General features: G+C 39.3%; 3 protein-coding genes across 7 annotated transcripts in view; 2 read left to right on the forward strand and 1 right to left on the reverse strand.

Moving 5' to 3' along the window:
* Positions 1–56,650: 56,650 nt before the first annotated feature.
* Positions 56,651–60,616, reverse strand: LOC149287586 (dual specificity protein phosphatase 19-like). The gene is made up of 4 exons (XM_089492793.1): positions 60,391–60,616; positions 59,013–59,059; positions 58,562–58,714; positions 56,651–56,875 (listed from the first exon to the last, which is right to left on the reverse strand). Exons 1-4 carry the CDS (start codon positions 60,614–60,616, stop codon positions 56,651–56,653), a joined length of 651 nt encoding a protein of 216 aa, XP_089348919.1.
* A 2,450-nt stretch (positions 60,617–63,066) lies between these two features.
* Positions 63,067–117,037, forward strand: LOC149287587 (nck-associated protein 1). 5 transcript variants are annotated; one of them, XM_089492675.1, is made up of 32 exons: positions 63,067–63,087; positions 69,752–69,826; positions 85,396–85,506; positions 89,470–89,562; positions 91,141–91,197; positions 91,761–91,903; positions 92,006–92,096; positions 92,679–92,816; positions 94,268–94,316; positions 94,900–95,056; positions 95,703–95,759; positions 96,133–96,229; positions 96,602–96,708; positions 97,495–97,627; positions 98,565–98,646; positions 99,273–99,331; positions 101,144–101,289; positions 103,236–103,368; positions 104,678–104,797; positions 105,125–105,264; positions 107,233–107,364; positions 107,819–108,037; positions 109,347–109,477; positions 111,446–111,543; positions 112,757–112,850; positions 113,096–113,178; positions 113,976–114,056; positions 114,712–114,805; positions 115,106–115,222; positions 115,840–115,949; positions 116,423–116,512; positions 116,921–117,037. In XM_089492675.1, the coding sequence occupies exons 2-32, from the start codon at positions 69,797–69,799 to the stop codon at positions 117,035–117,037; spliced, it is 3,309 nt and encodes a 1,102-aa protein (XP_089348801.1). In that variant the 5' UTR covers positions 63,067–63,087; positions 69,752–69,796. The 5 variants fall into 5 exon arrangements, with proteins under 5 accessions (XP_089348801.1, XP_089348797.1, XP_089348798.1 ...); XM_089492671.1 differs by lacking the exon at positions 63,067–63,087 and adding an exon at positions 84,395–84,412 and having other exon boundaries at positions 69,719–69,826; XM_089492672.1 differs by lacking the exon at positions 63,067–63,087 and adding an exon at positions 84,395–84,412 and having other exon boundaries at positions 69,719–69,826; positions 89,476–89,562.
* Positions 117,038–140,791: 23,754 nt separating this feature from the next.
* Positions 140,792–144,179, forward strand: part of LOC149287588 (secreted frizzled-related protein 3-like) — an 8,310-nt gene continuing 4,922 nt past the window's right edge. Inside the window, exons 1-2 of the mRNA XM_089492773.1 lie at positions 140,792–141,260; positions 143,567–143,626. Coding sequence (XP_089348899.1) covers positions 140,792–141,260; positions 143,567–143,626 — 529 coding nt within the window. The remainder of the gene's footprint in view (positions 141,261–143,566; positions 143,627–144,179) is intronic.

The raw sequence follows: 144,179 nt of genomic DNA on the forward strand, positions 1-144,179 counted from the left end.
TCTCCTGTATATATATTTGTTTCATCTTTAACTCCTATAATTTTATTCCTTAATATGCAAAAGGTGACAGGCTCACTTTAATGTTTATATCCCACATTCCCTTTGCACTGTGGTTGCCAAGCAACAGAATTTCACGAAAATGCTAGCATGCTATGTGTGTATATGCATGCTAATATTTCCATAAACTAGATCTGTTTATGTTTTTCACAGAAGCAGACTCATTGTGAGACAACTTGCAGAAAAAGACAATAACTTTGGGGAAAACATGTACCCTTTTTAAGGCAGATGAATAAATATATTAACAAACATGGGACTTCCTCTCGTCCCTCATACTTAGGGTTAGGTCTACGTTTTACAATATCATGAGTTCCATAAGGGTCAAGTTGCTGCAAGAGTAATTTGCATACCTGGGAACTCTCCGGGTTCTCCTACCTGGAATAGCTGCAGAGATGGCTCCCAGCACACAAGCCATTGTGATATATTGTTGAAACTTTAGCCCTTTTGGGCCAGCCGTATAGCACATACATAGCTGGCATTAAAGTGTTATTTAAAAATAAATATTTGTTTTAAAATAATTGTCAGGATGCAATCACGCCCTCCACCCCAACACCAAAAACCCATCAGAAAAGCATAGGTACTTGCATACTGACTGCAGAAAATGAGGAGGTCTTTCCTCCTTCTGACCCTAGCGTGACTCTGTGTGAGAAAACCTGATGCCACGACAAATAGCGACAAGGAACAAGCGTCTCAATCTGGGAACTGTCCCCTAAAAAAAGGGGACATCTGACTATGACTACACCCTAACTATGTAACACACATCTCACCGTTTCAAATGACCAAACACAGACACTTATTTTAGGGGATGCCTTTAGATACCTGGCTAGCTGGGGCAAAGCCTGAAAGACACTGATAGACCTACACATTTACTGTAAGGAAATCATGGAAACACACAGTGTAGAGGGTAATAGTGGCATATTTGTTTTCAGACCACACACAGTCTGTTTATATCAAACATCCTTAATTTGCAAATACTTTAACTGAGATTCTAATCTTAAGGTTTCGATGCTATCCACAAATCTGCCCCTTCGTTGTTAACGATAGCTATGTAAATATGTCCACTTTTAGATAAGATAAGGTGATGTATTGTAAACATTGGGCACTGCGGTGGCGGCATGTATATTGTGCATGCTTATAATCTATGTTTACCGCAAGGGTACATGTCTTTTCAAGTTTGCTCTAGTACAGAAACGCATACTTAAGTTCCATGAATAATTTTAAAACAACAATGGATATGATATTCAAGATTTCAACCAGCAGTGGTTGTATACTAGGAACACATGACTGTGTATTAACAAAATATATATAAAAAAAGAAAATACAGTTCCAGTGTAACAACCTGACAAGTGGTTACATAAAAAATTCACATCAGTCTTACAAAGCTGCAGTGTCGCACAAAAATGTGGGGACTCCTTGTTGCCACAAGTATAACCTGCCCACAATTCCCATCCACATCATGCATGCCCTATAAAAAGGGGAGAGATATTGGGAAAGATGTAGGGAAGAGTTGGGAGAGAGTGAGAATGGGTAGAGATAGATAGCATAAAATAGTAAGATAATGGAAAATTAAATGGAAATATACAGGAGAGAGATAATGAGAAGACGGGAAGAGATAAAGCTGTGATGGGGAAAATGATGAAAGAGGTGAGATGGGGAGAAAGGGGAGAGATAATGAGAAAAGACAGAGAGAAAGAGGAGGAGAGAAACAAAAATGGGAGAAATGGACAAACAGCTAGTCTCTGCTTCATTGCCCTCAAACAGGTTGTCTGTACCTTCTTTTCTCCTTGCCCCCTCCAACATACACTCTGGTACGCATATGTAAAAACACATACAAAAATGTACACATGTTAACACGAATACAAATGCTTACACATACACACTCATTCTAACACGCACACTCCCTCTCACACCTTATGAGCCTTATATAAACACATTCTTGACATTCTTGCTCACACATAAACACAACACATACATATCCACACTAACACATAAACACTTACACATTAATGCTAAAACACACTCCATCTCAAACCATTTATACAGTACATGCTCACACACTTACACATACACATCTATGCTTACACACATTTACACATCTACATTTACACCCTTGACTTCAGTGGGAACATCCACCGACATCAGTGGGACCATATGCGACGTCAGCAGGAACGCCCACTGACATCAGGGGGTGACCCTGGCTATGTCCCGCAAGGGTACCCTCAGGTAGACAGAGCTCAAAAGTTCCCAGGTATGACTATATTTCAGTTAGGACTCACCTCTAATGGGGCATTACGTGCTCATAGCCTGACTCCCAGAGCAAACCAGCCTAGTGTGGATTGTCAAACTTTAAGTCAGGCAGACCCTGCATGACCAGCCTGATGAGCAATTGCCCATCTCTTAAAGATATATACTTTTAAATATATAGAGATGAGATTACTTCTTATGGCAAGTAATGAAAAATAAATCTAATTACATTTGCATGAAAAAAGTTGCAGAATCACAAACACTTTCAGGACCTCAGAGATATACTCTTCTAATTATACTAGAATGCCATCTGAAAAGACCTCTGAGAACCAGAATCTTGTTGGCTGATAAAACATGTTACTTTTGACATCATTCAACAGTAAAAAAGAAGCCTACTACCATAAGAATCACACTTTGCAAACTATTCATAGGAGAAACTAACTCTCTTTTCGCATGAATCTAGATTGCGTTAAGGGTTGGTACTCATCTGCTACACTCATGTTTATTTGTCCTCTGCAATAGCAATGCACAAATCACTACCCCATAAAGAAGTAACGGATACCTGGAAAAGCTGGAGTCTGAATGTAGGAATGAGGCAAAACCACTCTGGAGCAGGGGATAGGACAGGGTCTAACCAAAGATGTGATAGCTAACAGTAAAAATGGCAAGATCATACATAGTCAAGAGTTGAGGGCCAGCAGCGCAGATTCATAAATGGCAAGCTTAAGCTTAGGAAGCCAAGAGAAGGTGGGGTAGAAGAGGAGGTACATAGTGTTGGTAAGAAATAGCTGAGTCGCAAACACAGTGGCACCAGAACAACTGAGCATCGATGAGTCTTTATATTATCTGGGGTCTTTATAGTAAGAACAGGAAAAAATAAAACATTTTATTTCATCATCTTAACTACACATTAAAAACAAATTAAAAACAATCAACACTGGCTATTATGGTCTACCGGAAGAGTTGTCCATTAATATTTATAGTTAATGAGCTAAGATGAAACTTTCAACCTTCCTGCAACTCACTGTTTTGAACACTTGGACTCACTAGCTTAGACACTGATACGATTTTCATATGCCACCACAAAGAATTTGAAATAAAATAACCAGGATGACATCCAATCAACTTCGCTGATTTGCACCTTGGGGTGAACCCTCTGTATTTATTCTCGTGAAGTGTTCTCTATGGTAGACTTGGATAATGATATGCCTAACTCCTGGAGAGTGTTCTTCACTTGGCTGGATGTTGTGAAGGGTTTTTTTTATAACTATGGAAAGATCCTACGATCATCCAGCACTGTTGTCTTTTGTGGATATCTAGGCCTTTTTGTGTTGCAGAGCTTACTAGTGCATTCTTTTTTTTTCAGAATGTACCAAACTGTTGATTTGGCTGCTCCTGGTGTTCCTGCTATCTCTCTCTAATGGATTTCTTAAATTTTTGTAGCCTAAGGGTGGCCTGTTTACACTTGCATTGAGAGCTCTTTGACTGCATGTTGTGGGTTCACAGCAACAGTTTCCGAATGCAAATGCCACACGTAGCAGACCTTTTACCTGCTTAATTCATGAAGAAATAACAAAGGAATAGCCCACAGCTGGCCATAAAACAATTTTTGAGTCAATTGTCAGGTTCCCTTGAAGATCTCAAATTAAAACCGAGACTGCACTTTAAGTCCATATTCGTTATTTAACTGGAACTTAAATTTATTGTGGTAAACAGACGAAATAACAAAACTTGTGTCAGTGTCCAAATATTTCACTGTAGCAAGAGAGAATGTCATTAATTTGGTCTTCCATTTTGCACTTTTTATTTTGAGCCATTTTTATGTAAATCTATATTTCGTTCTTTTCTCAGTCAGATATTGGCTGAGATCCAGTGTCAGGTTGGCTTTGCCTGTGTATGACCCTTCTTAAACTGTAGGTATTATTTTTCTAGCCCTTGTGAAATGTGTTTTGACATTTATGTATTTTCTCTACTGCAGTGAAATTATATTTTATAAACTTGGCTGTTAACTCATTGGGTGGGGAATCCTGCCAGTCAGCCAGTAATATAAACGAAATCATTCATGCTCACAGAGAGCATGATTGAAAATGAAACAAAAGCCACAATTAAACTATAACATAAGTCCGAAAAAAAAAACTAAATTATATTTGGAATATGATCAAATAACAAGTGAATGTGGAACATTATGGAGAGAACGCTGACATTTGGGAGGTGGATAAAAGATGCCTACTGCACACAGCCCACAGATGGGGTGGATAAAATGCAGACCCTAATCTATATTGGTGGTGATTAGGGCAATTTATTATTACAAGAATAATTTAACAGTGGTAGACCAACTTAATTTGACCACAGTATGGTATAGAACCGTAGTATGTTTTGCCCTGCACAAGGTGAAAATCATTCATCAGTAGCCGTCTCACTTTACATAACCATCCAAATAGATTGCATATAACGCAATGACCTGTGATGGAAAGAAGTCTATACCGTTGATATAAATCAATCTTCTTCTTCGTGTCTTTGTCCTCTCTTGCGATGCAGGAACTTTAAATGAAGACTGCAAAACGCTGAGATTGTGCTGAGTACACCACCAACCAGCCATTCAATTGATCGCTTAAAGTTCTATATAAAGAACACACTTGAGTGTGGGCATCGATTATATAAAACAGCCTAGTGCAATCATTAAACATGCCTTTCCTTGTTTAACCCTTAATAGTGTTAAGAAACACAGCAAGAGATGATGCAATTAAAGTGGAATGCACTAATTGTACAAAGCCCCACTAATGAAAGCACACAGTGGTATATATACAGGATATTCCAGAACAACCCTGCATTGTTGCCTTTGTCCTCTTTTAAAGGGATAGCGTGATAGCTGTTTTTCAAGATTATGCATACACTTCCGGGTAGTCTGGAGTTAAATTAGATTAACCACAATACCCCGCAAAAATTTGTTATGGGGTAACTGCTGCAATTTTATGATTAATAGTAGCATATAAGAGCTACACACGCACTCAAAATCTCTCATGCTAAAAGAAGGTGCATGTTACAATTTGGACAGTAATTTTTCATTATGGGCCATAGGATATAAAGGTACTGTAAATTAGCATGAAATGCCTTGGCTAAGCCTTTGATAGATGTCATATCTGGAAAATATAAAAATAACCAAAAACAAAGAATTAAAAATAAGTGATAGATGGGTTTTAGCGCTGGATTAAATTATACATTTAAAACATTCATATTGCTTTGTTGCAAATAAATTGGCCACAAACCATGTGCATTTATATGTTTAAATAAGTTATAGATAGATTAGATATGTATATATATTTAAACGTTCTCTCCCCTAATAATTTATGATTATACTTTGTATTTGCTGTTCTGCATGTTAAATTTGCATTGTGCTTTAACTTTCCAGAGTTCATATATCTTTGAAGTAATTTATTTAGTTAGAGTTGAATTATTGGTTGTAGTTCAGATGTGTAATTTAAAAAAACTTATTTAATAAATGTTTTTCTGGGACTGAAGAAGGGTCATTATTATTGGCTGAAAGTTGACCACTGCGAAGATTAACTTGTGCTATAAATGTTCTAGTTTCTTCTCATTTATTATGCAAATTGGGACTTTAGGCAGACCTTTAGCAGAAAAGTAAGAGTGTAAGGATAACTAGGCCCTGACAACTGACGTCACGCTCAGACAGCTTCAAGGACGAAGCATATAATCTACCTGCTGTGGAACACAATAGCTATCACGCTCATACAAACCTTTGACAGAATCCATAATTGTAAACATCTTATTACCAGACCCATGATGGGAGTTGTGACAGGACGCCGTATACCCCAACTGGGTACTTCCACCAAATGTTGCTTCCTCCTGCTGCGACACTTTTAACCCCGTCAGCACCAGACAGAACCAGCATTGTAGAGAGAAGGGGGGATGCCGCTGCACCAGAACTGCGTTGGCACCGTGGCTAGCCGAAGCTTAGCTACACAGTGTGACTGTTGTCTTAAAAAGGACAATAAAGTATCATAGCAGCCCACCCCAAGCATCAGACAGCACTAATGTTGAGGTGAAAACAAGACTCCATTTATGTGGAAACACAGGGGTATTTAAACAGAACAAGGGGTAATTTACATACAATAGACACAACTAACCACACACAGTTCTCCATCAGGTCCTCTATGCACACGGCTCAGTATTTGCACTCAACCCACCTCAGCCCAGTAGAGGGTCGCTATTGTAGTCTATGGGGAGGATGGTAAACACGTGCGTTTCCCTGATTTTTGGGTAAAACCTACTGGATATCAGATCCTGGTGCAAATACTGGCCATGGAGCTCTCTGTCCTGTAGATCCTGACCCAATGGAGTGTAAAACACCACACATAAACCCCCTCCCACGTTGCAGGTGCCCCAAGTCCGTGTCCGGGCTCCACAGTCTTCAGAGTCTCTGGTATTTGGGGAGACACGGCACTCTGTACCAGGGGTTAGAAATAGTCCCACCTCCCCAAAAACAGAACTCCTTCCAAGGCCAGGGCCCATAGTCTGTAGGAAGGAGGCTGGCCCTCAGGCCCCTCCAGGAGCCCATAGCACATAGGCTTCCGTGACAGGAGTTGTAGTCTAGGTTAGCTGTCACAGTTAGATTTTTACACTGTCCAAGAAATAAAACAGTTTATCTTGTAATACTTGTCTGGAGGGAATATAATAAAGTAATGAAGTATTTTTGAATATGTGTCCATATGGCTCTCACATATTAATGACCTTTGTCATTAACCAGCTGAAGGATGATTGGTGAAAGGAAATCTATAAACTCAATACATTCAATTTGTGCTGCTCCTTAAGGTTTTTTAAGTGGGAACAAACCACTTGCAGAACCTTATCCATGCTACATTAACCCCTTCCGTACCGGCGTTCACGTACTGCGTCTTCCCTTGAAGACCGCAGTTTTATTTAAATATTTTAATTCCGTGCTCGTGATTCGCTTCGAAGCGATCACGTGCATGGACTTGAGGGGGAGTGGCTGCTACGTATTGCTAGGGACACCCAGAAATCAGTAGCAGCCGCCCCTCGCGATCCCTGCGTCCATAGCGACGCTGGATTGCGCATCGTCGATGACGTATCTGGTACGTCCCGGTCTGTGGGTGACACCCAACCAGGAAGTACCAAGTACGTCATCGGTACGGAAGGGGTTAAAGAGAAACTGGATGACAGAAATAGAGTAGAATTTATCTTACAGCACTTCAGGGCACTCTCATGTGGCTGGGCATAGAGCAATTTTTGATGTTTTTTCTTTTGCACTGTGCACATGTTTTTTTCAACCTTATTTTCTTTTTTCAAAAGATCAAAGCACTGACCTTGGGGCTTCAATGAGCAACAAAAACAAAATGTCTGGCTATAAGGACTGATCTGGCAAACTTGGTTTAGCATAGCAATTATACAGTTATAACCGTCCTTAACTTATTAGGAAATCCCCACACCATGTCTGCCATGGATATACAGTCATGTGAAAAATAAAGCACAACCTCTTTGACTTCCATTGTTTTACATATCAGGACATAATAACAATCATCTGTTCCTTAGCAGTTGTAACTACAACCTCAGATGAACAACAACGCATGACATACAGTGGGGTAAAAAAGTATTTAGTCAGCCACCAATTGTGGAAGTTCTCCCACTTAAAAAGATGAGAGAGGCCTGTAATTTTCACCATAGGTACACTTCAACTATGAGAGACAGAATGGGGGGAAAGAATACAGGAAATCACATTGAAGGATTTCTAATGGATTAATTGGTAAATTCCTCGGTAAAATAAGTATTTGGTCGCCTACAAACAAGCAAGATATCTGGCTCTCACAGACCTGTAACATCCTCTTTAAGAGTCTCCTCTGTCCTCCACTTGTTACCTGTATTAATGGCACCTGTTTGAACTTGTTATCAGTATAAAAGACACCTGTCCACAACCTCAAACAGTCACACTCCAAACCCCACTATGGCCAAGACCAAAGAGCAGTTGAAGAACACCAGAAACAAAATTGTAGACCTGCACCAGGCTGGGAAGACTGAATCTGCAATCGGCAAGCAGCTTGGTGTGAAGAAATCAACTGTGGGAGCAATTATTCGAAAATGGAAGACATAGAGGACCACTGATAATCTCCCTCGATCTGGGGCTCCACGCAAGATCTCACCCCGTGGCGTCAAAAGGATCACAAGAACGGTGAGCAAAAATCCCAGAACCACACGGGGGGACCTAGTGAATGACCTGCAGAGAGCTGGGGCCAAAGTAACAAAGGCTACCATCAGTAACACACTACGCCGCCAGGGACTCAAATCATGCAGTGCCAGACGTGTCCCCCTGCTTAAGCCAGTACATGTCCGGGCCCGTCTGAAGTTTGCTAGAGAGCATTTGGAAGATCCAGAAGAGGATTGGGCGAATGTCATATGGTCAGATGAAACCAAGGTAGAACTTTTTGGTAGAAACTCAACTCGTCGTGTTTGGAGGAGAAAGAATGCTGAGTTGCACCATACCTACGGTGAAGCATGGGGGTGGAAACATCATGCTTTGGGGCTGTTTTTCTGCAAAGGGACCAGGACGACTGATCCGTGTAAAGGAAAGAATGAATGGGGCCATGTATTGTGAGATTTTGAGTGAAAACCTTCTTCCATCAGCAAGGGAATTGAAGATGAAACGTGGTTGGGTCTTTCATCATGACAATGATCCCAAACACACTGCCCAGGCAACGAAGGAGTGGCTTCGTAAGAAGCATTTCAAGGTCCTGGAGTGGCCTAGCCAGTCTCCAGATCTCAACCCCATAAAAAACCTTTGGAGGGAGTTGAAAGTCCGCGTTGCCCAGCGACAGCCCCAAAACATCACTGCTCTAGAGGAGACCTGCATGGAGGAATGGTCCAAAATACCAGCAACAGTGTGTGAAAATCTTGTGAAGACTTACAGAAAACGTTTGACCGCTGTCATTGCCAACAAAGGGTATATAACAAAGTATTGATATGAACTTTTGTTATTGACCAAATACTTATTTTCCACCATAATTTGCAAATAAATTCTTTAAAAATCCTACAATGTGATTTCCTGTATTCTGCCTCTCATAGTTGAAGTGTACCTATGGTGAAAATTACAGGCCTCTCTCATCTTTTTAAGTGGGAGAACTTGCACAATTGGTGGCTGACTAAATACTTTTTTGCCCCACTGTAGTACACTGTGTCATGATTTATCCAACAAAAATAAAGCCATGTGTTAAAAAACGAAGAACGCCTTACGATTTGATAGCTGGTAGAACAACCTTTAGCACCAATAACTAGAAGTAATAGACTTTATCAGTATCTCACATTGCTGTGGAGGAATTTTGGCCCACTGTTCCTGAGATTTGCAGGCATTAGATTATGCACAGCTCTCTCGCCACAGCATTTTAATCAGGTTGAGGTCTGGACTTTGACTGGGCCATTGCAACACCTTAATTCTTTTCGTATTCAGCCATTCTGTTGTAGATTTGCGGAATGATCTTGTGATCATTGTCCTATTGCATGACCAAATTTTGGCTAAGCTTTAGCTGTCAGACACATACAGGGGCGGGCCGGGGGGCAGGGGGGCAATTGCCCCCCAGGCCGCCCGAAATCTAATCTAAACGGCCGCTGGGTGCTGATGCCGCCGGCCGGCGCTACTTTAATACTTTTTTTAAAAATTGAATATGGCAAGCCGGATCGGCTATTAAATGAAAAAAAAAATAGTATTAAAGCAGCGCCGGCCGGCGGCATCAGCACCCAGCGGCCGTATGCGATGGCCGCCAAGTGATGGGAGCAGCGTGAGGGGTGAAAGCTCCGCCCCCTCGCACTCACCTTTCACCCCTCACGCTGCTCCATCACTATGCGGCCATCAGATTGTTGGAAATCGAATCTAAACGGCCACTGGGTGCTGATGCTGCCGGCCGGCGCTACTTTAATACTTTATTTAATAATTTTTTATATGGCAAGCCGATTCGGCATATTAAATAAATAAAAAAAAGGATTAAAGTAGCTCCGACCGGTGGCATCAGCAACCAGCGGCCGTTTAGATAAGTTTTCCAGCAGCCTGATGGCCGCATAGTGATGGGAGCAGCGTGAGGGGTGAAAGGTGAGTGCGAGTCACTTGACTTGCCCCCCAGGCCTTAGGCTGCCAGCCCTCCCCTGGACAGATAGCCTTGCTTTGCAAACCATACTTGTTCAGTCTTTTTGTAACTTTACTGTCATGAACTTTAACATTTAACATGTTGAGGGCTGTTGAGTCTGAGATATAATGCTTGGGTTTTTTGTTTGAGCATTGCATGCTCTGACCTTGGGGTGAATTGGCTGGGACGTCCATTCCTGGGAAGATTGGCAACTGTCTTGAATGTTTTCTACTTTTGAATAATCTTTCTCACTGTAGAATGATGAACTTAAAATTGTTTTTAAATGGCCGTGTAAACCTTCTCAGATTGATGAGAAGCAACAACTGCTTCTCTAAGATCATTGCTGATGTCCTTCCTCTTTGGCATTGCGTTAATACACACCTGGATGCTCCAGACCAGCAAACTGCTTAAACTTCCTCTTATATAGAGGGTGTCACACTTGTTGATGATCAATTAATGCTGGGCAATTGATTAGAAGCACCTGTCTGCTACTTAGCATCTTAATTCCTTTTCACACATGGCTTCTCAGTTTTGGCTTTATTTTTGTTGAATAAGTCATGACACTGTGTAATATGTCATGTGTTGTTGTTCATCTCAGTGTTGTATTTACATAAATGGTATTATGTCCTGAAATGTATAGGTTTATTATAACACAGGAGAGTCTCTGCTGGGGGCAAAAGGGGTGGCAATAATCCTCTCTGGTATGCTCCCTAATGTAAATCCTTTAGTTCGGCAGTGAGCATGGTTAATGCCAGACTGCTTACCTTCATCCTTTTTTCCTCATGACTTTGTAAGAGGTCATAACTGTCCACAAAGTAATAAAAACAGCTCATTTTCCCCAGCGCTCTGAATCTCTACTATAGTTTTACAGTTGGTATGTGGTCTGTTTATTATAAATTCCAAACACATCTAAACAATCCTTAGCCTTTACATTTCACAGCTGTATATAGGCACATTGGATTGATTGCAGAAAAGATAATTTTATCACTGCGGCTCCTTATCTGTTATCACCTGTAATACTGTGATCTTAAAGGGGAACTCTAAAAATAATTTTAATTAGTATCAGGTTAAAAATAATTCCAAAAGTATACGTGTTTTCACTTCTAGTTTTTGCATACATTAGTACATTAGTAATTTTAACATATTCGAGCTGTGTTATTTTAGCCCAATCTACACTTTGACACCTTACTGTTATAAAACAACAGACTATCTCAGTCTTAATCACCAAGCCTATCACTAATGAAAGCCTGTGGAGCAATTTTACAAACATTAAAGGAATTAACCTAGGTAAAGTTATCTTGTTATCTTTTTAAAAAAAGACCCATTTTCTTGGTTGTCTCTTTCATGTCAACATTATTTTAATCTAAAGGGAAGGTTTTCTTTCATCGCATATTTCTAGTTTGATGATATTTGTATTAATATGAAATATGTGAAAAGAGACTCTAACGGGCACCCAGGTCTTTGGTGCATCTGTTGAAGCTGGTGGAGGACATGTAAACCCCATAAGGTTGGATACATGTGCAATAATGTTGGTGTGTGTGTGTGTGGGTTTACACAGAGGATGGTGTAAGCTGGGGAGTCACATACTACAATGTATCTATATAGAAAGGTACTTCTGGTACCTTTGTCTTTTCTAAAATAAAAAAGTAAGTAACAAAACCTTGAATTGGCACAAGGGAAGTCTGACAGGATTAATTTGCTTATTTTCATTTAGGTATACTGTATATTAATCCACCTCATGTATGTAGTAATCCACAGACCGGTATCTCATGTAAGAAACATAATTGGAAGCCTCGCCATGGGAATCTGATGTCAAAACCTCAAATCGCTTGACATGAACACATTACCTTTGTGGTTGTTTTATGGGGCAGAGCTACATAATATGCACTGATCTTGTTGCCTTCATATTGTATTTGGGTAATTTGAGTGATTTTGATCCTCAATCTGACAGCTGTAAACCATAGCACAAAAAATATATTCTAGCACCAACCTGAGAATCTGAATGTTTATGCCTTTCACGTTGTGCGCTCTCCAGTTTTTGTTTATTTTGCAGGTATTTTGCAAGTCCTGATGAAACCTATGGGTTTAGCAGCCCTCCCTGCCACACAGGTTCCACACTAAAGGTGTCCAGAGGATGCTTTAAGTTGCTTGAGAGTCTCTTTTGGGTTTAAATGCAAAGCAGTCCCACTGATTCAGGTCCTTGATAAACAATATAGCCATGAATATAGCCATGAAAAAAAAGATGGGACTCACCAAAATTGGAGTACTTTGACGTAGTGGTGCACTAAGCAATATATGACCATATAGTGGGACGGAATGCCAATATTTATGCCTCAGATAGGTGTTTTGTGAATGGTACTTGCTTGGTGTGCAGTGAATTTTTGCTTTGAGTTTTCAACTACACCTTGACAGAAAAGTTATTCTATAAAAGAACTTTATAAAGGTAAATATTTTTTACCTTGTGATTCTGAACTGAACAGTGACCCTGTGCTGAAAGTGTTAGCACCATGCTGCTCCCAATGTATCAACTCAATTCTATTTTATCTTTTAGTAGGGTGGTTATGGCTTAAACTTTAACTTATGAACATTCCATAACAAACTGGAGAACAGACAGTAACATTGTTTTTGACCTTCGGCTATTACGTAGGAAGAAACAAGATATCTAAGCATCTGGATTTCCAGTAAGATTTGATAAATCCTTGAAAGAACAGTTAAAGTTTTGGGATTATGGAAAACAAACCAGATTTCTAGCCAACAAAGCCCAGCTATCTGTTTTTCCCAAGAGTTGAGCAAATCCATATCAAATACGATGGAGCGACTATAATAGCCTTCAGGGCATGATCTCAAACAACCAAGAACTGGCAGCACAGACAAAACTGAATTTATGGACTTGGTATTGCAATCTTAAGGTACATAAGAAGAGCAATGAATCTGAAGCAGATCTGTCATATACCTAGACAAATGTCTGAAATTCCTGACAACGACCATAAAATAGGACGGTGAGAGGAAATTGAGTTTCGCTCTGGAGAGGCCGATCACAACATTTTAAGCAGGAGATGAAAGGTGTTAAAAAGAGAGAGATGGAGAGAGGGGTAATACATTCCACTTATGATGCACACAGCACCATGGGAATCATTTTAACCAGACAACTGATGTTTTGCGCATAAATGCAATGCTCTGAATATACTTTACTATGGGTTGCAACAGAAATATTATGTTTTTCCCTGCATATCTGGTGACAAGACAAAACAAAGAGCAATACAATATTTTAGTCTATAATTTAATTTAATTAAGAGAAAGCATATATGATGCAATTGGAATTTTAGTGGAGGTTAGTGTGGAATTGGTATGGGTGATTGTATTGAAGCATAAAAGCACGTTACCAGACAGTGGTGACTGATATTTTTTTGGTGTTTGCTGCAATGAAAAGATGCTTTCAACAAACATATATTAATAAACAAGTGTCTGTTCTTACGGATAAAATGATGATTTCTTCATGTTTTTTCTTACTTATAGTAAAAGCACTATAAAAATAATCATCCCTGCCACTGCATAGAATTGTCAATATTTAAAATAAGTAATAGTATGGTTGACAAATGAGACACATATGTTGGTGGCAGACATAATGTTCTAGTTGAAATATAAATCTTAGTATATGTAAGAACTCCTTTATTTTTGCCAAAAGTCTGCCAGTGGTCCAATTCACTGTTTTGAAGTCCCCAGATTCATTGGTCCATTTGGGGGCACATTACAGTGATGCTATGAGTGAGGGGTAAGGTGAGCACTGCCTGTTTGATGGAGCAGGTAAGAACATTGATCAACTTTACCATATGGAACATTTCATTGCACTTTATATTATTTTTATTGGTTTATGGCTGGAATATGATGGATTATGTTTTATGATGCTTGTATGCTTGTGGCTTCTATGGCCTTTTTTCGATTTGTTTTTATGTGTGTAATTTCTTTCTTGGAGGAGGGGCTCTTTTGTCATTGACATTGCCACAATGGAGCGGTGTCCATAAAGACATGGTTATTGGTGGAGCAGTTGAGTTGGCCTTTGAGGGGAACAAGAACAGCCAGACCTTCTTCTAACTTCTAGGGAGTGAAGGAAGGGACCACATGTTCTCAAGGGGCAAATGCAATTTAAGACTGGCTTCTGGCACTTCTGAATAAAAGCATGAATGGAAGAATAACACCTCAGGCTTTAGAATAAAGGGGGTGACTTGTGTGAAAATGCCTGTGTTTAATAAAAACATTCTACCATGTTCTAAGCAGAATTGCAGTGCTTTGTCACCATCATCCTTTTGGACATACACTGAAATCATAATAGCCGAACTGGCTTCCTGCACACAAACTGAAACCTGAATGTAAGGCCAGGGGATGGATACCTTTTATAAATTCCATCTGGTCCTTTTTTCAGACTTGTCCTAAACATAGTTCTTATCTTACTCCCAGCAGCAATATGCCAATTCTAGGGCTTGGGAAAATCAGCATATGAAAATATACATTCGGTTTTATTAATGAACAATAAACAATGAAATAAGTATAACATTAAATAAAATGAAATAACATACTTTATATGGACAATGATAAATATTGTGGGTTTATGAAAAAGTATGTAAGGCATTACAAAACTAATGTGCAGCCTATAGCAACATATAAAAAAAATGCATTATTAACACTTCACCAAGTGTATATCCACTCCTTTGTACAAAAAAATATATATTATAATCAGGGGAATAACAATTGTAAACTCACTCAATTGGAAATGTTACTTTAAACAACACAACACTTAAAACATTTAAAACTATTTACCATAATTATAAATCACATTATATTTTACTTTAAGGCTAGGTTTCCACTTGGGTTTTTGCCCTGCGTTATTTTCTTGATGAAAAACGCCAGGAAAAACGCCAAGAAAACTGCCACTGCATTTACCTGCGTTTTGGCGTTTTTTCTGGAGTTTTTTCTGGCGTTTTAGCCTTTCTGTGGAAATTGCTTTTTTGACCTTAGGCAGTTTTTCCAGCCTTTTCACGTTGGAATTTTCACCCAGCTAAAAGGGATTAGGATAAATGGCAAGTATCTTCCCCCTCCTGATGTCATTTCCTTGGTAGAGTTCTACGCCCCGGCGGACCTTTTTGTCTCTTTTCTGTGGTTTGTAAGGCTTGCTTTATTCCGAATGTCTGCTCCTCTAGGAAGATTGGCCCCAAATGATGGTGCAAATTGTTTGCTGTTGCTTTTGGCACGCAGGATCCCGTTGGGTATGTTTGTTTGTAATGGCATGTTTGTTCCCAAACGGTGTAAAATTCAATATGAACTTTGTTTTGTGTGAAACTGTTTGTTTCCAGCCTATTTCTCGTAGGACACACAGATACTGGGTCCATCCTCTGCATTGTAACTGTGGAAAAAACTCCATAAAAAACGCCAAGGCAAAACCCACATGGCTTTTTCATGGCGTTTTTTCTCTCCCATTGACCTCTATTGGAGAAAAACGCCAGATTTCCTTGCAAAAAACGCCAGTGTCAACATGCTGCGATTTAGAAAAACTGCCACAGAGCCCAAAAAAGCAGAAAAACGCCAAAGAGGACTGAAAACACGCCAAACAGAGAAACGCCAAGTGGATATGGCATTGTGCGATTTCCTATTGAAGAACAGCTAACATCTGGCTGCAGCGTTTTTTCACTAAAAAAACGCTGTGTGGCTGAATTGGCGTTTTTATGGGCGTTTTTAGCAAAAAAAACCCAAGTGGAAACCTAGCCTAAGAGTGTGATTAAACCTGTTATAAATGAATACTCCAATAATGGTAAATTTGATATTGATGTTGTCTACCTTAAACCACAAAATAGACCTTACAATTTCCAGATAATGCCTGGATCTTAAAGTAACGCATCTGGCATGAGTTTGTTTATAGAAAGGCTAAGGGACGTTTATTTTGAAGAAAAGTAAAAATTCAGCCTATCTGTGAATCTCCGGGAATTGTGTTTAATGTTAGGTCTGGTTTCTCAGTCTTGATCCTGGATTTTTGTATTATCGTTTGCCATTGCTCTGGAAGACCCTCTCCGCACATATAAATATTTACATGCTGTTCCCTACCGGGATGAAAAGTAATGGTGAAACGCGGTACAGACCAGTACCACAGATCATACAGTTCCAAAACAGTTTGGATTTGAAAATGCATTAAAATCAGCTTTGTGACAAGGTCATAAATACACCACATTAAATGTGTGATTGAACTCTGCAAAATTATAAACAACTGCGATGGATGGAGTTACTTAAACACTAAGCGAGGAATACATAACAAACTTGCCGTACAGGTAATATAAAAATATAGAAGCAGGCATGATTTGAATTTTGCAAATATGTTTCTGGATTGCAGCACTGCTCTTAAATAGCCTTCTAATGGCGTGTTAAATTGCAGGTTGGTTATAAATGTTACCTGGGGAATAAAAATATTGTCCTAATATACCACCGATTTTCACTATGCTGTCAAAATTTTTTATGATGTGTCAAAATCAAAGGGTTTTTGACAGATACCCTTTCCTAAAAATAAGAACCCTAATATTGAACAGGAAAACATGGTGGGATTATATTTATTAGCATGTTTTAAAACAATAACCTTGAGAATAATGGGGTGACATTCAGGTAACCTTGAGACAGTGTGGGGTAGTTGTTGTCAGAAGAGAAAAACAGTTTTACAATAAATTAATATCAATAAAATTATAACATGGCATTATAACACACAATTGTTGGTTACAAACATTCACATTCTGGTCCAGTTCGATTATTTTTTTATATTACATAAATTACATGTATATTACGGTATATAAAGCATGGATTCTCTCAAACTAAACAATATAGATTTGCTTTTTTTTATTAATGTCCCAATACAATAAAATCAAATCTGATAGCTTTGACTGGTGCCTCTGTCAATATATACAGAGTAGTTATACTTTTTTATGACTTATCGCTAACTCCATAGTTACATAGAAGGTAGGATTAAAAAAGACAATTCCATCAACCTTCCCTGTTACCTCCTTTGGTTGATTCGTGCTTTTAAGATATCATTAATCTTCGGAAGCCTGGGCTTTAATCTACTCAGGAAACCAAATATTAAATTGTGCTCCATGAATCACTAGCTCATCATGATATCAAAATCCCATGCACAATGGTGCATATAATGCACATGCGATATAGAACAAGTTTATTAGCTTTAAATTCAATTTCTTTTATACTTTTTTTATAGTGGAAAATCTATTATCCTTAATTGGACATACTTATATAGAAGCATTTTTCCAACATTTGAGTTTGGTTCTTAGTGGGTTAATGGGTGCACATTGATTTTTGATGGCCTGATCTTGAAAGCTTTCCTGGACAAAAGCCAGCTGCCAGCGAAAACACACTTTTGGGCAGAACAAACAGAAGCTGTAACAGTGCGAGGTACAGTATCACTGTATAGTTGTATTAGCTTGTATGCCTTAGAGTTAGAAGCAAATGACAACTCTTGCTGTTATTCAACAATTCAATATCAGCCGATCTCTCAAAAAGCTCTTTGATTTGGTCAAAGCTGGAAAACATCCTGTGCTTTGATTAACGCTTTCTTTCTTTTTTTGCCTAATTGATTAAAGGCCCAGCCAAATTCATTTTTGCTCCATTTCAACAGCCTGCTCTAATATCCCATGGGTCAGTGAAAGTATGAAAGCAGCATTATGAGTGGCATCTTGTCACAACAAATTGTCTGTGATGGTTTTCAATAAATAAATGCTTAGGGATTTCATACATTTAGGATCCGAAGGCTCTTTACACACACTTTGGAGACATTAGATCGGAGAAATGGCATGAGCCCACTGCCAGGATCTAGTTATGAGAAGAAAATACTTTTTTATGGAGCCTGGCATACAGAGCTTGAAGGAAAGCATATGAAAATGACTAGAGAGACATTGTTATATAAATGTAGCAACTTTTGGGGGTGGGCTGACAGGACGCCACATTAAAATCTACATTGATATCATTTCCAGCAAGGCCTTTTGGATATTACTATGTGCCTGTTGCAGTCACTTTTGCATACCTGGGTGCCTTGTTGACCCAGCAGTCCCGTTTTCTCTGTATGGGGTCGGTAAGGAAAGCCGGTTGCAGGTGTTGGCAAGATAAGCTGCTCATGGGAAGTGTGTTGGGCTTGAATTCTTTAGAACTGCATGTGTGTCCTTCAATCTCTGTATATCTGGGCTATTTGGCTCATCTCACAGGCAGAGCTGGGTGAAAAGTGAAATGTGTTTCCTCTGGACTTACCATGGAAATCTAATGATTTTGTCCCCTTCCATGGTAACTCTCATAGGAACAAAAATACATGCCAAAGTTGACCAGAACCACCAATTTCCTGTGCTGATGTCTTGACATACACAACAACACTTTTTAAGGCTATAGGAAGCCATTTTTGCCTACATACAGGCTTCAAGTAGCCAGTGAATTTGCAATAAGGGTCATAGACAAGAAAACCAGTATGTATGTATATATATATATATATATATATATACAGTATATTCTGTATAGTATTTTTAAGGTTCCAAAGTGGCACTTACATTATATGGGATTATTTAGAAATTATTCTTTATAGTGGGATGTCGTCCAAGTATAAGAGGATGTACATAGTTAGATTCTTATCACTCACTACATATTAATGGCACTTAGCTATTAAACACTCTGAACAAAATATACTGTGCAAAATTATTAAATAAAAATGCATTCCAGCTGAGATCCTCAGTCTGCTTTTCTTGTGATTCCTTTTCTATTGTGGCACAAGAGTCCTTTTTTTCAATTCTTTAGCTTCTTCTTTTTAATACTTTAATTAAGCTGACTGCCAGCTGCGGCCAGCTATAGTCCAGGAATCTTCAGCCTAAAACTCATTGTTCGATCAACTCTTGGTTCAATTCTTCCCTTTATTCAAGGAAGCAAAGACTGCATAATACCAGTTTAACACCACACACAGTAATGACACATGCATACAAAATCACTTGAAAGATAGGGTGCTGATCGTGAAAAGAATCAGTGGCTTTATTTTTCACATAATATTTTCTTTGTGTAGAAGGGAATTTTTTAAAATTATTTTTCTGTTTTAACACTAAACAATGGGTATTTAAAAAAATATTTTTCCATTGGATTAAAAAAAATAACACTGTGATAATCACTGCCTTTAATAATTGTCATAAAACATGCATGCCTAAACTTAACCCAAAAGGTGTAGAAGACAAAATATAGCATGTCCTGTTATATTGTATTATAATACACACTCATTCTTCATGTGACCTAGAAAGAAGAAAAATATATAATATTCTATATTTATGGTGATTTCAATCAAAGAATGTTTGCTTGAAATAATGACTGTATTATGATAGTATATTAACAATCCAGATTTAGTAAATATAAGAAGGTACACAAAATGTTCTTTGACAATTTGGCCCAGAAGGGGAAGAATACCTTATGACACAATGGGCAGTCAAAATAACCCCTGGATCAACACGTTTTCAATTATTATGTATACTCCTGAATACCCTTCCTTGCCATTCACAGATCAGCCATAGCATTATGATCATCTGCCTTATATTGTGTAGGTCCATTTTTTGCCGCCAAAACAGCCCTGGCTGTCGAGGCCTAGACTCCACTAGACCTCTGAAGGTGTGCTGTGGTATCTGGCACCAAGATGTTAGCAGCAGATTGGGAGGTGGGGCCTCCGTTGATCGGACTTGTTTGTCCAGCACAGCCCACAGATGCTCATTCGGATTGAGATCTGGGGAATTTGGAGGCCAAGTCAACACCTTGAAGTTGTTGTTTTCCTCAAACCATTCCTGAACCATTTTGCTTAGTGTCAGAGTGCATTATGCTGCTGAAAGAGGCCAATGCCATCAAGGATTACCGTGTCTATGAAATGGTGTACATGATCTGCAACAATGCTTAGATAGGTGGCATGTGTCAAAGTAACATCCACATGAATGGCAGGACCCAAGGTTTTCCAGCAGAACATTGTCCAAAGCCTCACACTGCCTCCGCTAGCTTGCCTTCTTTCCATAGTGCATCCTGGTACCATGTGTTCTCCAGGTAAGCAACGCACGCACCAGGACCATCCACGTGATGTAAAAAAAAAACATGATTCATCAGACCATGATCCAGATCGTATGCTCATGTGCCCATTGTAGGCACTTTGGGTTTTGGCAGGAGTCAGTATGGGCACCCTGACTGGTCTGCGGCTATGCAGCCCCATATGCAACAAACTGCGATGCACTGTGTGTTCTGACACCTTTATATCAGAACCAGCATTTTGAGCTACAGTATAGAGGACTGCATTGGGAGGCGGGTCCCACGGGTCCAAAAAACTTGCGGGCGCGGGCGGTCTTGCTGGGGCTGCGGGCAGGAGCGGGCGGTCAGGCACTGTACCTGCGGATCCCAGTAATCCCGGGCAGTCCCGCAAGGCTGCCTTCTCGCTGCTCCATTACAGTGTCTCCTATCTTGCTCAGCCCAGGAACAAGCCGGAGTCACATGCTGTGACGTCACTTCCTGTGACTCCGCCTTGTTCCTGGGCGAAGCAAGAGAAGAAACGCTGTGAGGGAACAACTCGAGGGCAGCCTTTGCGGGACTGCGCGGGAAATCAGGTAAGGAGGCGGGCGTGATTGGCCACAAATGGGGTGGGAGCGGGTGGGATTGGCCACAAATGTGGGCGGGAGTGGGATTAAAAACAGCGGGAGGGGGCGGGAGCGGGATTAAAAAAGCAGTCCCGTGCAGGGCTCTACTACAGTAGCTCGTCTTCTGGATTTCACCATCATGTTATTAATATGGAGCATTTCAAACTCAAACAAGTTTTAAACATCTTTTGCATAATGACGTAGAATACGTCCCCATTTGCTTGAAAGGTGCCAATTTTCACCACATTTTTAGAAAGCGATCAGATAGTTGAGGCTTGTCTTTGTGTTAATGTTTTACTTTCTCTGATGTAAAGCTTTAACTGCAGAAAACAGCTTAGAGCTAAACACTGTTGTTTTCCCTTTTTAGCTACTCAGCATTAAATGATTATGTTTTACATAGTGTGCTAGATGTCTATAACGTTGTTTTATTAGGTTATAACAGAAATATTAGACAAACTACAATGTTATTTGGCAGTAAATGATAGGGATTCCTGACCACCATAACATCCTTGATGTCAAATGTAGCAGTTTGCTCACTATTGCTTGTATCAAATTTAGTTTCTTCTGGAGGCGATGGACTATCATTCTACAGAGGATTATCTCATATCGGCATTATCACTGCCTGCCAGCCTGTGTTACTGGAACTCGGTAATTTCTATTTAACACTTGCTGAAGACACTTGTAAAGTGATAGTGAGTAAATTACTGAGACAGGAAATAATTACCTGCTATGCGATAGGTGGAAAGGAGAAGACTTCTTCAGCTACTAAACACCTTTTAATAATTTACTAATTGTAAGAACTCATGCAGTGCCTTGTTTGTAGTCACTGCTGTATCTTATTAATTACAATGAACTGCTTCATTATCAGGGGATCAAAAACGCAACTGATATGCATACAAACATTAACAATATACCCCACCGTCAGTTCATCCAAAACTAATATTAGATAAAATGTGCATTTTATTGCATAAAACATAGAATACGCAAATGTTTGAGCAAATATACATGCAATCAGATTTCCAATAAGCAGTAAGACCAAAATGCTTATAATATTAAATTGAAGCAATACTAAGAATGAAATGCTTTCTATCAGCGGTTAAGTGTATGGTCAAAAGCCTAGGAGTAACTTAATTAATGGTTTCTGCATTCTGTAATGGCTGTAGTGGTTATTAGTTCCACAACATTCTGAAAATGAAAAATTATATAAATAGGGTATTAGCAATCTAGAAACTTTAGTTAGATGGAACAATACTATTGAGCATTATGGGCCATATCTAGTATTCCACTAATCTTATATACACTCACTGGCCACTTTATTAGGTACACCTTGCTAGTACTGGGTTGGACCCCATTTTGCCTCCAGAACTGCCTTCATTCTTTTTACAATGTGCTGGAAACATTCCCCAGCGATTTTGGTCTATATATACATGATGGCATCACGGAGTTGCTGCAGGTTTGTTGGCTGCACATCTATGATGCAAATCTCCCGCCCCACCACATCCCAAAAGTGCTCTATTGGATTGAGATCTGGTGACAGTAGAGTCCATTGGAGTTCAGTGAACTCATTGTCATGTTCAAGAAACCAGTTTGAGATGATGTGAACTTTGTGACATGGCGCATTATACTGCTGGAAGTACCATCAGAAGATGGGTACACTGTGGTCATAAAAGGATTGACATGGACAGCAACAATACTCAGGTAGGCTGTCACGCTTAAACAATGGTAAATTGGTACTAATGGGCACAAGGTGTGCCAAGAAAATGTCCCCCACACCATTACACCACCACCAGCCTGAAACGTTGATACAAGGCGGGATGGATGCATGCTTTCATGTTGTTTACACTAAAGTCTGACCCTGCTATCTGAATGCCGTAGCTGGAATTGAGACTCATCAGACCAGGGACATCAGCGGCATATTCTTATGTTAGGCGTTAGGCTTAGGGTGGCACTAAAGGTTAATATGGTCCTGGGGAACAAGTGTTGTGGATTCCAAGATGGTGGAATGGGCATCAGGAATTTACAAGGATAAGGCTCAACTATTACTAATCGATTTGGTAGTATTTATACATGTAATACATATTTGCTACTCATCTTTCTTTCCTTTTTTCCCTAAATTTTGTTTAAATGACCAAAGGGCAGCACAATAGCACTGCAGGTCTGATTCACGCCAAGACCATGACACCAAGAGGCAAACTGATGTATATCATGTATGTCCTTACACTATAAGACCATTCTTATTTTTTTTGTAAAGGTTCTGTTATTTGTATGGTGTTCATTTTATTTTAAATTGTATTTTAAGCTGTACGTAAAATAGGTTAGAGATGAATCTATAAAAACAGATGTACACATTCAGTGATTTTCCTTTATTATGTATGAGGCCTCAACATCTAATTTCATTTTAGTTTTGTATTTAACGTCTTCATTGCCAGAAACATTATCAGCTTGATCTATATATCTTGGTAGGGACTTTGTTCTGAAACATAATTGTCAGTGAACAGGAGGTGAGCACATGGGGCAACAGTATTAGCTCAGAAAACTGAAAAAAATGAACACCCTGATCACGTAACCGTTTATCAGTATACATTTTTTCTTTGCAAACAAAAAAATACATTTCACTTATTGTTTAAAAGAATACATGTTCAACGCAACACTTCCCAAGAGAGAATTAATGTACAATATACAATGTAAGAAATGTTATTGTATGGAATGTACTGTACATAGAGGTGACTCTATAAAGGAAAATCTGGTTTGTTTCTCAGCTCTGCGAATATCTTCATAGAACAATGTGGAATATAAACAGGAGGTCCCGTATAAATGGAGACTGTAAATCACTCACACACGTGAGGGAAAACAGGCACCAGAGAACAGACTGGGAAAGTTATTGTCAGCCTATAATACTGGATGAAAATAATTAAAGCTCACACTAGCACTGATAACATCAATGTGTATATTTGTGATGTATGGCAATGTTAATGATGCACTGAAAGGATTGACTGAAATGATTGACTGCTTCTCAGTCTAGATCCCCATGTGGATATATGTGGAATGGCATCTAAAAATGCTACTGCTAGTTCCAGATTCTCAAGCCTCAGCAGACAGAGCCGGCCTTAAGTGTTCTGGTGCCCTGTGCGGACTACTCCTCTTGCGCCCCCCATCCCCTTCTCACTGGCCCCCCACTCTGCCTCTTCTCACTGCCTCCCCCACTGCCCCTTCTCACTGCCTTCTCCCCCTGCCCCTTCTCACTGCCTTCCCCCCCTGCCCCTTCTCACTGCCTCCCCCCGCCCCTTCTCACTGCCTCCCCTCCTGCCCCTTCTCACTGCCTCCCCCCTCTCCCTGTCCTTACTTACCTTGCTGCCAGAGTCCTGTGGTGGGAGCGGGAGGCGTCTGTCGGCGCTCAGCATGAAACACCGGCACCACAACGGAGTCATGGAGAGTGAGGGGCGCCGAGCGGTCGCTGAAAACTTCACGAGCGACCGCTCGGCGCCCCTGCCCGGGACTTAAATTAAAAAATCCTCCATGTTAAATAAAGCTAAAAAAACCCTTTATTTAACATGTAGGATGTTAAATAAAGTAAAAACAAAACAAAAAAACAATGTTTTCATTTAAGTCCCGGGCAGGCGCCCCTGTTGCCTTGGCGCATTGTGCGGCCGCACAGGTCGCACACTCCTAAGGCCGGCCCTGTCAGCAGCTCTTATGTCTTCCTGTAGAAAATTCTAACTGACCAACCTGTTGATGATTTATGACAAATATATGTATGAGAAACACAGATTTGTACCTGATTTACAGCCCTAAGTGGTCAGTAATGTGTAAAGTTACAGGAACTTTGGTTTGGTACCCTACACAGTATTAAGGACTCTTAATCAGATTTAGCATATCCAGATGAAACTAGGTGGAATAACTGGTTTATGAATGTATTTTGGTCTAGTCTCTTTTTTCCTCTAGGACAGAGGTTTGGTTAAATTACATGCTGCTACCTACTAAAAAAAACAAACTCACTCAATAACATTTTTCATCTTCTTCATTAGCTCTTAGTGAATGAACCCCAAACCATTTAAGGGGTCTACATCCAATGCCCATCTGTATTCAGATACATAGAGGAACCATGTTTTTTTCTAGCATAGTGATATTGTATTAAGTGGAGTCATAGACTGTGATTCTGATCACCCTCGGTCATCCTTCTACTGGCTGATCAACAAGAGAACTCCTGCAAGCATCGTGCTATTTCATAGCCATGTCACCAATACAGGCTGAAATCAGACACAAGTGAGAATTGCTTTTGTAACACATTATAGTGTTATTCCCTTTGTTCCATTCTCAATATATGCAGTAAAGACAATGTGATATATGTATCATGTGTTCGACTCACTATGAGTTCCAACGCTCGTTTTAATCTACTACACTCTGCAGCTTCCCAAATTAATTCAGCCCTTGGTTTACCTTGGCAACAGTTTTACTTTGATTAATTTCTGGCCCATACAAGAATATACCATAGATGCCTGGACCTGCATGTGGTAATGTCAGAACCTTCATTTCAAGCCCGCGTGGTATTTAAGAGTTCTTTTATGATGTTTTTAAAAACTAACAACATTTTTTTTTCAAATTGGAAGAATTGCTTTCAGTAGTTATTGCACAAAGCTCAGTGGGTTTCTCATCAACCAAGTGACAAAAGGCTATGCCTACAATTCTGGTGCTTTTCAGCCTCTCTCTGACGTATGCATTAATAGTACAGGATTGGGGTATTTCCAGAGGCCATAATGAAGAATCACCATGAGGTCTTACACAAACATCTGGCTTTATTCCAGTTTGGGGATGTACTGCTGCAGGCTTAGTGCTTCTGTTTTTGCCCTGTTTTGTCCGCTTCTCTTTGATTTCTCCATCTGATCTATTGTGTTGGTGATGTTAGAGGCCTGAATTGTATTTTTTTTTTTAATTCCTGTTCCATTATTTTTGCAGTCAGACAGCTCCTATAGTTTGGTGACAAATCATTGCTGGACGGCTAAAAACATTTTCCATTGAAACCATCCAAAATATTGAAACTACTATACACGGCACACATACTAAATTCATTCCTTTAGATGCAGTTTTGCAAAAATGTAAGCAACAAGCAAAAAAAAGAAGTATTTGACTATTCTGCATAAAAATGCACCTCTTTGATGTTCTGTCTTTAGGAGTAATTTTTTTATATATCTAATTCTTTTTTTAATTTGAATTTTAAAAAGAATTACAAAATCCAGACAGTTACTCGCATTAGTTCAAGCACAGTTCAAGTATTTAACAGTTTGACATTAATTTATTAACAGGCTGTAGACAAACACATGTAGTCTACATATCCACTGTATTTTTGCATTGTAAAATGATGTAATCTTCTGTATTAGACACATCATTAATGGATATTTTCCAATTATCTTTCTTTTAGACCATGGAATGCATAACAAAAAATCCATTAGACAAAACAATATAAATCAACCAACAAAACAGTAAATGTCCACAGCCACCCATCACTCCCTTTTGTCTTCTGTCCAGTCACTTTCACCTCAATCGTATCCCAGTTAAAACCATCCAAAGCCCACGTGACATCCTATGTTGCTGATAGAAGTGGTCTATCCCTATTCACTCTAGTTCAATACCTGTCAGTACAGTAAAAGATCAGTTGTAATGTTTGTTGTCCTACAATAGAGTGCCCAATGAGTAAAGGGAAATGTGGCTTTGTTATTTTGAAATGCCAAATTCTTTAAAAAAGACTGAAAAGGTGAGTATTGCCTTTTCAGTCCTAATCATATCTGCACCACTTTCCATACTTTAACCCCTTAATGACCAATGACGTTCCTTGTACGTCACGTAAAAATAGTCAGTTAATGACCAATAAAGTACCTGGCATGTCATGGAATTAAATGAGCTATAGGGCTGAAACAACGAATCGATAAAATCGATAATAATCGATAACGGAAATCGTTGTCGACGATTTCCGTTATCGATTAATCAAGTGATCGATTCGTTGTTGGAGCACTCGGCTCCTTTTACTTACCTCCGCGAGCGTTCCCCGCTTCTGCTATACGCTCTGCAGTCTCCGCCATCTTTTAGCTACGTGACGGATGTGACGCGCTTCAATCAAGAGTTCAATAAAGTTTTAAACTTGAAGGTTGGAAGTGGAACGAGTCCGTAGCGGAGGTAAGTATTCTTTATGTCTATGTGCGAATGTCTATGTGCGAATGTCTATGTGCTAATGTCTATGTGCGAATCGCTCTGTGCGAGTGGCTCTGTGCGAGTGGCTCTGTGCGAATGTGTGGGTGCACGGCAGAGTGGAGGTGGGGGTGCACGGCAGAGTGGAGGTGGGGGTGCACGGCAGAGTGGAGGTGGGGGTCCACGGCAGAGTGGGGGTGGGGGTCCACGGCAGAGTGGGGGGTCCACGGCGGAGTGGGGGTCCATGGCGGGGTGGGGTTTCAAGGGATGCAGGGCAGGGTGTGAGTGTGGGTGCAGGGCAGAGTGGGGGTGGGGGGGCAGGCCAGGGTAGGAGACTGGGTGCAGGGCAGAGTGGGGGTGGGGATGCAGGGCAGGGTGTGAGTGTGGGTGCAGGGCTGGGTGGGGGGGCAGGGCAGAGTGGGGGTGGGGGGGCAGGGCAGGAGACTGGGTGCAGGGCAGAGTGGGGGTGGGGATGCAGGGTGTGAGTGTGGGTGCAGGGCAGAGTGGGGGTGGGGGGGATGCAGGGCAGGGTGTGAGTGTGGGTGCAGGGCAGAGTGTGGGGGCAGGGCTGGGTGCAGGGCAGAGTTGGAGACTGGGTGCAGGGGCACAGTGCAAAGTGCTGGGGCACAGTGCAAAGTGCTGGGTGCAAAGTGCTGAGTGCAAAGTGCCAGGGCTGGGTGCAAACTGCTGGGTGCAAAGTGCCAGGGCTGGGTGCAAAGTGCTGGGTGCAAAGTGCAAAGTGCTGGGTGCAAAGTGCCAGGGCTGGGTGCAAAGTGCAAAGTGCTGGGTGCAAAGTGCTGGGTGCAGGGTGCAAAGTGCTGGGTGCAGGGTGCAAAGTGCTGGGTGCAGGGTACAAAGTGCTGGGTGCAGGGTAAAAAGTGTTGGGTGCTGGGTGCAAAGTGCTGGGTGCAAAGTGCTGGGTGCAGGGTGCAAAGTGAGTGGTTTAGGTATTAAAACTAGTTTGATAAATATTGTGTTTGGGTTCTCGTAACAAAATAAGAATGTTAATGTAAATTTTGAGTTGTTTTTTTAACATCCAGTTCATTAAATTTTAAATAAACGAAAAGTTTGCATATTGGTTTTTTTTTTATCCGATTAATCGATTAATCGAAAAAATAATCGGCCAACTAATCGATTATTAAAATAATCGTTAGTTGCAGCCCTAATGAGCTCTAATGCCTTAGGAAACAACTTGACAAACTTATGCATGAGTGGTATCACTGTACTTGGGAGATGTTACTGAACACATTTTGGGGTGTAATTTGTCAGTGACATATAACAATAGTTATACCTAAAGTACAATGTGTGTGAAAAAACACACAAAAAATCACGATCACAAACTTTGACAAAGACTGGTAGAATACATGCATTTAAGAATACCCTGGGGTGTATAGTTTTCAAAAATATATGGTTTCATGGGGTAGGCAGAATTGGGCAACTTTAAAGATCTCCCACAGATCAAAATTCCAAGTTGAAAAATGCAAACCTCCTAAATGTGGGATTTTAGCTCCCAAACAACCGGACAAACCTATGCATAGGTGGTATCCCTGTAAGGAGATTTCCTTAACACATATTAAGGTGTTGTTTGGCAGGGACATATACCAGGAAAATATACCCAAAAAATGAACAACCCCACCCCCAACAAAAAAGGCCTGCACTATACCATTCTGTAATCCATTTAAAAGACCTATGGGGTTCAAGTGAACTCCATCAGTACGATTGGGGGGGGTCATTGTCACCCTCCAGCTGCCTGTGTCAGAGTGATTGGAGTTGGAGTTCTGGATATTAAACATGATGTACGAGTCTGCAAGCCTCTGTGCATCACATGATAATTTTTTGGCCTTCTTTTGTATGCCCCACTCTCTGTAAATGCATATACCATTGGGTTGGCTTTTTTAGGTACTTCTTCCACTGGATAAGAAGGGCTGAGCCGGAAAGACTGGGATTCATTTGGAACTGAAGCCTCAGCCGGAGGTGTTGCAGATTATGCTGGAATTTAAGACAGAATCTCCTGCAGCCATCCGTAGCCATCATATGGACTTTTTGCTGTGATGAGCTCAGCCAGGTCAGACATTGAGGAAGAGGTAAACAAAAACAAGAATAAAGGCAATATTTCCCTGCTATCTGCACCTCCTCACACGGACCTGGCTCAGGAAAAATAGTCACAGTGTCTCCTCCCCTTAGCCTGAACAGACCAATCAGCTTTGTCTTACTTGGCAGTCATGTAGCCCCTCCCTGAGGTTTCCAGGGCTCCCATCATAGTAGGGGAAATGTTAAGTGAAAATAGCTAAACTGGATGTTTAGGAATGCGGGTACCCACATAGTCATACCTGGCCACTCTCTCCTTTCCCGTGATGTCAGCAGGGACGCCCACTGATGCCAGGAGGAACGCCCACAATATCAGTGTGACCATGTCTAGAAACTAGACATGGGCCAAAAAACTATTCGGACAAATTTTTCGGTTCGTTTTAAGGCATCGACTTTCATTCCCTGCCCATTCAGTTCGTCTGAAAATTCGGGAGCAAAATTTGTTGCCCAGTGCCTCTCACACTCCCATTCTTTTTCTCGTTTTCTCTCTCTTCCACTCCCTAAATGTTTCCCTACCTTCTCTGCCGACCACTTCCGCTTCTGCATCTTCTTTACCAAAATTTGTACTAATCCAAAATGCACAAGTCTACTAGAAACTACTGTGACCCACGGCTGTCCTCACCAAAACACTGTAGTATCATTGTGGTGGCAAAAAAGTCTGTAGATGGCTGCAATTTTACATCTTGATTCAATAACGTGTTAAGTCTATATAAAGTGACCTTGGTAGGATCCTTAGTTGGTTTTGGTAAAGAATAGTGCGGATTTGTGCAAACAGAGTAAGGGAGAACCGCAGTAAGGGTGAACTGCGAGATGTGCATTCCACAGCAGCTGTAGTAACAATCCATAATGTTATAAAAAAATAAGCATCCCAGGAAAGTGAGCACTCAATAACTGGAGTTTCAAAGGTTAAAATATCACACTGGCCAAGAGTAATGGAAATGTAGTCTCAACAGCAGGAGTATTAACTAACCCCAGCTACAATACATTTTTGAAATAAACTACCTTGTGTCTGCAGCATGCAAACTGTGTCTCTGGTCAGACAAGCGGTGAAGGAGCAGCTGTCAAAGTGAATCGCAGGAGACCAGCTAGAGGGAGAGGAAGAGAGCACACTAAACCACTCTAACAGCAAGGGGTGTACGGAATTAAAGAAAAAAACTGTTTTTGCACTCCCCTGACTATCAGGTGTTTTTTCTGCCTCTATGTCTAGTTAACCTACTCTTAACAGCCTAATGTTTCTCCTTCCCCTGCTGCTGCCCCAATGGACATTTTGGAATTTCCGGGGGAGCCAATTATCCCCTCTTCCCTCCTTCCAGATGGCCATGTGTGGGTATAGGAGGAAGTTTAAGGACACGTCTGTATGTTGAAGACAATAGTTCACATTTGAGTGCACAAACGTCCGGTTTAGCCCATATACAGCTTGCTGAAAATCACAGAGCTATTCACTAACTGACAGGAATAGATACAAGTAGAAGGGGTACGCCAGCTTTAATGCAGCACGAGCCAAGCCAGACCCCAGGCTCAGTGAACCGATGTGGGTTCAAAAAGGCCAGACATGCCTGCAGAATAATGGAGGTTCAAAATACAAAGTAAGGAGGAGAAGTTTGAGCTGGTCCTGGTCGAGCTAGGCTCAGTGGCGTCGGTAGGGGGGGCCAGAGGGGGCCATGGCCCCCCCTACATCATGCTGTGCCCCCCGGTGTGCCCCCCAATTGAAACGGCGTCTTTTTTTTTTAATAGACCCGGAGGAGAGAGTGAGAGGCGCCGAGCGGTTGCTGAGGAATAAGTTCTCAGCAACCGTTCGGCGCCTCTCACTCTTCTCCGCGACTGCGAGGCCTCTTCCTGGTTCGCAGTGCCGGCATTTCAAGCCGAGCGCCGGTATATGTCGTCATATCCGGCGCCCAGCAGTGAAGCCGGCAGAACCAGGGATACAGAGACCTCGCGATCTCACCGCTGGACAAGCCCAAGGTAAGTGAACTTCAAAGGGGGGGTTAGAAAGTTAGGAGGGGGTTAGAGAGTCAGAAGAGGTAGATAGGAAGTGAGAAGGGGTAGATAAGGATAGATTGGGAGGGAGAGGGGGTAGATAGGATAGATTGGGAGGGAGAGGGGGTAGATAGGATAGATTGGGAGGGAGAGGGGGGTAGATGGGATAGATTGGGAGGGAGAGGGGGTAGATTGGGAGGGAGATGGGGGTGGATGGGATACATTGGGAGGGAGAGGGGATAGTTAGGATTGATTGGGAGGGAGAGGGGATAGTTAGGATTGATTGGGAGGGAGAGGGGGTAGATTGGGAGGGAGAGGGGGTAGATAGGATAGATTGGGAGGGAGAGGGGGGTACATAGGATAGATTGGGAGGGAGAGGGGGGTACATAGGATAGATTGGGAGGCAGATGTGGTAGATAGGGAGGGAGAGGGGGTAGATAGGATAGATTGGGAGGGAGAGGGGGTAGATAGGATAGATTGGGAGGGAGAGGTCTTTATGGGACAAAAACGGCGTACGTTCAGCTGTTCGGGGACAAAGTTGACATAATGTGTAACTTAGGTGCTGGTCAGGTTCTATGTGGGCAGTATGGACACCAGCGTTGGCTTTGGGGTGTGTGACCAGTGATCTATGCCTGTAATTTAGGGGGTTTTATCTATACCTTTAATGCAGAGTTTATATGTAATTTCCAATTGATTTATATCTGCAAAGCTGGGTTTTGTGTCATTCTGTTCATCTGTATCGGCTATATTTCCATACATGCATGTCTTATTCAGTTGATCAATACCTGGAGTGCTGTTTCCATGTGTTGATTATTTGATCTAAACCTTCAGTGCTGAGTGTACATGTGATTTCCAGTTGATATATACCTGCAATGCTGGGTTTGTGTGTTCTGTTGGTTTATACCTGCAATGCTATGTTTCCATACATTATGTATGTATACCTGCAAATACAAGTTTTTTTTTAAGCTCATTCAGTTGCATGTGCTGTTTCCATGTGTTGTTTATTTGATCTATACCTGAACTACAGGGTGTAAGTAAAAGAGCGCTATGGTTTAGTGAATGAGGGGACAAAGGGACTCTGGGGATGATTACAGGGGAGAGGACCTCTCAATGTCACGGTGCAGTCAGAAGGAGGGAACACTGCACTGACTCTCACTGTCTTCCCCTGATCTGCAGTCAGTGTGGCAAATATATTGGCAGCAGGGTCTAATATTAATATATATTGGCTGCAGGGGCTAATATTAATATATATCGGAAGCTGGGACTAATGTTTATATATATCGGCAGCAGGGGCTAATATTAATATATATTGGCTGCAGGGCCTATTATCAATAAATATTGGCTGCAGGGGCTAATATTTATATATATTGGCTGCAGGGGCTAATATTTATATATATTGGCTGCAGGGACTAATACTATATATCGGCAGTAGGGGCTAATATTAATATATGTTGGCAGCAGGGTATAATTTCTATGTATATCGGCAGCAGGGTATAATATAAGTATGTATCCGCAGCAGGGGCTAATATTAATATATATCCGCAGCAGGGGTTAATATTAATATATATCGGAAGCAGGGTGTAATATTTCTATATATCTGCAGCAGGGTCTAATATTTATATATATTGTCAGCAGGGGCTAATATTAAAGAATGAAAAATAACTGTCACTTTAGCTGTTATTTTGAAATCATATTTTAATCACAGTCTTTACTTCAAAGAGATAAGTGCATATTATGTAGTTAAAAATGCACGTCTAACGTGTGTGTGTGTGTATATATATATATATATATATAGTGTATATGTACCGTTTTATAATTGGCCCCCCTACTTTGGTCCCTGGCCCCCCATGTGCCCCCCCTAAATATGAAACCTGGAGATGCCACTGGCTAGGCTCAAGCCCAAAATGGCTCTCTCAGCTATTGTAGGCAGGAAATCAACTGGGAGAGTGCCATTATTTGCTCACATTCTTAGTCTGATGAGGAATCACCATACATGGTGATATGTCTGGCCTACATTTCTCTATATTTAGACTGTGTAAACATTGTTGCAGTTCCATAGTAACTGTGCTTACCTTTATCATTAGGGGTTAATACATGGGCATACTTTGTATTCATGGGAGGGTAAGTTTTACCACACAGGGACCACACAGCTATCATATGCATCAACGTGCATGTGGTATTATTGTATTACAGAAATCTATGTGAAATTACCTATTGTTGCCTATACTTTTGTAAACGCAAGTCCAGAATAAAAAGTGTTAAAGCATAAAGTGCATATGATAGCTGGAGGATACCAAAGCAGAATGAAGCTAGTTTTTATACATATTACAAAGACAGCAGCAATAGCGGGTACTGTGACAGGTAGATTGAAATGCTCTATTTAAATATTTATAGATTTGTTTAGATATATACTTTATGCTAACGTGGGATGGTGTTTTACTGCAGAGCAGACCTTTGCGGTTCTGTTACTGTTCTAACAGGAAACAGTTGTTTAATCACATAACTTGGCAGTATGATTACTTATTGTATAGTGCTTTCCAAATGTATTCAGTGCACTTCTAGACCTGATAGGATTAAACTCTGTTAGTGATTATACCTGCTGTATGCTGTGATTAGTGAAGGCTCCTACAGTGTTATTGCTTTGAGGTGTCTTCTGCACCACTGTATCTGTCTCAGGCTGCCACACAAATTGTGTTTCCTTGACATATTATACTGGTTTTTACCTCGACATTTCTCCAATTTGATTGTGCAGATGAGCTTCTTCTGTCTCTATTTGTGCTATGATTTCTTTTTTCTTTTGAGACATTTTTTCTATATTTCGCAATATACCATATATGTAAAAGTACTGTATCTTTTGGTATGTAAAACTCTTTTGGAGGTAAAATGTTGGTTTTACATCTTAAATAACAAATAAATTGTTCTACATTATATTTTGCTTCTTAAACATTTGGCCTGCTGTTTATCTCACTCTACCTTATTACATAAAACAATACTGCAAATATATCTAGGGATACCTACCCTTTTTAACATACGTCAGATATGTAACACAATGCAACTAAGTAAACTAAATATTACGTGTATACAATATGTGAATTTCACATTCACAGCACATGTGTGTGTGAATTTAAACATATATTTATGAAATTATTGGCAAATTGTATTTCTACCATGAAAAATGTGATCAATGAAATTGTCTTACTCTTCGTATGAAGACATTATAATAAAACAAATTGTAATCATTTCTCTGGCCTGGTTTATACCACAATAAAGAGGAGTGATGGTTGTTTTAACCTGAGAGATATGATTATTACAGCAATATATCTTGCTAAATGATATTTTATTTAGTGCTTATTTTCTAAAGACTTGCATCGCTCTGGGGTGGGCTATAATATGTCATCTCAGATTCATCTTGGATCTTTTTGGCCAAAGGCTTTATTCAGAATGCAATAAAAATAACTATTGCAGTTACTAAACTGTGGAAACAAGTTTCTTTCCTTGCAAAACATTTCGAGCCGTCATGGTAACTGTGAGTATGGAGTAAATCATTCTGAGATCTTTAAATTGAATGTAGAAAAGAAAGTAATCACAATTGCAGGATGTGGGTTTGATCCAAATTCTGACTTCCACCCTTTGTCCTGAGGGGCAGCCAAATTGTTTGGCAGGGTTAGACTCACTGACATCTTACAGTGACCTTGGGAATAAATAATTAATGTTTCATTTTCTGTTATCCTGTACATTCAGACTAAATCTCCAAACCCGCCATACTGTTATATATAAAGGGGAGAGAAGGGAGAATGGAACATGATATCTTACAAAGTTATATATGTTTTCTGAGCAGGCCTGTTTTAAGCAAAAGGGTGGAATTATGCTAAAATGTATTTGCAAAATGTTTGATCAACTTTGCGTACTGTTTTCAAGTATATATTTGCCATATATTCTGTACTAGAATGTCAAGGTCAGTAGAGAGGTAGAAACCTACAGGGTTTATTTTCTAAAACAAACGTTACCAGCCTATATGACTTTGGCTCTTCACTCGGCATTGTTGTAAGCTTACTTTCCCCATTTGATCACTAATGTCCTATATTCTCTGATTGCAGGAATAAACACCAATGTCAACTGCAGCCCTTGTCAGGCTGTTGACAAGGCCTCATATTAACAGGATGTTGTCAAGGCCCAGTGTTATCTCCAATGGCACTCGTCAGGTATGCCCTTTGTCTCCTTTATTATTTATCCTAACGCTAGAGACGGTTATGGAGGTGATTAGGCAATGCTCAGCCATATAGGATCACACTAGGAGAGTACCACATTAAAGCATCAGTGTACGTGGATGATCTGCTTTTGGAAGTGTCTCAGCCAGAGGTATCAACCATATTACAGTAGTAGGACTCACCTAGGGTATTGCGTACAGTTCTGTCAACCTCATCGCTAGAAGGACATTGACACATTGGAGGAGGCTACAAAAATGGTAAGTGGTTTGCAGGATGATAAATATCAGTAAAGACTAAGGGATATATGTATAGCTTGGAGGAAAAAAGAGGGAGGAGATGTAATATGAACATTTATGCAAAGTGCAGGATGCAAGTTTATTTGAAAGGAGAAGAAATGTTAGAACAAAAGGTCATATTATAATACTAGAGGGACAGAGGCCTAGAGGTAATGAAGGAAGTTCTACTTTACTGAGAGAGTGGTAGAAAAATGGAACAATCTCCCGTGGTGGAAGCTAATACACTGAGGGAATTTAAACAAGCATGGGATAGACATAAAATAATCCTCACTATGGGACCAGACTAAGGACTGATAAGGGTTTGAGTCCTTTACATCAGGAAAAATCGACAGACTAGATGGATCAGATTTTTCTTATCTGCCTTCAGATTCTATGTTTCTGTCTTTAATTTTAATCTTTCCTCTAAAAGTTTAATCACATACAGTAAAAACAACACAGAAACATATAAGTAACTTTTTTTAGTTTCTATGGCACTAACCAATCGATATCTATTTTTGCAAAATGTTGTTCTATGTTCATAGAAAGGAATCACTTTGTATTAATGTGTAATTATATTCCAAACTCATCTAGCCTGTGAGAACAATAGATAAATAGATAGAGACTGAGAGAGAGAGTTCATCACAGTATGTACTGCAATGAATCCCAACAGCCTAAACCTATGATATTAATTAGAGGGATTGTATTGCTGATTAGAACTTCGATGCCTGCGTTGTCTGCAGTTTGACATTTTATTAAATGATGCTATTTGAGATTGAAATACGTTCAATAAAATGTATGAGTCAACTGGGTCTTTTCAAGCCAGAACAAAAAAACAAATTCCCAAATCTTGGCACAATTCAGTGTGGAAAACAGCCACTGGAAGAAAGAAATCTCTGGCAGAAGGAAAGAAACCATGAGTGTGTATTTAATTAAAATAATATATAAGTATTCAGCAACGCTGCTTGGTCAGCAATAGAGTAAATGTAATCCCATTTTCTCAGCTATGGGTTATTGATGCACAGTTGTTTAATGTTTTAAAGTCACAGCATTGGATAATATATGTGCATATCTATCAGCTGGTACAGAAAAGAATTATGTACATATTTGTCACTGTTCCATTTCCATTTTTTTTTTTTGCAGTAAAAGGTCCTTTACCAACCCCTTGAGTGCCAGGTGTAAAAACAACATAAAGCTTTACAGATTCCTACAATCCTTGCGACGTTAGGTGACCTGTTTCCCCCATGCACTCTTCTGTTTAGGTGGCCCGTTAAGCAGCACCTCAAAAAACTCATTACAAAAAAAAAGTATCCTGGTGGCTAGAGGAAGGCCGCCAGGAATTAATCACTGTGGGGAGGGGGATGTAGGAAGGCTTTACAGGTTAAAGGGGGGCTGTATGGGTGAAAGATGGGGCGGTAGGAAGGCTGTATGGGTATATTAACTAAATGCATAACATAAATAACGAGAACACTTGCTATATTACCTAATAAAGATTACTTTAGTATAGTTATTTAGAATTAAATATTCTTGGACTTATACCACAGTGTATTAATATTTCTGCTACAGCTTTCTTGGGTTGGATAATTTTGTCCAAAATGGGTGTGTGCAAAATGGGGGGCCCCCACCGTAAGTCTCGCATTTTTTATTATGCCTCTGGCACTCAGGACAAGACGAGGCCCTTCATGGACAAGGTGTTGAAAGGGACTTTAATTGCCTGGACAAAGAGAATGAAGTCTTGGGGAAGTTTTCCAGAAATTGGCTTAGCTGAGTCTGGCTATAAGGTAGATTTAATGGAACATTTGGGTTAGCCAGCCAACACCAGCCAATGTAAAGGCAGACAGGACGCCTTTCTTTTTATCTAGGGAGAAAGTAGGTTCCAAAGTGCACATCTGTTGCCTTCTCCCTCTTGGGTTGTGCTTGTTGTGGTGATTGTATGGGTTAAAAAAATAATCCCAATCAGTTGCAGTTCATGCTTCCTCCAGCTAGTCAAGAGAAAGACATATTTATCTTGGGTGCTGTCCACAGCCACTGTCCCCGCAATGGGATAGGATGTCATATCTTAATACAACATGGCTCAGAAACCTTTAAGGCCCGCATAGTGTAAATGAGCTGGTTGTGAGGATCAGAGATCTCCCTTGTAACTGCTCAATTGTGGCTCCATTGGTCAGCGACACACTGGGGGGCCCAATCACCCAAGAAAGCACTCTGCTCCCTGGTCACAGTGGGGCATGCCCCTTCTCAGTACTTAGAAATGTTCATATACAATATTGTTGAACCTCCTCTTCCTCCTCTTCTGCTCTAGATAACATTTCATTTTGTTTTGTACAGGAGTGAGTTTTCTGTGCATGTTATAAAATACCTGCAGAAGATTTACAGGGGTTATTGCATTACTTGACTGGCGAGGCTCCAGCTGAAATGTCTTTTTAAAGTTCTAGCCTGCAGAGTGGAAATTAAGCAGATTCATCAATGTGTCCACAATGCTTTCCCCTGACATTGTGAGTCATAGAAGTACTGAGTACCCAGTAAGCAACCTATCGCCTGAGAAATGAGCCATTTGAAATTGAAGTGTTCCCTTTACCCAATGCACACTGTCCACAGAGCAGTGGAATTTTCCCTCACTGTATCTTATTAACATTTCTTGACACTCTAAAGCACAGAGGAATATGTTAACATGATTATTTTACACGTGGTAAGTTGACCTCTGATTATAACCATGAGCCCATGTGACCGTATTAAGTGATTACCTAGACGCAAACTGTAATAAATCAGAGGAGCCCTGCAAGGGGTGAAATCCTGGGCAGGCCGGCATGACTGGGGCAGGATAAGGCTTGGACAATTTTGGTATGGTAGGGGTTAATTCTAGGATGGTTGGGCAGTCTGTCCTGATAGGTAGGGTTAACTAAATGGCTGGAAAGCAGGGAGGGAGAAGTTTTGGAGCTCTTTCTCTGCATAATTTAATTTATCAGCGATTGTATTAATATTGTAAGATTATATTATGTTATTATATGTTGTATGATTCAATGTGCACATAACTAGACATGAAGTGTAGTTGCTTTAGAACGTTGTGTGGTAGTAAACAACATCCTCACACTCTAATAATTCAAGAGAGAGATTTGAAGATTTGGGCAACTGACACAAAGTTGTTTTTCTCTTTAATTTGTTCGATCAGGATATCTAGCATTAAGACTTGCAACCAACATTTGCAACCTGTCTAGATCATTCCTGTGCTCCTTTTATTTATTTTATCTGGTGTTTCGCTTGGTGACTGTGTATTGGCCATGGCTAAATAATGTGAATGGAAGAACATTGCATATTTTGGTTGCTGCTACATTACTGGGCCATTTGGCCAGGCGTGCCAGCTCACCATCTCCTATGACACCATGTAAATTTGAAGCAATCTCTTAGGTATGATATTAAGGTGTCCCTTTAATATTCACAGTTCTGGTGAAATGTGGTCTCACAATATTTCATCAAACCGAATGTAAAAAATACAAAATCAAGGCACATGTAACATAAATAGGGATAAAAACAATCATCTGAATGTTCCTTTTCTAGAATGGTACAATTATTTAAACACAATCTATTTTTGAATCAATTTTGTTAATCTAAATAATGATGTATATTCTGTGCTGTGATAATAAAAATATTATTACAGAAGTGTTTTCCATCTGCTGTGTGTTCTCTTAAGTTCTCTAATTGCTTTAGATTTCTATATAAGAGAAAGAAAAATATTAATATGGAAGAAGCACGTAAATGAGGTATACATATGGAGACATTTAATAAAGAAAGTTACAATTCTGCCTGGTTGGAAAATATTATTAATTCCCAAATTAATATTTTTTTACTTAATTTGACACTCCAATGTCCCAGGCAGCTTCCTCAACAAAGAATGCATATGAAAAGAATACTTTAATACGTATTTACTGCAGCATTCATAATTAAAAAAAAACTACTTTGGGAAAAACTGCAACTCAATGCCCTTCACTGCAGTCTGATTTGTCATGTCACTGACTGATATCACACACAAAAATATTGAAGATTCACTTAATGAATAATCAGAAAAAAAGGATCTGTGCCAAACAATGCACGGAACCATTGCTTGGAATGGTTAAATTGATGCTGGGTAAAAAACAAAGATATATCCCTTAATCCCGATATTCTGTAAAATTATTATTCTTAATACTAAGTAGATTCAGACAGATTGATTTACTCGAGAGGACAAACCTTTATGTTTCCTCTGCTAAGTGTTCCAGGCACTCTTTTCAGCTTAATATTTTTCCTGTTTTAGGTCTATGCCTGTCTTGTTTATTTAATAGTGTAAGAATAAAGTCTCTCTCTACTACTTTTTACCAACTGGTAGAAATGCAACTATTATTCAAAAATAAAATAAAATGTAACAGGTAAAATACAAATAGGCTAAGGACATATAAAATATATTTTATTTTCCTGGTCCATAATGTTTAACTGTCTATAAAATATTATTATCACTATGGATGAAATGTTTGATTCTAAATGATAGTTTTAATAATCAAATTTGCTTTTCCTTAACGTTATTTAGTATCTAAACTTTAAATACCAGTTTTCAAAATCAGCCATATTGTATTCTTCCCACAGATGAAATGTAGTGCACTGTACAGCAGGTTAATTTCCATGCTCCTTCTTCTACAGTACAGAGGGGGGCTTCTACATTAAAGATGATGCTTATTAAGTCGTTAGCTTCCAGTGAGAGGAGAGGACAGAAAAGCCTTATTTACCAAACTGGAGTATTAAGCATATCAATGGCATCAATTACTATCATTAGCCTATAACTACGTTGGGTCAAAGGAAATAAATGCAAAGGCAAGAGTTTACATTCTGATCATTCTGCTATTCAGACATGCAAATAATTTTCACAAAAGAGAATTTGTACATAAAAGAGATGCTGTCTTCCAGGCCTCCACACCCTTTAGGTTTTAAAGGGATATTAACTCCTAGATTGTGTTGAAGCAGGGTCTTCTTTACCCTTTGTCTCTATAAATGAAAATTGTTATATTATGCACTACTCGCTATGATCTGTTTCCTAATTGTACAGAGCTGTGGAATATGATGGTGCTATGTAAATCAATAAATAATAATAAAAGGGCATTGTCCAAGGTGGTCACCTCAAGTACGCATATCTTTTTTTGTAGGCAGGGGTGTAATTAGAAATCACAGGGCCAGGTTTGAAAATTGTCCCGAACCCCCAACTTCACAGTCCTACAGTGCCACCTTTGCCCCCAAACAGCTTGTAAGTACCTCATTTGCCCCCAAACAGCATTTCAGTGCACCCAAACAACCTGCCTGGGCCATCTTTGCTCCAGCTTGTCAGTGCCCCCAAAAAGCTTATCTGTGCCATATTTGCCCCAGAAATCCACTAGGGGGCGCTCGTGTATCTCAACCAAAAGATAAAGAACAGAACAAAAAACAAATGATAGTGTAGATGTAGAGATATATATTCCAATCAATATATCCCAAATTTTACACTCACATTCTGTCTGAGTCGATCAAGGTAGTAGCTCAACCATCCACCAGGTGGGTTATGGATGCGGTATATATAAGACAAAATACATAAGAAGAGCCAATAGTGAAATATTGCTTTTAGGTGGAGAAAACGCAAGGATGGAGTTACACTTACGTTTAGGTAGAATGATTTGTGCTCGTAGTGTCAAGGTGTTTCTCCTTGTGGTTGGATCCAACAGCAGAGGGGTTCTCCACAAATGAGGATACTATACACCAAAGCTATAGTGAAATGATATTTTATTATCTGATTTCTTCAGAGTCTTTTCAACAGAAAAAACAGCTTTTTTTATGTTAAAAAACTGCAGTATGGGGCTTTTACAAAAGCCTTTTTCTAGATGGAATTAAAAAATGAGCAATGAGCTTTTAAAAAAGCTGTTAAAAAAGTCCAGATAAGATAAAAAGTAGTCCTAGGTTTCAAACTCAACGCGTTTCGCCTTGTTTGGCTTCATCAGGAGTATTTCGGAAGAATGTTGCCGGTGTCTTTTTAAATTTTCGCGCCGTCTCCACGTCCCGTCCGTCCGTGCGTCTGACGTAATGGTCCATCGGTGCGTCTGACGGCACGGCGTATCAGCGTCTGGCATAGCGGCTTCTAGTGAGGAGATGCCCTACTTCCGAGTTTCGATCGGCGTAATTCTCACCGATCCCGCATAGTAAGATGGATGAAAAAAGCATGTAAGTATACAGGATGATCTATGTACATGAATTAAGGAGATTATGAAAAAATATGGTAAACTGAGTGTATGTAAATGGAATCTTGTGTGTGTATATATGTGTGAACCGTACTGTGTGTATATGTATATAACCTGAAAAAATGTATAAACTGTGATTAGTGTGTTATGATATGAAATTGAAAAATAAATATCTGAAACAAAGGGAATATTATGATTGTGTACAGATCTAAGGATATATAAAATCAGTAATGTCCATATGTTCTATGTAAATGTATATATGTGTTTTTGGGGGATCAATTGCATGAACTGAGTTGTAAAATATATTGTTCATATATAAATGTAATCAAAAGAAATAAAGGATTGAATTATGAGACTAATGATTAAAAAAGATATGAAAATGCATATGAATGTAAAAGATGAATGTGTAAAAAATGTATAAAAATGTACAGAATGGTGTTGTGAACTTAATTAAAAAACATAATAAAGATACATGTAAAAATAAATAATAAAATAAATAAATGTTCAGTCAATGTGTGGTTGTCATTATTTGGGGTTAGGGTTGGGGTTAGGGTAGGGTTTAGGGTTGGGGTTAGGGTTGGGGTTGGGGTTAGGGTTGGGGTTAGGGTTAAAAAAAAAAAAAAAATTCAAATGTGGGCTAAAATATCTAACTCCATATTTAATCCTCCATTTTTAAATGTTTTCAATTTAAAAATCCATTCTGTTTCCTTTCTTGATAAATTTTCTGTGGTGTCCCCCCCCCTCCAATTTTTAGATACCCATTCTATACCAATTATTTTTAAGGTTTGAATAGAAAATAAGGGACATGTGTTACAGTGTCTAGGGACCGAATGTTTTTGGTTTTTATTCCTAATATTCCCTAAATGTTCAAGAATCCTTTCTTTCATGGGTCTGATGGTTCGTCCCACATACTGTAAACCACATTTACATTGTAATAGGTATACCACATTCTTTGTGGAGCAATTGATAAAATGTTTAATAATATAGGTGCGACCTGTGTTACTACATGTAAAATGGTCAGTTTTTTTTGGCAAAAAAGTGCACATCTTACATTTGCCACATTTGTGGAAACCATTGGGTCTAGTACCCAAAAATGTTTGAGAGTCCGAATTGGTGTTTTGTCTGGGTAAGACGCTCGGGGCCAAAATAGTTTTTAAAGAACCCGTCTTTTTAAAAATTATTTGAGGTTTTGTTGGCAAAATTTTTCCCAGAATTTCATCATTCTGTAAAATGTGCCAGTGTTTATTGAGAATCCCCTTTATTCTATGAGCCTGTGTGTTATATTTGGTGAAGAAGGAAAAACTAAAATCCTTCTCTTTATTTCTTTCTGAGGATTTCTTTTTTTGTGTAAGTAATTGTTGTCTGTCCATGTTTTCGACTTGTTGGTAGCTATTTATTAATTTCTCCATTGGGTATTGTTTTTCTACAAACTTTTTCGTTATTTCCTCTGCTTTTTCCTCCCAATCTTCATTTTTAGAGCAGTTGCGTTTGACCCTCATGAGTTGCCCTTTGGGTATATTATCCAGCCATTGAGGATGATGACAGCTGGTATAATGTATATACCCATTTTTGTCAGTAGGTTTGGTATAGTTCCTAGACATGATGTTGTTATTCTCAATAAATAACTCAACGTCCAGAAATTCAATGTGGGTTGTCTGAATATTGGACGTGAACTTAAGGTTCACCTGGTTGTTATTTACATATTGTATGAAGGTGTGTAGATTATCTTCCGTCCCTTTCCAGATAATGAGGATATCGTCTATATACCTCCTCCAGAGCACCAGGTCTGCACCATGGGGATTGTTGTTCCATATCGATTGATGTTCCCACTCAGCCACGAAAAGGTTTGCGTAACTGGGTGCAAACCTGGTGCCCATAGCTGTTCCACACAATTGTAGATAGAACTGTTCCTCAAACCAAAAATAATTATGTTTAAGAATGTATTCAATACATTCTAAGATAAAAGACCTTTGTTCCACCCTCATATTTGGGTCCCGGGATAGAGTTACATCTATTGCCTCAACACCCTGTTTATGGTCAATCACCGTATATAGTGACGACACATCCATTGTCACCCAGAACCATCCTGGAGCCCAGTCTATATCCTTCAAAGTATTGAGTAAATGTGTAGTATCCTTTAAATATGCCGGGGTATTAGGTACATATTTCTGTAAAAAATGGTCCACGTACGTATTGCAGGTTAATGAGTCAAGGCCACTGATAATTGGTCTCCCTGGAGGTTCGCTGAGATTTTTGTGTATTTTTGGGAGAAAGTAAAAAACCGGTATTTTTGGGTGTTCTTTTTTGAGGTAATCATATTCCTTCTTATTTAAAATGCCCGAATCAAGACCCCTACCCAGACGGCGCGAAAATTTAAAAAGACACCGGCAACATTCTTCCGAAATACTCCTGATGAAGCCAAACAAGGCGAAACGCGTTGAGTTTGAAACCTAGGACTACTTTTTATCTTATCTGGACTTTTTTAACAGCTTTTTTAAAAGCTCATTGCTCATTTTTTAATTCCATCTAGAAAAAAGCTTTTGTAAAAGCCCCATACTGCAGTTTTTAACATTTTTTAACATAAAAAAAGCTGTTTTTTCTGTTGAAAAGACTCTGAAGAAATCAGATAATAAAATATCATTTCACTATAGCTTTGGTGTATAGTATCCTCATTTGTGGAGAACCCCTCTGCTGTTGGATCCAACCACAAGGAGAAACACCTTGACACTACGAGCACAAATCATTCTACCTAAACGTAAGTGTAACTCCATCCTTGCGTTTTCTCCACCTAAAAGCAATATTTCACTATTGGCTCTTCTTATGTATTTTGTCTTATATATACCGCATCCATAACCCACCTGGTGGATGGTTGAGCTACTACCTTGATCGACTCAGACAGAATGTGAGTGTAAAATTTGGGATATATTGATTGGAATATATATCTCTACATCTACACTATCATTTGTTTTTTGTTCTGTTCTTTATCTTTTGGTTGAGATACACGAGCGCCCCCTAGTGGATTTCTGATTTTACTACTACAACACCTGGAGAGTGTTTTCTAAGGGTTGCAGCTGCGTATCCAGCACAGTGAAAAGAAAGGGAAGTTATCCTTTATTTATTTACTACAATTCTCCCCTGTTTTTTTAGACTTGGTTCCATTCTTTTTTTGTTAAATATCTCACTTCTCCATATTTGCCCAAAACAGCTTGTTTGTGCCATCATTTCCCCTTGCCACCTCCCCAACATACACTGTAGCACACACATACGTAAACACACTTACACAAATTTACACATGCTAGCACACATGCTTACTCATACTCACTATTACACACATACACACTAACTCTCACTCACACACACTCTATCTCATTCCACTGACATATCCATGCTCACACACAAACACTTATACATATCCACCCATGCTCACATACGCTGATACATAGACATCCATGCTCACATACACCTCTAGATAGACATCCATGCTCACATACACTTATACATAGACATCCATGCTCACATACACTGAAACATAAAACATTCATGCTCACATATACATAGACACCCATGTTCACATACACTTATACATAGACATTCATGCTTACATACATAGACACATATATACCATATATATTTACAATAAGGAACATGCTTTGTTAATTCATATAGGGAATGGTTGAGGTTTAGCTTCCCTTGAAAAATATACAATGAATCTGTAGAAGTTTAAATTACAAGAAACGGAATTTAATTTAACATTGATTTTCCCTTTTTCTGAGAGAATCCCTTATATCTGGATTCATTATTGTTGCATTAAAATGTAACTGATAAATTGTTTATTGTATGGAGTTTTACTGCTATGGAGTTCAGGGAAGAATTTTCTGTATCTACATGACTTCGCACTAGTTCATCTGTGTTGTTGTTTTGCTTTCGTTAAAAACCCGAGGATGCAATTGAAATCCTCATTATTCCTCTGACAGCAAATTTATTTCAGAGTGTAGTGTTGTTGAGAGGCTCCGTTCTTGGCTAATACATCCCAGGGGAGGGCAGGATGAGGGAAGTGAACCTCAGCCACTCATATATACCAAAAATGCACACTAGAGCTATTGGAAGTCTTTGAACAAACAGGAACACATATAAGAATACAGCAGCCTACTTCCTCAAACAGCCTCACCAACGATGAATGCTTATTAAAGTGATTTGTGAATAATTAAACTTGAAAAAACATGCTTATGTTGCTAAAGAGTGACAGTTCCAGTGCTGTAGCACACTGCTAGGGTTGCCACCTTTTACCAAGCCATTTCCTGTACAATCTTTGAAGAGTTGCACCTGGGAATGTGCCCAGAGTGTGATTAAGGTTGTGGCTGGGGTGTGGTTTTATTTATTTGATTAATTTAGAACAAAAAATATAGAGACAGGAGACATAATAAAAGAAATTAAAGATGCTTGAGAGGAAAGACGGTGACAAGAGAAAAGTAAAGATAAACAAATAGAAATGAGAGGAAAAACGAAAGGACACAAAATAGAAAGAAGATGGAAAAGAGAAAAGGGGGAATGGAAGGAAATAGAAGAGAGACAAGAAAGACAAGAGGAAATGGAAAGGAAAAAAGGGGAAGAGAAGAGAAAAAAAGAGAAGAGAAGGGTGGGACAAAAGAAAAAGAGGAGAAGGAAAAAGGGCAGAGAAAAAGATAGAATAGAGAAAAATGAGAGGAGAGATGAGTGAGTTACACATCGAATTCTAATGAAGTATTAAAAGTATGACCGCACCTCTACTCTCCAATATCCCTGTCTGGTATGGCTGCTGGATATAGCCAATCACTAAAAATGGATTTTATTCCACTAAAATCAATGGGCACACCAAATACACATAAGTATTAGATTGAAAGGATAGAGAGACTGGCATAACTCGGACCTGTCTCTGAATTTGATCATAAACACTCAGCCTGTAACAATCTGACTGCTATAAAGATATTTAGATTGGCAGTAGCTGGCAGGGAGATTTCTGGAGGGGAAAGTACTATGTAGGGTGTTGGTGAGAAGGTGGATGGATGACACTCGTGAAACTTGCACAAACCCTATTAACATTAAAGACAACCCTAATAGACAGCCACACATGGATTGGAAGATAGTTTCATGTGATACATTATTGCAGTATTGTGCGGGTACAGATAATTGAAGTTTTATTTTTGGCAGACAAAAAAATCTCTTACAGCATCTTCTCCTGATACAGAGTATGAACATTATGTTTGAGATTTAGATTTTGTCCTTGGCTTTGATCTTTGAAATGTGTCAATGGACCTGTGCATATGTAACTTGATCTTAGAATGCAACTCCCTAATTTCCTAGCTCTGCCCCCAGAATCTGTAAGACACACTGACCTTGAAACATGATCTCATGCTCTGATTTTATTTTAACAGTATAGACATGATTCTGTGTATTTGAGTAAGAACACTCCAGCAGCAAACCGACCACATGGTTATAATCTGTGGTTATGTATGTTTTCCTCTGTGAAATACAAACAGTGCAAAGAATCTTGTCTTCAGGCCGCCATGCTTTCATTGAGTGAATAGAGGTGGTAGAGCTTGGACGCCTGTGGAATAGACTAGGTGACAAAGCTAATGAGTGCATAAAATGTATTGCTCTATTACTATTGTCAGTGGCTTATTTAACTTCAGCCCTGCCCTAGGACTAACCCAGGGCACCATCACCTGCCGCCACCTCCATGTCACTGTCCTTTCTACTAGACGTGTCAGCATATGGCGTCATATCCCACCACCAGGAAGAGTGGTGTGAAAGGAAACTATGGAGGACTGCGTCAACTTGGTTGTTAACTACCCCATTGAGCAGTGGAGTTACAGGGAGCCTGATCTCCCAAATAGGTTTTCTGTTATGTAAAAGAGGGGCTGCCTCCCTAAGCCTCTGCCTAGTCAACCTAGGCCAGAATACGCCACTGACTATTGTAATAGGTTTATACATTGGTTCATATATTTTATTACAGATTGCTTTAAAATAAATTGTCATAGCCTTTTATTTGAATCCCTCTATGTCTTTATTTTAACACAATTTAGTTACCATATTGACATTGTCCCCCTCAAGATTTCTTTCCCTTTGGAACCTTGTTCCCTTAATATCATGCTATTAAATTTATAATAGAAAGACCTTAACATTGCAGCTTTTCACACAAACGCTGGCAATTTTCTCATCAATTTTAGTATCTTACAAAATGTGAGATATTAGTGCTGGGTAATAATTTGGGGGTGGCTTATATGCAAATACTGTCTCTATGGATTTTTTAAATCTTTTTAAGAACCCAATCGGTGGAGTGAGGTGAATTGAGAAGAGTAGCATATATAAATAATATATTATATATTAACATCTCTAAATGCACCTAATACCAGGATGCACCAGAATAATGCAGGTAATCCACCCCTGGAGTGAGTAACCAAAATGTTTTACTTGTAACTCATAGCTGCTAAAAAAAAAAACTGAAAAAAAGCGAGGACTGCACATCAATGACAAAAATGCTGATCATATAGTAAAAAGTAGTGCTGGTACTATCAAAGTATCCAAAATACAGGAAATAAAATATTAGTAATCCACACACACTCGAATATGATTCATAAATAATATACCTTTTATTTATCAAAGGAACAACAAACAAAATACAAAAAAAAAATATACAGAGAGACATAGAAAGAAAAATGAGCACATGAAATGTATTTAATACATATTAATGTGAAAAGAAATGCTTTGGAAAGTACGCTGTGTGGGTGATTTTTTCAGTAGATGCACGTTTAAATCCTTTGTGTTTTTATTTCATTTAATCTTACATAGTGTATACTTATCAACGATATTTTAATCATAAGTGTTAATATTACGTATGTGTTTAAAATGTTGGGAAGCTTCTTCAGCAATAATAACAATAGTTTAATAGTAAGATCATGGTTCATGCAGTGCTACTGTTTTGCCACTAGAGGACCCAAAGACTACTTAGTGCAAAATTCCAAAGAACCAGAAGTCATGAGACCTATCGAGTAAATCTGATACTCTGAACAATAACTCTCAACATAAATAATGAAAGTCGTATTTCAAAGTAACTGGGGTGTGAGGCACCACTGGAAGCCAGCAGCAGTCAGTGGCATATTGAAGTACATCAGCTTACTCTGCATTACTTGGAGATTTATCTCATACAGTGCAGTCTAAGCAGCACAGTAACACCAGCCTCCTAGCAATAGGACTAAACTGCAGCAAAAAAAGTGTATTTAAACTGCACCAGACAATAGTTAAAGTGATCCCACAATCAGCACAATTGAAAGAAATGGCCCTCGGTTTAGCAGCCCATTGGATATTTACCCTGTGTGCCTTAAGCTCAGCCTGGGCTTGTTATCAGCATGCCAAGATATTTTGTAGGTGGTGAAACCCATTTATAAGAAAATCCCACCGCAGGTTATACGTTTCTCCACTAAAAGAGAAGCAGGAAACCTCACCAAAACAGCCAGATACTAACAAATGATCAGATGGAGATCATCTGATGAGTGGAATGTAATGCATCTTAATATACACTTATTTTATAGGTAAAATAATCTTGGCAAATACTAAATTCTATTTATTACGGGATCCTTAGATTATGTCATTTTCTCAGAAGCCAGCAGTGAGTTTGCTATGCAGCATATCTACTTTCATGTGCCAGATGTTCTAGGGTATAATGTTTGCATAAGACATATTAAGAATTTGAACGTGTTTGTGCTGCGTGAGTGCAGCAGATAGCTTATTGGTAAGCCGGCAGCACCACCTAGTGGATTTAAGCTACTACTACTACTGCATTGGGATTCTAAAACAGATTTGAAGATGGAAGTGCTTTCTTTAAGAGCTACTGTAAGACAGGTTTTAAGAAAGATTATATTTTTTATGAGAGACAAAATTAACAGAAAACGTGGATTTAAAAAAAAATAAAAATAAGTATAGTAAAGGGTGTTTGGTTTTTAACCATAAAAATCAGTTGCATTTTATATTGCTCACTGTATGGTGATATCCACAACTCAGACAAATAGATTTGGGGAAGGACCTTGCACAGGTCCTGAAATAAGGTGATTTATATACAAATGAATGCCTTAATAGTAATAATGCAAAAAATGTAGATGAAAAAACCTTTATATTTCAGCGTTTTAAAGCTACTCAGCATCTCACAACAAGCTGTATTTCGGTCATAGTATAGATATAAATATCTAGTATAGGTATAAATGTGTTCATTGACATGTTTGCTCCTTATAGGCATCCTGAATATCTGAACTAGAAAATATTTTAGGAAAGATTCTAAAATCTGTTTTTCAGTTTTCCAAGTTTAAAAACATATCCTAACCAGCAATATGAAGAATGACACTAACTTCAAAATATAGTTTTTTTGATTGTACTGTGTTTAACTATTTATTTATAAAAATGTGTTATACATGCATTAAAAATGCCCCAAGAATACCGCAGGTCTCTAATCACAAATATAAGAAAACAATTAAGCAGGGGTAATGAAACTGCTTCCAGAATTGGCTGCATTCAATCATATGCACATTAATGCTTAACTCTGAGAGCAAAGGAAAACAGATTCAACATGCAGCTATGTGGCTTCCTGCTGTGAAAATACATACAAGACATATACTGTTTATTTGTCTCACTACTGAGATTACCCCCTCCTTTCCTGCATATATACATAATCTGTGTTTATTATTGTAGAATCCAGAGAAATCATGTGATGGATTGTTTTTGCTTTTTTTCCACCCACCTGTAAGAAAAAAAATACACAGCTGGATCATACAGGCAGTTTCCCTGCTGGCCCCTGATGTTCCTGCAGGTGTAAGTCCCCAGGCAAAGATTACAATGTTTTTCTATTTCCCAGAGAATAAATACACAAAAGACACGAATTGGGCTCAGGAGGATTCCATGTACAGAATTCCCAGTATCTTTATTACACTTTGAAAAAACTCATCCAACTACAATGTAATAACTGTAGACTGTTTAGAGGATCATGTTAAACAATATGTGATGTTATATATGTTTCCCACCAACTTTAAAACATTGTACTTTGTATAAGATCTTATTTATTTACCACAATAAACTATAGGAAGCAAAGTTTATGTGTTTACCATATAGTAAGCCCTTGTTTGGAAGCATTTGAAAGAGAGCGGAGCAAATTATTTCCATCAGCACATCAAATGTTCAAGGATATCAGAGGTGTTTCTCCAAGCAAAGAGTGCAAAGGTTTCACAGGCAGCCTTTTGCCCTTTTTTGCTTTTAGAAAGCCCCCCAGAGTATCTCAAAATGTGTCTTTTTAATTGAGCTGACTTCTGAATTGTTTGAATTTTCAAGAAAGGCCTCTTTATCCATCGGGATTGGTAGTTCTCATGTATAGAGGATATATGCCTTGCTTTTCAGTCTTGACTACACTTACAGGTAGGATCAACCTGACTGAACTGTTGACTCCTAAATCACAGCAAGTGTTTCAGATGCATCTGAGAGCGGCCAGATTATAAAGCACGCTAACATGTTTTGACACTTATAGTTAAGCTAGTTTCATACTAGACTTGTGCACAAGGCCTAAAATCATTTCGGAGAAATTTGGTGTATCGTTTTTGGTTCATTCATCTTCGAACAATTGTTTCTTCTCTCTATCTATTCTACACAGACTTCTCTGCCCACCTTGCCCTGTCTGTGCCCTTGCATCTGGCCCCTCACCTGATCGCTCACTCACCTTCTCTAGCCTTTGTCTGTTCTCCTCTGATTTCTCTGTGCAGCTGCAGATACAATACTGAAAGCAGAGGTGGGGAGAGGGAGGGAGTTAGTGTGTGAGAGAGAGTGTAAAGCAGCAGAGAAGATACTGATAGGAGTGATGGGAGGGGGAGCATGAGAGGTAAGGGATGGGGTCAGTGTGTGAGAGGGTGAGAAGCTGCAGAGAAGAAACTGACAGACGAGAGCACAGTGCCTCCAGTAGAAGCTGTCTTAAATTATAATATAATCCCTGCTTGTCTGTAGAGGTAAATGAATGCACAGCACATGCTCTGTTAGGTAGTTTTTATAAGATGTTTTAGTTTGACAACATTTGTTCCCCTGCCCATAAAGTGTATGTCAGAAACTGCTTTCATCCAGACTTGAACTCTGATTTCCTTGTGACACTCAGCCTTAAGGCTTTCCCAACCTGTTCTCCATAGCTTAGCCTCAGCTCTGGTAACCAAGACTCCACAAGCCTGAATATGATTGCCGATTCTCATCAGCTGTGTCTGCTCAGGTGCCTGCTCTCACTTCCTGTGACTGTGTCAAATTATTTTGGTTCCTGTTTGCCCTTTAACTAAGGCCACCACTGCTGCTATCGCCAACTTATCTGTTGCCAGGGGCGTACCTAGAGTATTTGGCACCTGGGGCGGATCCTGTATGTGCCCCCCCCCAAACACTTTAAAACTGCATAGCTTCTATCGTTATAAACTGGCGCAGACATTGAAGGTGGTACAGCATTACTGTTACCATTATATACTGAGGCAGACATTGACGGTGGTACAGCATTACACATATCATTATATACTGAGGCAGACATTGATGGGGGTACAGCATAACACCTATCACTATATACTGAGACCGACATTGACGGTGGTACAGCGTAATCCCTATCACTATACATTGAGCCAGACACTGATAATAGTGCAGCATAACTCCTATCACTATATACTAACCCAAACATTGATGTGGTGTAGGCCTACCACTTCATTGTCTGGCTTAGGGATGCACCGAAGCGAAAATTCTGGACTGAAACCGAAAATGCAGCATTTACCTGTCCAAAACCGAATATGACCCCCCCACCATAAAAAAAATCTCACACTTTTATTTAAAGTAAGTAACACAGCAAAATAGTACAAAAAAAATAAATAACAATATTAATATATATATATATATATATATATATATGATTAACAGGAATCACACTCCTATCATGCCCAGGCATACCCAGATTCCAGCATGTACTAGCTGACTTGGCATGATAGGAGTGTGATTGCTGTTAGCAATTATGTATATATATATATATATATATATATATAGTTATTATTATTGTTCACATGTGAACTCAGCACTGGAGGCATAGAATCAGACATACAAATCCTGTATTTGCAGGTATACAATAATAATGTATGGAAACATAGCAAGAGAAAAAACTACAGGCATAGATGATAGGTTGCACAACCCAAAGCCAGCTCTGGCGTCCACACTGCCCACATAGAACCTGACCAGCACCCAGATTACACACATAGGATTTACCATCTTTGTCCCCAAACAGCCCGACCTGTCCCATAAACACCGTGCCTGTGTCATCTTGGTCCCCAAGGCTCAAACATCCTGCTTGTGCCATCTTTGCCTTTCCCAAATCAATTATACATCTATCACACACACAAACACTTTAACAGTCACTCACTAATTCACACTTTCATTCACATAATTAATTCACACAATCATTTATTCTCTCTCATTCACACACATTTACACATTCATTAATGCATTCTCATAAACTCATTAATTATCTCCCTCATTCAGACAATTCATCCACACATTCATTCATTCTCTCTCATTCTCACTATCTACCTTTCCCCCTTTTCTACCCCCCCCGCCAGGTACGCTACTGTCTGTGGCTGCCTTCTCCTTCCCACTGACCTTGGATTGCTTGGCTACACTCACTACCCTTCTTTTGCAGCCACCCTGCAGACCCAGCTGCTGGACTCCAAACCTTCTTAACATCAGTATGTTTAGCTCTAATACCCAGTATTATGGAAAGGTGTGCCTACCTCATAGGAAACTGTCCTTGGAATTTATAATGTTGTTTTTTTTTTATAGAGAAACATAAAATAATTCACAGCAGACAAGGCCCATTCAGTCCAGCCTGTTTTATCTGCTGTAAAAGCTCAAACATTAATCAGTCTGAGATTTGGGAGCTATATGCCAATCCTATGCATGTTTACATTTCCTTACTGTATTCTAGCCATGTCTGGCTCACTATATAATGATAGGAGACATGCTGTATCACTGTCAGTGTCTGGATTATTGTATAATTGTTGAAGCCTGCTATATGACTGTCTGTGTCTGGATCAGTGTATATTGATAGGAGTTATGGTGTCCCGCCATCTGTGTCTGGCTGGCTGTGTATGATGATGAGAGTTATGCTGTACCACTGTCAGAATTAGTATATATTGATGCGAGTGTAAGTAAGATTGCGTTACAGCATGATTTAGAGTCAGTGAGAGAGTGTTAGAGTGAGTGTGAAAAAAACAACAGAAAGCAAACAAAAATTATGATGATGTAAAATAGGAGTAATGCTGGACCGATGTCAGTATATAGTGATGGGAGTTGTGTTGGACCACTGTCAATTCCTGTTGGAATGGGTAGAGAGGTGACATGGCGGGGTTACCTATAGTGGAACAGAGTTGCATTATGTGCACATAAGGTTTGGTGGGTCCTTTCATCAAAATTATGTTTCTTCATGCAGGTTAACAAATCATACATGAATTTTGATTCTATTGGTCTCTTGCTTATGGAAAAAGTTTTTTATTATTTAATTTGGTTCCAGTAAACCTTTATATTCAGACCTGGAAGCAGCTATTGTAGATAGTCAAATCAGGGGCGTACCCAGAGTATTTTGCACCTGGGGCGGATCTTGTATGTGGCACCCCCCCAACACACACACTCTTTAAAACTGCATAGCTTCTATCATTAGGCAAACATTGACAGGGGTACAACATAACTGTTATCATTATATACTGAAGCAGACATTGACGCTGGTACAGCATAACACCTATCATTTTATACTAAGGCAAACATTGATGGTGGTACTGCATAACTGCTATCATTATATACTGAGGTAAACATTGATGGTGGTATAGGATTACTGTTATTATATACTTAGGCAGACATTGACAGAGGTACAGGATAACTGTTATTATATACTGAGGCACGCACTGACGGTGGTACAGCATAACACCTATAACTATATACTAAGGCAAATATTGACGGGGGTACAGCATAACACCTATCACTATATACTGAGGCACGGTGGTACAGCGTAATCCCTATCACTATATCTTGAGCCAGACATTGATGAGGTATAGACCTACCACTTCAACCGAAAATTCAGCATTCACTTAACCAAAACATGCCCAGGTTCTAGCATGTACTGGCTGCCTGGGCATGATAGGAGTGTGATTGCTGTTAGCAATTATATATATATATATATATATATATATGTAAATATTGTTATTGATTTTTTCTGTACAATTTTGGTGTGCTACTTACACTTAAAAGTGTGGACCAAAATTAGACAAAAAAAATTAACAATACTAATATATATATATATATATATATATATATATTGCTAACAGCAATCACACTCCTATCATGCCCAGGCAGCCAGTACATGCTGGAACCTGGACATAATAGGATACAGCCTCCCTATGCCATGCTACCCCCCCCCCACTTACACATCCTTGCTATCACACACACACACACACACTCATTTACAAACATTCAGCATAAATTACAGCATAACACCCATCACTCTCACACACTTACTAATCCACTCTCACGGAATGTTTTCCTACCTTTTCTGTCACTTTCCCTTCGGTGCAGTGAGTGCGTAAGGTGGTGGGCGCGGCTTCAGTGTTGCGCGCCGGGATATGACATCAAATTCCGACGCACAGCATCAGTTGCCATGCGCGTTGCTAGGGAGCAGGATCAGAGGTCTGCATTACCAGACCACCCACTCCCTTGATTGACTTTAAGCCAGTTGGAGGGAGATCTTTGATCTCCCCAACCGAGCCTGCTCCTCTAGAGCACACCCCCTGATGAGCGGCAGCCGGTGTTTCCTCCTCAAATACCACACTGAGCTGATGCTTTATAGCAAAGCTAATGAAGTTCTGTTCACTTGACATCATTTCCTCTACAGACTTTCATGAGCACAGTAAGTGGGTCCCTCTCCCTGTGTGTTATTAACACTTATGCACTGCATGGCAGTGAGAAACACAATCGTGTATTCGTCTCGTAGATTGAACAAAGATTACACACATTTATACATATCATATACACAATGGTTTGTTGTGGAGTATTGTTTTAAAACTAAAATCAATACAAATGTTTTAAAAACTTGTTTTAATGGTATTCTAGCAATAGAAGTATTTTTAAGCAAGAGACACAGAGACTGCAATGACATTATCTTTTGATAGTACTTACATAAAAAAGTTGCTAATGTTGAAAATGGGCCTTGGTCATTATTAACCAGAAACATAAGTTAAACATGTAAGTAGAATAACTAATACTCTAAATTAAATAGCATTCATTCTAAAGTGTAGGATGTATAATATAATTGTCAACTTTCAAGGGCAGCTCTGTAATATTACTGCTAAAGCAAGGAGTGAAGACCTTGCTGGAAGATATATCTGAGGGCTTGAGTTTGTCTTAATTAAAAAAACTATAGAAGGAATCACTGCAGTTCCAAAATACAACTGAAAAGATATTTCATGCTATGGATGAATTTCAATCAGGCTATGAAAATAAAGAATATGTTGATTCCCGTCAGTCTGTCTTCTCATGTACAACAGTTGTCTGTTTTCGCAAGTAGTCTTGGTATTTATGAAGCTGTTCAATGAAACCAGGATTTGGACAGATAGCAGGTCTAGAATTTTTCACAAGCGAAAAGGCTCTGGCAAAACTAAGTTTGTCTTTGTGCATTAGAAACCCAATAATTATTGCTGGTGCACGGGATACTCCTGCATTGCAATGTACAAGTACCACTCCTTCCTGCCAAAATAAAAACATTAATTAGAAAAACAAAACGGCAATTCACTTATACAGCGCTTTAATCCCCCCAAAATGGACTAAAGGAGAATCTGCTACAGTTATGAATATGCATTTAGAAGCAGACTATTTTGGGAAGATGCACCCAAACTTAAAGCTGATCTGCAAGGGAGGGCAGCATGTAAAGCCAAGCCCCCCCCCCCCCCGCCAAATGTACCTAACACGCACAATTACAACCAATCTCTATGGAACTGACACCCTTTTCCAATGCCTATATTTTACAGTTCCATACATGAAATAAATCCATGTATAATGTTTTTAAGTATTACTGAATAACATATGTGTATATAAAAAAAACCAAAAACATTTACTATGGAGAAATGTATTTTAACATCCTTTACTCAAGTCCCACACGATTATTGCTTCTTAGCCCTGTTGCAACCCTCAAAAATAATATTTCCCACCCAAATGGCCTAACCATGTTTTGCTATTTTAACCATAATTTTTTTTTTTTTCATGGTAGATATAACCACACACATAACAGCAAACTTGAGAATCAGGATGTATAACAAAAAGTTTTATCGTGTCTACACTTTTATTTTTTATTTATTTTTTTTTTAAAAGATTTGCTACATATCTGGAGTTATTTGTCAAATGCAATAATAATGCTCTTAACTTCTGTCGAGTAACATGTTTTCTGCATACAATAGCCAATAGAAGCAGGTTTGAATGCATATATACTGAGTGATATACTCAATGAATGCGTTTCAATATAAAATGGAAACTTATTTGGAGTGTTAACAGCAGTATGTAACCTGAGTGAGGTCACTATGCAAACTAGGGTTCAGGTAACCCGTAATGTATTCTTTGAAAGGGAAGAGGATACCCCACACAACAAAGACTTGTGCAACACTATCTGTCACGATCTTAATCTATAATAAATAATCCAAGGTGGATCTAAAGCTGATCCTGTATGAAGACATGTTGTGTGTCTGCAGTACTCACTAGGAAATTATTTCAAGTTTTTTTAGGGGCAATGAAAAAAGTGTCCATATTGAACTTTACAATAACAAATACAGAATTCTGGTTAATCATTAGATCAGGTCTGTGGCTGCCAGATGCTCAAGATTTTCTTTATCATCAAGCGATAAACATAAAGCGATAAAGGAGAAATGGAATTTGAGCAGGAAATACATATACAGGATTACATCACAACAGCATACCATAATCTGTGGGGTAGTGTAGCAAGATGTTCCAAGATAAAAACATTTTGGAACCTCTGTTCCAAACACATGGAAGGGGCACAATGGAAAGGTTGAACTTGGTGGACTTATTTTCAACACTAATAACTATACATAACCATGTAAGGTTTAAGGGGATATTATCTGTTCTACCACTGGCTATACAAACTATGTAATAAAGTAATTCAGATCTTCAACATAAATGACCTAGTTCTGTATTAGTATTAGGAATTAGTGAATTAGTAAAATTTACATTTTTCTTAAGTTTTAATGATTTCTTATGTTCTTCCAAGATCATTAAAACCAGCTTTATTTTGACAAGGTTAATTATATTCTCACCTTTAACCCTGTATAATCCTATTTGTTTGCTATGTTTAAATATATTGTTTGCGGTACTGAATGTTACATGGCGGACCCTATACTTCACAAACATGATGTTCTATTATACCTGCATCTCTGCTTGCTCTATGAAACCAAAGCATTCTGGGAAAAAAGATGCAATATCGGTCTCCGGGAGATCCAAAATAGAGATTTTCTTATAAGTAAATTCATTTGGAAAAACATTTTCTACTCCATAAGCTACGTTCAAGATATGTGTGACCTACAAAACAGAAAACCATGTTAGAGACGATTCCTACATGAAATACTGAATTTCTTACTGACAGCCAAACGTAACATTTTATTCAAATGTTTAACCTTGCAGCAAACAATGTACCAAATAAAGAATGCCGCAAAGAACAGGTATGCAAAAATTTGCATTTTTTCACCAATAACAAAGATATTATGTAGAAACATTATCACAGCGCTATGGTAACCCTCTTCTAGCATTTAAGACCATAAAGAAAAATGATAAAGCAAACCAAGCTATGGTAACGTTATAATATCACAAGCATATATACCTTGTATTTTTTCAATACATGCAAGTCCTGTGCAACATCTTGTGATCCTATAAAAAAAACAAACCAAATAATAAGCAAGCAAAGATGAAACAATATGTTTAAATGCCGTTTGGATATGCAGCAATCTACGCAATCCTGAAATATATTTTTGTTGGCTTGTGGGGAATATGTACATGAAGTGTTCTTACCGTGGTCATTAAGTGTCATCCATTGGAAGTATAAAAGTACCACCAAGATGTCCGTAAGGTAATGCATACTGGCTACGCTTGGCTTCTAACTCTTCACATTTTGTTTCTGTTAGTCCAAGTAACTAGCTCTGATTTTCAGGGTCACATCAGGACGAGAACCCAGTTCTTTCACTAAATAATGCATATTAAAGTACTCTGCCAGTACTCAAAATATATATTCTTCAAAAAAAATAAAAAATAACAAAGCACTTACCTAAGGTAGATGCTGCAGCCCCTCTCTTACTGAGCATGAAACCTGGTACTGCTAAAATTATCCACACGTCAACAGAATCTGTTCTCATTATATAAATGAAAGATAACATTTATTTCTTCATACTAGGGATGGTCCATAATTTTAAACTACTTTCTTTAGACAGTCTTGGCTTGGAGCCCCTGGTTAGGCATGTAGACGGAATAGCCAATGATTACTATATGATTTAAAGAGCCAGTAATGCTGTTAATTGGTATATGTAATATTCCTTTAATTATCCCTGTTCATTAAACCTCATGCTGTAGAAGCACAACTCCTTATCTATAAACTTTGTAGGCTTACACCAATTCATCACAATTTACTACAATGAATTTACCACGGACCTTGAGCATTTTTTTCATGCACTTAGTAAAAGTGTGATGTCATAACTCTATAAAGGCAAAGAAAATATTATGGGGAAAAGTGATAAAAATGATCAAACAGCCTATCAGAAAGTTTCACTAAAATCAAAATTATGATCAGTTGCCAACAACTCAAATTAGGTTTTGCTGCTACTAAGCAACACATGGACTGAGACCAAAATGAGAGTCAATGGTATTTATTGACCAAATCAGCTTGTTTTAATTATGAATATTTTTTTAATATTTATTTTATTACTTTTTACTGACAGTAAATGTACGGATGGTTGGTTTACCCTTATCTTAATATAGGTGAAACGCACCTTAATAATAAGTATTCTAGAGCTGAAATGTAAATCATCTTTCTGTTTTTACAATGAGTTTTGCTAAGGTCCTTATTTAAAAAGAATATATTATATATAAATCATATTCTCTATGTGGATTTAACCTACACAACTCATGGAGTGCAATCTGACTGCTATATCATGGCATCATAATATGCTATCAAGTACTCAGAGTACCTTCATGCTCTTCATACTCACCAAGCAACAGCCATGGCTTAATAACCCCAACCTGCAGGTCCACACTCAGATCCTGCACATAGCCACATCCAGCTCCATCAGTCTGATCTGGGTCATCCACAGTATGCACCATAGAGTCCTTCCAGGTCTCTATGATCCTTTTCCCAGATAAGGTTGTCACTCGGGTGCATTGTTTCCTGAGTTTATTCTTAGAAAATCCTTTGATCTCCTCTCCCAGCGAGTGCATCACATGGGTGTTAGTTCAGTCTCCGGCAGGGGTGATTTGCATCTGCTGCACTCGCAATCTTCACGCCTCTGATCCTTTTCGCTCCCTGTACAAACGGGAAAATTGTGTTTTTGCATAGACACGTTAAGCTTCTTTCTATTGGTCAATCTATGAGCAGTTCTGATTGGTTTCTATTCTAGACCAAAAGTGAAGGAACAGGCAATGCTGTACCCCTCTTCCTCAGGTGCGTTAGGGATAAGTAGATAGCGCTTTTATTTTCGGATCGTGACCGGAGGTGGCAGGTGGACCGGGTGTGGTAGGATTTTTGCGCGTGCATAGAATATTCTAGAATGTAGAATAGTTAATATAAATGTCAATGAGGAGGAGGCCAGCTTCACTATCTGTTCTCCAGCTAGCGAATAGATTTTAACCCCTTAACGGCCAGGCTGTTTTTTTAGTTTTTGTACCCTTCGTGACCAAGGCAGTGCTCGTGTTTAGCGGTAATCTTCTCCTCTCCTATATATTGTTTTTAGAAAGAAAGGTTTTCTTCAGATACCATTTTGATCATATTTAATTTCCTATGAAAAATAATAAAACCTGATAAAAAATTGAAAAAAAGCATTTTCACTTTTATTTGAGAGATCTTTTACATATCTACAAAAGCTAATGAAAACACTTGCTAAATAGATTCTACTATTCGCCCTGAGTTATAGGGCAAAAAGTGCATGTAGCGTTTTGCTGTTTCAAACCATTTTTCAAAATCTGGTCATTCTGCCTATTTGGGACATCTTTGAAGCTGGCCAATGCAATTTACCACCATCAATATTTCAAATTCCATGCACGAGATTCTACCACCAGCCTTTGCCAAAGTTTGTGTTAGTAATTTTCTTTTACTTTTTTCACACAAATTATAATTCAGGTGTGGATTTATAGCTTCTGATATACGTCGCTATCAAACAACACCCCAATATTTGTTCAGCAACATCTCCTAAGTACAGCGATACCACTCATGCATGGATTTGTCTGGTTGTTTGGCGTCTAAAAGGCCGGATTTGGGAAGTGTGTTTTTTTTTCTCCATTTTGGTTATTCTGTGCCTATGCCCTATTTGGGACATCTTTGAACCTGTGCCAGGCACATCATTGTTTATTAAGTGACTGTTTTTCTGTGAGATGCCTGGCACATCACTGGCATACCTCCTCACCAGCTAACTGCTGTGTAGGAGAAGTGTTTGGCAAAACACATTTTCATGCATATGATATACTCACGACCAGTCATTACCAGCACTTACTCAGGAATGCCACAAGGGTCTGTTCAGGTCCCTGTGCGCGTGTTCGGAAAGCGCTCCCATTAACTTAAATAGCAATGCTTTCCTGCTGATGAATAGTCTACTCTCTTCTACTCGCCTTTTTAAACTCATACAAGCTCTTGGTAATCTGTTTCTCAACAGAAACTAAACTTACAAAAGTATTGTATGATTGAAATATGATTTCAATGCTGAAAACCTCAAAGGGCACATCTGCTTTCTTGAACTAGCAGATTGATTTTGTAGTTTGGAATGTTAAAAGCCAATGGGCTCTAACATGGGCAGCATAATTGCAACGCACTAAGCCCCTTATGTATTATGAAAAGCCAGCCTATAAAAATAAACAGTAAATGATTTATTAAACATTAACATTCTACTATAGTTTACTTCTTCATAGAGGTGTTGAATATCTTAAGAAAAATTGAACACAGATGTGTTAATGCAACATGTATTTTTGAGCCACAAGATGGAGCCGTACTCACATTTTGTAAAGCCAGTACATACTCATTGAGTGAAACAGAGACTTACCTATCTTATAGTACAGGGGCGTCCAACATGCGGCCCGCGAGACCTGGAGGTGCGGCCCGCTTAAGATCAGCAGCCAGGGCAACCGATCTTACGCGGGCCGCACCTCGAGTGCAGGTAAGGGGGTGGGGAGGATGTTTGAATGAGTATGCGTGATTGAGGGAATGAATCTGTGAATGAATGAGTATATGAATGAATGAGTGTGCGTGTGTGTGATAGCATGGATGTGTAAGTGCTGGAACCTAGGCATGATGGGACTGTGATTGCTGTTAGCAATCACACTCCTATCATGCCAAGTCAGCCAGTACATGCTGAAACCTAGCTAGCTGCCCCCCTTGTGTATTGATGCTGCCAGCAGTATGGGGTCTGCACGTCACTTACAGCCACCCTGTACCAGCATGTACTGGCTGACTTGGCATGATAGGAGTGTGATTGCTAACAGCAATCACAGTCCCATCATGCCTAGGTTCCAGCATTTACTGGTTGGATGTGTAAGTGCTGGAACCTAGGCATGATGGGACTGTGATTGCTGTTAGAAATCACACTCCTATCATGCCAAGTCAGCCAGTACATGCTGAAACCTAGCTAGCTGTCCCCCTTGTGTATTGATGCTGCCAGCAGTATGGGGTCTGCACATCACTTACAGCCACCCTGTACCAGCATGTACTGGCTGACTTGGCATGAGTGTGATTGCTAACAGCAAGCACAGTCCTATCATGCCAAGTCATATTGCTATTTTTTTTTGTTTTTATTATTATTTTTAAAGGTGGGGGGTCATTTTCGGTTTAGCCTAAGTGAACCGTGAATGTTTTGGTCCCGAATTTTCATTTCGGTGTATCCCTAGAATAAAACTATTTCATTTTTAATTATCCTGAATCCTGAATTTGTAGTCACAAAACTTTCTAGGCCCAGAAATCAGTGAGAAGAAAAGTAAAGGTTTTGTGTTATTTACTTTATTTTAATCTGCATATTTTATTAAAGGCGATATTTTCTCGCAGTGAAAAATGAGTGCGGCCCGCGCACGTATACAATTCTGATGAAGTGGCCCACTGCAGAAAAAACTTGGACGCCCCTGTTATAGTAAATCCTTACTCAAAGAACTCTTTAAGTTTTGCCCGCTTGATAAAATCTCCAATTAACTACAAGTAACACAAGAACATATGTTTATACCACCAAAGGCCATGTCAGATTCGTGCCTAGTCTTCCCTTAGAACTTACTCTTAGCTCTTATGGTGAGCCATAATTCTCTTCAGGGTAACGAAATTGAGAATAAGACTAACTTGATCAAGAACAGGGAACATTTAAAACCATTTAAGGACATACCAAATAATGTTATTTGGTATGTCCTCCTTTTAGCAGCATCTCAACTGTTTGCTTACTTACAATTGTAGAGGAACTCTTATCAGAATATCAAACCAACCCAACCCTTAGGGCAGTCCTGGACTAAAAAGAAAACCAACCCCAAAGCCATATGGTACAGGCCTCCAGGGAGAAGCAATTAACATGTCTCTGCAAAGAGTGATCAAGGCGTCCCTATCAAGACCACTCTTGATATTTACTTTTTTGAGCTTCATGTCAGAAATATAAATCTAAATTAGTGAAACCCTACTTTTAGGAAAAGTGTATGAACATCTGCCATTGGTTTTTTTTAAACAAGAAGGGCTTTCTTCAGATACCAATTTTGACCACACCATCTAATTTCCTACAAAACAAAATATGGTGAAAAATTTGAAAAATATTTTACTCATCTGCAAAAGCTAATGAACAAAACATGCTAAATAGATTCTGGTATTTGTCCTGAGTTGAGAAAAACCCAATGGTTTTATGTTTTTTTGCAATACATACAAGCAGTGTATTGTTATTTCAAAACCAGTTTTTCCCAAATCTGGTAATCCTTTCCCCATGTCCTATTTGGGACATCTTTGAAGCTGGCCAATTCAATCTACCCCATGAAAACCATATATGTTTGAAAACTAGACACCCCGCGGTATTTAAAATGCTGGTATTTTAACACTTTCCGAAGACAAGGGAATTGGGGTCTATTGTGACTCTTCTGGAGTTTGGAAGACGACCTGTCCTCAACAGAAGCAATGCATCTCGGGGTTTGGAAAAAAGGGAGACAGAAGATACCACTCTCCCAACAGTTTTTTTGGTGGTAAGGGGAGCAACAGTGGCTCTACTGAAGCCTCAAGGTTTCAGGGTTTGGGCTAGGCCCCTTATTTCCAGTGTAGGGTATTGTTAACGTTACTGCATGCAAAGACCTCTTAGACCATTGTTTGCTTGAGGAGGACCCATTCCAGTTTCAGCATGACTGTGCCCCTGTGCACAAAACTCAGGGGCCTTCACTAAGCCCTCACCTTAACCCAATTCTACACCTTTGGGATGAATTGGAAAGCTGATTGGAACACCAGTGCCTTACATAAATACTCCCTTGCCTGAGTTGGGTACAAATTCCCACAGACATACTCCAAAATCTTCTGGAACAGCCACAAAGGTGTGAACAGGACTGCATATTAATGCCCATCGTGGAATGGTATGCCCAATGAGCTCAAATAGGTGTAATAGTCAGGTGTCCATATATTTTTCCGTATATCAATGAGCATACTTTAATTTTAAGCATGCCGTAAATTTAGTTTTTACACTTTAGGCATATAAACTAGTTGGAATATCTAGCAATAGAGATTAGCTAATGTGTACTGTTCTCCTCTGTAAGGACTGTCTTGGAACAGATGAATTTGCCTTGTATGAGTGCCAATAACCCTAAACACTCTTGGGCTTTGTCAGTAAAGTGTGACTAGTATGTCCCAAGGCATAGTTAACAAAGGGTCTACATCTGGATGACCTTTGTTTTTTTTGTTTTTTTTTAAACTAAATAAGAAATAGCTCCATTACACAGCACTTTGCAACCATATTAGAAACAAAAGCCGAAGGCCTAAGTTTACATCAAATTATAATTTTTTTGGTCGCCGTGGTCCTAGTTCTTATTGTAGAGTTTAGTTCCAGGTGTGTTAATTAATCCTCTGTGACATCCTAGGGAGTGCTACAAGGAATTAATTATTTAGATTCTAAATAAGTCGCAGTGTTATCAATGTCAGAAAAACAAGTTTTACATTGTTTAAAGTTTAAGAACTGGGTGTGGGCTGAGCACATCCCTTGGATACAGTACAAGCAGATGCTGTCATTCTCATCAATAGGCTTTCTGATAGAATGCTTAAAATGTGTACACATGGAATAATTTCATGCAAAAACAGTCTGGAGACAGCAAAGCACTTGCATCAAGCATTAGTTATTGTTAGTTATAAAAGTTCTGTGGCAATACCTTGATTTTAGATGCATAAGTATCTAAAATAAAAGTACATTATTATGCATATTTCTTTTGTGCTGCTGTATGGGGCACTAAGCTGCCTCTTTAAGAAATAAAAAACATTACACATACAATAGTAATAACAAAATATAACTAATCATGAATTCATGTCATTTTTGTTGCATAAAGGATGAATGTAAAGTAAAAGAAAATGGATTAGACAATGCTGAACTGATAGAGATGATTTATAGAATCGACTTGGGTTGGGTGCGGTCCCCAAGCTGTGCTAGTTGTAAAATGGCTTCATGACCTCTTGGGCAGTGTCCCTTATTGTCCCGATTATTGGCCACCCCCAGATAGCTCCGTGGTATTTTAAAGAAATGGTAAACAAGAAAAAAATACATTAGTAGAGGGGAAAACAGTATTTTATTACACTCACTCTTACTCACACTCCATTCAGTGTTTTCCTACCTTCTTCACTGACACTGTCTTTCCATCTTCTTTGTTGTGCATTCATCTGCTTCTCCCCGTGTCTTCTCCTCTGTGAACCAGGCCCCATGCACACTTCAGCAAAAGGGTAGAGCCTCTGAGCGCACCCTCACCTCTCATTGGAGGAACGGATAAGGAGCTCTGGCCGTGACGCTGCTCTTTTGCAGAAGTACTCTGATTCGTGGAGAAAGAGAAGCGGAGACAGCTTCTCCCCCATTCCTTCAAACTGGTGAGAGGGTGTGCCAACTAAGAGGAAAGACAGGAGAACATGAAGATGCAAGAGAAGCAGCAGGCCTGAGGGAAAGGAGACCGGGACATTGTGAGTGGTTGGCCTTAGCTTCCTTAGATAGAGAGGCCTCCACCCAGTCTATCTGAAATAAATAGAGCCTGAACCAGGGGTCAACTGCAGGAACCCTGACCATCGCTGCCGCATTCCTTGTAGTGTGAGTCAGCTACAGATGGATAGCTACTTTGGGTCTCAAAGTAATTGTGCTCCCCTTTGAGAAAAGTCTCACATATGAACCCTTACCACCAGTAACAACAGTTACACTGTGCAAGTAACTGTTTATTGGATGGAAAGCTTTTTAAGGACAAAGACAACACAGATTGGTTCATTCTTCATTATCTTTGGCCGATAGGGCGTTGCGTGTGACAGGGGAGTGTCTGTTGTCAATGTGGCCACTACATTTGAACTTAGGGAAGGTGAGACATGGAATTTATTGAATGGTGAGATTTGTATGCACAGTAGAGGTCACAGAAGTGTGGTTATATGAGTGAGGGGTGCACCTGCAAATGAGCTGCAATACAATATAATGCTGATAACAAAAAATAACAGAAACAACATGCAGCAATTATACAATAACAGGAACATCATGACAGCAACAGTGCATTAACAGGACTGGGTTCTGAAAACAGTTGTTTGTTCAAAGTCCACCAAAGTTGCTGCTGTCGCTCATCCAGTGTTGTCAATAGTTTTTCTTGCCACTGGGGTGAAAATGCATGTTCACTTTGCCATAAATTTATTCCAAAACGAGCAGTTTATGGTTTTAGAGAGAAATTACCGTATTTGCGTTGCTCAGTCATAGATCCCCCGGCTGAAGTGTCGGGTAGCAGTGCAGGTTGCGCGCAGACATCCACCGGCTGCCCCCCACTTGACACCCGGGATTCAGAGATGCAACAGTAAGTCGGGGGGGGGGCATATAGGGGGTATAAAGCATATCAGGGGGGCAGATTGGCAAATGGGGGGAATAAGGGATATCTGGGGGGGCAGAGTGGCAAATTGGCAAATCAGGGAGGCAGAGTGGCATATCTGGGGTGCAGAGTGGCATATAGGGGGGTATAAGGCATATCTGGGGGTCAAAGGAGCAAGCCATGGGGCAGATGTGCATAACTGGGGGACAGGTTGGCAAATAAAAGGAAATAAAGACAAAAAATTGCACTTTTCTCGATCTTAGTTTTTATTAAATATGAAAAAATAGTTTACATGTGAATTAATATTAACTAATAAAACTTTTTTTCATATAGGGTAGTCTTGTATTCAGGGTTTTTTTTTTTCTTTCTAAATGAATATTCAAATTTGGGTGGATCGTCTTATAATCAATCGCATGACACAATATGTAAGCACTCTCCAAGCGTGGATGGTTAACCCCCAAGTTCAGCTTTGCTTGCTGTGATCTTACAAATTGGCTGATTTTGTGTATAAATGTTAAACAATAACCATCTAGCATTTTTAACAGAAATAGCCACAATAATGTACTGGCCTGCTTGGTCAATGTCCAAATAACGTATACTATACTGGAGCAATTTGCGGAGTCACGACTCTTGCTTTTGTTTAGTATGGAACAGACAGGCATGTAGATACCTGTGAGTCCTTGAGAGTAGCTGCATCAGTAGATCTCCATTGGGTTTCTTGAGGTAACAGAATATCCTGCTGTTTACGTAACTACGTCAGGACTTTATATCTCTTCGGCACAGGGTTCAGTTTAGCTACGTTCCACGATAAAATCCTGGGGTTAGCAGATATGTCCCAAGGCTTGTCCAAACCTAGAACGTCCTTGGGAAGGGGTTGGTGGTTATTGAGGCACAGCAGGAGCGAAGGTGATTTACTCGAGGATGTAAAAGTCAGAACAAGCGAAAAATGTGGCAGTATATAGTCCCCTTTGTAGACCAGGGGTCTGCTCAGAGACGGGATAATTGGGTAGGGCATGTAGGACCGCATAGCCTACACGTTGTTGGCCTGAAAATGCTGGTCTACTTCCGAGCAAAGTTACTCAATTGAACCACAGTGGGGCAATAAACCAGTATTAGAGAATGTCTGATTTCGCTCAAATAACAAAAGACTTAATTAAAGGCACTCTACACTTTTTTTTTTTTTTTTTAAGTGTAACAGGCGTTCACTGATCTCCCACATAAAGGCCGGGAATCACCCTGTCCTAGCAAAAAACACAGGACTTACTATAATGTCCATAACAGTTATCTACATTACTGTGAGCTTTATGGCTCCAACTGGCAGGAATCCACTTCTATGATGTGGGTAGGAGGTATCGCTGACGTTGTGGGACAAACGCAATTGTTAATGGAAAAAGGGGTCGGGGAGCGCCGCAACATCGCTCCCGCGACCTGAAGCTTACCCATAGTGACCCCGAGACACAGAGAAGCGACACTTCACCAAGAGTCTCCAGGCAAAACCCAGTAAGTTCCCAATTATGGCCATTTAGAATATGTTCTAATGTATACATCCTAAGATTGCAAAGGGGTATTTATATATATATATTGGGGTAACAGTAGTACTTGTCAGGTCTTTTACAGTATTATAAAGGGAGTACAGTAAATAGTCGTATAAGAAGAGTATTCAATTATGACGGGAATCAATAGGTACATTATGAAGGTATTCTCTGCCCTGCAGAGTTTACAATCCTCAACTCTGAAGCAAAAATATGATTTCCCACGCATTATATAAAATATTAATCCTTATCCTTTTTACGCATACAAGAAAAAGTAACCCGTGTGAAACGCAACAATCATAAAACGGGGTAAATGCTGGTGACGTCATGAGATCGCAGACTGATGCGCGCAACCCCTGCCGCAAAGCGCCGTAGCAGCTAGCGCGCGCCCGCACTAACGCCAGGGGTACGCGCAAATCCTACCCCCAGTGTTTAGGCAAGGGTACGCGCCCGGACGTTCCGTCGTTCGCAAGAGCGACGCTATTCGTTCCACCCACGGAGGGGAGGGGCCCCGAGCTCGGGAAGCCACGCCCAGATATCGGCAGGAAGGGAGGGGCCGGCGGCGGGTGGCAGGCAGGCGTGTCATCGCGTTACACTGCGGAGCATGGGAGCCGTGTAGGGAGCCCCCACCCCTCCCCCTTACAATAACAAATCACACCGGCCCATCGACATTTTTGCTGGGTCGCGATACCCCTGATCCTCTCCGCTCTCCCCGTGAGACCCGCCCGGCGGCGGATCTTAGCAGCCAAGGCGGTGGTTGTCGGAGCAGAGAGGCGGCATGTCGCGTTCCGTGCTGCAGCCCAGCCAGCAGAAGCTGGCCGAGAAACTCACCATCCTCAATGATAGGGGGATCGGGATGCTCACCCGCCTCTACAACATCAAAAAGGTAAACGGTGGCAGGGGAGGTGGACTACGCCAGCCTGTTCTGGGGTCGTCGCACTGCTGCTAAATGGGTAGTCATCGTTGCAGGCCCCGGTAGCCTCAAAGGGCTCATTAGGCTCCCAGCCTGCCAGAATTTATAGGGCAGAGAGGAGGGTGAGAGTGCCTGGGGCAACCAGGGGGTAATGGCATAGGCCTGGCAGCCAAGTGGTTAATCGGAAGGGGGTTATGAAGGGTGGCAGAGATTCCCTGGGCGGTGCAGGATGAGAGATCCCAGCTGCAGGGAGTGGGAGGAGGAAATCCTTCATAATGGATCGCAGGGAGGCAATCACTGCCGCTCTCAAAACCCTCTGTACACACACACGTGTATATAATATGTAATATATAATATGTACGTACATACATGTTAATATGAGAAATCCGGCGTGTAAATGATGCTTTTGAGTCCTTCATAATTGAGCTTAGTGAAGGTATCGCTGTTGCGGACTTCAGTATAACATTTCATGTAGACAGTAGAGTTGTAGGCTAGTCTATGCTTGTTTGTGTGAATGGTTACCTTCCTAGGGGGCTGCTGTCTGATGAAGACATCTACCGATTGCTTGTCTCTGCCATCACACTTATGTGTGGGGTATTCTGATTTTCTTTTTAAATAAGATATTTAATGAGGACCTTGTATTTCCTGTGTGTAGCAGGATGCTGGGACACTGCATGAGATGTGCACAAGTGGGGTCATAAAGCTAGGGGGTGGAATTTCTTGTTAGGGGTCTTACAGAACATGAATGAGTAGCCAGTCATGTACCATACATGGTGACAAAACCAAATCCACAATGAATAGAAACAGTACATTAATATCATGCGTTGGATGTGCACATACATTCTATGCTTGTTTTTAATATCATGCGTTGGATGTGCACATACATTCTATGCTTGTTTTTAATATCATGTGTTGGATGTGCACATACATTCTATGATGCTTTTAATCTCATGTGTTGGATGTGCACATACATTCTATGATTGTTTTTTTTATTAATATCATGCGTTGGATGTGCGCATACATTCTATGCTTGTTTTGAAAATGTTAACTTTATGTTCCATACTATATAAAACATTCTTATGATTAAGTCTGTCATTTGTTACTATTATCTTTTATTCATATAGCGCCAGCAACTTACACTGCGCTTCTTACCGTACGTACATTCGAAGACCAAGACAACCCAATACATTAGGTAAAGAGCATCGCAAGGGTACAGATTGTTGCAGTTTCTGGCCGTATGTTGGCAGAGGTTGATAATGCACAATTTTTGGTGGAATGATTCAGAACAATGTCTGACTCATTCATCATATTATATTTGTTAACCTTTGCCTTAAGTTTGTTTTCTGTGCTGAGATTAGAAAGCATGCAGTTCACGGTCCTGTAAAGTATCTTTAATAATTGTAGTAAGGTTATTGTAGCATCCAAAGTAATGGCACACCTGACCATTACACTCGTTACATACATCATTAATATGTAGTTGGTCCTCCCTTTGCAGTTGTAACAGTTTCCACTCTTCTGGAAAGACTTTCCACAAGATTGTGGGGTGTTTCTGTAGGAATTTGTGCCCAGTAGAGCAAATGTGAGGTTATGCACTGATGTTGCCCGAGAAGTTCTTCCTCACCAAACGCATCCAACCATGTCTTTATGGACCTTGCTTTGTGCGCTGGGGGACAGTCATGTTGGAATAGAAAAGGTCCCTCCCCAAACTGTTCCCATAGCATAGCATTGTCCAAAATATCTTTATAGGCTAAAGGGGACATACCCTCTATTCCAGCATGGCTATAACCCAGTGCATAAAGCATGGTCCATAAAGACACGGTTGGATAAGTTTTGTGTGAAAAAACTTGTCTGGCCCGCACAGAGCCCTGACCTCTATCCCATCAAACACCTTTGTGATGAACTGGAACGGAGATAGCAAACTAGGCATCATCCAAGATCGGTGCCTGACCTCACAAATGCTTTACTTGATGAATGGAGAAGAACTCCAAACTCTTGTGGAAAGCCTTCCCAGAAGAGTACAAACTGTTATAGCTGCAAAGGGCGAACTAAGTATATATATTAATGTCTATGTAATTAGAATGCAATGTCATAAAAGTCCCTGATAGTGTAATGGTGAGGTGTCCCAATACTTTCATCCATATAGTGGACAGTATCTCACAAAAGTGAGTACACCCCTTGCATTTTTTGTAAATATCTTATTATATCTCAACACTGAAGAGATGACACTCTGCTACAATGTAAAGTAGTGAGTGTACAACCTGTAAATTTGCTGTCCCCTCAAAATAACGCAACATACAGCCATTAATGTATAAACCTTGGCAACAAAAGTTGCACCCTAATTGGAAATGTCCAAATTGGGCCCAGCACTGCCTTAACCCTCTTGGGCATGGAGTTCACCAGAGCTTCACAGGTTTCCACTGGAATCCTCTTCTACTCCTCCACTACGACATCACCGAGCTGGAGGATGTTGGAGACCTTGTGCTCCCCCACCTTCCGTTTGAGGATGCTCAGTAGGGTTTAGGTCTGGAGACATGCTTGGCCAGTCCATCACCTTTACCCTCAGCTTCTTTAGCAAGGCAGTGGTCATCTTGGAAGTGTGTCTGGAGTCGTTATCATGTTGCAATACTGCCCTGCGGCCCAGTCTCCGAAGGGAGGGGGATCATGCTCTGCTTCGGTATGTCACAGTACATGTTGGCATTCATGGTTCCCTCAATAAACTGTAGCTCCCCAGTCCTGGCTGCACTCATGCAGGCCCAGACCATGACACTCCCACCACCATGCTTGACTTTAGGCAAGTCACACTTGTCTTTGTACTCCTCACCAGGTTGCCGCCACACACGCTTGACACCATCTGAACCAAATAAGTTTATCTTGGTCTCATGGGTGCATCAACTTTAGAAGAGGCCTCCTTCTGGGGCGACAGCCATGCAGACCAATTTGATGCAGTGTGTGGCGTATGACAGGCTGACCCCTGCCCCTTCAACCTCTTCAGCAATGCTGGCAGCACTCATGCGTCTATTTCCCAAAGACAACCTCTGGATATGACACTGAGCATGTGCACTCAACTTGGTCGACCATGGTGAGGCCTGAGTGGAACCTGTCCTGTGGAACTGCTGTATGGTCTCGCCCACCGTGCTGCAGCTCAGTTTCAGTGTCTTGGCAATCTTCTTATAGCCTAGGCCATCTTTATGTAGAGCAACAATTCTTTTTTTCAGATCATCATCAGAGTTCTTTGCCATGAGGTGCCATGTTGAACTCCCAGTAACCAGTGTGAAAGCGATAACACCAAATTTAACACACCTGCTCCCCATTCACACCTGAGACCCTGTAACACTAACGAGTAACATGACACGGGGAGGAGAAATGGCTAATTGGGCCCGATTTGGACTTTTCTTCTTAGGGGTGTACTCACTTTTGTTGCCAAGGTTTAGACATTAATGGCTGTGTGTTATTTTGAGGGGACAATAAATTGACACTGTTATACAGGCTGTACACTCACTACTTTACATTGTAGCAGAGTGTCATTTCTTCAGTGTTGTCACATGAAAAGATATAATAAAATATTTACAAAAATGTGAGGGTTGTACTCACGTCCTGTACTTGGTATATATGTTGTGTCAGTTCAAGTGTTATGCTTTGGATAGCGATCCAACTGGCTTTGTTGTCAGTTAAATCCATCTGTTTATTGGTAAAAATATACATTTATTCTAGTAGTGCCTATAGCCGTCATCCATTATGCACATTCTATACGCTATCCGGTCTATATGCCAAAGGGAGAGGTAGATTAAAGAAAATAGAATGATCATGGAATCCCGTGAAGAACACACTGGCCCTGAAGTATTCGAACACACACATAGTAATGTCATTGTCTTATTTTAGTCCAGGCGTCCGTAGTATACAATATTGGTAAAACTATTTAGGTTGTCGATGGGATCGAGATACAAACAGAAGAAGCTTCAATGGATGTTTGATAATCTTGGATTGTATTGCTGCTCTTCATCCGATGTATTCTCTACTATATATTAAATATATGGTGTTATTGAAAAGCTTAATGTCGAGCCCTATGGGAATAGGATCCCTGTTTTAAATCACTGCCATACACTGCTACATTGGGCCATATTTATAAAATGTGATCTTGATGTTTGAATTACCATGTTGATAAGACCACTTTACAAAGATTATTAGGATCACTTTTTATACATGACCCCCAGTATTGCGCTGTGATTTCAATGCTTCCTTTTTTGTATGGGTTAACTTTACGTTGGTTTATTTCTGGTACTTGCTGCTGGTATAATAGGTGTTACCCACATCAATGGTTGATATAAATAGTGTTTCTTTGTTGACTTTTTGTTCTTCATGACAAAATAACCAGCTGAATTTCAGTGGTTTGTCTTTCAAGTATGAACACAAAATAGATATAAACACATGCAAATAAACATTTAAGACATTTTGGTAAATCAAACTTTTAATTTTTTTATTTCTATTAAAAGTTCTTATTCATACGCACAGTAAAAGTGTAAGAATTCTGTAAATGACAATATGATAGAATGGCTCCAAGTCAAACATTACCTTTTTCAATCGACAATACAATGGAGCTTCTTAATAACATATAGTAATACATTGTAACATCAGTGTACTAAAGTAAAAGTAATCGAACAGTCATATTAAGTAGATTAGGCATGTGAGACGGTGAGTGGCGTCTGATGACTCCTTTACATAGCAAAGGGCGCACCTGAAGATCTCTCTCATAAGGACTATAATCACTATGAGCTGACTTGTCTGTCATGCTTCTTAGTTTCTCGTTACCCCCTCCCTCCCCTCACCCCCCCAACATTTTTTTTAATTGATCTAAACTTAATTTGCTGAATTATGAATACATCTAAAGTTGAATAAGGTTATGTATTAATTATCGGGTTCTTTTGGGAGAATCTTGATCTTGCATACAACTTAAATGATGCCCCATTTATACTACTCTTCAAAGTTCCGGGGGGCACTTAGAAATTTCCTTGGTTTCCATGAAAACAGCTAAATGTAACATAATTGCAAAATGGTTTTCAAGTGATCCAATTAGCCTTTTAAACTTAAACTTGCCGTTGGAACATAGGAGTGATGGTTGCTGATAAAGGGCCTCTTTACGCCCATGAAGATATTCTATTAAAAATCATCCGTTTCTGGCTACAATAGTCATTTACAACATTAACAATCTTTACACTGCATTTATGATCAATTTCGTGTAATTTTAACGGGCAACATTTTTTTTTTTTTTTTTTTTTAAAAAGGACATTTCTAAGCGACCCAAACTTTTGAAAAGTACAGTTTGGGTATCTAAAAATCTCTTTCCTGAAATGGTATTTTTTTTTCCCTCAGATAAAGGATACTGATAACTGATGGGTGGGGGTGGGGAGGTGTCCTGTTGTCAGTAGATCCTCCCTGCTTTCAGCTCCGTTGTTCAGGCTTCTCCCCACAGTGCCAGAGCGCTTCCGATCCCTTTTTCCGTACCGGATGTACTCTGGTGACAATGGAGCAGACACAGGTGAGAAGGCAGATCCGTTGTCCAAAATAATCCCTTATCTGAAATACTTCTGGTCTGAAGTATTTCGAATAAGGAATATTCAACCTGTAGTATATGCACTAAAAAAAGCCCTTACAAAAAATGACTGCAGTTTTTCTGAAGTAATACTGCAGTTTTTTGGACATGAAAAAACTGCAATACTGCAGTTTTACTGCATTTGTACTTCACTGTACTGCAGTTGTACTGCACATTTACTGCACTTTTTTTTTATTTTGCAAACCTACAGTTGTACTTCAATGTACTGCAGCTTTATTGCATTTGTACTTCCGTACAAAAATAACTGCAGTAAAATGGCAGTACAGTGAACTACAAATGCAGTAAATGTGCAGTAATACTGCAGTAAAAGTGCAGTGTTGCAGTTTTTTCATATCCAAAAAACTGCAGTATTACTTCAGAAAAACTGCAGTATTTTTTTTGTAAGGGAGTCACCCTTGTGTTTTATGGTTTTCCCGGTCTGGAAATGGAACTCCATGATTTTGGTTATTATTACACTCCATCTTTCCTCATTTTTAGTGTTTTATATTATCTGTCCCTTGGCTATGTCTTCCTACTAAGCTTGGTTTTCATGTCTTATCATAGAGCTGTTGCATTACATTGCTATCAGCCATCAAACACGCGATGATGATGCACATCTAATCAAAGCTCGTGGCCAGCTTAGAGGTTTTGTGGTTTGACTAATTGCCAATATTAAAAGCCGAAATGAGGAAGTGTTGATATTTTAAGAGAAGTCCCATGGGAAAAATGTTTTTCTCCTTAAGCCTAAAATAGTGCTTTTCATGTTGGTTTAGGGTAGCATTGACAAAATCCTGGCTTTTTTAAATTTTGCTTCAGTAACCTTAGAGTTTATCTGCAGACCTGGAGGCTGCTGCTGTTTTCAATGCCGAGTGCATTCTTTATGGCAATGCTAATAAAGTCCTGCATGTACAATGAAATCCTTTCCTCCATAGGCTCCCATTAGTCAGTGTCAGGCTAGGTGTTTAATACCGAGCAGTTGTATTGTTTATAACAAGGAGGTATGATAAGGAGCCAGAGTGTTCATCTCGTACAACACCAAGTTAGTACAGCTAGGACGCATACAAGTGACTAATACGCATATGTTTGAAAAAAAAAAACTTTTCAAACGTTGATCTATCGTCCAAAATGAGTGAATGACAGGGGCCAATGCAGGTAATTAGAAAAACATTATCAAATGTGTATATAAGCCATTGCACTTATCTGCATGGTTCCAGTCTCTGCGTGCACAGGTGCCTTCACCAGAACTGCTCTGCACAATCCCAAAGTGCTGTGTGTGCCTAGCGGGCTGTGGGGAATTTAATATTGTACGTGACTTTGTCTATTTTACAAAAAAAAAAAAAATGTACTTTCTACTACTAAAAAAATTATCTGTGGGAGTTCCCTTTTAGGGTATACAATTCTACAGACTGTGCTTGTCATAGTCTGACGTAAAGTTCAGTATATTTGTAACTGGGTCTAAATATTCAAGTCCATTTTGGTCCTATCTTTAAGTAGCAGTTGGCAGCTCTCCTGCTGTCCATCATTACCAATTCATCTTGCTCTGTCTATTCTGCACAACCTTCCTCTGGCTCCCGCACTACTGTCTTCAGTACATCAGGATGGCCCAGTGCTACAGTGTGTCGCTTGTTCGATTCCAGGCCACCAAAAGGGGTGATTGGCCTTCCTCTTCTCTTTAATATAGTTATGACCGAAGATAGAGAACTTGCTAGGAAGCATTACTGATAGATGACATTCTCGTTATTGCCCATGTGATGACTTTGGCATGTGATTCCTTAATGACACAACAGGGTCAGTGGAAACTTATACATTGAATTGATGTAGAAAATGCTTTTTATCTGTAATACTTTGACTACAGGTTGTAAGACAAACGTGGAACACCCTCTGTTCGTCTCTGGCTCCTTGCCCAATAACATAAGATTTAATTATATTACAAGGTAATTACTTCAGTCAATTAAGGATTTCCCATGGCTAATAGCATGCTACTATGAATTAAAAAATAAAATAAAAATAGGACACATATTGTACTCCATAGTAGGTGTTGTTATAGAGGGACACTCCAGCCATCATATGTATCTTAACGCATATGATAGCTTAGTGGTCCTTTTATATTTTTGTGATGTCCCCTTGCAAAAGCATTCATTTGCCTGCCCCAAGCTTTTTATATTTTAATGCAATGTAATATACTTACCACCAGTCAGCTCCAGCGCTGGCTTGGCAAATGTAATGAGCCCCCCATGCACAGAAAACAATCCTGTTGTTTTCAGTGGGAGTGCTTTACTGCCACTGATTGGACGACGGAGGAGGCAGGGATCTGCAGCTTCTGCTGCAAGTATATTTTATTTTATTTTTTCCTGTTTTTTTTTTTTATTATTATAGAATGCATGTTAAACTACCCACAAAGTTCCTCTTTTGTGAAATTGTCAAAAAGTTTAAATGTTTTACATTTTTTACATTGATTGTTGATAGTTAAGAAAAATGAATACTCCCCTTTGAGGCGTGAGCTAAATGCCTGACCCTGAAATTGTACTTCAATTAAAGTTGCGTAGTAAGCAGGCCAGCTACCTTTTTATATGGGTTTTGTGTTGTTTCAACACGAGAGAGCCGCAAACAATGAAACGGCTGCATTGCAGTTAGTCTGAATTCACAGCTCCCTGCTGCAATAAAAGTAATTCAGCAATATCATAACTGAATTCAAATTGCATGGGATTTAACTAAAAGAAAAAAAACAAACATAATATACATCGTAATTTTATTGAACACGCCGGTTAAATGTGATGACATCAGTAGAATGTAAAGAATTATAAAAGTGTCACAGGTTTAGATAAGTGGCAATACAACAATCATCCATGCTGGCCATTTGCTTTTAATGATGTGATTTATATTAACAGTTTTGCCATTTTTTTCTTCAAATGTTGTGCAGAATTAGTTTCTCATGGTTTACACTAGAAGGGAGGTTATACCTTATTTTATATACAGAATAGCTTTCGTGTCTAGTTCTTGTAGGAGATTCAGGCGGTCCATGAATTTGGAATAAGAAGAGCTCTCTCTTTCATTATCCAAAACGCATATTACCGTATTTGCTCAATTATAAGATGACCCTCCATAGTTTGAATATTGATTTAGAAAAAAGTAAATATTCACATGTAAGTTCCCCCCCCCTCTATTTAATAATAAACTGAGAAACCCCCTATATCCCACTCTGTCTCCCTGATATGCCTTTTAACCCCCTGTATGCCACTCTGCCCCCCTCGTATGCCTTATCCCACCCTCTCCCCTGACTTACTGATGCATCCCTTTACTTGTCCCCCATGCTCCAGACTCCCTGCTGTCAAGTAGGGGCAGACGGTGGACGTCTGCGTGATGCCCCGGCGAAAGTGTAGCTGCGGAGGTTGAGGATCCAGGTCCCCAGCAGCACTGCAGGGTATCTGGATCATAGTCTTGTAGTCAGACCTCTATTTGAGGTCTTATTATATGACCACCTCGAATCTAAGACGAGGGATATTTTTCAGAGTATTTGCTCTGAAAACATCCTAGTCTTGTAATCGAGCAAATACCGTATGTAGGCACTGCAGTTGTTTCCAAGAGGCCGGACGCCTTGGGTGTTAGCTGGGGAGGATCCGAGGTTTTGCAGCACTGTTTATGGCCCCCTCAATCTGCCCTGTCAAGGACACTGGTGCAGAGTTTTACATGAAAAAACATGTTGTTCCCCAAAACATGCAATTCATACCACACCTCCATTTTGTCCTTAATCACATTCCTTATATTTTTGTGAGGTTCTTGACACCAAATATGATGCCTGCAACTGCTGGCAAAGTAGCCCTTCCAATATCTCAAAAAAGAAACACATTTCCATGGGTATGTTTGGGATTTATCAAAAGAATACAACCTGGGCATTATAAATACGTTATACGGGCAAAACTTTTCAGACACCCCTGTTAATTATTGAATTCAGGTGTTTCAATCAGGCCTATTGCCACAGGTGTATAAAATCAAGCACCTAGCCGCGAAGTCTGCATTTACAAACGTTTGTGAAAAAATGGGTCGTTTTGAAGGGCCCAGTGAATTTACACGCGGTACTGTGATAGGATGCCACCTTTTGCAATATGTCAGTTTGTGAAATTTCGTCCCTGCTCGATATTCCCCCGTTGAACTTGTAAGTAGTATTATTGGAAACTAGAAGTGTTTAGGAACAGCAGCAACTTGGCTATGAAGCAGAAGACCACGTAAACTCACAAAGCGGGGTCACCAAGTGTTGAAGCGCATAGTGTGTAAAAGTCGCCAACACTGGGACCTTCATGGTATGGGTTTCTATGGCCGAACAGCTGCCTTACATCGTCAAGTACAATGCCAAGCATCAGATTGAGTAGTGTAAAGGACTTTGGAGCAGTGGAAACGTGTTCTGTGCAGTGACTAATCACTCTTCTATGTTTGGCAGTCTGAAGGGCGAGTCTGGGTTTGGTGGATGCCAGGAGAACATTACCTGCCTGACTGCATTATTATTTGTTTTATATAGCGCCATCAAATTCCATAGCGCTGTACAATGGGTGAACAGGACAAGTAGTATGTAACATAACATAATTTGAGAGACAACGTTGTGCCATCTGTAATGTTTGGGGGAGAAGGGATAATGGTATGGGGCTGCTTTTCACTTCCAGAGAAATCTTAATGCTTCAGCATACCAAGACATTTTGGACAATGCTACGCTTCCAACTTCATGAGAACAGTTTGCGGAAGGCCCTTTTATATTCCAGGACGATTGTGCCCCAGTACACAAAGCAAGGTCCATAAAGAAATTGTTGAATGAGTCTGGTGTGGAAGAACTTCAGTGACGTACACAGCTCTGCTAAGGGGGACCAACTTCATATTAATGTCTGTATTTAGAATGTAATGTCAGAAAAGTCCCTGCTGCTTTAATGGTCAATTGTCTCAATACTTATGTCCATATAGCGTATATATTGATGTTGAACCCTTTTACTTATATACACATACATACACTTTCGCCATATTTTATTGTGACAGGACGCCCTGTACTGCGACTGGGTACACCAGCCAAATTGTGCTTTCTTCTGCCGAGACATCAAGTTGTCATAGCAGCCCACCACATTCATCAGGCAGAGCGAATGTTGAGGTGGAAAACATGAACTGTTTATCAGGAGTATAATCTCATCACTACCAGATAGCCCTCAGCCTCTGTACAGTTCTATAGCCAGCAATGCCCACCCGACAGTCACTGTTTCGGGGTGATCCCGCGGGAACAGTGTCAATCCCGGGGTACCAACAGAGAGCTCGGGGTCAAGGATGTTCTGTTCCATAAAGCGTCTTGATCCGTTGGCGGGACCCTGAGCAACAGCATCTGGAAGGTCCCCGGGGAATAGCCCGTATGGTAGCCAGGCCAGAGTTCCAGAGCCGCATCTGGGTAAACCTCTGTTCTAAGCATGGGAAAACCAGGTTTCCCAAAAAAGGCGTATGGAGCGTTTCCGGTTACCCCCATAGCCAGCTAGTCTATGGGAGTGTGGTTAGGGCAGACCAGACATGGTTTTCCAGTCACCATGTGCCCCCAATGAGCATAGGGTGACTTCGACACAAGAGGGGATTGGGAAGGCAGGTAAGGAGTCGCGCCATGAATCCTTCATTTCCCCCCCTCCGAAACTCAAATCTACCCCCATGTGTCCTTAGCCTGAGAGGGTTACCGTGTCATTCATAACATGTGGTTGACCCCTGGATGACCCATCTCGGAGCACATGTCCAACTACATTTTACAACACCTTAAGTCCAGCTCTGTTGATGTTACCTGTCAATTAAATATCCTGCCTAGGTGTTTAAGGACTGATGACCAAATATACTGTATGTCCCTCAATTAAAGACTACAAAATATACTGTATACATACTGAGCTTCACCCTTTGCTTACCAGAGGACTGGACACACCAATTCATGCCTTGGCATGACACAGTGTCCCAAATTTTGAAACATTTGCTTTTTTAAGGTGAGATGTACTTCCGTTTCAATTGATTCCTAGAACATTCCTGATGTTACGACTCCTTATCCACACTCCTCGTGTACATCTGTGTGCCTAGCACTGTACCTAGAAGAGCTTCAGAGATGGTAGATGGGGGGGAATTTAGGAATAGATGTGTCATATTATATTTTATTCATTTATTTTTTCAGTGCTTCATAAGTCTCTAGTGTATTTTGAGAGACCACAAGAGGCTTTTGAGATCTGGAAAAGCTTGTTCATAGTATATAATCTTTCTGTCTGATATTATGCAGCACTGTAACTCGCACATATGTGTGTTGGTGTGATAACCTTCTCCTTACTGGAATGTGTTGAATCCTGTCCTAAGCCCTTTGAAGTGTGTGCATGTTTATTTTATTATTTTTTGGTAGTTACCGTACCGCGTGTGCTTTTGTGCCTCTACACCCTATATAATATGTACTTTTAGTGTAATTGATGAAAAACTAACATATGCTCGAGCTAGTACGTTATAGCTCCAGTTTCTTACTTAGTATGTACAGACTCCATATGATCCTTATAAAAACAAAAAAAAAACAACTTTTCACGGAAGACCCCAATTCAGTATTCACGTTGGTTGAGGGAGTCCCCCTTCTCTATCCGCATACCACTTCTAGATGTCTGGTTCCCATCTGCCCATCTTGGTTGACACTTGTCATATGTTCTTTAACATAGCAACTTGTTTACAGTGGGAGTTATGGCAAGCCTGCAAAAAGGGGCCTTTGGACTTGCGCTTCCCAGCTGTGACCTTGCAGCAAGCGCCGGGCTGGATCCTGCCTGCTGTAGGAACACAAACTGCACACACAGAAGCACAATCCCAAAACGGTGAATCATAATATTCGACGTGAAGGACGTTTTGCATCCTTTTACACAGCATGGATGCCTTTTCAGGACTTTTGTGGCGTCATTTCCCTACTTAACACTTAAAGGAGAACTTCTGCCATTTTTTACACCATTAAAAATGATTTAAACAATGTTGTGCTATTTTCTTTTCTTTTTTTAAGCAGTTGTACATTTTAAATAGCACTATGCTTTCGATATTTGCAAATTAGTTGTTTGGTATCTTGTGGTAAACAAAAGAATGACTCAGTCTTACTAACCCATACACTAATACACTGTAAGCAGCAGCACTCTGAGGCTTTCCTGAAAAGTTGTGGTATCGGCTTTCTTACTTCGCTATTGACAAAGAACCAACACTTGTATGATGCATAATCTAATGAAGTAAGAGACTTTGAAGAATTCTCCCTAGTTTTACTGGGCATTACTACACACTTATTGCACCAGATGCTTACGGGGGGTGCCATGGCAGCTTCCAGGTCTGCAGATTCTATAATATCTAGAATTTTCTATTCTAAATCTAACCGTCCTTCCCCAAGTCTCATTGTGCTGTACAGTTGGGTCTTTGCTGAAATCCTGAAATCTGCTGCTAGGAGAGGAAGCATGGATGCCCAAAGCCTGCGCTCATTCTCTGTAGCCGTTGGAGGTGCCCAGTAAATAAGACGTTGGTCTCTGGCGTGAATATGCTCGTTTATCTGAGAGAAGCATCGGTGAAGCAAACCTTTGAATTGTTAATTTCCACATAAGCATTAGGACCATAATTATGTAGTGATGTTTGTGGATTTCGCTTTTAGATGTACATTCCTGGTTGGCTTTGTTTGTCATTTGCATGATCTAGAAAATAATTAACTTGTCGTAGTTATTCTCAAGCTGTGATCTATTGATTGGAACAAGCTTACCTCTTATTCTTTTTTTTCTTTTTCATACAAATTAAGGATCTGCTTTGGGCTCTGAGCCATTCTGTATTTTGTGTAGGAGGGAATTACAGGGAAGCTGACATTTTATGAAGCGTAATAGGAACTGTCACTTTCTTTCCCCCAAATCTTGTGCAGTATACGTAATGAACCAAAATCTGAAATTACGGTATATTCATCTATTAGAAACAAATCGTACCGTGACAGCAGTAGCCCTACAGGGGCCACTGTGCCCCCCCCCCATTTTCCAGGGTTACGAAACCAGGTACTAAGCATACGTAGTAGGACACTGTCAAAGTCTAGCATCCATTTATGTCTAATTCAGAATACAGATATATAAGACTGCAGGGTGCATGCATGATATTTATTTTTCCCTAAAAATGATATTTATAATATTGTGGTACTGTAGACCACCAGCTTGCTGTTTCAGCCCCCAAAAGGACCTTGATAAACCTAAATTGGTAAATCTAGTGGTGTTGACGTGACCTTCAGAAGATTCTGCTTCCCTTGAGCAGGATAAGCTCCATAAAAAACACATCTTGATGTGGATAACTTAGTATTTACTTCCAATTTAAGAAATGCATTCTCTTAACCAGTCACCATAACCTAAATTAAGCATTCTTTACCTGCAAAGGGATGGGGAGGGTTAAAAAAAAGTAATTGTTTGGTGGGACTCTATGGGACATTATACTGAGCCTTTATGTGTCTATGTACTGTATGTATATATTATATATGTGTGTCTATAGTTGGGTTCCAGTAAGGAAATGTAATGAAAGTCTTTATTATAGGGTTACATTCCTGATATCTACCTGTCTTACACAAATGACAATATACTACAAACTGGATGAGGCCTATATAGCGCGTTGGACAGTGCAGTCCAGTTACTCAAGTAAACTGCCTTATAATAAATTGGTGTAATAAAAAACATTTCCTATAACCTTGTGGTAATAATGCAGCAATGTCGATGTTTAAATGGGGCAGAATTTAGTAATGTGAAAACAATATAAAAAAGGCAATATAATGCGTTGTAAATTCAGAACAAAATAAGATAGTGTGAGTGTCGGAATTCTCTGACCAGATATTAGCTATGCTATGTACGGGCGCAGTCTTAGTCCATAAGGAAATGTTTGTTGAAGTTTGATACTAAATGTCTATGTAATTGTTTTTCTCTCTTTATTTAAATGCTTCCCAGCAAGGACAAGTTTGGAAGGTTTGCATTACTTTTCACCTTCCCTTTGCCCGTTTTGAGACCAAACTCATTTCTCCATGACCTTTCTTTCTTTCTCTCTCTCTCTCTCTCTCTCTCTCTCTCTATATAATAAACCGCACGGCCATAGAAATCTTTGACCGAGCATAGTAGTCATTAGTGGCTGTGTTATTTCTTTTCTTTACTAGTTCCTAAGCATACAGCATGAAGGCTGCTCTTATGCATGTAGCACCCGCAACTTTAGTAACATCTTTGAATTATTTTTTTTTTATTACCATTTTTTTGGTAAATATATATTTCTTTTCAAGCATGTCTCTGTTAATTCACAGCGTGAACCTTATGTCTTGACAGTGTGATGTGGACTAGGACCAGCAAAGCAATTAAAAATAAATAGCTTTTTCAGCCTGTTAACATGCCACGCTTTTGTTTGTGTGCCTAGTAACAATGGGACAATACAGAAAAAAACATTAAAATTAATAAAATTGAACGGGTATTCTTGACCCCCCCCCCCCGCATATTATTAAAATACGTGGCCATTTTTGTAGTGTATCCAATGGAAACATTTTTTAAGGGGGAAGACTTCTGATCGGAGAAATCCTTTCCTATCTTTGACACATTTTTTATTTCCTAGATGTTAATAGAGCTGCTTTCAGAATCCCCACGCCTGAGTTAGGGGATATATTTTTCCTTGTTTAGGACTGATCCTTCCATCTTTTCACTGCTCCCTCACTTTCAAAGACTTTAACATTCCTAAACATTGTCATTCACTCTTTTTTTCCTGTAGGAGAGCATCTATTACCTCTTCCACCACAACCCAGATTTTCCAACTCTGACAGCCCTCGCACTTTGCCTTTTCATTTTTTTTTATTTTTTATTTTTTTATTTCCTTCACTCTGAAACCAAAACATATTTTACATTTGTTTGCTTGAGGGTGTTTTTGTTGTATAGAAAATCTTGAATTGATTTAATTTCCTCTTCTCTTCCAGGCATGTGGGGATCCCAAAGCAAAACCATCTTACCTGATTGACAAAAACCTTGAGTCTGCTGTTAAATTTATTGTCAGAAAGTTTCCAGCAGTTGAGACCAGAAACAACAATGTAAGCGTTCTCTGGTTTGTTTTTTTTTTATATGAACTTACATAAGGCAGTGATTTAATTATTTGTAAAGATTTGAAAGTAAAAATAATAATAAAAAAAATAAAAGTATAAAAAATGTGTATAGTATGATCACACGACTCAAAGTGGAAATGACTTGTGATTTCGTTATATGTACTATGGCAGCTCTTACAAGGCAATGTTAGTCTGTACCTTTTCAGGTACATGGTGGGACATTGACATTTATGTTCCTTAAACGCTTGTTTCATCCGTTGCAATTCAACGAACCCAATTGCTTAAACATTAGACACCTAAAACACTTTTTTTTCCTTTTTTTTTGCCATACCTTGAATATCAAGGTAACATTCCTTGAATTATTGTCCATGTTTGCACAAGTCCATTGAGGAACTAGTTCTCCTATGTTTAGGGTCGTCCAGTACGTTAATCATTGCTGAGTAATACAACTGTCATGGAAGCGCAAGCAGGATAAATGTCATATGTCATCTCGTTACATACAACAAGATATATTATCTTACACTCGTGGTTAGATATCCATGCCTATCCACTATGATGGATTGAGAGCTCTTAGAATATTTTAATTTTAATGCTCTGTCTCTTTATAGCCACTGTATAACAGTAAATAATCATATACCACCATACGTTTTAAGATCTGACTGAAACAAACCTATACATTATTGCTTCCATACTTACAATTACACTTGTTAGAATGTTAGTATCTCGTTAAAATGTACCTGCCTGGCAGATATTCTTTGCTAGTCCCTGCAGCATAGAAACAAATTTATAACTCTAACTACGAGAAAAGACCAAGATTGCAAAGTAAAAATGATAATAAATAGTAACTTGTAGCCAAACAGAATCTCTGCTTGCCGAAGCTGGTAGAGGGTTGCAGTTGAAATACTGGACCATCTAGGTCAGCTGTTTATGATGAGAAGGGTCAAATACATTGAGTAAATCCTTGCTTGAGTCATAGGTTGTAGTGTGAGCTGCCATTCCCATATTGACTACATTACTCAGCTGTGCACAGGATGGTGTCCCATTGATTGAATGCCTGGCACAGTTCATGTCTAGCGATCTGTCTAGAGTTTTAAGGTTTCTTTGGTGAAAATGTAATTAACTATGTGTAATGTTGGGCAGTGTGGCCACCATCATGAAGCTCAAAACTCCTATACTTTGTGAGAAAACATCCACACGTTTCCAATAGTATATTTAGGAAGGCTACTGGTTATATACAACTAAGCTGATCTTCTGCCAAGAACTTGTTAAAGCAAGTGATATGACAATTTAAGCCGATGCATTTTCAGTACTGCTGTTAACACAAAAAAGCCTTGTTTGCGTAGTTTAACTTATTGGACCTCAGTTACGTTGTTGGCTCTGTATGGCGTGTAGAAGCTGCCGGAATAGCAGTTTAGTTATTAGTTGTTTATTTAACGCAACAACTTATTATTAAGGCTTTGTCCGAACCCTCATGTTCACTTCAGTATATATAGTTCTGTTGGCTACTTGGGGCATGGATACAGTTTAGATTCATAGTCTTCTGATTATCTCCTGTAGACCTGAAGCACAGGAGAAGTGTTTGAATATGACAAGCGTATGCGCGGTGTGTCAGGAACACAGCTGATAATGTAAGGTTGTTCCTTGCTGTTCTGTAGATTATTTCCAGGAGCTTTGTGAGTGTATGGTCACCATTTGGGGAACGTTTTATCAAGAAATCACAAAACAAGTGTTACGGCGATTGACACAGTCAATACCAGCAGTGTATGTATATTTTGGGATTTTTTTTTCCCTGTTTTGGTTTCGCTCAGTTCATGAGATCTGGAAGTTAACAAATTATGTTGCTATGGTAACTATCCTAATCTTGTCACATTGAAACTTGTGGTTGCAGTAATGTTAAATAGGAGGTTCATAAACATGTTGCTGACATCTGTGTTCCTACATTCAAGTAGAATAAGTTAGTGTAGGAATACAAAAAATACTCAAGTGGACATTAAATCCTAAAAAAAAATAAAACTATATGCCACAAGGGAGTCCTCTTTAACTAAAACTTGAAAACTATAACAAAATCAAATAAGATTCACAGTGCCAGCTTAAGAAGGGCAATTTAACGGTCTGTCTTATTCAAAGAGGAAGCAACACACAGAGAAGCCAACTTCCCTAAGATGGTAGAATGGGCAATCACTACTATTTTTCTAGCAGCATCCTGATCTATTGTTGGATGGGGTAAGCAAAAAATTCCTCATAAAACTCTAAAAGATCCTGCGTGCCCAAACACTTCTCTTGATCTTTGTAGATAGAGGTCAATGAATATCTCAAAACCAAAGCAACCTTATGCTCTTTTCACCGTTCCAGCCGACATACTCGGGTAGTTGCTGTGTGGATTTTAACTAAACAACCAGAAACTGTTTTTCCTTTCTTTTGAGTAGTGGGTTAGTTTATGTCTAGGAAAAGGGTGATGCAAAAACTTAGTTAGCTATTTTATTCATTAAACGGCGAGTTGACACACATCTATCCCTCGGTGAAAACCCAAAGTCTGTCCTCCCTACTACAGGGCTGGTAAAATGCGTGTAAAAACTAGGAGCCGCAATCAGGTCCACCCATAGTTGCCATATCTATCTATCTATACACATACAAGTATAGACAAATGTCGAAATTTCTTCAGATTAAATATCCCATCAGTGCTCCTATTTTTCATAAAATACACAAAGCAACACCCCAGCCACCTCTTACCTCCGTGGCAGCTGTCTATTATGCTGAGCTCTGGGATATGAAGTCGTATCCCACCACATTTCATGTGGTCACTATGGAGGTCACACTCTATAGTGTATTTGGGCAACTTACTAGATATACCTCTGATCTTCCCAACCGGGCCAAGGAGAAGTGGCTTCCTCTGGCAACTGGTTATGCGGCAGAGGTGCGGCTTGACACCGACTAACCCCCCCCCCCCCCCCGAACTGTGCCCTCAGCCTAGTTGATCTAGTCAAGAACAGGTTACTGTGTGTGAGCGTTTAAACTCTTATGCTAAGTGTGTTGCCGTCAGCACCAATGTCGGTTTCCATGGTGATTTCCTTACATGCAATATTTTGCCTCCAGAATTTATTAATAAGGGAGTATGTTTTGTACCCATTATCCCACAGATTGCTGATAGCCTTTCAATACTGTGGCCAAATCCAGTGCCACGCCATAAGTGAAACTACTTTGTACTTTGCTTAAATGTGCTCTTGCATCATTCTCTTCTTCTAACTGTCCTTTTATTATACCTTTACTTTCTAATCTCGCTCATTCTTTTGTGTCTAACACGTGGTTGCTTCTTTTTATGTTTATTTTTCATTTTGGTTGCTGTTGTATCGTGTTTGAAATCGAGTTGTAGATCATTTTTACGGTATTTTATGTTTGTATCTACATTTATTTTGCATGCGTAACGTGGCTTTGCCTGGATATTCTGTTTGGTAAGTTCAGAATTTTGAATGTCTTCTTTGCTTCTTAATTGGAGAATGTTGTCTTGCTCTCTTTCTATTAACAAGAACTTCCTTTCATGTTTGTCCTTCTTTTGGACAACTGTGCTTCCTTTTTTCTTCATCCTGTGCCTTTAACATCTTTATATATATATATATATATATATATATATATATATATATATATATATATATATATATATATATATATATATATATATATATATATATATATATATATATATATATATATATATATATATATATATACCAGTATTTAATCTGTTTTCTAAGCAGGGTGAGCAGCAATGCAGTCACTAAATATTTTATCATTTTAGTGTCTGGTCCCAGGAACAATGCAGATTAAAATATTAATAAACGTTGGGCATCCAGCCAGAATTTTGTGAAATTGAATCTTTTCCACTTATCGATGAGTTAATGCAGTAATGTCTGCTCCACAGCGGAAGGTGTGTCAAATAATCGTTCTATTTTACAGCAACAGCTCGCACAGCTCCAAAAAGAGAAATCCGAGATTCTGAAAAACTTGGCTTTGTATTACTTCACGTTTGTGGATGTTATGGAATTTAAGGTAAGATTTTCTTCTTCATCTAATGCTCTGCCACAATGGGTTTTCTTTAATTAATGATACTTCAATGAACAAATGTTCATAGGAATTGGATTTTAAAATTAAAAGCTACAAAACCCAAACTGGAAAACTTGTGAATCTTGAATAATGGTAGCCTTTGGTCTGAAGAACAAACCTATTGCTTGATATTTCATGGCGGCCGGACTAGTGTCTGAGAACTAAACGATCTTTTGCTTGTGGGTCTGTATGCAATCTGGCAAACTAAAGATTATTTTTTTTGTCCTGTGTCACCATGTTGTAAAACGGTAGATATCCCCCACTTGGTTTAGTACGTTGGCATTTGTGAAATGGTTTATCATACATTCCTTCCTGAGGAATTTCACATGTATTCAAATTAAATTTCATCCATTCAAAGCATGTATGGATATTTCTGAATATCATGACAGTCTGCTCTACGTTGGTAAGTTCAGTGGAGCTACCATTTCAGGCTTCGCGTGAGGCTTTGCTATTTATTCATGAAGGTGAGTAACATGAGAAAGGTAATTGCACCTTGTGATTTGTTGAAGGTGGATCGCCTCTGTCAGTAGGCCTGACAGAGGAGATCAGAAGATCTTCCCAATCGGCCTATGATCACCACTGTTGGCAAAAGCGGGACCCATACATTAGTACAGTTCCTTGTCGGTTGAAATGTAAAAACATCCATTTTAGTGGAGCTTTTGTTGTGACAAAACGTGTTCTTGAGGAATATCTGTAAATATTATATAATCTCATGTAGGGTTAAAACATTTTACAGACATTATTTTCAAGACAAAGCACTGTTTCTTTTTAGTTTTTTATGTTTTTTTATGTTTTGTATAGTCACATTGTTTTCTGCATATTCATCCTGTGTATCGGAAAACAATTTCTCAAATCCCGAGAGCTATTTTTATTTCCGTTTTGCTGTAATAGCACTTAATCTCCCCCAGCTGTAGCTTTATAGAAACAAAAAGGCTGCTATCAGAAGTGTTGTTCTGGTTTATTCTGCATAAATCACCGGTGCTGGTGAAAGGACGTGCTACGTCGGGTAAATATGCCTCCTATATTTGGGGCTTCACAGGCTGAGAGCTATTGATAAATTAGGCCTGATCACGTGACTTGCCGGTACCCACACGTATATCTTCCCCTGTGATGCCTGTTGTGAAGGCACATAAATTGTGCTGTACTGACCTCTGTTCTGGAGAGGACCAGTTATGTCAGGGCTTTTTAATCTTGCAACAGCCAAATTACACAGAATTTTAAAATATATGGTGTTCGGAACATAGCACATTGTCCATATATCCACGAACAGCACTACTCCAGAGCCAATGGTGCTGCTACCAAACAGGGTCACCCCTAAAATGATACATAAAGTATCTATGGTATTAGAAATGAGTAATAAGGTCATCTTACATAGCTACCAATTCTTTCTCCGCCTGTCTCGCAGACTTTTATAATTGTAAGGCGTTTGCGAGTGATGAGAGTACCGGTGTGCCAGACCTTCACATATTGGATGGACTCTTGTAGGAATGTTTTATCCTTTTTTTTTTTTCTTCTCCTGCTTAGGATCATGTTTGTGAACTGCTTAACACCATTGATGTTTGCCAAGTGTTCTTTGATATTGTAAGTATAAGAAAATCCGGAGTCATTTCTTTTAAACATAAATCGGCATTTGATATGTAGGGTTATCCCCCGCACAGGTGTCCTTTTGGTCTATACTACATTAAAATATATCTGGGTGGCATATGAAAACTCCAGGTCTGTAATATATATATATATATGTGTGTATATATAATATATATATTGTGTGTGTGCGTAGGTATAGTGGAAAAAGTCAAACAAAGCTGATGGAAACAGTTGAGTAAAAAGTGGAATTGTTCTAAAAGTAAAGCATTAGTAGACCCACATGGATATTTGCATAACCCGCAGCAATATAATGTTTTTTCTTTGATGTAGAGAAAAGAATATGTATGCAAGACAATCGGGTTAAATTTAAGTCTCTTGGCTTTCAAAAACAGTTGTTACAAAAAAATCTCAATTTGAATGAAAATAAGATGAAAAAGTGTACCATTTTTCATGCATCAAACAAGAGGGACAAAGTTCAAATTAACCTCCATTTTATGAACTTTTTGTTTCCCACTGAGGTTAACCACCTTTTTTTTTTTTTTTTTTTTTTCCCCCCCCAGACTGTTAACTTTGATTTAACAAAGAACTATCTAGACCTGATTGTAACCTATACGACACTAATGATAATGCTATCACGGATTGAGGAGAGAAAAGCAATTATAGGTCTCTACAATTACTCTCATGAAATGACCCATGGAGCAAGGTATTTATTATCTACTTACACAAAAATGTTTTTACCTTTTTTTTTTTTTTTTATTATTACGTGCTAAAGCCTTGTTTTTTTCCCTAACGCAATATAATTTAGTGACCGAGAGTATCCTCGTCTCGGACAGATGATAGTGGACTATGAAAACCCTTTAAAGAAGATGATGGAGGAATTTGTTCCTCACAGTAAGGTGAGTTTGTAGGGCCTGTTGGTTGCTCTGATAGCGCTATGTGGCCACCACTGCCTGCTGCTGACTCGCTAAATATCCGTGTTCTAGCACAAAACATACGCTTTAGAGATTTCTTTTCAAGGGATGTTCCTTGATGTGGTATAGTGTCTTTCACTTGGTGTTTAATTTGCTTAGTACACAAATAATTCTAGCACATGCCAGCCTTATGGGTTAACAAGAAATGAGAAGAAAAGGTTGCCATCATCATGATGTATAGGACATCTGTAAATGGAAATATGGTCCTATATTATGGTTTTTACATTGTTTCTGCAGATAAGTAAAGACAATAGCTTTCCACCAAATTCTGCTTTTTTAAGTAATAAAAACATTTCTGACCTTGGCATTAAACTATTTATTTTGGGCATAGCATACTGTAATTTGTGCAAGGGCTTAGTGAAGGGTTCTAGCTTCTGATGATCCTGATTTAATAGCGCCCTTTATGAGAATAAATTGGACCTTTTGTAAGTTAAATCTTCATTCTGATCTTGCAGATAAGTTTGCTACATTTACACTAAATTAAAATATATTTTTTTTTCTCTCAAGTCTTTGTCAGATGCGCTCATTTCACTCCAGATGGTCTATCCCAGAAGAAACCTTTCAGCAGACCAGTGGAGAAATGCCCAGCTCCTGAGTCTCATCAGTGCACCAAGTACGATGCTGAACCCGGCGCAGTCCGACACGGTACGCTAGGGGTTTGTCATATTTGTCCTTACAACTTTAAGAATTTAGTTGTACTAGAGGGGCGACACATTGGGTTCACCCACTTCATCACATTGAATCTGCAAGTGAAAAATGTCTGTATAGAGCAACACTAGAGCAATAGTTGTTTGCAAGCATTTAACCCCTTAAGGACCAGGCTGTGTTTTACCTTTTGTACCATTGGGACCGAGGCTGTTTTAACACTTTTGCGGTGTTCGTGTTTAGATGTCATTTTCTCTTTACTCATTTAGTGAACCCACACAAATTATATGTTGTTCTGAATGCCTCGACATCGAGGCATTACAGCAACACCGTTTAAGCTTAGAACGTGATCGTTGATCACTTTCTAAGCTTGTTTAAGTCTGATGACGTGTCAGGCACGTCATAGGTCATTAAGTGACCGTTTTGCATGACGTGCCTGACCCTACGTTCTGTTCTGGTATTGGAGCAGGCTGACTAGATGTATTCTGCTCCATTGTTTCAATGAAGATTAACTGAAAATGGAACACTCTGTTTCCCAAAATGTTTTTATTTTTCAAATCCTTTTACATGAATGCCAGTGCATTTTACTGGATGAAAATTAGAGATATTATTTTTATTTTGTTATTGAAGTTAGAAATTCGCGTTTGTTGCTTCTGCTGAAACCAGCAGTATGTCGGCTTTTTTGCACATGCAGAGGAGCACTCCCTTTGAAGCAGGATGTTCCCATTGCATACATGTGATTAGTTGTTACACCCCTTGATTTAGGTGAGAGTTCTGCTAAACATGCTTAAGAAGCATACTGCAGTATATTCGCTACTTTCCAGTGAGGCAGCTGGGGAAGGCTTAAATGAATCCGAAATCTCATTTCCTAACACCAATAACTCAAAGAATGCTCATACGGTTCTGCGTGCTTTAAAATGCACTAGAGTCTGTGCAAAATGGTCTCTAATATGGATTTAACAGGAGACTAGGGCTGAAGCGTTCCTTTAAAACCAGAGGAGAGATTCAACGACCGGTTTTAACCTTGCATTTGTCATCTTTCACTACTCCTTCAGCCATTGTAACTCAGTGGAAAATTTTTGAGAACCAACGGACAATGTGCCCATTGATACCACGAGTCCAATAATATGTTATTCACTACTTCTACAGAGTGGGCTTTTGTAAAAAGATCCTGGCTTTGGTTTGCATTACCTCTCCTCCTGGCTCAATTGCCTCTTATTGCCTCTGTGAGCCCATAAATACACATGTTCCTTGGTGATTTATTCTGATTTAAGGTACCGCCTGAACTGTTGTCATAAAGGCATAGCATTATACCATGTTAGCCATGTTACAAGCTAAATTCAATGTTAATGTTAGTAATGTTATTCCAGTTAGCCAGTGAAGGTATCATCTTTGCCATATTGTCTTATAACTCATCTCAATGTGTTGCTGAAACTCTATTTGTTTGGCAGATGCCGTGTGAATACCTCTCACTGGACATAATGGAAAAATGGATCATATGTAAGTATTCAGTATAGATAGTTATTGCATTAAGCTGTTGGTTGGCATCTCACCATTTTTGCCACGGGCTTCTTGCTGGCAGTAAAAAGAATTTAAAAATGTCAGCCACAGGCTCCGGCTCTATGTTTGCTTTATTTCACGTGCACTTCTTTGGGATTGTACTGATGAACATTGCTTGTTTTGCTTGTTTCACTTTTTGTTTTCCTCAAAGTAAGTTCCTTAGTGGGACTGAGTCTCGGGGCATCTAGCAGGAACGTTACAAAGAAGACTTTTTTGGTTTAAGTGATGGGTTCAGGCCTTTTGGGCACTACTGATTTCTCTCCCAGGATTAAGACCACTAAGGTCCTGAGGCTCCATTGGCCATCTGTGCTGGGAGCCCTGTCCTTCTTGTAGTCCTGTTGGGCGGTGTAGAAGACAGGCTCAGTCAGCTGCCCCTCATTAGTGAGATTTCTGAGATTTCAGCAAAACACCTTGGCTTAAAAAAACTGCACTTTTCCACATGTAAAATGCCCTTGTGTGTGTTTAATGAAAATGTTTCAGGGTCAAACTTTCTGACTGTTTTTTTTTTATATATTTTTTTCAGTTGGGTTCATTTTGTGCCATGGAATACTAAACACCGATGCCACATCTTTGAATCTCTGGAAGCTTGCCCTACAGAGCAGTTCTTGTCTCTCGCTTTACAGAGATGAAGTTTTCCATATCCACAAAGCTGCAGAGGACCTGTTTGTAAACATAAGAGGGTAATTGCTAATTGAGCTTATTGTTCTGATACTATGTTTAATTAGGAAATTAAAGCTCCTTAAAGAATTGGCCTTCAGTAATGCATAGACCGGGGGGAGGGTGGGAGTGTCGAATCATTTTATAAATGTAAAACTATGCATTATACAGGATATATTGATTTCAGTAGGAGCACTCTCATAGAGGTGGGTGGCTGTTTCAAGGGGCCAGACCTAGTGTCAAACACAGTAGAGGGGGCTGTTTTTCATCAGGTAAGTCCATCTGATAGAAAAGAGGACACCTAAAGGTACATTAATACGCATTGTTTGCTGGTTAAGCTGTACGGGTTAACACCCTCCCATACCTTAAATAGGAAACACCGAGTTATGGCGCATGAATGAAGGAAGTTTACTGTAACGTGTATTGGTGAATGATTTATCCATGCAATTCACGTTTCTTGTATTTGCCTCATGTACTTTTTAAGAGTAAATTTAAGGGGAACTTTCTGATATGAATGTGACCCTGTCACATGGGAGGTCAGTGTCAAATATAAATTCTGTAAATGTTTGCAGATGTTACACAATTTCATCTGGGATTAAGGTAATAGCTTGTATTCCTTTCAATTAACTGTGTACATGTCTCATACATTGTTAAATGATTGTCTTTCAGGTACAACAAGCGTATTAATGACATCAGAGAATGCAAAGAGGCTGCAGTTTCACACGCGTAAGTCTAATTTTTGGCTTTGTTAGTAGTTTTAAGGCAATTCATGAGTATTTGTTTTTAATACATGTTTGATACATGACTGTGTTTTTGCACGTGGTTCTCCGTGTAATTTCTGTATCCTGTTGGCCCTTGGTTCGGCTGCGTTGGTTCTGTTGTGATTATGATATTCCATCACAAGCACACAGTATGGGGGTTTTCTGTGACTACGAGAAGTCAGAAACCTTTAGTGTGTAGAACAACTTGTATGTGAAAAAAACCTTAAATACATATGCATTATGTATTCATTTGCATTGGGCAAGAATACGACAAGTGGACAGTAATTTACATTGGCAAGAAAATCTAAGAAAATAGTTAACAATTTTATTCTGTGCAGCGGTGCAACCCACAGAGAGAGGCGCAAGTTCTTACGCTCCGCTTTGAAGGAATTGGCAACTGTGCTTGCGGATCAGCCCGGATTACTGGGACCAAAAGTAAGTCATTTGCAAATTCACAAAAAAACACTTTCATTCATTCAGAGCCTCATTTTTATGCTACTATTTATTATGGCAAGGAGGCTGTCCGTTGGCATGTATGTCCACCTATATGATGGATACACACCAAGTCATCTTTGGGGGAGGTGTGTATGTATGAATATTATGTGTGTGTGTGTGTATATATATCAAACAATCATTGTATTATTTCAGAAGTATACAATTGATGTTGATCTTTGTGATTTACGTGAATAGTCTTATAGTGTGTGACAGCCTTGCCATGATAAACTACATGAATTATAAGACTCTGTGCCAAACCAGAACAAGAAAGAATTACACTCAAATAATATATATGTACATTTCTTTTTGTAGGCACTTTTTGTTTTCATGGCATTGTCGTTTGCCCGCGATGAAATAATCTGGCTCCTTCGCCATGCAGATAACATCCCAAAGAAGGTTGCAGATGACTTCATGGATAAGTGAGTCACAGGTTATTTGTTTTCTTTTTCGTGACAGCCAGGAGTGAAGTATTTTCTGTGTATTTTTTCACTAATAGCACTTAAAATGGAGTAGTTCATAGGAAAGTAAAATATTTGTTCTTTTAGCTATTTTTGTGAAATATGCTTGCTGCATTCTCGGTTTTTGCCTAATTACACAAACTGCTAGCTGAATGTTGCCGTCATTCTTGTGCAGCAGTTTAGCGGTCGTTTAGCTGTAATCCTGGTCCCTGAAGTGCTAAGGAATGATAAATATTCTCCATTTGACCAAAACTTTACTGCCCTAGCCTGATGGAAGTAATGAAAGGGATATGGAGGTGTTAAAGTAGACATCTCATGAGTTGCTTTAAGTAACTCCAAAATCCTCCAAAATGGAATGGTTATCTGTTGACAGCCCTGATATTGCATTTGCTGTGTGCCCGGTCTTAAAGCTTTGTATCACCAAGAGTTTCAGCTTTAGATTTGCTTGGCGCAGTGGTAGATGTGACTGAAGCTACTAAAATACTTTAACGTAATAAGACTTTATCCCAAGCATTCCACTATCTCCAGATTCCATGAAACCTTGTTGATGTCGTGTTCTCCTAGAGCGTGCAGTGGAATCGCCGCCTTATGGATCACTTAGAGCCAATCATAATTGTCTGACCCAATTGTCCTCTGGTCCATCTTTGCAAGTGACTTTTGGACTACAAAATGAATTTCAAATACTGTACTGCATAGAACGCTTCTGTGTTTGTGTAAGGTTGACATTTTAAACCATTCCCTGTGTAGGCACATCGCTGAACTTATATTTTACATGGAAGAGCTGAGAGCACATGTGAGAAAATACGGACCTGTGATGCAGAGATACTATGTGCAGTATTTGTCTGGCTTTGATGCCGTAGTCTTGAATGAACTTGTTCAGGTAAATAAATGGTTGAATGCTGAGAATTCCATTTTATATCAGTTACACTGTTTCGAAATATCCTTTTCTTTTGGGATTGTCCTGTCAGCCTGTGTCCGTCAATGTGGAACTCAGAATGTTGAGCTGCTCCAACTTGGTGCCAAGCTAGGTTAGGGAATGAATGTTGTGTGTGCATCAGCATGAGTGTGTATATATATGTGTTTTAGTGTGAGTGTGAGTAAATATGTGTGCCAGGGTGTATGTTGGTTACTGAGGGAGTGAAGGGCCACTTGGCTCTCCCTGCCTCCCTGCTAGAAGGTGCCAGCCATCCCCTGTTATGCACTATTTGAAAATCTAAACTCTATTCCCTAGTTTCTGCTTCAGCTACAAATATTTCATGTATTACAATGTGAGTTTTGGGTAAAGATGAGAATTCAGGTACATAGTATTGCAGGTTTTGGTAAAGTGTGTCACATTTAGAATGTAAACGTATTAATTGTCAGGCTGATGATATGCTTTGGTGTGCTAAAATGTGTGGAAAATGTTTTGACTTAGTACACAACTCGCACGCCAAAGACACAAAAAAGCCAAATTTATGGAGTGGAGGCCAGGTATAGTAATAATAGCCATTTGAACCTGTTTTCCGTGAATATGACTATATGACTACGTGTACCGTATGTTACCATCACTAGAGGGCGCTCCGGGATTGCAATTGGCACAGGTTATCAAAACGGCGATATCTTTTGGAGCAGCGAGGGGGGGGGTGTCCTATTTGTTTACACAGATGTTGTAAAATGTTATGCTTTTACAATTAGAAAATATTTTTGTCGCTAATTTGAGTTCCTATGCAGAATCTACTGATTTACAGAATGTGCTGAGAGGATGACTTGTAAGAACACAAACCTTTGCTCAGTGTACTTTTTTTTATTTATTTATTTTTTTAAATATTGTATTCTAGAATCTCTCTGTTTGCCCAGAGGACGAATCGATCATCATGTCCTCTTTTGTGAACACTATGACGTCTCTGAGCGTTAAGCAGGGTAAGACGTAAACTGTGTGCTCTTTGTGCCGTGTGCGCCCCCGCTAACGTCCCATATGCTGGCCTAAGGCCAACACGTTTTACTTTAGGAAAGTGGTTATCGATCTCGCTAGGGAGCAGTGCCTTTTAATATGACTTTGTAATCTGGTTTAATGACCTGAGTAAGACATTTAGAATAATTAGATAATTTACTCTAATTTCTAAACATATTTTCAGTCCAGGGCATCCTCCTGCTTAGAAGTTTGTAGAGCATCAGGCAGTACACAATGCAGCAGCGTAGGTCCTCTGTGGTGTAGAAGTACTGACAAAGGAGGTTAATGAGCTATCCTTCTCACTGATTATACTTTCCAGAGACCCCTCACTACATCGCACCCATCGTATCGGTTATCCACACGCAAAGCTAAATTGAAATCAACTGACTGTACCCACAATTGAGACAAAATATATATTGAATCAAGTAGCTGGATGAAGATTGTTTGCGTTATATATAGTTTGGCTTTTATAAATGTATATGAAGATATTTGACGTCCATATATTTGTTGCACTCATGGTTTATATTTTCCATTCTTAGAAAATAATAGAATTGCTTGTATTCTTAAACATGTCTTCTTGCGCCTTGATTCCTAGTTGAAGATGGAGAAGTTTTTGACTTCAGAGGCATGAGGTTGGATTGGTTCCGGTTACAGGTAATTTATCATATTAATCCTGCCATTTTTAAAATGTTTAGTATTATAAAAGATAATTGGTAGGTTTGCAAAACCCTTCCAGTTATCCCAACATTTAATCCCTGACTAGTTTCACTCTAGATACATAGACAACTCCATGTTCTAAAAATACTGGGGTCACTTGTTTATATTTCTATGCTCTTGTTCTTTGTCTCTAGTGTTTGCAAGAGTTCCAATACTTGCAATACTCTTCCATGGGTATGAGCTAATGGATGGGCCAGCAGGGGCAAGGATAAGTCTTCTTGCTGCACGGGTAGATCAGCAAGCACTTTGCAAGAGGTGCAAACCGTGAATTCCGCTTTAGTTTCAGGGGCCAAGTTAAAGCAGATCTGTCGCTTTTCCAAACTCCTATATTTTACAGTTCTATACACTAAAACCAGCATGATATACAGAATTATATATAAAAAATCCGCCTTATACATATATACCATATGGAATGGTGTCTAATTTGGTTGCGGCTGGGGAGGAAGGAGAACATTTCAGGAAATGGCGTGAAATCCATTGGATGCATGGAAGGAAATGGATTGATACTCGCCTCATCATCCGTGAATTTACTTCTAAATATCTCTGAAACGTTCTCACTGACTGCCAAACAGAAAGCACAAGCTGCACATAGCGTTTAGTGATACTAAAAGCCTTTTAAAGAAAACTGTAAGAGTGATAAAGTGTCGACAACTATTTAATTAGTTAAAATGTATGCCTCCAAGAAATATATTCCAACTACCAAAGCCAACCCCCTCCACCAAAGACTGGATCTCAAAGGGGATAGAGATATATGAACTAGTCTCTCACACATTATACATCTACATACTGTATAATTTATCTTTGTTTAAAAAAAAAAATTGGCCGGTTTTGTGTAACACATTGTTTTACAAGTATGACATTAAAGCCTGTCAGATTTGGAATCCGATGCATTGGCTTTAGATTGAATATAAGAATTGCACTAACATCTGTGCAACAGTAGCTGAATAGCACTTTGTCTCGTCTGACCCGAGAATGCTTTGATGCTTGCAGAATGGCTTCCGCGTCTATTATTTTTGGCAAGAGAACTAGAAGGCTGTGCAACAAAATGTATTATGCTTAAGACAACTGAAAAAAGGCAGCTTGTATTTTCTTAAGGATCTAAAAAGTAAAACCACTTTTAAGTCAAGATATCTGGCCATTTTGTCTTTGTTTTGAGATAATGGTAAAACCGGCCATCAAAAGACATGCTGACATCCCACTCGCGTTTGGTCATGGAAATGTGGACACTTTAACAGATTCATAGCTCTTCAAAATGAAACACAGGGGCTCTTAAGCTTCGGAATTTTCATCAGAAGTTTCTGCCAAACTTCTTCTTAAGCTGCTTTTTGAGACTTTTTTTTTTCTTCTTTAGACTCTAAGCTTTAAACTCTAAAGAATGGTACTTTAATCCTACGTGATTTAGTTGTCAGAGCTGCCCAGTAGTTCTTGTGCAGTTATAAGTAGTCTAAATATTTGCAGCAAGGAAACCATTTTGCCCAAAATTGACATATTTAGCTTTTTATTTATTTAATGGACGTGTTACTTGCCATGAATTACCACAAATTAGCACAAATACAGAAATGTTTGTTTCTATAGTCAGCCGTAAAAGCAGTATGTGGACTAGTTTGTATATGTTTTGGGTCATTATATGCTCACTACATGAAAAGATTGGACTGGATGGTCTCTGGGGCGTCTTTCCATGTTTTTGTTGTCTTGTCGGCTTGCTTGTGCTTTTATGTTTTTTGTACTAATGGTGGTCTGTTTTTGTAGGCTTATACCAGTGTTTCCAAAGCTTCATTGAGTCTTGCTGACCACAGGGAGCTTGGGAAGATGATGAACACTATAATATTCCATACAAAAATGGTAGATTCCTTAGTGGAAATGTTGGTGGAAACATCGGACCTCTCCATTTTCTGGTAAGTCCTTTTTTTGTAATCTAAGTTGAGCTGATTTTCTTCAACAAGTGCTTCTCTTCTATGCTTAACTGGTATGGCTGCTCTGTTGGAAATATGTACTCACTGGTATGGCTGCCATATTGGCCATTTTTTCCAAGGCACATCCAGTTGTTACATTTTGCTGACCACTACCGCTACAGTGTGCTTCCCTGTATTTTGGGGGTGGATAAACTTAATTAAGTTGTTGATTTCCTACTGTGAAGGAAAATAGACATTTATATATGTCCTGGAAAAAGTGGCTGATATGGCAACTCTACTCACAAGGAAGTAGCTCTCATGGATCTAGTCTGAAAAGGGTGTCATTGTGGTACTAGGAACAGGTAAAGGAACAGGTTTTAGGTCAGAGACATCTTTTACAGGACGGATCTTGACGTATGCCTTCAGCACTTTTATACTGCATGTTTCATTGTCGCCTGTACGGTTTCCATTTATTTTCCTTGATAATGAAAAACATTTTTCAAGAATGTAATAAACCACAGCACAATCTTGACTCAGACCTATAAGATAGATTTTTGGAATTACTTCATGCGGTTATACATGTGTATACATGTGTATTTAACTGAGAAGTTCTTCATTCCCTTGTGTTCTGTAAATTTCTTGGTTACTGACTTCACAGGCATGGAATCTTCTCTTAAGTTTACTCTTCTTTTACTCATTTTACCATCACCAGGTAGCAATGTTCCCAGGTTGGTAGGAGAACCTCATCTATGGTTTGACATTGCTAAATGGGCCTAGTGGGAATATGATTGCCCTCGAAATAATGCAACTTAAAGGAACTGGCAAATATTGTTTTTTGACATAACCATTCCATTATGGAATGGTTACAGTAGACGTTGGATCGCCCTGTTAGAATAGAATATGCAGTGTTATTGTGCCTAGGGTATGGTTTGGAAACCACTGCTCTACAGAATGTTTCCTAATTAATTGGTCTGAAGAGCTGCTTGGCTTCACTGCCTGGGTTGATAGCCCTGCTTTTTGGTCCAGCATATACCGTAAAGTTTGCCTGTCCATACACCTGAGGGGCTGCCTGCCAGGACGTGCACAGAAGTAACTGTATGAAATGTAAATAACTTATCATTTATCGTTGCATCCAAATGGATAAATACTATCTTGCAGAACTGGATGTAGGGGTTTATGATTTCGACAAAGGTGTTTTTTTCTTTCCCCTTGTTTATGGATGTCTAAAATTGTATGGAAAAAGTGAAGTGAGCCAACACAAACAGTAAAATAAGAAGGAGCCTCAACTCTGTGGTGAAAGCTCATCCAGGCCACAAAAAAATGATTTATAGTGTTTAACTGAACCATGAAAATACTAGGCTTTTGGGACATGGCGGTTCCCCACAGTGCAATGCCATGGATTCCAGCGCAGAAATGGCACCATACTTGCTATAAAAATGTTGTTTCAAACAAGAAAATAGCTACATGTTGCTTACCACACATAAGGAACACGGGAGCTAGGGGAGAAATTCTGGGGGAAAAAGCTGACATGGCAGGTTTCAGATGGTGGTCATAGTCTGATCTCTAGGCTCCGGTACAAGTTTCTCTCTCTTCTTTTCCTGGTATCCTAATAGGATGTATTAGTTTTGGTGCAGTGTGCAGATTTCAAATATTTTTGAAAGTATGTAATACATGCATAGCTTTATCTAACACCTCTAAAGTTATTTAATTGCATGATAAGATAAGTAAAATTACTCACCTACTCATGATCCTCTGGCCTTGCACAAGGACGAAGAAACCAAGACAAGAAATCTCACTACTCTCCGTAGCAAAAGAACGCGTAACTCAAGTATGATGCTTACTTAACGATATAATATTGATATGTGACACGGGAGAAATTATGTAGTGTGAGTATTGGTACTACTGATGTAAGCTGCTTTGTGTGTAATCTAATTGTTTTTACTTCTTAGCTTTTATAGTCGAGCATTTGAGAAGATGTTTCAACAGTGTTTGGAGCTGCCTTCCCAGTCAAGATATTCAATCTCGTTCCCCCTCATCTGCACTCATTTTATGAGCTGCACCCACGAGCTTTGTCCTGAAGAGGTATGTTTCATGAACGTTGTGTCCTGATGAGGTTCCTTTAATAAGTCCCCCCCCCCTCTTTTTTTCATACACTGGTTGTTGAGGATGTTTTGTCTTTTTTACTTATGTCCAATATTAGCGGTGACCAAGTTTCTTGCTTTTACTGCTTTTGACTATTTTCAGTAGTTTTTAATAAAATCAAGGACTACTTTGTAAATAATTGTTGAACTGCAAATTGCTACATCAGAGATCAGTGCAGTTGTGTGAGTGATTTGACGGGACCGGGAACTACAAAGGCAACGTTGGCTGAAGTCCAGTGCATTCTTTTGCCTTTGGGCAGTTGACTAATCTTCATTTGATTTTGGGAGAGAAAAAACCCAGAAATCTTGCAGTAGAGATTAAGGCCATTTATCTTCTCAAAGCCTGCAGTGTTGTCAGTATCAGTATGTGCACAAATGTTAAATCTCCTTGTAGATGTATATTAACTGGGGTTAATAAGCAGATTCTGAACCCTATGATGGACTTGCACCACTTAGTGTTTTAGTTTGGGTGGTTATATTATATTCTGTGCAGCTATTTTTGTCACTTAAAACATGAATTGTATAGATATTTTGGGAGCAGAAAAATATTGCTAATATGTATGCATGGATATCATATGTATTCTGGGATTCAATCTTTTTGAAGTTCCAGCCATTTAATTACGCTAGCATTGCACAAGGTGGTTGTTTGGGAACTTACACCTCCATCGTAAGTGTCCGGACACCTATGATCAGTTATATGCATTACATTGGTCTTCAGGACTGTTCTCAGCGGTGCCCTGTCTGTGCCATTAACGCACTAGCCTTCACAAAAAGTAGATGTTTTTAGGATGGTTTTAGTACTCTACACACCGAGACTAATGCGTATTAGGAAGAGTCAAACTGGTGTGACTGCTTCTCCAATGTTTCCCTTCTGACGGAATTAAACTTGACATTTTATCAACGGAGCCTAATAAAGCTGCATAACTGTTCTAGAGTTTAACACGTGGCAGTTTTAAAAGTAATTTGCCTTAAGCATACGCACCAAATAATTCCTGACGTCTCTGCGTAGAAGATAGTGGATCCCATCTGGCTGTTACCCCCTTTCTTAATAGGTTTTAAGCTTATTTTCACAACACAGATCACAGATTTTTTGCAAACATGTTTAAAATTGGTGGTGTTCAAGATAAAAATCCTTTTTTTTGTGCTTTTAATATAGTTTTTTTTTTTGTTTTTTTTTATATATAATTTTTTTTTGACAACCGTTTTACCATGGGGTTGATGTATTTTCCTTTGTTTTTGTATGTTACCAGCGCCATCACATTGGAGATCGAAGCCTCTCGCTATGTAACATGTTCTTGGACGAAATGGCAAAACAAGCTCGAAATCTCATCACAGATATTTGCACAGAGCAGTGTACACTTAGCGATCAAGTAAGATTCCTTGATTTCACATTAAACAAAATCTAGGATATTATGCCTAATGTTACCCATGTGAAAAGCTCTTCTGTTGTTGATGCATAAACTTTTTGGAGTGTAATGTTTTGACATTTTTTTTAAAAATTTGAAATAGTGAGATCCACATTAAAATTTATGTTTAAAAAAAAAAAAAAAAAAAAAGTGGAGAATAAAACAAGTTAAACCTGACTCCACAAATATATACTTTTTATTAAATAATAATGGTACCATGGACTGCCCACCTGAACTCGTATTTGTAAGATTGCCATGGTTACAGGGACACTTTTTATTCTCTTCTTACAGTTATTGCCAAAGCATTGTGCCAAAACAATCAGTCAAGCAGTTAACAAAAAGTCCAAAAAACAGACTGGGAAGAAAGGAGAACCTGAGAGGGAAAAGCCTGGCGTTGAAAGCATGAGAAAAAATAGGCTCGTGGTAACAAAGTAAGGCTATTCTTGTGGATTTTGTATCTTGCGTATATAGAGTGTGCTGCTTCGTTGAAATGTAATGATACCATTTACTGTGTTGGCTCAATTTATAGAGGAATATACCGTATTGGCTCGGTTATAGGCTGCACCCGAATATAGGCTGCACCCTAAAAGATGCTTTTCTAACTTTTGATATGCTGCCACTCTGCCCCCGAGATATGCTGCCACTCTGCCCTCCACCTGATATATACTGCCACTCTGCCCTCCCCCCTTGAGATACGCTGCCACTCTGCCCCCAAGATGTGCCCCCCCCACGACTTACCAAAGCAGACTCCCGTGTGTCTTGCGGGGCCACGGACACCTACGCAATACGCAAAGACAACTTACGGTGCCGGCACTTCCGCTGGCACGGGAGATTGTCTAAGCGCGTCGTGCAGACGTTCACCGGCTGCGGCGATGAGCGTGAACGACCTCCGCTGCCGGCACGTCTGCTCAATGTGCTTTAACAATCTCCCTTGCCGGGACTCCCCCCAGTGGGAAGTGCCGGCAGGGGAGGCTGTCTGAGCGTATCGGAGAGTAGGATGCAGGTCCCCTGCACCGCTGCGGGGGATCTGTATCCTAACCCCGCTGCCTGCCTGGCGCCCGGAACTGCATGTCCCGGTTGTCGGGCGCTAGACCCCAAATATAGGCCGGGGGGTGCGGCCTATATTCGGGCAAATATGGTATAATGAAAAATGTCTAAAAAAAAAAAAAAAATCCACAAATGGAATGGTAAAAAAGCTTTAATCTAATGAAAAGGAATACATGCGTTGTAACATTTTTGGTATCTATTATGCAGTTATATACAAACTGAAATTTGGAAAACTAAGTGCTATTTAAAGGTGCCCCCACCCTAATTCATAATGCACCTTATAGATATGCCACTCTGCTCCCCTAGATGTGCCAATCCCCCCCCCCCCGATTTACCAATACATCCCCGGACTCCCTGGTGTCTAGCGTGGGCCACCGGTGGAAGTCTGCACAATGCACATAGACGACATCTGCTGCTTCTTGCCACTTCCGCCGGGGCTTCTATGGCGGCGCTCCATCATAGAAGCCCAGGCGGAAGTGCCGGCAGCACAGGGCCTGGATCCTAACCCTGTTGCTTGCTCACAGCAGGGCTAAATGAAAAAGAGAAAAAAAAAACTCCTGCCCAGCGAAAGGAACTGCATGTCCCAGGTGTCAGGCGATACGAACTGTGCATCCTTGTGCTAAACCCGATATACATAAATTGGGTTACTGATTAGCAGAGGCACCTACTGTATAGAATAAATAAGTGAATCCCCCACCCCCCTTAATCTTAGTAGAGGTTTTTCACATATCACCAATAATTGTTTTATATTAAAAAAAATTGTGTAGACTCCATCGAATGGTGTCCAGACCATCAAACAATCTCTGTTCTTATATTAAATCACACTGATTGATTGGTTGCTGGAACCCAAACACTCTCTACAGTGACTTTCAAAAAGGGGTCTCCATTGTAGCATAGCCTCTTTCCTTGTTGGCTCCCTTCCTTACCTGTTATAATGGTGGAACTGGTTATTTGCCCAGTGTCTGTCTTCATGCTGTCTTAACCCAACAGCCATGATTAAGAACCGTAAGGTTTGAAACGCATTGGCGTATCTCCTTTCTATCACTTGAGCAAATTTTTTCTTTTTTTTGTCTATTATGTTTTAACTGATCTAATTTAAAATTTGAAATTTTAAACTATTTTTGTGGAGCGGGATTCCTACTTGTATCGCTATTTAACCCAGCATCCCCAACTTTTACAAATGTTAATTTTGCTGTCTTAGGAAATTATTGCTATTTATTTATCTCTTACTATATAATATTTACATGGTTTATTTACTTTGGATTTCTGCAAAAGAAAAATTGCTGCTTTTACTTGCTAAAGAATATCGAAACCTAAGAATAATTCAGTACGGCCATAATTTCTTCCCCCAGCTTGGATAAACTACACACGGCACTTTCAGAGCTCTGCTTCTCCATCAACTACGCACCGAATATGGTGGTTTGGGAGCACACGTTTACCCCACGGGAATATTTGACCTCACACCTGGAAATCCGCTTTACCAAGTAAGACTGTCGACTTGCGTTTTGTATGCTGTAAGCTTGTGTGCTTTAAATCCCTGAACATTAGTATGCCCGGTGTGTCGCTACGTATTTGCCAATGAACATAAAATTACTTTTGAATAAACTATTTTAACTTTATAAAAATAGAAAAAATAATCTTTTTTTATTTAGGCAGCATACTTCATTTATAAATGTTTATAGTTTTAAAAATCTAATTTATGGTTCTTTTTTTGTTATGCTTACATAGAATTTTCCAACATTTGGCCCACCTTATCTGGTGCCTTGATGAGAATCTTATGTATTGTTACAGTTTACATACAGTATAAATTAACCATCTTTTAAAGGTTCAACATTGTCTCCCATTAATTTGTCAAACGTTTGCCGGAGTTATTTCACTTTGATACATTTTAACATCTTAATTGCATTTTATTTATTTTTTTTTTAAACTCCCTAATAGGTCAATTGTTGGCATGACCATGTACAATCAAGCCACACAAGAGATTGCAAAACCATCCGAGTTATTAACGAGTGTAAGAGCCTACATGACCGTGCTCCAGTCAATCGAGAATTACGTGCAGATTGACATCACGAGGGTTTTCAACAATGTTCTTCTCCAACAAACTCAACATCTAGACAGCCACGGAGAGCCAACAATCACCAGTTTATACACTAATTGGTAAAAGCTTTTTTGCTGAACAGATTTTGGATGTAAAGGCTGCGTGAGGATGTAGTTGTGATTGCTGAGAACTATTTTACTTTTTACATGCCAACTGTTTGTTTTTAAGGTTAGAAAGTGACGGCAGATTAGGCCCATCCAGTCTGGATTCTCCGTGCATGCCTGTCCTTGCCCAACATACGCTACAAATGTTACATTATATAGCAGGTGTCTATTTTCAGAGATAACCTCTATACAATGCTTGAGCAGAGGGAAGAACAGACATCTATCTAGTCTTTCTCTTTTTTTCCATCTGATCTTTATTCGGTTTTGGGTGACTAAATCAATGCATATTTGAACACAGTGATATTTAATATGAAATGTTCTAGCTCTGGAATGCTGGATGCCACAGGATCTTCATTTTCCATCTGGTTAATAACATTTCTGTCGTGCACTGGGAAACTCGATGGTATATTTTCCATTACTGTCTAGTCATTTCCCAGGATAGTAAAACTTGCTAGGGGTCCAAACAGCTGAGCCAGACTAACTGCTCTTCAGAGTTAACGGTTTGTTGCCTTCGCTATTGAGAGTGATTGCGAAATAACAACGTTTGAATAGACCGGCTTCATCGCAAGTTGACTTGGCTTCTTTTCTTAATATAGCTTGAACATTGAATTTTACTATGTTGTTAGCAGTGGAATTCTTGATAGCCGGCTCACTGAATATGTACATGTTGGGAATCTGCTAATGGGTCTTGCGCTAGGGTTTAGGTCCGAATCCTTGTTGTCACTAAAGTGATGGCATGTTTCAGTTCAGCCTTTAAATGGCTGCTCATCTTTCTGAAACCCCTTGACAAATAACTCTGCTATGTATGTCACAGAACAACAAAGTGACCATCCTTAACAGCCAGGTAGTTTTACATATGATGTAGGACTAGATAGCCATGCCAGTGTAATGCAATATATTAAACATTTAATGTAGTATTGTGTGTGTATTCTCCAGACTTAAATCTATGTAATTGTTTGACATATAGAAAGTCACTTTGCATGTATCATGGAACTACTGATAACTTAATGGCAGCCTTGTATTTAAAGATAAGAACCAGGAGAGATAGGTAACCATTAAGATACGGTATATATTATTATTATTTATTGTTTTATATAGTGCCATCAAATTCCATATATATGGCTTCTAGTAATCTATTACTTTTGGATTATACCCATCTGAACACCGGAAAACGACATGTTATTGTGGCTTACTGGGAATGAGGGATTTGCTGGCGTTGTGCTCACGCTCTCTCTCTCACTCTCTCTCTCTCTCTCTCTCGTAGGTACTTGGAAACACTACTGAGGCAAGTTAGCAATGGCCATATAGCATATTTCCCTGCGATGAAAGCCTTCGTAAACCTTCCCACAGAGAATGAATTGACCTTCAATGCCGAGGAATATTCCGACATATCTGGTGAGCTCTATAAATGAAAATTCAAAGTATATTACCGTATTTGCTCGATTATAAGACGAGGTTTTTTTCAGAGCAAATGCTCTGAAAAATACCCCTCGTCTTCTAATCGGGGTCGTCTTCTAATCAGACCTCAAATAGAGTCTGATTAGGAGACTAAGATCCAGATCCCCCGCACCGCTGCAGGGGACCTGGATCCTCCTGTCTCACCCCCCCCCCCATCATACACACTTACCGGTGCTTCCTGCTGTATTGCCGGGGCAGCGGGTTGACGTCTACGCGATCCGCGTAGACAACGTCCGCTGCAGCCGGAAGGAGGTGTGGCTAGCAGCGGGGGTTGTCTGCGTCCGTCGCGCAAACCTTCCCCGACTGTCAGAGATCAGAGTTCCCCGCACCGGTGCGGGGAACTCTGATCTCTGACAGCCGGGGAAAGTATACGCGACGGACGCAGACAAACCCCCGCTGCCAACTCCACCTCCTTCCGGCTGCAGCAGAAGGCGACGTCAACCCGCTGCCCCGGCTGGAAGCACCGGTAAGAGAGGGCTGAGAGGGGAGGGGAGGGGAGAGTGTGTGTGTGTGTGTGTGTGTTAGTTAAATGGGGGTATAGGGTGTGTGTGTGTGTGTTAAATGGGGGCATAGGGCATTTCTGGAGTGGCGTTAAGGGGGCATTTAATAGAGCACTCTGCCTCCTGAAATGCCTTATACACCTATATGCCACTCTGCCCCATAATATGCATTTTAACCCCCTAAATGCCAGAGTGGCATATAGGGGTATAAGGCATTTCTGGAGGCAGAGTGCTCTATACAATGCCTTTTAACTCCCTTAATGCCACTCTGCCTCCTGAAATGCCTTATACCTCCCTATATGCCACTCTGCCCCATAATATGCATTTTAACCCCCTAAATGCCAGAATGGGATATAGGGGTATAAGGCATTTCTGGAGGCAGAGTGGCATATAGGGGTATAAGGCATTTCTGGAGGCAGAGTGGCACATAGGGGGTCAAAAGGCATACCATGGGGCACAGTGGCATATAGAGGGTTAAAAGGCATATCATGGGCCACAGTGCCATATTGGAGTGGCAAGCCTGGGGGCAGATGTGCGTAACTGGGGGACAGGTTGGAAAATACAAGAAATAAAAACAAAAAAAATATTTTTCTCAATCATAGCTTTTATTTAAAAAAATAGTTTAGATGAATTAACATTTACTGGTAAAACTTTTTTCCTTTAGGGTCGTCTTATATTCAGGCTTTTTCTTTTTTTCCTAAGTTAATATTCAGATTTTGGGGGGTCGTCTTATAATCAGGGTCGTCTTATAATCGAGCAAATACGGTATTATCATCAAAGCTGTAGCTTATGAATTGTTGTGTACACTGTGTATCCTGCTTAATTTGGATCAATCAGAAAAATACCATTCAAACTACATTACTTGATTATATGATTATATAACCAATCCCCTTCCTTTGTAAACAATTTTTAAATCATATTTTTACATGAATAATCCAAGACATTCTTCCCTGTCCAATGGGGAGCTAGAATGTTTAGACTTTAGAAGCCTTTAGTATGTGGAAATTTAAAAAAAGGAATTGGTGATTGTCTACAAAGCTGGGGATCCAGTTTGGTTGGAACTGCTATAGGGAAATGTTTTCTGGTCTGACGCGTGGCATTGGAAAGGTTTTTTTTATGAGGTTCCATAAATGTACAAGAATTAGTGTTTAATTATGATGAGGCATATTGAGTCTCGTAAAATGACCATTATTGAAGATGAGATTGTGTTTGTAGGTAATCGGTAACCACAATGCAGAAGTCAAGACAGGTCAACAAGATCAGAATCTAAACGGTTTTCCCAAACTGTAGACTGTTATAGATGGTGGAATGTGATGGCATCTGCTCTGGCCCCTTGCATATACAGACATTCACTATTTTTGTGTTCTGTATTTACATGTGTATTCTATTTTTTATCATTTTATAGAAATGAGAGCCCTGTCAGAACTATTGGGACCATACGGCATGAAGTTTCTAAGTGAAAGTCTCATGTGGCATATTTCTTCCCAAGTGGCTGAACTTAAGGTAATTTTCTTAGTTTTTTGTAAACCAAACAAAATACCATGTTTTCCTGAAGTAAGGCTTTTTTATTTTATGGTTTCATTTGATTAACATGATCCTGCACAGTTATATGTTTAACTTTGCGTGTTCATACGCTAGATTAATATTACTCAATCCTTTTTCACCGTGGATGTTTAATATCCATCGATTTCTGTAGCTTGGACTTTCTGTCCAGTTTTGACTTGAGCCGAAGCATTGCGTTAGATTTAGACCTTCTTTGCTTGCCGAAACCTGTTTCTTAAACCAAGCGTTATATACTGCTGCTTCATTATGTTGGGAACTTAGCCAAGGTGCTGTCATTTTGGGCTTAATGAAACTATTCTGCTCTTGGTATTTTATCCAAAGTTCATTCTTCACGTTGCAAGGATTTCATTTATTGGATCTGTCTTTCAAATGGAATGGATAAAATCCCCATAAATGGCCCTATTTCTGCTTGACAGAACTTTGTGCAGCTGCTTTGTGAATATGTCTTTCTCTTTTGTAGTCGTTGACATGTTTGTAATGTAAAGACACAGAACTGGAAAATGCTTAATGCTTGATGACCACGATATTTTATTTGTGTGGGTACTTGGTTTACTTTGGTTATGACACAAACAAGTACATTGATTTTATATGTTTTAATTGCCTGTCCAAAAGTTAAAGGGGCAACCCAGGCATTGTAGTCACTTGAATACTGCATATGATAACTGCATGGTCCCTATAAATTGTACTGCAGAATCCCCCCCAAATGCGTTTGCCCCTCTTCTCACTCCCCAGCTAAATGCCATGCAGTAGACGTGTTTAGCCACACACGTGTCCCTGCACGTGATATACTCGCCTCCAGCTGTTTTGGAAGAAAGTGTATTAAAGTACTCACAGAATACCTTTATAATATATGTTTGTCTATAGTAGGGGTGTCAAAGACATTAAATACGGTCCTTTTTAAGGTTTTCTCTGGTTAGGATACATTCTGTATCATGGTGGCCACCTCTCCCAATGCATTTTATGGGCCATCTCAGTAGTGTTTGTTGGTATTAACACCTTGCGTTCAATGAGTGTGCGATATATTGTAACGCTTCCTTAACTGTAAAATGTGCGCACACTAGAAGAATAAGTGAATAGTATTTAATTTCAGGTAGTCCCTTTTTTCCTGCTGGATGCTGTCGTTTGTACAGTAATGAATCTTATTGCTTTTCAGAAACTGGTGGTGGAGAATGTTGAGGTTTTAACCCAAATGAGGACAAGCTTTGATAAGCCAGAGCAGATGGCGGCACTTTTCAAACGATTGTCATGTAAGTGAGGCTTAGCTGTTGTGTCCCAGTGGGCTTCGATATGGTCTTTGCTTTAACAGACCGTTGTGTTTTATGCATGATTTGATATATATACGTTTTTTTACATATAGCATAAAATCTTCATGTTGCGGCAATGAAAGACTATTTAAATATCGCAATCATTCGTCAAAATGTTGTATACATGCTTTATTTTAGATGTCAAGACAATGCAATGGGTCACTTTTGTACTCTTTTTACATCTACAGCAGTTGACAGTGTCTTAAAGCGGATGACCATAATTGGGGTTATTTTGTCCTTCCGTTCTCTTGCACAGGAGTCCCTAAGAGATGTAAGAATTTTAGTTTTCCTCCTTTTTTTCTCTTTTGTAGCTATGTCTCTATAATTATGTATGATATATTTCCAAAATAAATTGTCAGAATTCCTCTGGCAGGGGGGTAGGGGACAACATGTTTTATTAAATATGGTTTAATGTCCTATATGCTTCTCATGCTTCCCAAAGCACGTGTAGACACAGAACTGACAATACAGTTCACGGTGCAGCTTCTTAGTGGCGTTGAGATAAAACACTATGCCTTAATATTTGAAATTTATAATACCAAAAGAATTCTACATAGCTTGAAGACTTCCCATTCGCCAAAGTCCCTGTATTTTGTCTCGCTTATGATGCTGGACTCCTTGCTTTGGCATGGGTAGATGCCAGTGTCTCTTAGAAGCAGCCTTGGTGGTGAAAAGCAAAAGATTTGTGTCTCCCAAATGCAGCTTCTTGGTGCTCTTGCAAGATTTTTGTGGGTCAAAAATCTTTCCTGACTGCAGGACTGAGCTATACATTACAACATGTCTCATAGTTGGCATGAATAGACCAGAGTAAGTCTCCAGACCCATGAAAGAGATTCTTCTTTTCAGAAAACCATTCTAATAATACTGGGTTTGCTCTAGAATCCCTGAAATAATCATTTTTATAGGAATTTCTGTGATAACTTTCATATTAAATATCAGAGACCATATTTACAAAACATGGTTTGAAGAAATGTTGAGCCAAAACAATATGATTTGTTTAAATAGGTTTGATATTTTGGTTCATTGTTAATAATAATAAAAATCGTCATTTTGGGTTTTCTGTTGCAGGTTTTATCTTACCACATTCCTTTCCTTGTGAGCTCAGTTGAGGACTTCAAGGATCACATTCCAAGGGAGACTGACATGAAGGTAAGGTTTTGATGTAATCCTAAGGAAGTTTTACTTTACTGTTTTTCTTATCTGCCAGTCAAGTGCGTCGGGTAAATGCAGTGAGATGGAATTTAAACATGCATGGAGTAGACGTAAGGCTATTCTGAATCTAAGGCAACACACGGAAATGTCAGGTTGGATGCTTTTGCAGTAGACCATATTGGACAGGCTAGATTCTTGTTCTCTGCTGGGGATGTATAGTTATTCTCTGCCCTGTTCTATACCTGCTAACCCCTGTCCAGGCAGCAAAGGGGGCTGTAGGTATGCCAATTACTTGAGGACAAGAATTGGTTTGTATGATTAATGATAGTTTTGTCATGCAGACACAGGTCCATGACATGAACTTTAAATTAACAAATCTTCAAACATTACAGTAATTGACAAGTAAAAGGCACAAGCTATAGGTAGTTCTAGGAATGCCAAGAGTGTAGTTTCCGTTTAATACTAGTTTTTCCAGGGTTGGATGAAATACCACATAAATCCGTTCTCGGTAGAAGTGCATGCTCAAACTTGTGGCTTGTACTTTAATGACTCTGGTTCCACGTGTCAGTAGTATTTGAATGTGATGGGGAAAAAAAGCCAGACATGGTATTTTAAGGAAAAAGAAAACTGTTGATCTTTACTTTTTCGTTAGGTTGCGATGAATGTATACGAGTTGTCGTCAGCTGCTGGGTTACCATGTGAAATAGATCCAGCTCTGGTTGTTGCATTGTCGTCTCAAAAATCCGGTAAAGCATAACATTTATCATTGTTTACTCGTCATTGTGTCCTTACACTATTCATTGTTATAAAAGACATTCCTGTAATATACATGGTGGACCTCTTTGGGGAAAAATGGTCTTTTAGATTTGAGTTATAAATCCATTGTGTGTTCCTCTAGTTTTAACTTAAAACACCTTAATCATGAAGTAGTAGATATTTAAAATTACATTTTCTACAGTAAATATCTGCATTTACGACATTATCGTAATAAAAATAAAATATTCCATATGTTTCATGTATTTTTTGCTATTGTTTTTGACTTCTAGAAACAATTAGTCCAGAGGAGGAATACAAAATTGCCTGTCTCCTTATGGTGTTTGTTGCGGTTTCTTTGCCGACCCTGGCCAGTAACGTGATGTCACAATATAGTCCTGCGATTGAAGGTATGATGTTTCCTGACCTTGTGTAAAGCAGATTGTCGTTATTGTACTAATGGCTGGTGATTGCCTGGTGGGCACAGTCCACAAACCACTATATTACAATGCCTGCTGCCCCGATGTGCACAGTTCTTGGTGAAAAACATCATTACAGATATAATGTGCAAAGTTTTGAAAGATTGCACATGTGGGTTTTCATTTTTTTAGTAAAGCTGAAACACTACTGATTCTTAAACTTATCAAATATGTAAAATGACTTCTGTGTTGATTCAGATGGTTTCTGTTGCTTTTCCCCATTCGCTTTTTCTGTCTTATAACTAAAATGTAAGTAACAAATGTAGAAAATGAAGCACTGACAAAAGTAACCTGACCTCCCAAACATACTTTTTTTTTAAAAATAAATTTTGTAAAAAGTAACTTGATTAAATGCATATTGTATTGGCCGTTCCTATCTCTTTATTAAGTATTTGAGATTTTTCTAGTGTTACCAACGATTACTAATAATGTTGTGCTTGGATCTTTTCATTATTTAGAAAGAAGTGTTGATTTAAAAAGTTATCAAAGTTAAGATGTATAAATTATATATATATATAAATCTTTTTGGTTTGTTTGTTTTGTTTTAGGGCATTGCAACAACATACATTGTCTGGCAAAAGCAATTAACCAGATTGCAGCTGCTTTGTTCACTATTCACAAAGGGAGCATTGAAGATCGTCTTAAAGAATTCTTAGCTGTACGTAAAGTTTCTACTTGTCTTTTGTTGAAAGTTAAAATGCATGTCCCCATTATCACCCCAAAAGGTTATACACTTAAATTGGCAACTGATTTTTACATTCATTTAGAATTATTATGTGCATGTGTTTGCATGTTTTTTTTCGTTCACTAAAATACCATGATGTGTGACCTTCAATCCTTCTTCGAAATTATATATTTGAATTTGCAGTTTAAGGTAGAAAAGGGAATATTTGTACTAAGTTTTAGAAAGTAGAATTGTGGGAAATTTGAAAACACCAAATGATAAAGACACTGACATAATTACAGGTCAGTTATTTAAAAAACCCAAAACTAATGATGTGAACGAATTTCACTCTTAACGTGTTATGAGAATTAACCTGCCAGCAAAAAGCAACAGCCACGACTAAATTCCTTTTAGAAGCTAGTCTATAAAGCTAGTTTATATATTATTTATTGATTTTTTTTTTACAGCTGGCATCATCGAGTTTACTGAAAATTGGTCAAGAGACTGACAAGACTACTACACGGAACAGGGAATCTGTTTACTTGCTGCTAGACATGGTGAGTTTCGGAGCGTAAACCTTTTCATAACTCTGCTAAGCTAATAAGATTTCACACACGCAAACTTTACACGTATGATACACTTAAATATAAAGAAACAGTGCTTAGTTATTGACTGTATGTAACTATATATATAATATATATATATATATAATTTTTTTTATTATTATTATTTATTTATTTTAAAGGAAAGGTTGTAGTTTTTCTCCTTTTTTCTACCTCCCAAAGTTAATGAAATGGTGAAATGTGTTCAGGTTCAGAAGTACATGTTACTACATGTTCAAGGGTGGTCAAGAAACACTCCAAACCAAAATGATATTGTGTATTATGTGATGAAACATATAAAAAGCACATTCCTGTAAATAAATATCTAAATATTGAATGATTACATTTGTTTATTTTTTACAGATTGTACAAGAATCGCCATTCCTGACCATGGATCTCCTGGAGTCCTGCTTCCCGTACGTCTTACTGAGAAATGCGTACCATGCTGTTTACAAGCAAAGTGTTACATCATCTGCATAAATATTTGTTTGTTATTCCCGGGCACGCTCTATGTTGCCTCAGTCTTACCTGGAAACTGTGGAGTACTTCTTCTTTTGGTTTGGAAAACACAACGGTTTTGTGACTTAAACCCTTTCCCTGTTCCATAGTTCTTATTTTGACCAGTGGTTTCTTTATGCAGTTGTACTACCAGATAAGCTTGGTTGATTGCACTTCCTAAACAAGGTTTAGCTTCTGAACGGTTATATTGAAAAAAAAAAAATCATAAAAAAATGCAAAGAAAAAAACACACTACTTTGACTCTGTTTTTGATATTTGATCATTATTGCTTGTTTATTTCAAAAAAATGTATTTAGTGATTATTTTAGATGGTGGTATAGGTGGCATCTGTGTGTAAATTATTTCATATAGGGAGAGTTATAATCTGTACCTTTTATGTTCTTATTGATAACAATTTGAATAGGTGATTCTGTGATTTCTGTGGAGTACTTGCACCATTTCCTATATTTTCTTCTTTTGAAAACATCCTCCAAGTTTAGTTCTGAAAAAAAAACCAAACACGCAATTAATATTTCACAACATTATTGTACTTTTCTGCATTTACAATACAGAACTCTTCCCAATATTTTTAAGCAGCAGCAAATGTTGTTTGTAAAAAGCATAGTATAATTTTTTTTAGACTAAATTTCATGATGCTGTCTTGGCATTAACACTACCGTTGTACCCTAATATATATGGTATGGAAAAAAAACATTCTTATGCATTTATCAAATGTTGATACATTGTTTTCCCTTAACCACTTTTATATGTTTTAACTTTTTGAAATTCAAGTGTAACTTCCATAACATACAACAATAAACACTAGACTGTATCAAATAGTATGTTCTCTTGGAGTGTGAACTTATGGGGCATCACGCATGAAGTACAGCAATGTCAGACTGGACTAGCCATGACTTCAAACATTTGTTGACTTTTACTATGTACCTGGTTCCTAAAATTTCATGTATGGATTGTCAGCTGTACAAAGATTTGTACCCCAGCTCTGACTTGGGTTTTTAGAGGAACTAATGTCAGCGTAAATGTATAAATCATTATATTTGTCAGTTTTGATTTTTTCAGTCTTAATTTTCTGAAAACAGCATACCGTAAGTTTAATTGCAATGCTATAAGCAAATTTAAGCTGCCAATATAGTTCAATGTTTTCTGCAATGACTTTTAGATTACTCTGTATGTGAAACGGCCAAAGTTTTTATTTTTAGTAGACTTGTTCATTTGGCTTTGTATGAACTCAATTTTAATGAATTTTGTCTAATTTGTGCATTCTTACAAAGTTCTGCAGATGAGGGATCTTCAAAGAAACAAACAAATCGGAGACCTCTAAATATTCATTTTCTTTGTCCATTTAAGCACTCGTTTAGTAGGGCTTATTAGAAGGAACTGTGTGTAGAAGGGTTCAGAATAAGTGTTGGACATAAATGGCCGATACAATCCTGGCATGAAGTGGAGTGTGTCATTGACTATGGCTGTGATTCATGGACTTTAAGGATTATTAACTAGCGTATGTCCCCATTGAAATAATGTGGCAAAAAGTCTTTTTCACCCTCTCTTAAATGCCCCTATTGTTTCCTGATTTTTCCCGCTCTCTCCCTCGACCCTGCCTTTTTTTTATCTTCCTGCTATAAATAAAAGATAATAAAATATGCATTAAACTCTATATGATGGTTTGGTGTAGTCCCTTAAACCACTTGGAAATTGCCCGAGATTTTCTTGGATGTCATGCAACAGTCAATTAACTCTTGTTACATGTTATCAGTCGTACTTCCTACTGCCAGATGCTCTCACTCTACAGGCACAACTGCCTCAGAGTATCTTAAACAATAGATGCAGATTATAAATAATATGTTTATGGAGCAAATGGATTACTTGAAGTAAATCTGCCCAAATTATATTTCACAGTAATAAATTCTTAAAATGTCTCCAATTATTGTATACATGTCTCATAACATGTCCTTTTGCCCTACTACAGCTGCACCTCCTGCCGTTCTATCGCTTTACGTGCTCTGAGGGATCAGTTTTAACAATTTAACAATTTCATTGAAATTCAGTCCCATAGCATCCCACTGCATGTGTCTACCCATTGGTGCTGTGGGGTTGGTCCTGCAATGCAAAATCTAGTCTGGACCTCTACCTAAGGCCCAACATGCTGCTGCTTGGAGTACATCTTGTTGAAATTAATCCAGAAGATGGCAGGCACATCCCCCATTAAAAATATACCATTGATTTGAAACAAGAAATCCCTCCAAGTTTTATTTGAAAGGAAACTAAATTGAAAATGAATGCACCTAAAACAAATTTCTCCAAATAGATATTGCTCTCCATGCCCAAGTCTATCTATGTGTTTCAAGCCTTGGTTTTATTGGATTGTTAGTTGTCTTTAAGCACTGGGCATAACTGATTACTTTTAAAGAATAATGTACAAAAGTGAGGTTTAAGTACAATGGACACTCTAAACGAAAATGTAAACTGCTTTAATGTCGGACCACGGAGGAGGTGTTTCACTGTAGCTTCTTCTAAAGGTAACTACTTCCTGGTTGCAATATTTAAAAGGGTTTCTAGTTCAATTCTTATATTATTAGTGCTTTGTAAAGGTATACAGAACCATTACCAGTGCTCCCATGTTTAGGTGTCATTGGTTTTATTGTGGGAACATTTTATTAAGAAAAATAAATTGAAATATATTTGCATAAGCATAGAGCCCTCACACATTAGCATTTGAGTGTATTTTCACTGTGGAAACACCTGTTCGGGTAATTACTAGCTTTGCAGCTGTGAAAAAATGCATTAAAAATAACTTGTCTCTTAGTTTAGCATTTATCAAAATGCAAAGTGAGTGAAGAAAAATCTAAATCAAATCAACATTTTGTGTAACCACCCTATGTCTTGCAGCGTGTCTCATGTTTGCCCTCCCTTGTTTCCCGCCTCTTTTATTTCTTCTCTTCCTTCCTCTGTCCTTTCTTTTGATTTCTCTACTTGGGGTCGCCCTCTTCTAGGCTTACCTGGTACGTTAGTTTTGGGATACCTCAGACCGAATGGCCCTGTCATCATTATATCTCCATTTCACTAATTATATTCATTTGCCCCAACCACAACCTCAGTTGCTTCTCTTTCATGTTATCCCAGAGATGATGATGAGGTCAGGGCTCTGTGGTGGCAATACCATCACTTCTACGCACTCCTTGTTCTTTACCCTGAAGATAGTTCTTAATGACTTTGGCTGGATGTTTGGGGTCGTTGTCATGCAGAATACATTTGGAGCCGATCAGCTGCCTACCTGATGGTGTTGCATGATAAGTATCTGCCTGTGCCTCCCGGCATTGGGAAGACCATGAATTCCTACCATATCTCCAACTCCATTTGCAGAAATGCAGCCCCATACTAACTCTTGTACTGCTTTTCACCCTTCGGAGAACAAACTGCCTTCTGCTACAGCCAAATAGTTTTCATTTTGACTCATCAATCCAAAGCACTTGCTGCCATTTTTTTTGTAACACAGTTCCTACATTTCCATGACTAGCTGAGTCACTTGGCCTTGTTTTCACAATAGAAGTATGGCTGTTAGGCCGCAAGTCTGACCAAACTTCTCTGGACAGTAGGTAAGTGTACTTGGTCCCACTATTTTCTGCCAATGCTGAGCTGATGGCGCTGCTAGACATATTCTGATTGTCTAACTAGGCATGATGCTGCCACTGCAGTAAGCTTTCGTGGCCGACAGCTGTCTACAGTCCTCAACATTGCCCTTTCTTTGTTCTTCTTCAAACAAGCTTGGTCAGAACATTTAAAAACCCCTGCCTGTGTTTAAAGTTCTGCCTGTGGGAAACCATGCTGATGCAGTATAACCATGTACAGTATCAGTTTTGCCATGGTGTATGACTTGGCATTAAGCTGTCTTCAGTAACCACACCTAATGAGTTTGGCTATTGGTCTAAGTATTTCAGAAAGTGCTGATCTACTGGGATTTTCACGCACAACCATCTCTAGTGTTTACTCCGCTCACTGGATATTCTCTTTTTCCGACCATTCTCTGTAAACAACATAAAAAACATGGATCCATTCTGCCTTGGTGGTGTAATGGTGTGGGAGACATTTTCTTGGCACACTTTGGGCCCCTTAGTACCAATTGAGCATTGTTTAAGCACGACAACCTTCCTGAGTATGGTTGCTGACCATGTCCATCCCTTTATGACCACATCTTCTGATGGCTACTTCCAGCAAGATAATCCACAAAGCTCACATCATCTCAAACTGGCTTCTTGAACATGACAATGAATTCACTGTACTCCAATTGCCCCCACAGTCACCAGATCTCAATCCAATAGAGCTTGCAAACGATTCTCGACAAAGTATTGAAAATTAACATTTTATTTATGATTGTGTTGATTTGTCCAATTATATTTGAGTCCCTGAAATAAGGGGACTGTATATAAGAAAAATCCTAAACGTTTCATACAATATAATATTTTGTTCAACCCCTTGAATAAAAGCTAAAAGTCTGCACTTCAATTGCATCTCGGTTGTTTTGTTTCCAATCCATTGTGGTTGTGTACAGAGAAAATTGTGTCAGTGTCCAAATATCTCCAGACCTAACTGTATAAATGTTTTTGCTTCTATGTGTGTATGTATATGTATATATAGATATGTATGCATGTGGCAGTCTATCCTTTAAAACTTCGGTTTAGATGTTTCTGTTTATTTCCCTGTCATTTACCTTGTAAAGTTTCTCTTCAGTCATTTTAAAATACTGTAATACTTTACTTTCTTACTTGCACATCACATTTAAACCCCCTTATCTTCAGAATTAGTGGTATCTTGGGTAGATAGCTAGTGACATCTGTAATCCTTATTCAGCAGTTACATTTATTATCCCAAGTGCAGTCTATTATATTTATGGAAGATTTACATGGTTTTGACAACTTTACTGACTGATATTGTAATAAAACTTTATCCTTTAAGTATTTTTGTTTATTGAATTATTCTGTTAGCTGCAATGGCTTGCTTTACAAATTTTGAACCAGAAGTACTTTGTATTTATAATCCTCATCTTTCTTTTTTTGCTGTAGACAATTTTTGATGCCGAAGGGCATTTGTCACAAAGTTCTGCCTTAACTTGGCGTGATTTAGAGCCCACCCTACAGAGGTCAGCAATCCCTTCTGTCCACAATTCCAGACATCTTTATTACTATTGACAACTCCACTATTCAACCAAGTTTGCTGCCTTGGTGTCACACTTGACCCTGCTCTCTCCTTCATCCCTCACATCTAATCCCTCACAAAATGCTGCTGCCTTCACCTATAATAACAACTCCCGAACCCGACCATTCCTCACAAATGAAACAACAAAAATATTAATTCACTCCCTTGTTATATCCTGTCTGGATTATGCAACTCCCTACTAACTGGTCGCCCCCTCTGCCACCCTTCACCGCTCCATTCCATCCTCAACCCTGCAGCTAGACTAATCATTCTCTGTCACCGTTCCTCATATACTGCCCCACTGTGCCAATCTCTCCATTGGCTCCCCATACCCTCCGGAATAAAGTTTAAACTATTGACCCTGACCTACAGAGCCCTTAACAACTCCACACACCCCTTCTACCCTCTTATTCAAATATTCCTCTTAGCACTCACTTCGTTCCTCTCATTAGCTTTGTCTCTCTTGTAGGTCATTACCTCTTCTCACTCACACATTTAGGATTTCACCCATGCTGTACCCCTTCTATGGAATTCCTTACCTTGTTCTGTTAGACTTTGTCCCTCGCACATGACATTCAAAAGCTCCCCGAAAAGCCACCTTTTTTTGAGAAGCGTACAACCTTTCTTCCTAACACTCTCCAACATCCTAATCAAGCTATCTGAACAACCAAGAACCTCTAAAGATAATCCTGACTCAACTCATCCCCATCCAAGCCGCCCTCTCCTACTGTTTCACTTCCCCCTCAACCACCGACTAGATTGTAAGCTTGCAAGAGCAGGGCCCTCTTCTCCTTTTATACCAGTTTGTTATTGAATGTAATTACATTCAGGCTTTACTAATGTGAGTTCACTGAGAGATGTAGTTAAAAGTTTTGGGTTTTTTTGGGTTTTTTTTTATTTCGGCCACACTGGCTGGCATAACTGACATGATTGGTTACTTTATTTGATCTGAAAGCTGACCAGATGGTTTAAGCTTTGATCACAACCGTTAAAGTGGGCTGTGGACTGTTCTCAGTCTGGACATAATACAGTGCTCCTGCATGAGTTGTATGTAAACACTTAGCTTTTTTTATGATGAAAGAAAAGAAGCTCTGTGCTTGTCTATTATAAAAGCTCCCTGTGTTCAGAGATCGAGGGAACAAAACATGTTTGTGGGGTGAGATGGAAGCAATACAGTGTTACAAATTGCTTTGATGTTGCCCTTTGTTTAATACATAAAACTATGGCTCAAGTTCAGTGCAAATGGAATACGGGCCAGCAGAATAGCGATCTGAGCACCCAGGGTTGTTCAGTGGGTTTGTGAAGTTTCTGGTCTTCAAAAGATGCACAATAAAGATGCCTTAAAGGACAAGTCACATGGATTTTTCTCCTTAAGCATCCAATACTTTGCTGTATACAGTAATGTTATTTACTATTTACAAAAGTTAGTATTTCCATTTTATTGGGAAAATTGGCTGATTATTTATGGCAATTCTAGTGGTTTGTTCCTTCATTCAGCAGAGTATCAGGCTTGTTTCTTAAGACATTTTCTGGTTTACCACAGGCAGCACTCAGATACCACAGTGAAAAGTGATCTTCTCTTCTTTTGTAATATGAATATATGCCTGCTCTACAGTTTTTCAGTGTGTGAAAGGGCGGCATTTCTAAAATGTCTTATAGCATGAGGAATGCTGACCAATAGTGATTGCTGCAAGATATCTACTCTATTGTCCACTCCTAGTATGTTGCACGGTGATGTTTTTGTTAGTGTGGCTTGTTACCTGAAGGTGTCTTTGTTTTGGACACCACCATCTGTAATGAATGACAGTTTTGTCAAGTACCAATAAGTTGTTGGGGGTCTATACCACGAAGATACACAGATGCTCAGAAGACTCCTGGTCACAATTTGTGTTGCTAGAAGTGGCCACTACTTTTAAAGATTTCTGTGAAGGATATTGGTCTACCCAAGTCTGAATTAAGTTGTCAGTCTTGAGAAATTAAAATTACCATCAACTGGTAGCCCGGAGCCTCCATACTGTTCTATGGCCAGCAATGCCCACCCGACAAAGAGTCACTATTTCTGGGTGATCCCGAGGGAGCAGCACCAATCCTACCAATGGGGAGCTCAGGGTCCGAGGATGTTATGATCCAAAAAGTGACGTGATCCAATGCCGGGACCCCGAGCAACAGCGGCGGAAACATCCCCAGGAAGCCGGGCAGAGTTCCATAGCTGCGGCTGGGTAAACCCCGATCCTAAATATTGGTAATAAAACAAGGGTTCCCAAACAAGCTCCCTCTCCATAACCACCACCGAGTGTTGCCCATCGCAAGCTAAATGTAACCTCAAAAGGGCAAAGGGTGGGGCAAAGGTCCTGGTCAGGTGCATCAAGCGTTTCCTGGCATGTAGAGCCCCCCATAGCCGGCTAGTTCATGGGAGTCTGGTTCTGGTAGACCAGACAGGGTTTCCAGGTCACCCTGTGCCCCCCAATGAGCACAGGGTTAGTTACAGATAAGAAGGGACTGGGCAGGCAGGTAGGTATGGAGTTTCCCCAGAAATCCACCAGTGCCCCCCCTGCCAAACTCAAACATGCCCCCATGAGTCCTCAGCCTTAAAGGGTTGCCGTGACATGCCCCTGCTCCCAAAATTGGAATTCATTTTATGAAGGATTGCCGAAAATATCACCAATAAATGTAGCTTTCTTCCTTCAAACTTACCCACAAATGCATTCAGTCCCAGACGCAGATTCATCAATACTTTTTACATGCTGTTCTGACCTAGTTTTGGCTGTTTGTAACTTGTTTCAAAGAAGAATAAAGTATTTTAATTCTGCAAGTTAATAAGCACATTTTCTGTTTATAACCATATTATCGAGCTCTTAGAACACTGTGATATGTGTGTACCCAGCAAACATTCTCAGCTCCTAGAAAAAAGGGACAGAGGGATTTGAGTCTCACACCTGCGAGCTATGGTATTATAAGGACAACTTGAACTTTGCATTGAGATTAGTGTTGATGTCTCTCTTTTTCATAACACCTGAAAGTGAAGTAATTGTACACCAATCATTAAATTAATCTTAAAACAGACTGTTGTCACCAAATCTCCAGGTGGTAAACAGGATGCTACAAGAAGTGTGAAAAAGCAGGTTGCTGTCTTGAGAAAAAACAATGTGTTGTAAGCTTGTTTGTGCATGGCCCCCTCACTTTTTGTTTGTGTTATCCCCAAGATTATAGTACCAAACTCACTACACAGTACTCATTTAAAAAAAAATAAAAAATTCGTATGAGAGTACAGGAGTTATATTTAATATTAGTATTTAATATTTTCAACTGTATCATTTTTATATATTTTTTTTTTAGATTTTTTTTAAATGACCTTTTGCACTAACAGGGCCTCTTTAGATATTTATTGTAATTGTACTTTTTCAGCTTTGTTTCTTCTTATTTTCACACTGACCTCACTAACTGGCAGATGCCCAGAATGTATTGCAGTATCAGTGTTGGCAGGTTGCTTTCATCTCCACTAGGGTGACCATGTGTCTGTACTGCACGGAACATTCTTAAAATCAAAGGCCAAACCACTTGTCCCCAATTTTTCTTAAATATTATTCATATTAACTTTGCAGGATATTTTATGCTTACCAATAACTTTACATGTGATGTTTCCTAAAATAATATAGCAACAATTTAAGAACCATGTTTCAACCTTCTACCTAGGCATCCAGTGGGATTTTAGTGCTGGGCCCGATTCAGATCTTTCAATTTATATGTGGGTGGTATCTTTCTCTGATATCTGGTTTACAATAACTTATTTATTATTTTTAAGTTCAAGGAATCAGTAAAGTTGACCAAACATGTTTTTTTTGTTTTGTTTTGAAATTGTAGTTCATTTGAAGCTGGATATATCCCTACTGCTTTAGCTCTATCCCTAGAGAGTTCTCTAAAGCTTAAGACCCCTTTATTTTTCCACCTGTTGTGACAAGCTAATGTTAGAACAGGAACTGGAAGCTACTTAATTTTCATTTGACTGTGGGACACCAAGACCATGGAACATGGTCTCTGTGACACTGCTCTTTCCTGGTTCACTTCTTGCTTTTCTGATCATACCTTACGCACCCCCCCCAGTAGCCATTCCCCTATATTTATAGTACCCCTTCTGTTTTTTTATTTTATACTACCTCACTTGGCAAACTAAATTCAACCTTTGGCTTTCAATACCACCTACATGTGGATGACACAAAGATCTGCCTATCCTCTCCTGATCTCTATTAAGCAATCTACCTTGCCTCTGTCTCTAACTGGATGTCTCCACAATTTCCTAAAACCCAATCTCACCCATTGGTTTACCTCTCCCCTCAGTCTCTTCACTCAGGGCTTGACAAAGCCCAGGATTTTGCAAGACTGCCATCATGACTCTGGTGTAACGGGTGCGGTAAGGTGCCCAGCGGGGTGACATAATGTATGGTACGTGACCCCGCTGGGTGCCTAATTTCACCTGCTTCACCACACACCCTCAGGAAAGCATAGTATACCAGATTCACAATGGCAAAGAGATAGGCAGTGGCATGGCAGGCATCTCGCCAAGTCCAGCCGCATCCAAAATAGGCAACCGACACAGAACCTTTCCACGCATCCAAGATGGCCAACCTATAGTCAACGGCTTAATTCCCATTCACGAGACACAAACTAAAGGAACACATTCCCTATTATTCTTTACCACTCCAATAAACTGTAGGTGGGGTTTTCTTCAGCCAGTGCCATTTAGTATCGACCCCGGATTGTCCTAGACCATTATGTATAAACCTGACCTTGACCCCGGCTTGTCCTAGACCATTCTGCATGCTCCCTACCTCGTCTTCTTTGTTACTTATACTTAATTGAGTTCTGCACTGTGGATTCGCTTCTATAGACCAGTGCTTTTCCACCCTCTCCCCGAGGCACACCTAACAGTCCAGGATTTAGGTAATACTCAGGTGCGTCAGGAGTCTTATGTTTTTTTTGTCTTAGCTTTTACTACGATTTTACAATTGTATTGTGGCATAATATGTCAAGTGGGATGTATAGAGGGTTAATTAATGATGATATCCAGCTATTATGTCTCTTCAACGATAGCAGACAGATAATATGAACATCAGAGTCACATTCATTATTGCTGCATTCCACAAATTCAAACAGTACTTTCTGTTGCATGCCCTGGAATGTGTATTACTGGAAAGGTTAAAAATTCTATGAAAGGATCTAACAGCTTGAGATGAAATATTTTTAAACCAAATAATTTCAAAACAATGGTAAAACTACATATATCGTAATGCTAAAAGCTGTGAAATGATAACACTTTTTCTTTGTCTACACTTTAAGGCTACTGGAAACTATTGCAAGTGTTTATGCTCAATCTAGGTGCTAACATGACTATAAAGCGATAGGAAAGTAAAAATGTATTCAGTACGAGCTAAATAATAATGACCAGACTTATACCCCTAGTTTCTCCCTAGACTCCAGGAGGATCACTGAGTACTGCGGGCAATTTGAATGTGGGATAGGAATAAAGCGAAGCCATGTTATTGTTGTTTTGTCATTTATGCTACTACTATAAATAGTAAGATATGATATGTAGAAGGGCTGTTACCTAAACCAAAATTTGCTGCTTCAGCGAATATTTCATATCAGTCCTGCACCGCAGCCCATGAAAACTTTTTCTTAGCAATAAATCTCCTTTACTGATGTTTACACTGGCAAAAATAACTTGACAGTGTGTCTCACTTGATTTCTATCCAATAAAAACACCCATATATACAACGCAAGCAACAAAACATATTGAGTGTATTGTGTGCATAATTTTCCTCTGAAAATTTTTAGAAATAAAAACTCAAAATGAAGAGCACTCATTCAGTCTTCTGTTAAATAAAATATTAGAGGTATTTATATTTCTTCAATGCCATAAACGCAATTTACTTAAATTAATCAGAACAAAGTAATCAACTAAAAATAATTAATGTGTAGGCTATAAAGGCAGGGCCGGCCCAAGGCATAATGCCGCCTGGGGCGAAGTTTAAAGTGCCGCCCCCCCCATTATCTACCCATCCTCTGCCGCACCCCCATTATCTACCCTTCCTCTACCTCCCTCCCTATTATCTACCCTACCCCCCCCCCCTTTGTACTTACCTTTCAGCAGTTCTGCAACGAGTCTCCCTGCTCGGTCTCAGTGCCAGCTTGTAATGATGAGCGCCGGAAATGACGTCATCTTCCGGCGCTCAGCATTACAAGCCGGCACCGAGCTTAGAGGGCTCGCAGAGGAGAGAGAGGGGCGCTGAGCGGGTAAGCGAAAACCACTCGGCGCCCCTCTCTCTCCTCCGCTTTAAAAAAAAAATAATAATAATAAAAAAAAGGGCTTGGGGCGACAAAGTGCCGCCTGGAGCAATTGCCCCACTCTGCTCCATTGTAGGGCCGGCCCTGTATAAAGGCAGACTCTTTGCATGCAGCCTACCAGGGATTTGAACACAAGCACAACGTTCCTACACTATACAAGTACACATCCTTTTGCAGTCCTTTCTGCTAAATCATTAACTGCTGCTTACAGGGCGGATCTAATTTCCCCAATACCTATCATAGATCATTCTTAATATTTATTGTGACCTGGACAATCTATAGTTCCTTATCTGTTTTCATTGTGAACTCCAGCTCTGTTTCTGAAGATTGCTCAAACTCAGCCCACACTAGTCACTTGTTACTTTTTTTTTTTATTATTCCTCACTAAATGCAACTTCACTTCATATGTTCTAGAATTTTCCTGTTGCAACCAGCATTCCTGTCGGAGTCAAACTATTTGGTACTGAGGGATCCATCATGAAGTCATATGACTACATAAAGCTTTGAGTTCAACTGCTGAGTAAGAGTGTTTTACTTGGTGAAAAATTCAACCTTGATCCATTGGGTTAAAACATACTTTGTGATGGTCCATCCCAAAGTCCTCCCTATTATACGGTCCTTGAAGAAAGAAAAAAAACATTTTGAGTGATCTAGATTACTTCCACTCATTTCAAAATAGTCACCTAGGTTATTTGTCATTAACTGCCTAACTGTTTAACTACAGTGGACATACATAGCTTCAAAACATAACTGTATAAGACGTTGGGGGGTGTTAAAGATATTTTAACACGTTTTAAAAATTGCATTATATCTTTAGGACAAGTCGATTTAAATGTGCAATTATGTTAATTGTTTTTAGAAGCCATTTAACATTTTTTTTTATTATCAGTCTCTAACGTGTACATGGGGTTGCCATCAGGAGGGTACAACTGGTACCTGTTTACGGGGCCAAACATCCCTGATCTGTCATGGTTCAACTCACTGGCCGTTCTGGCCCGCTACATATTGTCGTTGTGGGCTTTGGGCCCCATATGGCCCCTTTTTGGTAATTCCATTCCTCCCTCCTAGTGAGCTTTATAACACTTCCCTTAAGGTAAGCAGGTTCTGCATCTGTCTCATCAGGTCTGCTTGTCTTCGGTCCCATTTCCTGCATTCTTTGTGGAGCAGGTCTGGTGTCGTCACTGGGCCATCAGGTCCTTCTAACTTGTTTACCAGTCTTCCTGGGGTTGTTCGCAAATCTCACGATTGATATTGTCACCGATGTCTCATGCACTATTGGCATTCTTTCTCTTAGGCTTCCTGGTAGCGTTGTGTCATCATGACACTCATTTCCTATTGGTATAGAACTATTCTTACTTTTTAGGCTTCCAGGTGCCATTTTTCCTGCATTTAAACGGGCTTTTTGGCTTTCTTTGGATTCTGATGTTGATTCCCTTGTTGATTACAGCCTTGTTGGTGTCTGTGTTTGCTGGTGAGTTAGTTCTTCTCTTTATTGTCTTCAGTGAGAGTTTTCCTGATTTTATCTGCCTAGCATGTCTAGGTCCATAGTCCCCTTTGGTGGGGTGCACACGACAGATAGTCCCCTTTGGTGGGGTGCACACGACAGGAAACCCCTTTGGTGGGGTGCACACGACAGGAAACCCCTTTGGTGGGGTGCACACGACAGGAAACCCCTTTGGTGGGGTGCACACGACAGGAAACCCCTTTGGTGGGGTGCACACGACAGATAGCCCTCTGGCCGGGCTCGAATGCTGCAGACTCCGCTCCGCGAACCCCCGACATGTGTAATAGCCTGCGGCGATATGTCAGGAAACTGGGTCCATACGGACGACTGTAATGACCCAGCGCGCCCTAAGATGGAGTTCAGGAGTTCGGCATGCAGTACCGGAGTCTCAGGACAGGGCCTGGTGCAGGGCGACTGCACTCACCCAGGTGTTGAGCATCTAGGGTTGTGCAGCCAGATACCAGCGCCCTAATATAGCAGCGGATGTAGACCAGAACGAAGTTAAATCCTGCAGGCACCCTGGAACAGGCATGAGACATAGCACAAGACTCATGTGCAGGATGCTGCAGGCTGGGAGTGTGGAAGCTAAGCAGAGGTTATAGAAGAAACATCACAAGCAAGGGATCGGGAGACCAGGCAAGAAACACATGATACAGGGCACAACAGTGAACAAGACAAGGAATAAACATAACCAGACAAGATATACATGTTATAGGGCACTACATGGAACAAGACATGAACAAGACAGGACACCCCTCTACTGGGGATACAGACAGGACACCCCACAGGTTACATCACAGACCGACACACATAAATACAGAAACTAGCCTAGGACTGTTTGGTAACTATTTGAGATTCCGTCACATCTTATGGCTATAGTATGCTTAGCCCACCACTACGCCAAAGTACTCCAATGACGGTGGGTCCTAACGCTAATCCCTGCTGACAGTGGTACGAAACAAACCAAACATGTAATCCAAACACATAGCACTGAGACATACCTTAAGACTGCAGACTGAGACAAACAGAACACACGTGTGGGGCACACCTTATAAAGGAAACAGAGCTGAAACAAAGAGCTCAAGCAGAAGCAAGGAATGGAAGATCAGAACAGAGCAAAATGAAATCCAGGAATGGATCGAACAAAACAGGGAAACTGAAGCAAGAGCGAGATATGCAGCTCCACAGCCTGGGTAGGACGTGACAGAAAGAACTTCACAATCCCATTCTGGGGAGCATACCAGTAAATCTTCTCATTGTAAAGGATGTGACAATTGAGCCCTGGCCCCAGATCTCCTCTTAGGGCTGCCCCTCTTGGAATCTCCCATTGGTTCTTCAAGCCACTGGAGAAAGTTTCTCTGTTTCTACTCACCCTGAAGATTCTTCTCCTCATGGCAATAACCTCGATGAGGTTAAACTTCATTCTCTGGATCTGGTCAGGTACCTCAAGACATTTATTTGCAGGACAACGTGAGAAAAATTATTATTAGGTTATTCATTATCCCTTCCAATTTCCATAAAACGCACACGGTTTCTTTCTGCACTCCTAGCAGATGGTTTGTTTTGGCAATCCCTAAAGCCTATAAATACCAAGGTGTTCTGGTTCTTTCAGAATTGAGAGCTCCTTGTACCAGGGCCTTGTGATCATCTAGCAGTGGCACATGTGTCCTTTAATTTATAGAGCTGCTATCTGCTTCTCGACTTCCACCTTTGTCAAGCACTATAACCTCGAAGCTCAATTTGGGAAAAGTGTTTTGATGGCAGCTACTTATCTTTCATTTTCCTGTCCTATAAAAATTTTATATTTTTGTAGCACTTTATGGTTGTGTAGTTTTTTTCGCTCGGGACCCACCCCTTCTTTCTGATTGCTTGGGTATTATATGTTATGCTGCCATGGATAACAAATGGTGGGCTATGTCAACCAAGTAAATAACGAGGGATGCAAGCAGCAGAGTTTGAGGGGCAGTCTATCACGAGAAATATGCCCAAGGCTGCTGGTCACCAAGAGAATCCATGCTTCCCTCCAATTGACTTGAGACGTTGGCTGTGGAAAAAGCTCTACATCATTGGATGACGCACCTAGATGGCAAGAGCACCCTAATATGATCTGACATTCAGTCGGTGGTGGCCTATATCAACAAGCAGGGCGTTATAATAAGTCCCCTTCTTCTATGTTTCTCCCTGAGAACATGCCTATGAGAAGAAGCTCATTCTATTTCCCTGTCTGCTGTTAACCTCACTTATGCTCAAAATAGACCTAATGGCCTCCTTGCTAAATACTCAAGTCTCTACCCTTTTTCTCTTAATTTGCAAGACCTACCACTAGCTGTGGATGCTTACATGGAGTTTCTATCTTGTATACATTTTTCCTCCCTTTCCTCTCATCTCCTGGCCACGCAGGATATGGTATGCATATTTGGTCCACCTTAGCTCTCAGGCTCCTCTGCAGCTGCCAGAAGATTTCCTTTTCCATGGTCCCATATTCCAACCTTGTAGATTGAAAGACAGCTTTTGAAGAACAAAGGGAAAGAAAGTAACCTCTCTCAGATATTTAAAGAACTAGAAAAAGTTTTGTTCCCGGTGTGAGTTGAAATGTTGTACTACATCCTCTTGTCCTTACCCTTTAATTCTGCCTACCTTGGAAGACCTCAAATGGACTAAGATTTGATCCCCAATAAGCTTGTGGTGACTACAGAAACAAACATAAACCCCTAAAATAATACAATTGGATTGTTGAAGGGGTTAACGCTGCATGATGGCTCTCATCGATCGATTGGGTAACAGAGTAGGGTCAAGGATGATCCCTACAAGCCTGTGGGGGCTGAGGACACAGAACATTAACCCCTAAAGTGAGGGATCACGACATTAAATGAGTGATTGGGCAGCAGGGAGGGTCGGGGCTGTTTTAAGGCAGCCTCTGCCAGTTAACCCCCAGCAAGTAGCTTTGTGCTCAGGAGCACCAGCTACGTTTTAACACAGGACATATATGTACGTCTACATGGTCCTCACGGTCGATGTCTTGTAAGACTATGTATATATATATATGTCCTTTGTCGTCAAGGCGGTTTAATTACAAGCACCAAAAGCCAGGTGGACTGTTCCACAAATATCCACCCTGTCCCATAATTTGCATTATATCTCTAAGGTTTATGCCTCACTGGCACACATGCCAAATGGTGGGTAGGATCCAGGCTTTGCGTGCTTCTGTTCCTCCAATCGTGTAGACAGTTTGCGTGAAGGCTCTGTTATCTTGAGGTAGACTGCTCCCCACTCCCCACCAGCCACTGGAAAAAACACTGGCATTGCATTGCAAAAGAGAGTTGATTACCATCTGGGTGGCAACCCTAGTTACTGCTGCCAATCTCATGGTTGTGTTTGTCCACTTGCCCACAGAAAATACGCAAAATAGTAGTCAGAAACTATAAAATACTTTATATTAGTCAGTAGACATGATTAAAATTATCTGCACAAATGGGTTACGACTGCTTTTTATCACCTACGTGTTGCAAATAGATCTATTATCAACAGAGCGTTATTTCTTTAGTTCTCAGACAAATTTGTGACATCCCCACTGGGTGCCAAAAAAAAATAGAACTGCTAATTCCTAACCTCATCTACAAAATAAGACTTCAACATTCTTTATAATCAAAATCACAAGAATGTAATTCAAACGAATAGTATCATAGGTTATTACATGCTAAAAGATAATTCTAAACTTCTTTCATGTGGATTCCCTTTAATTACTTTAATGTGGACTAAATTACTGTATAATTTAAAAGTAAAGTGATCTGGTAATTAAGAACAAAAGCAAATACCAGGCAAATTGAAGTGGCATTGTACGGTAAGCTGCATTTAAATATACATTACAGAATAGAGATAGAAAAAGAGACTCTGCTTTACGCCTCTAAACATCACCATCAAACAGAGCAAGTGAGATTTCATGCGTACAGAACACAGCTTTTAGTACCTCTGCATTGTTGATGCTAAAAGCTCAATTATGTGTAAAGCGATGAGTAAGAAAATATGCACAAATCTTAAACAGCTCCTCTGTTCTAAAAGAACTTCTCAGTTTACATAAAGATTGTTCTAAAAAAATCTTGTAAATCGTGTGAATAAAACAACATCAGCATGCCTGATGTACCTTTCTTATATGCCTCCCTAAAACAGTCCAAATTTCTATAGAATTAATTATACTATGTTAAACAGTATTGGAATAATATTTAATTTTGAAGCAGCTACCTGGTAGCACACCAACTGATATGGAAATAGATCTAGTTGTTCACTAAGTGCACTCATGTTCTTTTGCTTATGTTGGGTGAACATATAGGAGTTGCAGTTCTTCAACAGTTAGGAAGCTGTATGTTGACAACCACTGATTTTAAAATTCACACAGGACTTGGTTTAATGATGAGATGACCATTGACTCTCCAATGCTTCATCTACTCCATTGTGCAGCGCTACAGAATTTGATGGCACTATATAAAACAATAAATAATAATAATACTACTCTCTTCTCATTATGGCTCACACCATACATTCCAAAGAGCAGAGATTCTCAAGAATACCAAAATGCAAAATACCTCTAGATGGCACCATCTCAGAGGGATAAAGAACAATAAACTATGAGATATACCTTCCTTTAAATAGTTTTCACTTGCACATCACATTGACAGCTTTTTAACACTTTCCAAAAATATATTAGAATATGTTTTTGCCTTTTTGAAAGCACATATTAAAACAGATATTGAAAAGAAATGTATCCATGATAAGATACAACCCATACATAACCTTAGGAAATACTATGGCATCCTGAAGAACGTGGTAGGAAAGACCATTAAGGGCATCGTTCCTTTTATACTGATACCACAGGAGGTATGACACTATCACAATGACAGAGACACTGATGGTACAGACCACATTGTATCTTGTGATTCCTCTTCAGCTAGGAATCAATGTAAAAAATAATTACAAATAAATATTTTGTTTTTTTACATAAACCCCAGTAATGCCATCATGACATCATCATGGGTACACTGTGGTTGAGATAATTCCTGGAGGTCCACAGAGGCCAACGGATCCCTAGCCATGTTGCACTGCTCTCTGATAAAGAATAATGCTAACAAAGTACAAAAAAAGAAAAGGAAGCCACGCAAACTATAAAGGAAAATTGCCATATGTAGTGTGTACGGGGGTATTTTTGCCATATATCCAAATGTGGGATATTCATGTACTCTGGTGACAGAACTGGCACTGGCTCTTTAAGGCTAGTTGCTGGTAACTTACCGATGTGCAACCACTCGATAAAGGATTGTATCGCCTTGCGTGTAGTACCGGTTACTTAGAGGCACTGTAAGGCATTTTGCCTGTTGGGGTATATCGCTGAATGTAAATTATTTTTTAACCAGCTGCACCAGTCCTGCATAGGAAATCCTGAGTAAAATGGCAACCATTTTGAAAAGGGATATTTTTTCAGTTTTTGTGCAAATGTGTAAAAATATTTTAGCCCAAATAAATGTATGTATAAATACAGTTTCACAATAAAACCCTATTTGTCCTCAAAAACAATATATAGTCTGTGAAGGGACACTAAACACGAAAAAGGGGAATCATGGCTGAACAAACACATTGAAAATGCTCCAGTCTTAAGAGTAACAAAGACCATGGTCATGAAAGTGTTAAATAACCTTTATCGCATGTAATGCATAGAATATTATTTTTTGAGTACTTTTCAATAAAATAAGTAAACTTTCTATTTTTTCAGAACGCAAAAAAGTGGTTCAATATATACAGCTGAAAATATCTTTTAAATGTCATTTTACATGGTAATTATCTGTATTGTACTTATATATAAGCTTAATATAAATTTGTTATATAGTCATAAAAGCCCATTATACCTTTCCAGCAATTATCTAACGCTTTGATCATGCCAATTACAGATAGGAAGACAAATGATAGGATTCTAAAGACAAAACCATTCTTCAAAGCAAGGCTTACACCACCACACCCACATCCTTCTTTAGAATAAGAAGACATTTGCAATTACATTATACTATCAGGTTCCTTTCCTGAGTATAATATAATTTGTACTGCCAGCTAAAAAAACACGTTTCTCTGAAATGAAACTTTTCACAGTGTTTAATAAGCTTTTTAAGTTATCTTTCACAGCAATATTATTGAGCTGACTAAACAATTATGTGCCTTATCATATGACAACAACATGCCTAGGTTGTTAATTCACAACTAATAAAATAAATGTGAGATTTAGTTTTGGTGATTTACTTTTACTTTATCAGATATGACACTGATAAAGGTGTGGTGGCAGTTTAATCAAAGTCATATAAATTATAATAAAGAACAAAATACTTTTATTTTCATTTGGGCAAAGAAAAACTACAAAAACACACTAAAACACAACACAAAATTATTTAGAAAAGTAAACTAAATCTGACTGTAATGCACCTGAAGGCATGTTTGTTTGATCTGATCTTGAGGTTGTTACTTATTCCTTTGGAAAAATAATATAAATAAAGCACAAAAAAAGTAAACAAAATATAAAATATATGGATACAATATTCTTGTAGTAGTGTTGTGGTGAATATTCAGTAAAAAATTTAGTGAATACAACAGTACCCCAACAAGCACTTTTTAGGATAATGCATGTAGATTATTATTGTAATTATTAAACGTCCCCGGCACAGCCTACAGGGAATAGATGTTGGTCATTTCGAGCCTGCGTCTCAAAGTCTTTTTGAATTTCAGCTTTGTGATGTCACTGTTATGGTATATATGTCAGTAATGGTGTGCGTGATACGTTTTTAACCATGACCAAAGGCTGTATCAACCAATGTGAAAACCTTCATAGTTTACCACCTTAACAAATGGCCTAATCTACATGATCCATTTGAACTATGTGGTCACAATCTGAGAGATTCACTATATTTTGCGTTGTCTGCTAGTTGAAGTAGGTGATTGAAGTGTTGGATGAAGCAGATAATCTGAGCACCTCAGACTCAAAACATGAACAAAAATTTGCTAAATTGTATTTATAATTCACAAGGACAACATGGTCTATATACAAAGTAGAATGTGGACTGTAGTACAAACATGATTCCACACTCCTCGTGGTGGACCTAATAAAAAAATACAGAGGTACTAAATTGTTCTTCTTCCCACTGTCTGCACTACGTGAAGAACTGTGGCCATGTTTCCTATACTATTCAATAGAACCTTGGTTTAACTTTTACTGGATTTCTAAGTTATCTAGGCTATCTAAGTTATTCTTGAGCAGTAGATCTCCAACACTAGTATGTGTGACTTATGAAAACTTAATGCAAGTTGTTCTGGGTGAGAATTCCCAAATCAATACCATAATATTGCAAATGAAGTACCTTCTAAATGAATAGTTTATTTGGATATTTATGCCCTCATACAGTATATCTAAAATATATTGTCAATGACTTAGCAGGCTTTGAGCATTTTCATTATAACCACTGCCTGAACTGTTCCACAGTTTATTGATTGGATCCAGTAAGTCTAACATACCAGGTTAATGCAATTTTTAGGCATTTCCTGTGGCTGGGGGTTAAAAGAAAGTCGTTTTATAATCCGACCTCAAATAGAGGTCTGACTATAAGACTAAGATCCAGATCCCCCAGAGTACTGCAGAGGACCTGGATCCTCCACTCTGGCAGCTGGTGAACATCTGTGCGATGTGTGCAAACAACCTCCGCTACTGCCCAACACTTCTGCTGGGGCTTCTATGACGGAGCGCTGGCGTGTCATGACCTTCCGGTGCTCCACCATAGAAGCCCCAACGGAAGTACCGGGTAGTGGTGGAGGTAGCATTGTGCAGACATTCACCAATTGCCCACACCAGAAACCAGGAAGCATGGGGGACAAGTTTGGGGATACATTGGTAAGTTTGGGGGGCAGAGTGGCATATAGGGGGGTATAAAGCATATCTGGGGGGCAGAGTGGCATATAGGGGGGTATACGACATATCTAAGGGTAGAGTGGCATATCATTTTATTAAATATTAAAAAAAAAGTTTACATGTGAATTAATATTTACTAGTAAAACTTTTTTCCTATAGGGTAGTCTTATATTCAAATATTGAAATTTTGGGGGGGGTCGTCTTATAATCGAGAAAATGCGATACTTTCCTACGAATTGTTCTTTAGTTGGGCTGTCAGGGACTGTACACTGTTCCTTTACAGAAAGAAATATATCCATAATACGTGTAATAAAAAACATTTTCTCTCATATAAATATAACAAATGTTTATCTTCATGAGTTATATTCAATAAATATTCAAGTTAGAAAACCGTTGCTTTTAAAATATGGTATCCTTAGGGTTAAAGTGGTTTTAGGAGAGAATCTGATCACCCTTCTAGGTGGGTACCAGTACGTCATAAGAATTATCTGTTTTTGTAAGTAAATAAGTCAAAACTGAAATTTCTGAACATATAGCAATATCATGAAATATCATGGAAGGCTAAAGTGGGGTCATTTCTAACTTATGGAAAAGGATCATGATCATGTTAAGACATGTACGGGGGAATAATGGAAAGACCAATAATATATGATTGACTTTTTTCACTTGTCAAATTTATAAAACAGCTGGATCAAACAGTTCTTACCTAAAACCCAATCCACGTTCCTCTGTTCCTATTGTGTTACTAACTACAACAATGACAACTCACATGTAATGATCGCTTTAACACCCATGGCTGTGTTTTTGTTTACTTTTACAATTGTTCTGTCACAGTATGGAAATGCCTAAATTTGTTCTTCCTTCGGAAGATTCAATTAATCAGAGGTGAGACAACGTCTCCCTAGTAGTGTGAAATTTGGAGGAAGAGAAGTCTGTCATGAACTTCAGTTAAATCTGTAAGCACTAAATGTCAATTAGAAGACAAAAAGGGTGTGTTTGTATATACATATATATATATATATATATATATATATATATATATATCACCGGTATATAATATAGAGTCCAGAAGTATTCTGAGGTTACAGTGTTTTGGCTAGCATGGCCCTTTGTCAAAATACAATGTTTGTTTTATATAACACTTTTTTAGAACACTAATATTTAAAGGGTCAGTGATGTTTAAACATTTTGTTTTTATTTTATCCTGTTTTTGCTTATAGTTGAGGATTACGGTCATCAGAGTGACATTCTAGCATATGATGAACATTAATATGAGATGCATGTTCCCACAACAAAAGTGGAAAATATAAAGATTCCACACACACTGCTTTCCTAAAAGTCTGGTTAATATAGGTAACAACGAAAGTTCCATGATATGAATCTGTGAGTGAAATCATATTTATTTATATTGTATTTTGCATTTAATGATCCTACACTATATAGAAACATTCAGTGGCGTATTTTGGGCATTATATATATTATATATATATATATATAAATATATGCCATTTTTATTGTTTGCTGAGCATCAATAATGACCCGTTTTGTAAGTTATACCATTCTTTTATTTTCACGTTGGATTTGGCTTTACACACTTGTGGGTCATTTTTGCGCAGGGTTACTCATTATATTACAATTCTTTTGGAGGTGGGTTGTGTATCACTTCTTCACTCTAGTAGCAAAGATTATTATTTTTTTAAATTATTGTTTAGTTATAATATCTGTTGGCGACCTCTTACTCACTTTTTAGGTGTCCTCGATTGTGTCTTAAATTCAGGATAGCATTATGACTACCCCATGCATGTTGAAATCCCCTCTCTGTATTAACCCCCACCACCTCTCCTGAGGAGCTGTTCCACTTATCTACCACCCTCTCAATAAACTAAAATTTCCTTACATCTAATGCCCCGACCCCCTAGTTGTCTCTAGGCGTCTTTTGCTAACATTTCCATTAAATTTAACATCCCACTTGAAATTAAAACATAAACTGCTGTAAAATGCAATCCTTGAATCTAAAATTCGAATTGAAAAAGGGCTTCATGCAAACAGGTGGATTTTGTTTAGGATTTCTTTGTATGCCGTTTACTGATCTGGTTTATACAATGTGACAGCAGTTTGGTGCCCACAGAAAAAGGATTTCCTAATGACTTTTAGTTTACAGTAACAAATGCATCTGGTTTTCCAAGTGAGATCCTTTTCCAAACACATCAGTGCTTGATTTATTTGCAGTTTTCTTTGGGGAAGTTTAAGTGTTAGCTGGGAGGTTTGCAGAATTTGGAGTGTGGTGCAGAAAAAAAAAGTAGCCAACTCCCCCCCCCATGATAGATAGGGGGAGGGCTGAGGAAGGCACAGGGGAGGGGCTGTGAGTGCACAGTGAGAGGTGGGAGGTAAAAAGGGGCAAGGGCTCCCTGACACATTTATTTCATACTTCTGCTCTGGAGAAGGAAGAACAAGGGACACTTTCACAGAAATCCTGGCAGAGGTGAATAGGCAGCCACACGGATTCATCTTAAAAAACTCATTTTCTATAATTTAATTTTACTTTTTCCTTCCCCCCCAAAAAAAATCAGGTAAAAAGATTTTCTCATCAGTATGGCTGGTGATGACAGACTGTAAATAGTTAATGCTTTACCAAGCCAATTATTGTATAGTGCTTTTTTTGTAAACTGCATATTTTTAAGATCTGAGACCCAGATTATTACTTTTTAGGTGTAGTTCCATTTTTTGTGAAAGGAGAAGCTCAAGGATGAATCCTGCAGGGGAGTTTGGGTCAGGATCTCTTTTGGCAGTTTTGGGGATCTTCTTCATCTCCTTTCCCAGGACACAAGGTGCATCTTGTGAGCCGGTAAAGATCCCCCTGTGCAAACCCATGCCCTGGAACATGACTAAAATGCCCAACCACCTTCACCACAGCACCCAGGCTAATGCCATCCTGGCGTTCGAGCAATTTGAAGGCCTGCTTAAAGTTGATTGCAGCAAGGACCTGCTCTTCTTCCTCTGTGCCATGTATGCCCCGATTTGTACCATCGATTTTCAGCACGAGCCAATTAAACCGTGTAAATCGGTGTGCGAAAGGGCCAGGACCGGCTGCGAACCGATTATGCAGAGATTTGGACATAGGTGGCCAGAAAACCTGGCATGCGAAGAGCTGCCGGTCTATGATCGAGGGGTCTGCATCTCCCCCGAAGCCATCATCACCGTGGAACAAGGAACGGGTGAGTAGTAACATTATAAACCATATTATATATTATATTATAAACCAGAAACAAAACAAACACAAAACCTCACAATATGTACAACATTTTCACATGCCCTTTACTGTCTATTAGACTGTAAATCATTAATACACCTGGCTTGGTGGACCCTTGCAATCAGCATTCGGTTTCTTCAAATGTAGCGGAGCTCTTGTAATCACAATGAATGTGATTGATGACCTGCGTTTAAGAGGTTCTGAAGCGGCTGTGGCTTCACTCCACTTTTTCTTTGAGCATTAATAGACATCCCTGTAAAGAGGCTCATTTTTGCAATTCCATATGCCACCTCTCGGTGGCCGGTTGTTACAGGTGAGGGCCAATGTCATAAATTGCATATGGTTTTTTTTTCTGTACATTTTTTTTTTTTTAGTAATCTTTGAAATGATTGAAAGCTCCGGCTGAATCCTAATGGAAAGTTCCTTTCTGCATTGTCTATAGTCTGGCAGACATTGGTTGCATAATTAGTCCTGATGAGCTATTTAGCCTAATACACAGTGTCAGCCAAGAGTCTTTGTTTGCCGGACCTAGAGGTTTCTTGAATAGAAAGGAAGGACCACAAAAGGGTCTGATTTACTTGGCTGGAAGGAGAATAGGATACTGCCACTGTGTGACAAATCTGTTGCTAGTTAAGGGACAGTTGGCTCTGAAGAGCAGCAATTGTGTTTTTTTACTGACACGCATATTCAATTTATTAACCCATTAAATGATTGTGACTAACACTTTCATTTTTGGCTTATTTTATGGGACAGATAATCTTGTTTTGATTTTAATCAGTAACTGTATCGCTTTATTGTGTTAAAGCATACCCATTGATAGTTTGCAGAAGTAGGATATTTTTGTGCTGATATTCCATCATAAAAAGTTTTTATAGAAGCCTTTCTACCTGTTGAACTTTGTTTGTCTTAGCAAATCAAAGGTACTAAGATTCCTGGTATTATAAGTTCTTAAAAATACATTTTTTAACTGAATACAATAAACTGAAATATTTGAAACTTTTAGTCCTCCAATATTTGTATATTTGTATGTTCTGGCAGAACTCTGATTTCTCCAACTAGCTTGTGGAGCAGTTGAACACCGTGGATCCTGATCTCCCAATAGAGCTCCTGTCGCTCCAGTTATTTGATAGTGGAGCGTAGTTAGCCAAGGCCAGAATACATCGCTGCCTTCTGTACATGCACTGTAGCGCTTCCCATTGAAATCAATGGCAGTTCAACATGTTCAGCTGCCATTGTTTTCAACCATATATTGCATGTTTTAAGGGTAGATGTAGTTGGGGAGCCACCTGTTGGATACGTCAGGAGCTGAAAAGCCTTACTCAAAAACTATCCAGCCCATTGCATTTTATATATTTCTTCCGAAGAAGGAAACAAGTATAATTAGTTGTATTTTGGTGTTTTATTACTAATATGTGCAAACCAAAAAAAAGCTATACCTAACCTAGACAGGCCACCAGCATAGCGTAGGTTACTGTGGAACCTTCATTAAAGTGGTCGAAGCACACTGTGCAGTCAATACACACGATGCAAGTTTTTCTTTTCAAGCCCAGTGAACGCCATATTAACAGTGCACCTTGTTGCCATCCCATTTTTTGGTGGTGCTCTTACAAACCTTAACTGAACATAAAGCAGATGTTCCACATTTACCAAATCCTACACCTCACATTTCAGCAGAGCTGTTAACTAGGGGTCTTGGTGCCTTGGGAAGGCCAGAGGTTGTGCCCCACATTGATGTAACATCTGCTTCTGGAATTGGAGGGAAACACAAGGAGGCCCACAGTGGTTACGGCAATGCATTTCATTATGCTAGTTTTCTGTCAAAATTGTTGGCGCTATATAAATAAAAGATAATAAGAATAACGTTTTTAATTCCTGGACCATGTTTTCTGGCTACTTGTGTTGCAAGTGGTTAGGGGGAACTAGCTCCCTTTTTAAGATAGATTGAATGAAAGAACCATCTGGACCTCACAGGCATCCTGAAGGATTTATGCAACTTATTCACAACCCAAGCATAGCTTGAATGTGGAGTTTTAGCCTCGTACTAGAAGATGAAGGGCTAAAATATTTTTATGCTTCACTTTACTTAATTCCAGAAAGAAAAGCTGTATTTAGGAATATGTTGTACATCACTTTTCATTTACCGTCCGCATGACTCCTGTGTTCTTATATAATCGGATGCCTTTTTAAATGATTTTGAAGTGATAAATCTGACGTTGTAGAGTATAAATTATACATGCAGTTATAAACTTTTTATGTGTTTATTTCTCTAAGACCCAATGCCAGACTTTCCCATGGATGCGAATAATGGAAATTGTGGTGGAGCTGCAAGTGGTAAGTTTGTTTTGTTGTTTTTATTATTATTGTTATTAATATCCTTATCATAATGTAATGCTTTTCGCAAACACAATGGTGGCAGCTATAGTGCAAGAAATGAAGTTCTATTTTTTTTTGTCCAGGTCGCTTCAAAACACATTGAGTAAACAGTCTTTGCCTTATTGCTGATTTTTATGTTAGATGTTAGAATACCTTCTCATTCCAGCAAAGTGATAAAAATGGTGTGATAAAAAAGGGGGAATCTTTCTTACTCTCTGAAAGACTCCTAACATGAACTTTTATATTTATATTGTTCATTTAAACCGTAATTCATACATTTTTATACATTCAATAGTATATAACAGAAGCAAAACATTAATAGTTATTTTTAACTAACATTTCTAGATCTTCTGAGGTTAATTTTGAACAGCCCCTTGAAAACAAATCTGTTCTACAAGCAGGGAAGATAATACTTCATCAGCCCAATGAAATTGCTAGGATTATATCACACATAATTTGGCAACGTAGATTGCTACAAGGTCAAAACAGAGCAGCCTTGAGATATTATTCA

Source organism: Sceloporus occidentalis, unplaced genomic scaffold, assembly GCF_023333645.1.
Source record: "Sceloporus occidentalis isolate IW3139 unplaced genomic scaffold, rSceOcc1.0.p SCAF_59, whole genome shotgun sequence".
Classification (NCBI taxonomy): Eukaryota; Metazoa; Chordata; class Lepidosauria; order Squamata; family Phrynosomatidae; genus Sceloporus; species Sceloporus occidentalis.

What these genes read in the sequence shown, in the direction of transcription:
- LOC149287586 (XM_089492793.1), bottom strand. Translation starts at nt 60,616, where the DNA reads ATGCACTCGCTGGGAGAGGAGATCAAAGGATTTTCTAAGAATAAACTC. An exon ending in TAAGCCATGGCTGTTGCTTG is followed by an intron (nt 59,060 to 60,390) that starts GTGAGTATGAAG and finishes TTTTTTTTATAG; the next exon opens with GATCACAAGATGTTGCACAG. An exon ending in TAGAGCAAGCAGAGATGCAG is followed by an intron (nt 56,876 to 58,561) that starts GTATAATAGAAC and finishes TTATTTTGGCAG; the next exon opens with GAAGGAGTGGTACTTGTACA.
- LOC149287587 (XM_089492671.1), top strand. Translation starts at nt 69,719, where the DNA reads ATGTCGCGTTCCGTGCTGCAGCCCAGCCAGCAGAAGCTGGCCGAGAAA. An exon ending in GTCTCTGAGCGTTAAGCAGG is followed by an intron (nt 98,647 to 99,272) that starts GTAAGACGTAAA and finishes CTTGATTCCTAG; the next exon opens with TTGAAGATGGAGAAGTTTTT. An exon ending in AATAGGCTCGTGGTAACAAA is followed by an intron (nt 105,265 to 107,232) that starts GTAAGGCTATTC and finishes TTCTTCCCCCAG; the next exon opens with CTTGGATAAACTACACACGG.